Below are 112685 nucleotides of genomic sequence, written 5' to 3' on the forward strand. Positions count from 1 at the left end.
TCAGTCTCTACAACTTCCTGAAAGGTGGTTGTGGTCAGGTGGGGTTGGTCTCATTCACCAGGCAGCATTGACAGAACCAGAGGACACAGTCTCAAGCTGTGCCAACGGAGATATAGGTTGGATATTAGGTAGAAGTTTTTCACAGATTGTATAAAGTATTGGAATGCTTTGCCTGCAGAGGTGGTGGAACCACCATCCCTGGATGTATTTAAAAAAAGACTGGATGTGGCACTTGGTGCCATGGTCTAGTTGAGGTGTTGGACTTGATGATCTTGGAGGTCTCTTCCAACCTGGTTATTCTGTGATTCTGGGGATGTCCCTGGGATGTTTCGAGGTGTTCCGAGGCTGTTCTGGGGCTGTTCCGGGAGTGTCCTGGGGCTGTTCCTGGGGTGTTCCAAGGATGTTCTGGGGGTGTCCCGGGGTGTTCCGGGGTGTTCCGCGATGTGCCGGGGCTGTTCCTGGGGTGTCCAGGGGCTGTTCCGCGGTGTCCTGGGGCTGTTCGGGGGTGTCCCGGGGCTGTTCCTGGGGTGTCCAGGGGCTGTTCCGGGGTGTCCTGGGGCTGTTCCGCGGTGTCCCGGGGCTGTTCGGGGGTGTCCCGGGGCTGTTCGGGGGTGTCCCGGGGCTGTTTCTGGGTGTCCCGGGGCTGTTCCGGGGTGTCCTGGGGCTGTTCCGCGGTGTCCCGGGGCTGTTCGGGGGTGTCCCGGGGCTGTTCGGGGGTGTCCCGGGGCTGTTTCTGGGTGTCCCGGGGCTGTTCCGGGGTGCCCCGGTCGCTCCCCTCAGGCGGGTCCTCGCGCCGGAGCACAGCGCCCCCGTGCGGCTCAGCGGGGACGCGCCTGCACGCGGCCTCGCCACGCCCCCCTTGGCCGTTGGCCACGCCCCCAAGGCGAGACCCCCCTGCTGCCCCCCCCGCCATGTCGGAGCAGAAGCCCCCGGTGAGGCGGGGAGAAGAGCGGGAGGAGCCGGCGGGAGGGAGGGGAGGGACTGGAGGGAGGGACCGGAGGAGCGGCCGCCCCTCAGCGTCCCGGGGCACGGTTGCGGTGCCTTCCAGCCCCGCCCGCGGCCGCTGAGGTGTCCCGGCCGGGGGCAGCAGCAGCAGCTGGGGTGGGAAAGGTCCCGCAGGGTGTGGCGGGTGATGCCCGGCCCGAGCGGGATCCCGGGGCTCACCCGGCCGGGCTCTGAGCCCGCCGCACCTTGCAGTTTTCCATCCAGGATGGCGTGAAAACGGAGAGCGAGCACATCGACCTGAAAGTTGCCGGGCAGGACGGCTCCGTGGTGCACTTCAGAATAAAGCGGCACAGTCCGCTGAGCAAGCTCATGAAGGCGTACTGCTCCCGACAGGTGGGCGCGGGCACGGCCCCGGGGGGCTCCCACAGGGACCAAAGGGCTCGGCCACCCCGGCCGCCCCCAGCCTGCCCGGAGAAGCGTCCCCGTGCTGGTGGAACCCTCGCTGCTTCTCTGCCCGGATCGTGGAACATGCCCGTGGGAAGGTTAGGAGTGTCCAGGTGTGCGGGAGAATGAGGAGCTGGGATGCTGGCAGCTGCCTCTTCCTGCTCAGGTGCTCCCTAACGTCCCGTGACTTTTACAAAAATTCCTCCAGTTTCGATCCTGACTCTGAGACAATTCACTAACCCTCAGTCATGTCATCCCCAAAAATTTCATCAACTTTGAGTGCATTTTCTGTTTGGAAAACGGCACAAACTTAATTCTCCTATGCCACAGCTTCGTTTCCTCCTCCCTTCCCGTGTCTCCTGCTGCCTATTGCACAGTTGTGACCGCTGCGTTGCACAGGTGCTCACAGCCTGTTCCTCAGTGCCACCCTGAACAGGGGAAGGATGAATCCCCACAGCTCAGTTCCTGAGCCTGGAGCTCCCAACACCTCTGCTTTACACTGAGCAGAGGGTGGGCATGCAAAAGGCTTGGGAAACGGAGTTGGATTTTGTTTGCCCTTGTCTGTTACTTGCAGGATCCTTTCGTCACTAATTCAAACTTTCTTCTCTGCCCTGCTCTGTGCCTGCTGCACCCTGACACCTCTCTGGGTTTTTGAAGAGGTACAGGGAGTTTTAGCATTTCTGTGTGTGACAGAAGTGTGAATCACATGGATTTTTGATTTTAGAGGGCAGAGCAAGGTCCTCAATCCCTGATGCAGGAAATAAAGACTTCTTCCTGTGATTAAACATTTTCAGAAGAGGATTCAGTAGTGTGGTAACTCAGGTTTTAAGGGCAATGTAAAGTCACCAGCATTTGACCTTCCTCAGTGTAGACAGCAAGACAAATATGCTCAGTGTCCTGGTAGTTAAACCTTAATCAGAGAATCACAGAACGCCTTGGGGTTAGAAGGGAATTTAAAGCTCACCTTGCTCCACTCCCTGCCATGGACAGGGACACCTTCCACTATCCCAGATTGCTCCAAGCCCTGTCCAACCTGGCCTTGGACACTTCCAGGGGTCCAGGGGCAGCCACAGCTTCTCTGTGCCAGGGCCTCACCTCCCTTACATGGAACAGATGTAATCTAAATCTATCTTCTGTCATCCCCCTTGTCTTTTGAGTGCTAATTTTGCTGACACGTGTTTTGACAGTAAATCCATGAATACTTAGTTTGGATTCAGAAACACAAGTGTGGTTTCTCATATATAACTCTGAACTTGCAGGGCCTGTTACTGAAGCACATTATTTTTCTATTTGATGGACAGCCAATTAAAGAAGCAGACACACCTGCACAGGTATGAAAAACACTCTTACTGCAAATTGCTGCACAGATATTCGGATGTCTGAGTGATGATCAAAGGGGATTGAAATCAAAATGATCCTGAAATAGTTGCTGTGAGTTTAGCATGTTCCAACAAATTTGTTCAGGATGACTGATGGAAAGTGTTTCATGCCTTTGTTAATTAAAGTTATTTCTGAAGTGCTCTATTGCTGATTAGGAGCAGAGAGCCAAGTGCTTTTGTCACCACGTGTTTTTCAAGTTTTCTGTATTACTTATTATAATTTCCATATTTTAAAAATGTTAAAATAATTCCTGTGTTACTCCCACAGCTGGAGATGGAACACGAAGACATGATTGAAGTGTACCAGCAGCAGACAGGTGGAGGGTGCTAAGAGACAGAGTCTTTTGGAGAATAGTTTGAGGGTCCTCATCACAACTCACTCTCTTGTCTGTTCCTGGATTCGCTGTTTTATTAGGGAACAAATGAACATGCCAGTCACACAGGGTTCATTGAAACTTCAGAGGATATTTACCAAAGTTGCTTGTTGTCTTCCACATGCTGGGTGCAGGAGTCAAAATAGTATCTGCAGGGATTGAGCTGTGTCTGAATTTAACCATTTTAAGTTCAGATTAAGTTATGTGTGTTGTCTCACTGCTGTTAGCTTTTTTTATTTAATGTATTGTGATTAACATGAATCTTTTATCAATTATCACAGTATTATCTTTCTTTTCTTTTCTTTAAACTTGTGGCCTAAGCATTTATCCATGTGTTAGGACCCTGAGTGTTCATTCCTGGCTCTGGTTGGTCTTTGCCCTGTTTTAACTCAATTTATATAAATAGTTCAATGTATTTTTAACTTATAATTTTCCTTTTAAGATGCACCTGAGAGAAGGAACAGAGATACAGGTTTTAAGTCTTTAGCTCATGGTACAAATTCAGTCAGTCCCTTGGGCAACTTGACTGGGGCTAGCACACAATACAATGCTTAGGATAGGATTTAAATACTTCAGGTTTACATGTGTTTTTTCATATTTTCATATGATAAAGTCAGCCAAAATATACTTTTTTTAATGCAGAAATGGGATTCCTTTTTTTTTTTTGTCCTGCACAGGAGGTAGCAGGGCAGCTGGTCCAAAATTGAAATACTTGTGATAGAGTAGCTGTGTTTTTTTTTTTGTTCTGCAAGATTATGAAAATCGCCTCCCTGAAACTCCAGGTGTTTGCTGAGGGCTGGACAGTATCTGTCCCTTTGCCCTGCTCCCTCAATTTTGATTCTTTCTCTGTGGCCACTACAAGTCTGTGGCCTCGGGCTTCTTTTTAATCTTTTTGGTAGATAAACTTGGTAAATGAGGTGGGGGGAAATGCCTTTTAATGTCACCGAACTGTGCAGAAGAGACAGTGATTGAGGAGAGACATTTAGGTGTCTTCAAAATAATAGTGATAAATAATAATAAAAGCTCTCCTGCCTCTCCAACCTTGCTGAAGTTTAATTATTTGTGTGGTGGTTTGAGCTCCATTAACCCTGTTCCAGAGGGATTTTAACTGTCCTGCTGCTCCATGGAATCATAATCAGCCTTTTCTCTTTCCACTTGTTCACGTTAGCTACGCTCCTGCCTGCTGAAATCTCACTGGAAAGGCCCCTATTCCCTTTTCCATGTGAGCTGGGGTGGGATATCCCGCGGATCCCGTTGTGTGTTCCCGGATTTCCACATTCACGTGCCGCCCTTCGCTGCTGCCCACACAAACCCAGCGTGGCACTCGGGCCCATCCCGGCAGGAAAGGCCGCGTGGGGGCTGCTCCAGGGAATCCGCAGGGTTCCCCCGGCTACAAACCCGCACTACCCCCGCTCCCTGGAGCATTTCGCGTATTATTCTGTGTCCTCCCACGGCGTCGGAGCAGCTGCCGCGGTCCCGCAGTGAACTCCTGGTCCCTACGTTCCCGCTGGGAGCGGTGCCGGCGGGAGGACCGGGCGCTACCATAGAGGCGAGCCGGCGGGATAGAGCGCCGCCCTGCGCCCCGCCCAGCCAGGGGCCGCTCTGGCCGCGCACCCGGAAGCGGCGGCGGGGCCGCGCCATGGCGGGGACGGCGCTGAAGCGGCTCATGGCCGAGTACAAGCGTGAGTGGCGCTCCCTGGGCCTCTCGCGCTGCCTTCCTGGCGGGATCGCTCCCAAAGCCCGGGAGGGCCCGCGGGCCGGGCGGGGCCGTGACGGCCGCGGGGCAGGCCAGGCCAGGCCAGGCCGCGGGCCTCCGGCCGCTATTTCACCCCCTCCCCCCCGCCGGCTGCACCGTCCTCTCTGCTCCGTACAGAGCTCCCCGGGGCAGGGGTGAGGGTCACCGGACGGGTATGGGGCACTGCCGGCTTTGAGGAGGCTGTGGGAAAGGGGTCCTGCCTGGAACCATCCCTCTGGGAGGACAGCGAGCGGGTGCGGGTGACACCTCTGAGATTCCGTGGCTCCAGGACCTTAGGGGGAGGCTGGGAACCCTGGGCGAGTGGCCAGTTATTTTGATGTTTTTCCCTGTTAAGTTTTTCAGATGGAACAGAATACAGGTATGGAAATCCCTGTTGCAGAGCTCAGAGGTATTTAGAGGTGTTTGTCAGGGCAGATACCTTCTGGTTGTGACTGCCTTATCCTTGGAAGTGTCCAGGGCCAGGTTGGATGGGACTTGGAGCAAGCGGGGCTAGCGGAATGTGTCCCTGTCCATGACAAGAGGATGAATGAGATGAGCTTTAAGGTCTCTTCCAGCTCGAGCAATTCTGTAATTCTGTGAAGTCCTCAATGGAAGCAGAGTGATTACTAAAAGGATTTAAATGCGAATTTAGTAATGAAAGACATAGGCTTGTTTGTTTAAAAATCAATGTGGGATGTGACTGCAGGGGGTGGTGAGCAGTGATCCTTACACAGGGACCACAGACCTGCTGCACTGGGCTGGGGCCCTCTGGGAATCCCAGTTCTTCTGGGGATCTTCTCTGATGAGTTTGAGAGGTGTCCAAAGGTATTTATTTATAGTTTACCTAGGTGCTTTTGGGCTTTAATGCTCCAGCTTTTATTTACAGCGAGGAAGTAGAATGGAGAAGAGAAATGTTGGTGGGGATGGAGGGAGCTGGGCTGTAAGAACTGGCCTTCTGTTCCAGGGAAGGTCACCTACTGTTCTCCCCGGGCTGTCCAGGGATGGGGAATTGTTTCTGTCGTCATTTAGTGGAACACTCCAGTCTGTGTGAAAGAGAGTATTTATAGATACACATTTCCTGCCAGCACTGTGCCTGTTCTCAGGCTGTTGTGCAGAGCACAACTCGATAAGCTGAGCTGTCACACAGGTGTTCGGGCAGCCAGGGCTCCCCACCCAGCTCAGGCTGCTGCCACTGACAGCTGGAGGTGGTGAGCAAGCCCCTCAGCTGTGTGGGTAAAGTTTGTGCTGACAGTGTGTGCCCTAGAAATCTGCATTTTCCTGTTGTAATCCAGAGGCAGTGACCTGAAAAACAACCACAGAAAGTCTTGGCACTGCTTCTGTCCTCTACTATCTATTCCCTAAGTCTCAAAAAAGCATTTGTGATCCTTTGTTGTTGAGGAGCACAGAGATCTTACTGGAGTGTCTTGTATGAATGAAATCCTTAGGAAAAATGATATTAAATTACCTCAGAAAGATTTTGACTTAATGCCAGAGGCAGACATGAGGTGAATCTATTCTGCCTAGTTTCCCAGGCTAACACTAGTCATGAACAGAGATAACATTTTGTTTGTGATCTGCCTTTACAAGCACTTTCCCATGCCCAATAATGCACAGATTTGTAAAAAATGAATGTAACTCGCAGTGGCTGACTGCTCAGTGCTTTCTGGAAACTTGAGTTGCAGCAGTGCAGTAAGACAGACATTTTGGTGTCTGTGAGTTCCCTTCTGCTGCATGTCCAGGTCTGTAATTTTCCTTTAGCACAAACCCCAGAATCAAGCCTGACTTACAACCTTGCCCTAGTGTTTCTCTAAAGACTGACAGTTAATTGTAGCTCTTCAGAAACTCTTAACCCTGTAGGGAGAGCTTTTGCTGAAAAGTTATTTTGAAAAATAAAAAAAGCTCCTGGTTGTAGGTAGTTTTGCTGCCTCCTTTTTTCAGAGAAAGAGCAAGTCCTCCCTTGGGACAGGGCTGGAGTCTATGGTTCAGCTCAGTGTGAAGTTTCTTCCTCCTTATGATGTGTGTTGCTGGCATGGATGTGGGCATGGAAATGGTTTTCAGTGACCCTCTCCTGACTGCTTACCTTGGATGAAATCTTATGTGTGTTATGTACAAAGTTGTGAACACAATCTGTATTCTTTACTTTCCCTCTTCTCCTCTATCTCTTCCCTTTAGTTACTTCTAGTCATGACAGTGGTGTTTGGCAGTCAGTGCCTTGCTGGTGGGTGTATTTTCCTTTCCAGACTTCTAATTCTTTCCATTTTTTCCTTTTTCAATTTTTGTCTTTCATCTTTTTCTGTGCATGTGTGCACACACGTTTAAGTCTTAATATAAAGATTTAACGTTTCCTTCTATGAAAAATTCTTGACATTGTGAGGAGTTTCTGCCTGTTGGAGCCCAGATATTTCACTGCATTTTGGGAGAGGCTGTGAAATTGCAAATTGCACTGGTGTTATTTCCATTTGAAGAAGGAAGGGAACGTGGCTGTGGACATCCAGATGACACAGACTGGGATTTTTGTCCTCATTCAGATCTTTACATTTTTTGAGTTTTTGCTTTCTCAGATTTACTATCTACTCTGCCAGGACTAATTTGGCTAAATTTGCAGGATTGCTAAACGGCTGCAGTTTTTAGGAAACATACTGCTGAACTTCTCTTTTAAGGATGATCTTTGCAGTCTCTTCAGTGCTTTAACAAGAAGATGTGTATTCAGTTCTCCTGAGAACCATCCCCAAGGTGTAATTGGCTGATAATGACTCCACAAAGAGCAGTGAAATGAAGGCACTGATTGTGTGTGCAGCAAATCTGCCCTGAATTCCTAATAGAAGCATCACACTTCTCTAGAGTCAGCTCTGTTTTAAGCTTACAAGGTCTGGCTCTGCTCCCAGGGAACAAATAAAAAGTTGCACCTAGGGAGGTTTAGATTGGCTATTAGGGAAAATTTCTACACTGAGGGGGACTGTTTGGTCTAGCTGGTCTGTCAGAGTCGCTCTGCAAGTGATCAGAGCATTGGTTTTAGCCTTTCACTGCTTTCTGCTGCTCACTTATAAATAATTGGACACCACCCTCCCCTGACATTCCATTAAAGTGACCCTGTTTTGGAGGCTCTGGTGAGTTGTAGCAGCTGATGCTGTGTCAGCTCCTAGTAGTTCATGTTGGGCCTCTCTGAAAACTGGGCTCACAGTTTCCTTTTGAACAACTCTGGAGAAATCACGGTGTAGAAGTCACCATCCCCGTGGAAAAACGATTTTTCTTTTCTCAGTAACCAGTTGCAGCAGCAGCCACCCAAAATCAAAGCCTCTGTGCCCCTGAATGCCCAGTTTCTGCTTCACCTCATCCTTAAGGATGGAAACCTTTCTCTGAGAGGGGAGCTGAGCAAGGAAGTGGAGAATTGAAGCTCTGTCCTCATGAAGACCCTTTGCTCTTTGGGATTTGACTCTTTCTTCCCATTGCCCCAGTTCTCCTTGGAGTGCTGTATGACACAGTCCACGTCAGGGACTGCTGCCAGCTCTTCCAGGGAAATTGTAGGAAACATTAGAGATTTTCTTCTTAGAGAGAACCACAAGATGGAGCAAAATGATTCCAGGAGCTCCTGTGTTTGACATCTCCCTCTTCCTGTCTAAAAGCATCAACAAGAAAAGCTATTGGAGACCCACTGTGAAGCTGGAAAAACCTGCCATGGAATGCCAGGATGTGTGGAAAAACTGTAAGGCTGAGTTTCAATCTGCTGCTGGGCTTTGGAACTTCAGAGTGGGCTGTGCCAAGGTTAAGGGCACTCTGAGCAAACAGAAGAAGTTGCATGATCTCTCCTGGCAGTGCATCTCAGCATCTTTGCAATAATGGAGCTCTTGTAAGAGAGAAATCTGTTCTGTGCAGCACTATATAGTTTTCACCTACAGCCTAAACAGAAATTAGGTCAGATGTCTCATTGATTGGTTTGTGACTTCACATATTCCCTGGGTCAGTGTTCCTGTTTGTTTTCCTGTGTGGGAATGCATGTGGTGGTTCTTGTGGCTGTGTTCTGTGTTTTACTGGCCACTGGCATTCCAGAGGCCATTGATTAGGAAACACTGATATCCATTGATTAGGATAAGCAGCTGGAAGTGTCACCTCCTGCCACCAGCTCCAGCAGCTGCCCCATGGCTCACTGGAAGCCTTGGGGCTGGTGTTTGAGCCCCCAGGACTACTGGCCCTTTGCTTGCCTGTTTGTGGCTGAACTGTGCCTCAGCTGCTGCTGCCTCCCTGCAGAACATCAGAAACTAGAAACTGATGATCAGTCCACTAGATAGGAAAAAATCTGGTTGTTATTTTATCAGCACATGGTGTACCGGCCTTCACCAGCTTGAAGTGAGGGGCTGATGCTGAAAATTGATTAATTAATTTGGAATTGTATCAATTTCCTAAAGGAAGTGAGGATTGATGAATCCAAACTTGCCTGTGCAGCCATGGCTGTTTATTGCTGTTTCTTTTTTTTTTTAACTCAGATTTTCCAGGCCAAGCAGGAGGAGTTTGATTGAATTTAGGGAACAGAGCTGCTTTGTCAAATCTCTCATGTGTCTGCTTCTCCTGTTTTTATGTTGTTCTGGGTTTTGCACTGAGGTGCATCAAACCTGAATGGGTGCAGAAAGATTACAGGAAAACTTCAGGCTGTTATGGTATCCAGGAGATACCACAGAGTGCAAGAGAAGAGCATTTCTCAGGCTTTGTGAAATGTTTTTGTCCTTCTTCTCAGGTTTAAATTATTGCCTCTGTGAATACGGGGGACTCAATGATCCTAGAGGTCTTCTCCAACCTAAACAATTCTGTGATTCCAAGGCAAATTCGAGGAGCCTGAAAAACCCTAAAGTGCCAAATAATTTTGTCTAGAACACTGTCCTGCATCAAGCAATGGTGGTGGGGCCCCTGTGCTAAGCCATGGCCACTCAAACACCCCCTGAAATGCTTGGGCTTGCAAATCACCTCAATCTTCCTTGTGTTTGTGTTTTTGCAGAGCTGACCCTGAACCCACCAGAAGGGATTGTGGCAGGTGAGGAGCTGAGCAGGGTTTGTGCACTCTGCAGCTGTAACTTTGTGTTCAGGTAGCACTGAGCATTGTTCTGTTCTGTTTCAGGTCCTATGAATGAAGAGAACTTCTTTGAATGGGAAGCCTTGATCATGTGAGTTAATAGAGTTTGGTGTCTGAAATCAGCAGTTGCTGTGATGAGCTTCTAGGAGAGCAAGAATGTAAAAAAGCATTATTCTGTATGACATCAGCATTGACCTGCCTTGGGCTGGAAACTCCTCTGATCCAAACAAGGAGTTACATTTGGACTTTAAACAGTGACAGAGGCAGCACTGCTGATGTGTACAACTTGTTATGATAACTTCTTGTACAGGTGTCATAATAATAAGCTTGCAGATTTGTCAGGAATCCTCATTTGGGCTCCTTTGGATATATGTTACATTTACAAACACTGTAGGAAAGAAACAGTTCCTTGTAGATCACACATACCTGTTGCAACATTCCCTAACTGCAAATGCAGGACAAGTTTTGAGTGGAGCAAAATACACAGATTATTAGTGACAGGAGAAAAAAAATCAATATTTAAAATTACTTTACTTACTATTCAGATTTTTTCCTTGAAATATTGAAAGGTTTTCATCAGAAAAAGTATTGAAATTTAAGTTAAAATTCTTCTGAAATTCTTTACGCTTACGAATCGGTTGGTGTTGTCAAGAGTTGGATGCAGTGTTTTATTGTAGAAAGAGATTCACTCTTGTGTTGGTGAATAGCTCTGACCTGCTGTGTTTTGGGGGTGATGAAGACTCCTTTACAAAGCTGTGTTCTCTCTCCTCTGCTCCCCAGCTGATGGGTGTGGTTGTTGGTAGCAAGATTTGCCGTGAAAAGACAAAATCTTTTTGCCCAGCATCTTGTCTTCTCTCTTGCTTGTTCTCCTGCTCATGCTGTACTTTCTTTGGGAACTTTGAGTTCACAGAATAACTGGTGGTTTTTTTACAAAATGAAGTTCTAAAACTTTAGAGGAGAGGGGAAGAGACGTTTGTCACTCACATCTGACATTTTATACAAATACTGTACAATTAAAAGATGAAGAAGCTCCAGACCACCGAGTCCATCTTGAAGCTGCTGGTCTGTTGTTAGGGTAGATCCTGGCTCTGTATTTCAGGAAAATTTCATTTCCTTCATCCAGGGCTGGGTTGTCCCAGAGGACTCTGGGGGCAGCAAGCTGTGGCTACGTGCCCGCTGTGATCTGGGCAGGTTTTCCCTGCAACCACCAGTGCTGACTGGTGAGATTCTCAGCTGGCGTGGGTGGCAGAGTTTTCCTAGCATGGTTTGCTTGGAATGTGTTGTCTAGGGATGAAAAACAAGATTTCTGTCTCTTGGGCTCAGGCGTGCAACCAGTACAAAAGCGTGGCGAGCTGTAGTGAATTCCCTATTCCACACAAGCTGGGCTGTGTGGGTGATCCTGCTGCATGGCAAGAGTTATTTTAGACCTTGGTGAGTGGAGATTTGGATTACCACTGCTTGTTGGCTCATTGATGGCAAGAGTTGGCAAATGCCTTTGCTTATGTGCAGTGATTTGTCCTGGGATAACAGGTTGTGCTTCCTGGTAGCTCAGGCCCCCGAAAATAAACACTGAGCATGGAAATAGGTTGTTTTGTTGCCTGACACCAGAGATTTTGGCTGCAATTTCAATTTATGGTTTCTGGGAGAAGCACAGTCAGCACATCTGCTTCATAATGGGCCAGATTTCAGGTCAGACAGCTGTGATTGCTAGGAAGTGTGGAGATCCCAGAGGACTGAATGCACTTCATGGAACGTGGAAGGAAATTCCTGTTTATTGGTACTTCCTCTTAGCAGAGGTGTTGTGGCCGAGTAGAGATTTCCTGAGGGACACTCAGGAGTACTTCTGAAGTGCCTAGAAAATACCTTTTCTGATGTTTCCTGTCACATCCTTAAAGAACAGAGGAGGTGCTTGCAGACTTGAAAGCCCTTTAAAGTGCTGAGTGTTGAGCTTCGGGTCTTTGTCAGCGTAAAATGAGAGGCGGAGGTGCTTTAATTTTGGTTTCTGTATTGTGTGTGTGTCATAATAAAGTTATATTTTAAGATCTGCTCAATTTTGAAGCTGTGATACAATAGAAACATGTTTACCCCAAACACATTTGGTTACTTTCATCTCTTTACAAACCCTGTTAGTAGCAGTGTTTGCAATACCTTTGGAAATAAAGTTACATGACTTGTTTGTATTTGTCTGTGGTGATCTCCTCCACTGTTTTGTAATCTTAAATGTGCTGTGTGAGATTCAGGGAATGAGGTGTGCAGATGAGAAAATGGGAATAAAGCTGCCTTCAAATTTTTAGACAGATTAAGTGCAAATGGTAAGAAACATAATTGTGAAAAGAACAGAATACTTTTTTTCCTTCACCCAGTTTATATAAAGCTAGAACACATATAATGGCACACAACTTTAAAAAAAAAAGAGACCTAAGAGAGAAAAGATATCTCTCCTTTATCAATTCAAAGGTAGGCTGGGTAATGTTACATAGATTGATGTAAGAGCTTGGCTTGGAGATAAAATAATGCATTTTTAAATAAAGGAAATAATAATTTGTATCTCCAGTGTTCTTGTCTGCAGCAGCAATGCTGAAGGAATGGGAGACATATAAATGTTAAGACCATAATAAGATAAAGGAGAGAACAGTTCTTACACTCCTAAAATGAGTGTGATGGGAACAGAACTGAAAACACCCATGTGAAAACCTTAGTGAAGACCAGAGGCTGGGAGTATTGTTGAAAGCCAGATTTTTAAAATATCATTTCAGGAGAGTTTGCCTTATGTTGCTCAATTCCCTAGCACTGCGTGAGGTCCTTCAGGCTGTTGTTGTGTTCATGGATTTCACATTTCAAGGCCAAGTTTTGCCCTCTTTGGTTGGCATGTACAAGTGTGTGTTGCTATTAAGGTTTATCCCCAAAAGACACAAAAGCACGCAATGGTTAAGAGCTTTATTAGCCTAAAGACTGCTTGAAAACTAAACAGTAGAAATTGAAGTCAACTTATCACAAAGCTGTTTAGAAAGGTAATTAGATCTATAATTAGGCTTATGACTTTTGTTTCCATTCCCCTTTTGGGCATCTGATGATTGTGAGGTTTGGTATTTTTCCAGCATCTTTTTATAAATAAGCCATTTGCAAATGTATGTGAAGCTGTGATTATAGAATTAGAATCACAGAATTGTTAAGGTTGGAAAAGACCTGTAAGACCATAGAATCCAACCATTTCCCAAGCTCTGACAAATCCACCACTAAACCATGTCTCCAAGTGTCACATTCACATGTTTTTTGAATGCTTTCAGGAATGGTGACTCCACCACTGCCCTGGGCAGCCTGTGCCAAGGCTGAACAACCCTTGAAGGCCTGAACAATCCCTTTCTTCAGGGAAGAAATTTTTCCCAATATCCAAACTAAACCTTTCCTGTTGCAACTTGAGCCTGTTTCCTCTTGACCTGTCTCAGAGCCTGACCCCCACCTGGCTGCACCCTCCTGTCAGGGAGTTGTAGGAGAAGGTTCCCCCAAGGAGCCTTTTCTCCAAACTAAACCACTCCCATTAGGTGTCCTTCTCAAGGTACTTCTCTCTCCTCTTTATAGATACCCACCACTCTTCTCTGCCCCTTGCATGAGTGACATCCAGCTCCTGGAGGTCAGAGCTTCTTATTTTTCATGCTTTGTCTTCTGTCAGCTTTGGAATCACTGCAGAGCAGGGGGGTGACTGCAGCAGCTGCCATGCTCTTACCTCCCTGGCCCTGCCAATGTCCTTTGTGAACTAAAAGTGATGCTTGTCAAGTTCAAATGCTGAATGTTTTGTAGTTGTAAATGCTGTCTTGGATTAACTTTAATAATTTCTTTGAAGTTGATCCTGGCAGCGCTGAGTGGCTAAAACAAAAGCATTTTGCTCACATAATGCAGGGCCTAAAATGGAGTATGTTGGGTTGAGTGTATTTGACAGAAGAGCCCTTAAGGCTGTGTGTTTGCTCTCAAAACAGAACATAGACACCCACCAGCTTTTCAATGCCTGTATGTACATAGTCTCAGAAGTTCAACAATAAGCCTTTAAAATGCAGCTGGAATTAAAATGGTCAGGAAAAAATGCATTCAGTTTACTCTCAGATGTGAATTGAATCCTGACTAAATTAAGGGAAAAGGCCAGAAAGGGAACAAAGTGGTGGAGATGGTTTAGCTTTCATTCTTGCAGAATGTTGATGCATTTATCTTACCTTACCTGCCAGTGTCAATATTCATGTTTAAATCACATACTTTTTGTGTTTATCTACCAGCCAAGTCTTTTGAATCTCCAACGTTTGAGACAGTAAGTCTTGTAGGGCTTTAGGATTTGCTGCTCTCCAAATTTAATGTTCTTTCTGGCATGGAGGATGTAGACTGGGAGGAGGAGGAGGCATGAATATATTCCTAACCCTTATTTCCCAGACAGTGGAACCTTTGTTTGAATGGTTTTTTACTAAATACATGAGGTTTCCTTAGCAACAGTTTTCAGTGCTGAAGCTTTTTTCGTCATCTTTCCAATCAAGGGAAATCATGTTTGTGTTACAACTTCCAGATGGTTCATCAAGTTTGAATAAATCATGGCTAATGAACTTGTTTTTTGCTCACTTTCCACAAGTGTTTTATGTAGACAGGGCAAAATAGATGTCTTTATGTTCTCAACTCGATTGCACTTTGAACTAGATTCTGAACACAATAAGGAAATGTTTCTACAAGAACCCTGATGAAGCCATTTGTTATCCACCTGCACTCCAGGGAGGGCAAACTCATTACCTGAAGTCTGCAAAGACACATTGTTGTCCTGCATCTCTGCTGACAATTATGGTCTCCGAGCTGTGTTTTTATTTTTCCAAACCTTTGCTGTGCTTTCTGCATCAGACAGTGATAAGTGTTTGTGTGGTTGTACTAGATACTGGCAGTTGGGATCTCTGTGGCGTTTATAAATTAATTTTGAGCTCCAGCATTTGACATCTCTGTCTTGTAGAGCACAACAGTATCTTCAAAGGCACAGGAGTCCCACACCTGCCTCTGCTTTCGCTTGACGTGCAGACACTCAAATCCTGGAACATGCCTTGGAGCCAGATACTCCAATTATATCCAGACACACCCTGCTAATTAAACAGTGTTGTGACCTTCCTAGTAATTTAGTGTGCAAGCTTTGATTTCCCCCTTGCCTCCCAAGCCTCATATTTGGATTTAAGTTTATGAGGTGTGGGGTAAGAGCACCTTAACTCTTTGTTTCCTGGAGAAGATGATATAACCCATGCCTCACACATCTCATTAGACAAGAATTTGGGTGAAAGAGCTGTTTCAGACTTTGGTGAATAACAACATTTTTATCTGTTCCTAGGGGTCCTGAAGACACCTGTTTTGAGTATGGGGTTTTCCCTGCTATCCTGAGTTTCCCACTCGATTACCCGTTGAGTCCTCCGAAGATGAGGTTCACGTGTGAGATGTTCCATCCCAACAGTGAGTCTGATGCAGCAGGATGCATGGGGGGGGTGGGTTACTTGTGCAACTTAAAAAGAAACCTCTGCAGCAGGAGATGTGCCATCCTTCCCCAGGGTGATTCTCTCCCTTCCCAACCTTGAGCAGGCAGCACAAGCAGCATTCAGCTGGCCAGCAGTTTTGCTCTGTCTGGTCCTTTTTTCTTTATCCCATTATTCCTCGTGGAACTTTTCCTCATAAACAGTCCAACAAGGATTCCAGCGATTCCCATGCCTTTAAATCTTCTGTACAGGATGTGATATTCAGTGAATTAATACAGGTTCATTCCAGACACAGAATCATAGAATATGCTGATCCATCAGGATCCTGGCCCTATGCAGGACACCCCAAGAATCCCACCATGTGCCTGAGAGCATTGTCCCAACACACCGTGAACTCAGTCTTGCTCTATGGCTTGTATTTAGGTATTTTGGTGTTTTTTTTAATGACTGAAAAGTTGTTAATGGGTGCTGCTTTATTAGGCAGCATGGTTTTTGCTCCATGAAATCACAGGCTTAACATTTCTGAGGGCATCTCTCTGAAATACTGAATGCTCTGTCCTAGCAGACAACACATTTACAGGCACTTAATATTAAGACTTTGCTAGCCTTTGGTCTGTGATGCTGGTTGAGTTACAGATCTTTTCCAACCTTAGTGAATCTGTGATGGTGACAATATTATCTGAAGACTCTTCAGGGGGAGTAATTGCAGTGACAAGAAGTACAGCTAACAAGTTTGAGCCCTGGACATGAAAAAAACCTTAAAGCCCCTTTAAAAAAAATCTTAAAACCTTGACAACCTGGACTGCTACTTTCTGGAATCAGCCTTGGAATTCTGTGTAAAAGCATTGCTTTTGACATCTGCTGAATCAACGTGGGTTGTGCAAAGGTTGTTTATCACTGCCCAGGTTTGATGGGCTGGATGTGTGTTCAGGCTGTCAGGTCTGTGACTCTCAAGAGCAGGAAAAGGCAAATGCTGCTCTCCTGCCTAGTGCTTCCTCTTCAGCTGATGTGCACTTGGAAAACACAGGTCATAATCTCAACTGGGAATCTTATTTCACCCTACATATGAGGATTTTTGCAATTTCTTGAAGTTTCTCTGTTACTCCCTTCTGGAAGCACCATTTTTGCAGGTTCTTGCCCATCTAATCCACATCTTTCTGTTCTGTGGAAGACACACCTGCATGTCATAGCATAGAGCTGTGTGGATATCCCCAAGGCAGTGTGGCATCACCTCTGGAGCTCTGATGTCCACAACAGGGCACTTTGGCACTTGGAAGCAGTGTAGCCATGTCAGCACCTTGCTCCAGCTGGACTAATTCACCCAAGCTTCATGCCAGGACTGGTCTCCCTGAGCAAATCCTTGTCCCTGCAGCTCCAGTTGTGGCCTTGGCTTGAGGTTCACTGCTTGCAGCTGTGTTGTGTGCAGCACTGCCAGGAGGAGTGGGGTGTGGAGAAGCACAAATTGCCTGACTCCTGTGTTAAAGAGTGGCTTTACACATGGGTGTTTCTTCCATGGGATAATTGGAACACACTGGATGGTCAGCTCTTTAAAGCCCTGTGACTTGGAGGCTTTTGAATCTGAAGCTGAGATCACCTGAAGTAGACACTTGAGTCTTTCCTCTCAGCTGGGGGTGTGGTGGGATGCTTCTACCCAGAAAGGGGTTGGGCTTTTTCTGTTTATTCCTCCCTCTGTGAGAAATCACAAGGAAAAGGTTTAAAAAGTCTGGTGTGTCCCCTCATCCTTGCAGCTTCTGTTATGTGAAGGGGGAATTGAGATGCCACAGAGCTGTCTTCTCTTACATTAAAATGACCTTGGATACTCTAGCTAAAGTAACTAAGTAGTGATCAGGGGCATTGCTTGCATCAGTGTGGGGAGATCATCAGATCAGAGGTGGTCTGGGAAGGATTGTTGGAAGGGACATTAAAACCCATCTTGTTCTACCCCTGCCATGGGCAGGGACACCTTCCACTGTCCCAGGGTGCTCCAAGCCCTGTCCAACCTGGCCTTGGACACTTCCGGGGTCCAGGGGGCAGCCACAGCTTCTCTGGGCATCCTGTGCCAGGTTCCCACCACTCTCTCAGGGAACAATTCCTTCCCAATATCCCATCTACCCCTGCCCTCTGTGCAGCCACTGCCCCTTGTCCCCAGTCCCTCTCCAGCTCTCTTGGAGCCCCTTCAGGCACTGAAAAGGGCTCTGAAGTCTCCCTGGAGCCTTCTCTTCTCCAGCCTGTTTCCAGAGCAGCTCTCTGTGGCCTCCTTTGGACTTGTTCCAACAGCTCCACATCCTTAGTTTGGGGCCCCCACAGCTGGACAGGGGTAGGTCTCACCTGAACAGAGGGAGAGAAGATCCATACGTTTTCCTGGAATCAGCCTTTGATGTCTTGAGTGTGCTGCTGTGTTCCAGCTGTTTTAAATGAGGCACTGCACAGAAACAGGAGACTCCCTCACCAGTGAAATCCCTTCTAGCAGTGGGTTCCTTGCAAGAAGTGCTGGTTCAGCACCTGCTGTTTTCACCTCTTCCAGCTACTGTTAGACCAGCTCCAGTCCCCAGCCTGGGGCTGCAGGAAGGACTGTAAATAAAAGTCCTCCACAGTGCTTACATGCTTGGGCAGACATAGGTGGGTGAATGGAAGGAGCTGGAAATGAGCACAGCTGCTCCCAGCAGTCATTCCCACCTTGTTTTGTCTTGCTTTCCTGGCAATGGCACCAGTTTGGCCACCTGAGAAATAGAAGCCCTGAAATTATTGCACTAAAGTTGTCACTCCTCAGGAGCCTGCCATGCAGGAGAATTAGGCCATGTTGGTATAGCAGTGTTTTCTTTTGTGGTGCCTCTTCAACCTTTGTTTGGTTTCATTACCAAGTCAGTAGAGTCCAGTCTCTGTGGAGACAACTTGTACTGTTGCAGACACATTGCTTATGCTAAAGGTGGGAGGGGAAGCACCTGGATCCTTAATTCATAGGCTTCCTTGTTTCCAGGTGCTTTAATGCAACTGAACTTTAAGCAAAAAAAAAAAAAAAAAATAGTGGGAATTCTTCTGATTGCACCTCAGTAATGTTCCAAAAAAATCAGTTACTGTTCATAATATATTTAACATAACACTATTTTTTCACGTTTATTATATATACAACATAACACTTTTCTTTCCTTTGTGTAATCCTTTCCATGGTCACAGTCCAGTGGAGGACTCCAATCTGCATTCAGTACATTCATTTCCATTTAAGTAGGACTGGTTACCTGCTTGGAGCTGTGTCTGTGCATAAATTCTTGCCTTATTCCACCAGGCTGCATCGTTCATCTTTTCCATGGAGCCTGTCACTGATTATTAAATGACACAAGTGCTCCCTGCAGGTTTCTCTTGGGTTAGGAGTTTGTTAGATTTGCTTAAAAAAGATTTTTCCTAGGTTTTTGTCTTTCAGATTGTATGTCCTTTTGCCTAAAGAGAAAATTTAAACCTGAATTTAGTTTTAATCATAAAAAAGCCAAATCTCAAGACTGATCTGGAGATGCTGAGCATTAACTAACAATCAATCCTCTGTACTTTTTTGCAGTTTACCCAGATGGGAGAGTGTGCATCTCTATCCTTCACGCTCCTGGGGATGATCCCATGGGATACGAGAGCAGCGCGGAGCGGTGGAGCCCCGTGCAGAGTGTGGAGAAGATCCTCTTGTCAGTTGTTAGCATGCTGGCAGGTGAGCTGCTGTCCTGTCAGCCCTTCCTGACTGAGCTTTTTGCTTTTTGCTTTTTGCTTTTTGCTTTGTTCACTGAGCAAAGCACATGGAAAGCTGCTCAGCAGCAACCAGACTCCTTAAAGCCCTGCTATGTATTTATTTGTAAAGCAGTGCTCTGAGAAGGGTTGGGAAAAATGCAGTTAGTAGCAGTTGTTGCTGTTTGGGGGTTACTGCAAGGCTTTCCTTCCACTCCTGAGACAGTAGTGATGGGTCAGGTGGTCCCAGAGGCTCAGCTGGTTCCTTGCTCCTGGACAAAACCCTCTGTGTATTTGCTGTGCTGTCCATTCAGCTTTTACAGCTGTGGATTGCAGCCTGTGTTGGATTTGGCTTTGGCAACTGGTGGGTTATCAGACCTATCCAGTACAGTAAACTGGAGTCCAAGGCCTCTGGTTGAGAAGCCAGCACACTCCATTTCTCTTTGTTATTCCTAGCCTGGGAATGTGCCCCACTCTGCCATCTGTGTTTCAGGGGAAGGCTTCTTGAGAAGAGACCTGGGGTGAAAAACTTTCTGTGGAGCCTTTCAGATGGTTTTCCCTAAATCTAACAAGGGCTGTGGCTCAGCTCTGTCTTGTACAGCTCTCTGAAAAATGGATCATTTTTCACACAGTGGACAGAGCCACTAAACTGCCTGAAGAGGGCAGAGCCATGTCCCTTGGAACTGGTTTTGAAGGATAAATGGGTTTAGAAGCTGCAAAGTTGACCAAGCAACCGATTCCTACATGGGACTGTTGTAGCTGGGAAGCTGTGCAGACAAATAGTGCCCATGGGATTCCTGTGGCTTCCAAGAGCTTGGTTTGTGGTGCAGCCTTACCTGGACTGGGAAGTGTGAGAGTCACCTGGTCTTGCTCCCTGCCTGTGCATCCTCATTTCCCGTGGCTTTTGGAGAAATTAGGCTAAAACACCAGTGGTCAGCTTCTTTCAGGGTACTCAGCCCTGGCTCTGCAGGTATTGTAAACCCAAATTTACCAGACTGGGTGAGCTGTACACCTGCTGGTTTTTTTAAGGTCCATCAGGATCATGTGGAGAAGGATGGAAGCCCGAGATCCTGCCATGAACTGGGCAGGGATGTGTGTGGACTGGTGTGTCAAGGGAAGTGAGCAAAGTATGTTAGTGCCTTCTGGAACCCCAAGACAGTGTCCTGCTGTATGCTGCCCATAGACCTGGTAAATCCTGGGGTTCAGCTTACCTTCATACAAAATGGGGAGCCCCTGGGACTTCAGCACTCCATGAGCTTTTTAAAGCATTCTGAAATCATCAGATGAAGGATGTTGCACAAGTGAAAGCATATTCTATGGGTTTCCTTGGATTGTTTTGTTGGTTTTTAATAGAACAAGCCATCCCAACAAGTGACAGCCTGTTTGGGTGGCCTGCTTGGAGGGGCTTTGTGTCTTGAGAAACTGGAGAACAAGGAAAAAAACATGTTCTGTAGGGAGAAACATGCAGTTTTTAAAGGCCTTGACAGTACTGGGGGTGCCCCATTGTGTTGGCCATGTGCATGGTGGGGCTCCAGTGCTGAAAGTACAAACAAAAGAAAGTCCTGCTCCTGTGCCATTTCTTTCTTGCCTGAATTCAAATTTGTTGTGATATCCTTTCTCCAGGAGCTGTCATTGGATTTGCTTTAGTGGTGTTTCTGCAGTCTCAAGGAAGAGAAGTGTCTCAAAGCCTTAGGGAAATGGCATTCCTGAAGAAGCAAGGAGCTCCATTGCCCACCTACCTTTGTCTTTCTCGTTTCAGAGCCGAATGATGAAAGTGGAGCCAATGTAGACGCCTCCAAGATGTGGCGGGAAGACAGAGAACAGTTTAACAAAATTGCCAAGCAGATTGTGCAGAAGTCACTTGGACTTTAAGCTCACAGAGAGACTGAAGTGTTTTGTATTTCTCTCCACCTGGAAACGAGCAGTGCTCAGTGCTGGTACCAAAAAGGAAAACTTTGTAAAACCATTGGCCTAGTTCTTACAATTCGTTATTTATTTACTATCTCTTCCACTGCTCCAGAGAAGCCTCTAGTTCACTCACTAAATTGTGTGGAAAAGGGATTTAATGGTAGAGAAAAATACAGAGACAATGCTGTTTCAAAGGCTGCTTGTTTCTACCTTACCTTGTGGTGTGGAGAGCCTGGAGACTTGGCAATCTGCAGCCCCCCCTCACCCACCTGCTGTTGGAGAGCAGTGCTGGTTTGGATCCTCTGCTGGCAGAATTAGTTGTGTTTTCATAGGTAGCATTGCATCTGGAGCAGCAGTAGACAAGAATTACTCTATCCATTCTGTGCTTGTTAGGTTAAGGGCAGCAGTTGCAGTCAGATCTGATTTGAAGTGTATAGTTAGCAGAAAAGGCTGTGAAGCAGGGCTGTAGTCAGGGTGTGTTAGCAAAGAAAAGAACTTTAGGGAGTGAGCTGTGAGGACTGGTCTGGAATGGCCTGGTGTTCCCATGTAACACTGGGAGTTTGTACTAATCCTTTGAGTCAGTGTTGGCTTGGCAGAAATCTCAAGAGCTGCTTTACCACTCCTTGAAGACACTCAGTTGTAAACTTCACACTCAGTTAGAGGCACAAGGTATAAAGTTTGGATTGTCCAGGTTCACTTGGACTGGAAAATCCAGTGAGGATGTGTTTTCTCTGCTGGGCTTTTTCATAGCTGTACAAAAATATCAGCTCACTCTGGTGACACATGAGTGTTGAGAGGATTTGGCAGTGCTTTGCCATTACAGCCCTGTCACCCATTTTTGGGTGTCTGAGCCAGGATGAGCATGATGGACTTACAAGAATGACCTGTGACACTCTACACTGAGTGCTCTTGTGTTTGAAACAGGAGCCAGAGAAGATGGGCTGTTTGCTCCAGGGTGGTACAATGTGTGTTTTGGACTGCAGTGTTGTAGCCAGTGTGAAGGGTGCAGGAAATACCAGCTGGTCAGTTCTTAAAACTGCTGAGGGGCCTCTGCTCACCTTTCTGCTTTGCAAGCCAATCTCATGTGTAGGTCCAAATTTCTCCAATTTACTACAAGCAATAACATGCCCATTGATAGCACATGGAATCCAATTTTGTTGGCAGCTTTAAATGGGCTAAATTTGACAAGGGCTGTTTGTTTGTTTTTTTTTTAAATGTGAAAAAGTGTGACAAGGAAGGAGTCACACCATGAAGAAAGCTTTACAGAGGTGATCATGTGCGTGGTACAGCTGTTCAGCATTTCTGTCTTGCTGTCTGTGCTGCACTTTGCCATCGTTCTGCACCTCTGAAGAGTTGTGTTGCTACAACCTGCTGATTTTACCTCCTTGTAGAAGTAATTGTGGCTTTGATGTCAGGGTGGAAGTGGGACTGGACATAGCTTGGGAACAGAGATGATGAAATAGTGTTGTACCTAACTAGTATTTCAAGGCATACAGGAAAATGTAGCACTTTATGCAAACTGGGAGTGTTTTTGGGAGTAGAGGGAGGGTTGCTCCTGGGAGTACTGCAGCCACCTTTGGGAACAATGCTGGAGAGCTGCAAGAGCCACTGCAGAAAAACAGACATGGCAAAAGTGAGGTTTGCTTAAGTGCTGAGTGTTTTATTCGTGTGTGCTTGCTCATTATCTTGATTTTATGGTGGGATTTAGTCTGTATACTGAAAATAAAGTGATTATATTTTCTCCTTTTATAGTTGTACACAAATGTATTGCAGTGGGTGTTGTATATGAGTAACCACACGGCCAAGAGACTTTCCCCAAAGGAATGGAAAGGAATGGTTCATTCAAACCCAGTTAAAACATGGGATACTTTAGGAGTGAAAGAGCTGACATGACTGCATGGACTTTCCTGGCAAATGTCTTGTCTCTAATGCTGGCATTGGCTGGATAATTCAAAGAAAATTTTAAAAATCTGACAGTGGGCTGATGTGGTGTAGTTTGCTCCTTGCAAATGTCATTTTATCCATGTGTCTGACCTAGGAAGTTCTTGTGGATGTACAGCAGGTGAATTCATTCAGAATGTGCTGGTATCAGCACTTGGGTTTGAGGAGGACATGTAGATCATACAATCACTGGATGGTTTGAATGGGAACGGACCTTCAAGGCCATCTAGTTCCAAGCCCCTGCCATGGACAGGGACAACTTGCACTCAAGCAGGTTTCTCTGAGTTCCTACTCAGAGTTTCCATAGTCTCCAAATCTCTGTTCAAAAGTAAAAAAACTTTAAGTGACTGACATGCAGTGGGTTTGCTGAAGGGCATTTGAAGCCACCCAGTGACCATATCTACCTCTCAGACTTAAAGGTGACAAAATGTAGGCAGAAGTTCCCTTCAGAGGACTAAAACTTGGTGTTGAGGTGAGAACTGTCCTAGTTGGTGGCTGTTTACTCAGCTGAAGCCAGTGGGTGAGCATTTGTGTTCATCAAAAGAAACTCGTTGTCCATTGTGTTCATTTAGAATGGAATTGTTCCCTGTGAGGGAGGTGAGGCCCTGGCACAGGGTGCCCAGAGAAGCTGTGGCTGCCCCTGGATCCCTGGAAGTGTCCAAGGCCAGGTTGGACAGGGCTTGGAGCACCCTGGGACAATGGAAGGTGTCCCTGCCCATGGCAAGGGGGTGGAATGGGATGAGCTTTAAGGTCCTTTCCTACCCAAACCATTCTGGGATTCTATGAAAGGTTTAAAGGTGTGGTTGGCATGTTAGATTCCCTGTTTCTATTTGCCAAAAAGAACTAAAACTTCATTATTCTGCAACTAACTGAATCCTTGCATAAAGCAGGAGGATTCAGCTGGCGTAGTGGAGGTGTGTGACTGGCTGAGAGGGTCTCGTGGTACAGACACCTTACTGCAGGTAGGAAACACCTGAAGGTTAAAGCTTGTAATGCTGGTTGTAGCTCCTGGGATAGACTTCCCTGAAGGACTTAATTGTGTCCCTGAATGAACACTCATGTTGGCAGGATGTGCAGTACTGGCCAGTAGCAATGTTTTTCTGAGCAGTTGTCTTTTTTTCTTTTTGTTAAGCCTGAAACACTTATTATAAAACATGTTCCTTGGGGAGTGTCAGAGCTCTACAGGTGTTATGCATGTAGGTAAAGTATTAAAGATTTTTTAAAAAATTCTTTTCTCTGGATCATATTTGCTTTAGGCTTTTATATTAAAAAAAGAACTCCAACCAAACCCTTCAACAAAGCTGTAAAAATGCAAGCAACGTCCTCTTTAAACCCTTTGTATATACACACATCCACACACGCTCACTGTTGTTTTTCCTTGGCAGAGGGGGCTGTGTCAGAACACACACAGTGGGCTGTGAGACATCCATTAACTGGGTTGGTGTGCCTTTGAAAGTGTGAGAGGCGTTGGAGCCACATGAAACGCCTGCAGCTCGGGGGCAGAGCCAGCCCCAGGCTCCCTGCCAGCTTTTTTTTTTGCCTTTCTGGAGTGATATCTTGAATGGAAGGTGGTGTTCTGCCTTGGGATGGATGCAACAGGAAAGCTCTGTGCTTTGGTGTCTTCCTGAAGCTGTGTTTTCTCCTGTGAGAATGGAAAGGAGAAGCAGCACAGATCTGAAATGTCCCTTCCCAGTGCCAGCCGTGCTGCTGATATTGGGATTGTCTTGGATGTGGGATTGCAGCAGCCTCCCCTGTCCTGTGGTGTGGGGCAGGGATGGGGGCTGAGCATGGGAGGTCCTCACAGTATCCTGGCAAGGCACAGCACAGGTCACATATCCCATGTGCCCTCTCTTTCAGATTGCTCTCACTCAGGAGAAGAAGAAAATCTCTGTGCTTCAGGAAGCTCAAAGGCTGGAGGAGTGTGAGGGAAGGGAAGTAGGGGTCTTGCTGCCAGCTGGAGGTAGGGTTGGGGGTACAACAGGAAGGGGCAGGTGCAGGAAGCTGGAGAATTCCTCTAGCATCTGAGGGCCTGAGCTGCCAGCCCCAGCGAGGGCTCCTGATGTCCCCTCTCCTGCTGCCAGGTGCCACCCAATGTCTTGGGCACCAAAAGGGCTGTGCCAGGCTCCCTGGTGCTGCAGGGATGAAACCCTTCAGAAGAGGGAATTGTTTAAGCCGTTTAACATCTGGTAGTCCTGCATGGTGCTCTCATGGCCCCATGGGAGCCTGGGGTGGCTGGGAGGTCTGTGCCTTCCTGACCCCAGTCTTGGTGATCTCCCTGCCTGTCCAAGCCTGCTCTGAGGGCTCTTCTCCCAGGACAGGTGGTGTAAGAGCCCCAGGAGAAGCAGCCAGGTGGCTTTTAAATGTGGCTCACACCCCCTGAGATGGGACTGGGCAGTAGCTAAGATGATGGGGTGTGTTAATAGATAATTAATGGCAGTGAGACACGGCCCATAGGTTATTACAGGGGAGCTCTGGGGACAGATTTGGGAGTGGGTCTCTCTGGTCATGTCCCTGAAGGGCAGAGGTGAGTCCCCTTCCTGTGTGCCTGGGACATCCTGAGTGGGGGATGAGGCTGTGGCTCCATCACAGCTCTGACCAGAGCCGGGTGTCCCTGGCTGGAGTGACTGCAGGGGTGGCCAGGAAGGGGTGTCAGGGGACAGAGCTCACTGAGGAGTGAAGGCAAACACCCCTGCTGCAGCCAGGGCTGCAGGGTGACACAGGAGGTGGGTTCAAAGCAGCAGAAATGCAGGATGCAACACGCAGGGGGTGGGGGGCACCCACGCTTCGTGCAGGGCCCAGCATGGGGAGGCTCTCCACCCACAGCTGGCATGGAAGTTTGGGCCCAAAACAGTTTTCCCTATGCCAAAATCATCTGGCAGATTGAACCCAGTTGGGGTGCATGGGGATGTTGAATGAATCAGGGTATCTGTGCTAAGTCAGGGATGGGCTCACACACACTCCTCTCCTGTGTGGTGGTGCTTCACCAGGATCCCTCTCTTCTGCCAGTCAGAGGAATACCCCTCAGAGATCTGATCAGATCCAATCCCAGTTGGATCCCTCCAAGCTTGGTCAGCAGGTCAGGTGCTGGGGGATCTCCCTCAATGAGACAGATGTGTGTTAGAGACATTCCCATATCTCCAATCTGAAAAGGAACAGCAGAGCTCATCCCCAGGGATGCCTTGCTTCCCCTTGCCATTCATCCTTCTGGGAGCTAGGAAATGGTGAAATATGGAGTGGATCTGATCAGGTGAACTGGTTCTGAGGCAAAAACCTCAGGTTGAAGATCCTTCCTTGGTATCTAATAGGCTTGCTGCAAGGGTGGCTCCAGAGGGGAGCTCAGGCTCAGGCAGAGCTTGGCTTTTCTCACCAGTTCTTGCAATGGAGGAGGATGCCACACAGGCAGGCTGGAGTCCAGGTGTTTTCAAACTCACTTTGTCTGGTGAGGCAGTTAGAAGTTGAGCTTTGTCCTTGGCCAAATCCTGCTTTGATATGGTGGGAGAACTAGGCTTTGTGGGCTCTATATGAAGTGTAGCTTTACAAAAACACCAGTATTATTAGAGCAGTCACTTGTCCAAAGTGTCCCCATCCAGCCTCACTTAGCATTTGAAACTTTCAGTAGAAACACCCAATCAGTGACCAGGGGACATTTGATTTATTTTATCCATTCATATATCCATATGCAGCTTGTAGGTTGAATTCTCTCTCACACAGTAGATGCTTTCTTTGCTCAGAGAAGAAGCTGTGGCTGCCTCATCCCTGGAAGTGTCCAAGGCCAGGTTGGATGGGGCTGGAGCAATCTGGGATAGTGGAAGGTGTCTCTGCCATGACAGGGGGTGAAAATGAGAGAGGCTTTAAGGTCTCTTCTAACTCAAACCATTCAATGATTCTTCTGTAATGCTTCTGTTCCCCCTTGGAGACCCACAGAAGTGATCAGGGTGATCTCCTTCACTTTGAGCCCATGCTGAGCTCGCCCCTTCCCCACCACAGGCATTGTGCCTTGGCTGGTTACAGGAGTCTGGATATCATCACAGAATCATCATTTAGCTGGAAAAGACCTCTAAGACCGTGGAGCCAAACCATTAACCCAGCACTGCCACATTCCCATGGCTGAGCATCTCAGGAATGCCCAGTGGTGCTGTGGAGTAGGACAGGAGCTGTGGTGAGTGCAATAACCCTGCTGAGAATGCTGTCTGTCCCTGTGCTAGTGGAGGCTTGGTGTAGGCACCTGGGTGTTGCAGTCTGTAAATCAAAGGTCTCTCTGAATTCTTCAGAAAGAAATCAGAGTGCAGGGATTGAATTAAAACCTTTGGATAGATTGAAGTATATTAAGCCACTCACACATAAAGTAAAAGTGTAAGTTTAAGTTTTAGAATAAGCATGTAAGTAAGAATATGTTTTAAGTGCTTTAGGAAGTAAAGGTCTTAGATACCAGTGTAAAAGTACAAGTTCTAGTGAAGGCTGAAAAACATAATCCTAGATACTAGTGTTAAAAACAAGTTTACGTAGAGGCTCCAGAAACATGGTTTAAAACATAATAAAACTATAGTAAGAATATTGCTTACATTTTTAAATAGAACAAGACAGACCATATGGGTAGTTTATACATAACCTGGCGTGCTAAAAATCTGAAATTCTAATAGGTTAAAAAAGAAATGGTTCAAGTTCATGTTTTTAGTTTATTAAGTAATTTGTGTGTAAAAATCTTTGCATAAAAAAATATTCGCTCTCGCTCTCTCACTTTTCTTCTCTCCTCACCATCATCATCATCGCCCCCAAAAAATAAATCAGGCAGCATTGCGCTGGAAGAGCTGCCCTGAAGAAAGTCACGGGAAACAATAGGAATTGTTCGGTGCCTTTGTTCCCTTCCCTTGCCGGATGTCGGAGGAGATGGAGCCGCGCTCGGCTGCCGGCGGGTGGGCAGAGAGTGGCTGCCTGCGCTTCCTCCTCCAGAGCCGGGATGGTCGCTCGGAGAATAATTCAACTCGGATATTGTCAGAGCGATAAAACTGGCCAGTGGTTCTCTGTGTCTCGGGGCAGGAGGTTTTCTTACAGCTGCAGAGCCAAACGATGCTAAAGCTGCTGTTGGCTGCGGGGACCTCAGCTCATGATCTCAGCCCGGGTTTGCTGCCAGCACTGGGGAGAGGCTCGTGGTGCCCACGCTTTCCTGGGGTGGGCGGTCTGAGTGGATTTGTGGCTGAGAAGTTGCTGACTGGTCCTTAACTTGGGAGCCATGGGATCATTTTGGTCCAAGCAGCGCTGTGCTTCCTATTTTCTATCCCTGCCAGTCCTCAGTGGGCCCAAGAACGTGGGGGCAAACCCCTGGGTTTCCCTGCTGTGGTTCTTTGTGCTGCTCATCAGCATCAGCTGGTGTGTGTGGTCACTGCCTGGATCAAAGGGCTACAAGCAAAGGTGGAGGAGGGTTTCCCCCTGCACTGCCATGGGAGATTCCTCTCCCCATGCCAGAGCCAGCCCTGGGGCTCAGGTGTTACTTCAAGGCAGCTTACAGAGAGAGATTGTAAAATCAGAATCCCCAGATGGTTTGTGTTGGAAGTGATATTAAAACTCATCTCACTCCAATTCTCTGCCCAGGTTACTCTAAGCCCCATCCAACCTGGCCTTGAACGTTTTCAGGGATGGAGAGTCCACAACATCTCTGGGCAGCACTCAGCATGGAGAACTTGGCATGGGGTTTGCTTGGCCAAGCTGACAGCTCCCCACACAGAGCCCCCGTGCAGGGTGTGTGTGATCCTGATGCAGAAAAGCTCAGGTGTTTCCAAAACCCCAGCTGCTCTGCACAGCCCCGGGGTGTTGGGACAAGAGTTGTCACTGAAGGAGATTAAAGCACAGGCAGTGAGCATGGAACATGAATGTTGGCTCTTTCCCCTTGGCCTCTGGAACTCTGTTTATTCCCTTTGTGGAGAGATCTCAGCTGAGCTCCAAGCCAAGCAGAATTTTCTCATTGCAGGTGGATTAGGAGGTCCATGCAGAGCTCCTGGATCTCCTGCACCACCACCAAGTGATTTGTAGGCCCCTCTCTTGCTCTTTTGTCTCTGTGTAGACCTGAGATCTACAGAAGACACCCAGAGCACTGTTCCCAAATTCAGCATGCCCATGGTTGCCTGGGTTGGATGCCATCCATCCATCCAGAGCTGCTTTTCTGGAAAGTGGTGAGTCTGGGGATCCTGCGGCTGCAGGGAGGTGGCTCAGCCTCTTCAACAGGTTTGGGCACACTGGGGGAAGGTGACAAAAATTAAAACAGCTATATCAACAAGGGACAGGCAATAGTGAAGGCCTGTTGGTCACATGCAGGGGTGGGTGTCACACAGCCCCATCCAAAACAGCTCTGGTGTGGAAGCATGGTCTCAAAGCCTGTCTTCCCTTGTACTGGCGAAAGTTAAGTGTCTGCTTTCTGGAGCCCTTTCAGAGGCTGCCAGCTCAGCTGCCATGTGTCCTCCAAATGCAGGGCAGGATGCTCAGCTTCCTCCTGGCTGCCTGGGCAGGGCCGTGGGCTGCAACCCACTGCCTGCTGCCATGGCCAGAGCAGGCTGGGGGCTCCCTGCTCCCTCGTTCCCTGAGGCTGGCAGTGGGTGTGGGGCCACGGAGGGCTCTGGGACACGAGCAATGCTGGTGGCTCGCCACCCCCTGGCAGGGATTTGCTCCCGAAGGCAGCTCTATGCTGGGAAGCTGGCAGCAGGACTTGCTGTGTTGGGGTGGCTTTGTGCGCTTTTTTTTTTTGGTGGTGTTCCTAAAAATGGTGCCTTTTGCAATCCTCTCGGTCTTTCACAAAACTTTTCCTGGCAGAACCTCTCCAAAACTTCTGGGAATTCAGCTTTTGAAAGGCGTTGGGGTTAAAGACATTTGCGCTTCTGTACAATGCTGACAGCTTTCCTGGGGTGGAGATTTCTTGCCGGAACTCTGCTTTGTGATGGTGGGTTGGACTCGGGGAGCTGAAGTTGCTCCAGGAAACACAGGGAAGATTTTCAGCTTGGGAGAAAGGACAAAGGTGACAAGGGAGGAGTCTTGGAAATGGCTGAGGATGGAGACCTCATCCCACCATGCTGGGGAAGGTGTTGCAGTTGTTGAATCCAAACTGTGGTTTGGGAAACTGTGACCTGGGATGTCACTGAGAACAATCCTCCCCATCCCTTTTATAACAGATCCCAAAGGGCTGATGTCCACCCTCACACAGGTGAGACCAGTTCCATCCCTGTGGATGTGGCAGGCTCTGCTGGCCCTGCTGGTGCAGGCAGGAGAGTAGACAGACGTTGGGGACACCATGGGATGGGCATTTGTCCATCAGTTACTTATGGGGTCCCTCAAAGCTTTGCCCTTGCTGATGCCTGTGCTGTGTTTCAGGGAAAAATATTTGACAGACTCAGAGGTCTTTTCCAACCTAAAGGATTCTCTGATTATATACAGATGTCAGGAATAAAGACTGAAATGAATAAGGCATGAAGCTCTCAAACATGGCTTTGTGTCTGCAAATAATAAGGAATGAGTTACAGCCTTGGAAGAGCAGGAACGTTCCCCCGTGTGCAGGGTCCAGCCAGTCCCTGGCAATCATGAGGTGCCCTCCTCACACTGTCCCCTGCATGAAAGCTCTGCTTGCAATGGATTGCCTGCAGATGGGTTTCTCAACCTTTCCTAACCCAGAGATGGCCAAACCTTTCTGGTGAAAATCCAAGGATCATTTTGTTCGGAGCCACCACATGGTTTTATTTACGCCCCATGCGAATTAGGCAAACGTCTCACTGTTTGTCTCTTTTATTTCATCCCCTCGTGCTTGCTTCTGCACATAGGAATGTGTGCCTGTGTGCTTAGGAACTATTTTACAGACCACTTCCTACTGTCCTGGGGACACGGAGCAGGTCCTGGACCCAATGTGACAGTGGGGAGCGATGTGTCCCTGTCCTTATTTCACATCACAGCTCGGATCCCCAGGCAGGCAGGAAAGCTGGCCAAGCCACTCCACCGTCCTCTGCCACGCCAGCATCCCCAGCCCAGGGAAGGGAAAAACCCTTGAGGATCTTCAACATCCCTGTCCTCACCTGGAGACTGTTCATTAACGTGGCTGAAGAGCAGCCTGACCCCACCATGTCCTCGGTGCTCATCGGCCTCCACCTCTTGCCTGGAAGTCCACAGATCTCCCCGTGTCTTGAAGGGGCACCCACAGCCATGTCCTAGGCTCTGAAGATGTCCCCACTGACTGTTTTTTTGGCCAAGAAAGCGCTGAAAGGTAGCTGCATCCCCTTTGGAAAACAAATGGACTCGGAATCTCTGCCAGGACTTTCCCTCCCTCCCTGGACCCTTGCAGAGTCTCAGCAGGAGCCTTCCCCAAATCCATCCCTGGCTCAGGGCAGTGCTGCCAGCTCCCAAAGCCACGCTTAACTTGACACATGTGTGCAGCCCTGGGAAATGTGGTGGCTCTGATTCTTGTTTGTGATGCCTTCCCCAGTTCCAACCTGACAGGAGCCTCCCCTCCAATGCAGCACCTCTCTGCCAGACATGCTTGGAACTCCAGTCTCCATCTTCCCATGGCTTGGGGTTGCAGTGGGGTGACTGCTCCCAGTCCCAGTCCCAATGGGTGTCCTCAAGGCTGCGAGGGTCAGGAGAGATGGGATGGTTTGTCCTCCTGCATCTCTTGTGTTCACCACCAGCAGCTGCCATTCAGGGCCCCCAGGTGCCATTCAGGTCCTCCCCATCTACCATTTGGGACCCCCAGGTTTGGTTATGTCTGTGCCACTGGACACCATCCCTAGCATAAGGAAGAAGATGAGGATGAGAGACTCTGCAGCTCTCTCTTGTCTAGAGCTTAAGCTCTGTTTAAACACGATCCTGATAGAACCCTAATTTAAATAAATCGGGGTAGAACCCCACTTTGAATAAAGGGAGGCTGTTTGGAGAGGGGGAGCTCCATGCAGGGCTATTGGATAGGCACACAGCTCCTCTCCAGGCTCTGAGACACGTTTGGGTGTCTTGGGGTTTGTGGGGTTCAGTACAGCTCCTCCTGGGATTTGGTGCTGCACTCCACTGTGGGTTGCACTCCTCGGGCTGCGCTGTCAGTCCCAGCACGGCCCATTTTGGGGTGAGGACAGACTGACAGCAAACACGGCCGTGGGTCCAGCTCTGGCTGCTCCTTGCTGACAAAACCCCCAGTTTGCGACACAACTTTTGGCGTTTGGTCCTCGCCATCCGCTTTCTATTCCAGCGCTCGCCTTGCGGGAAGGCTTTGGGGACGAGGGGGGTGGGAGCCTGTTTCAATTGTTTGGGGAATGGAAGAGACTCGTTCTGTGGCTGGAGGAGCCCAGCGGAGCTCACTGTGTGCAGGGAGTTTTCCCACTGCTAATGCTTCCCTTGCAACAGCAGAACCTGGAGGGTTTTCTCAATCAGTGGCATTTCTGTGGCAGGGCTGGGCCTTGGGATAGAGACTTGGGATGGAGCCTTGGGATGGGCATCACCTGCCTGGGACAAAACTGGGGGAGGAATACGCAGTTTTTGGGATCTGGACACGGGGGAGTGGTCCAGAGGGGTGAGAGTTTCTCTCATCCAATACAAGCTGAAAACAAAGACATTTAGGGGCAGCAAGGTTCCCACCCAGGTCTCTCCAGCCAGGGGTGAATCTCCCACCTACTCCCATGTGAGCCCAGAAAAATGAAAGGAAGCTAAGAAAACAAGCAAAAAAATAATAATTAAAAAATCCCTCCCCAAAGCCGCCTTCCAGAGGGTTGGGCAAAAGATAAAAGCTCTCGGAGGAGCCGGGACTCCTCCTCTCCCACCACCGACCTCTCATTTAAATGTCTGTGTGCAGGCTGCAGCCGGCAGTGCCTCGGCGGCCGCCCCAGGAGCCCCCCGGGAGCCCCCGGGGGCGATGCCCGGGCAGAGCAGAGAGCCGGGGTTCGGCGTCCGGGGGTGACACGGCCCCAGGGAGGACAGAGCGGTGTGGGGGGCTCCGGGCAGCCCCACGGCGGAGCATGCGAGAGCCCCCGGGGCGCTGACCGGGAGGGAGCAGCGGACAGCGGGGGGGTCCCGGTGGATGGACCCGCTCAAGCCAAGCCCCCCATGTCGGCACCACTGCTGCTCTGGGTCATTCTCCTCCGCTGGGCCAGCGGCGGGGGCTTCATCCGGCCAGGCAGGACGTGGCAGCACTGCACAGGTACGAGCGAAGGGCGGGTGGGCTCACCTGGGGACAGGTGTTCACCCTGCAGGGACGGCTGTGATCCCATGGCTGGGCTGCTCCCATGGCTGGGGTGCTCCCCACGCTGCCAGGGCACACCCCAGAAGGTGTGCCCTGTTTTGGGGGGTATGCCCCATGTGAGTCAGCCCCAGTGTCCCAGTGCTCAGTGTCCACTCAAGTGGACCGAGTGACAGATGCTGCCTCGGATGCTGCGGGCTGTCAGCACTCAGGGACAGCAGCATGTGGGGTCATTCCCGTGCCTGCAGCCCCCACAACGCCAGCGGGGGAGCAACCAGCCTGCTGGGAGCTGTGGGGAGAGCTGTGTCTGTCCCTGCTGCACCAGCGTTGTCCCAGGTTCTGCTGGAGGGAGAGAGGAGAGGAGGGGAGGGAAGGACTGGAAGAAGGAGAAGAGAGCCGTGAAGTCCCCCTGGAAAGTCCCTCCTGCCCGGACTCTTCTGTGCTCTGACAGGCACAACCTCCACGTCCTGGAGGCAGAAATTTCCTTCCTGAGCCAAATAGGATCCTCATGCCCTGGCTCTGCCATCACATCCCCGTCCCTGTGCTGTGTGGGCAGTGAAGCCTGAGCTCAGTTTTAGGGACTGCTTGGGCCCGGGCTCTGTGTACTTTAGGGCTTGTCCCAGTTCGATGGCAATTGTATTTGATTTTAGTTACAGCCCAGATGATGTGAGAAGAAAAACAGGGAGAGACTGGAGAGTTTCTGCCCACTGCCTCCTCCCTGAGGTGCTCCAATCTCTCTGGGAATGTTCCCACTGTCCCCAAGCAGCCTTGGCTGGAGGCATCCTGGGGGTGCTGAGGCCCCAGCATTGTCCTGGGGACCCCAGCACAAGGTCCCCTGACCCCACTTGTGCTGCCCAGGCTGGGCTGGAGCACCCCAGCTGCTCTCCCAGCCTTAGCAGTGGATGTGGGAGGCAGACTGGCACAGAGATCTTTGCATTTAGAGATTTGGGGTTGGTCTTAGGACTCTGCTGTTTCCTGGCCCACAACCTCCAGCCCCAGCTGAGCTCTCTCCCAGCTCATCCTCACCATCTCAGGGGCAATTGGGGGCTCCTAAACCCTTCTGCAAATCCAAGCCTGAGTTCAGCTTGTACTTTTTGCTGGGAAAAACAAGAATTGGCCGTTGCTGAGTGATGCATTTCTGAAATAAGCTCTTCCAGTTAAAATTCCCCCAGCAAGACTTTGCTTTAGGAACAGCTTAAACCAGCAGTGGGGTAGGCAGAGAGCACACAGAGCTGCCAGGGTGGGAAGGACCTCATTGATCTCCCTGCTCTGATCTGGAAGGAGCCACATGAGCAGATTCCTCCTTGCTCTGCCCACCTGGAACTGGGCTGGCCAGGCATGTCTGGAGGAAGCGCTTCCCTTCTCCAGCTGGTTTGGATTCAGACACACAGCCCAGCCTTGCTCCCAGCTCCCTCCTTCCCAGCTCTCCCGCTGTGCTCCAGCAGCCCGGATTTATTAGTACAAATTGGAGCAAAAAGCCAGGTCTCAGCGGGGTGGAATGGAATCGGGGATGTTTTAGTGCAGCCAAGTGCTGCTTCATCTCTTGGGTATCATCTCCAGAAAAGCATTCAAAAATAAAAACAGGAGGGTCCAAGGGCTGGAAGGTCAGAGAAGTCCCTAGAGCTGCTAGAGCCCTTCCTGTGCCGAGATGTGGGACCTGGCAGTGCTCCATGGGGTGGCACTTTCTGGTGCTGTTGTGCTGTGTGCTCTCACCGGGACGATGCCCTGGGGCTGGGCATGGCGTTCTCTTCTCTGGGGAGAGGGTAATTATTTATAATGAGTGGTTTGGGTGCCTGCTGGGAGAGTGCGTGTGCGTGTGTGCAGTTAGGGCTGGGTTGGGACAGCCTGAACCAGGGCTGCAGGGGCAGAGCTGTCCCCACTGCCCTGTGGACAGAGATGGGGACGGGTGGCTGCCCTGAGAGCAGATCTGCGGTGCGGGATCCCTGCGTGCTCTCCTGGATCCCGAGGGAGCTGGTGGCAGCCTGGGGCTGCCTGGCTGGCAGGTCCCAGCCCCAGTGTCGGCATTCAGAGCTGCACCGGTGAGATGGTTCTGTGGCGATGGAGATGCCAACCTCGTGTCCGAACGGCAAATCTTGCCTCTGGCCCTGGAGCATTACTAAATCAGATACAAACGCTACCGCGGCACGCCAGGCCATCCTGCTGCTGTGGATCCCCCCAGGCAGCGCTGTCCCACAGCGGGACAGGGTGGGACGCCGTGGTGACCCTCTCGGCTGTGTCTCGGCACAGACCTGCGGCCGCTGGACATCCTGTCGGAGGCGGTGGCGCCCGGGGGGCTGGCCCGGGGCATGCGGGTGTTCCAGGCGCAGGGGGTGCGCGGATTCCAGCTCTCCTCCTCTCGGCCCCGCGCCCTGGGCTTCCCCGCCTCGCGGCTCTTCATCCACTGCGATCGCTTTCCCGAGGAGTTCTCCATCATCGTCACGCTGCGGGCGCTGCGCGTCCCCGCCAAGGTAAGCGCGGCCGGGCGGGCAGGGCGCGGGCACGGCCGTGCCCCTCGGTGCCAGCCCGTGCCGTCCCGCAGAGGAACGAGTACATCTTCACGCTGATGGTGGAGGAGAGCCCCAGCGTGCTGGTGGGGCTGCGCTACGCCCCCGACAAGCTGCACTTCCTCTTCTGGAGCCAGGAGCGCGCCGGCGGCTGGCAGACCCGCGTCACCTTCCCCAACGTGTCCCTCTCCGACAACCAGTGGCACACGCTCATCCTGGCTGTCTCCGGACAGTCCTTCTCCTTGACAGTGGACTGCAGCATCCCCAAGGATGTGTAGGTTGGGGGAGGCGCTGGGGGGGCTCGGCGGGGTGGCCAGGGTGATGTTCCCCCACTAGCATCTCCTCCGGACACCAGTAATTGTGTGTGAAATTGTCCCCCTGCCTCTTCTCTGCCCATCCCCAGGGTGGTGGAGACACCGTTTCCAGCCTCCCTGTCGGTGAGGAGAGCCAGCTTCTACCTGGGCAACAGGAGGAGAAGGAAAGGCGTGTTCACGGTAGGTGCCCCGCAGTGTGGGATGTCCGGGGTACCCGGGGGTGCTCAGGGATGACCCACAGCCCTCTCTCAGTCCCCTCTGCTGGCAGGGCTTGGGCCATGGCACAGGAAGCAGAGGTGGCTGTGGGTCCTTCCCATGTGGAGGCACTGAAAGGCAGCCGTGCCAATGCTGCCCTTACATCACTGTTAGAATGCCCCAGGTGGGCATCTGGGATCTGATAAATGTGCAAGAATCCCATGGACACTTCTGCATCTCAGGAGGGAGGGCAACAAGCAGAAGTCGGGCAGGAAACACAAGGCACCAATTACCTGCAGTTCCCATTCTGTGATCTTGTGGGACTTGGTCTCCATCCCTCTGCTCCCACTTTCCCAGGGCTTGCTGAGACAGCTTGTCCTGCTGCCAGGAGCTGATGCCACCTCCCGGATATGCCACGCCGTGAACTTCAAAGTAGCAACGCTCTCTGTCCCCACTATCCTCCAGGATGTCCCTGCCAAGCCAGGGAGCAACGAGGTGCTCAAACACCCCTACGGTCAGTGCCCCCACACCTCCACCCCTGTGAGGAGGGGTCTTGGATGGGGCTGGGAATGAAGCAGGAGCAGAGGGCAGGAGGGTGTTCCCAGCACCCTCTGTTTCTCAATGTGTGTGTGTTGAGATCCCTGTCCAAAATCTCCCTTAAAAGGCCCTGGGTCCCTTGGTAGAGCTGGGCCCGTGTCAGTGGCCCCACAGGGATGCCCCAGTCTGTGGCTTCCCAGATTTGTGCTGGGATTCCATTTCCCCCACTGCCTGGTGCCCATCCATCAGGATGAGACCAGGACATTTGCCCCTCCTGCCTCTGCTCCTCCACTGTGTGCACTAAGAGGCTCCTGCCTCACTCCTCTCCCAGAGAGTGACATGAAGGTGACCCTGGGGGCCCGGCCACGCTGCTCCAAGCAGGAGAAGGCACAGTTCTGGTTCAACACCTCCCGGCGAGGGCTCTACCTCTGCAATGGCAGCACCTGGCTCTCCATGCTGGAAGGTACTGCTGGGGAGGTTCTGGTGCTCTCAGGGAGGGAAAGGAGCCCTTGCAGCAGAGCAGGAGCTGAGATTTGCCCTTGAGACCACTTTGGGATGGGAATCAGCAGCAGAGTGAGGGGCTGGGGTGTCCCCCTGTCTCTCCCCTGCTTGGCCAGGCTTTGCTTTGCTCTCGGGATTCAAGTGCCTCTGTGGTCCCTCCACCTTCTCCACATTATTTGTCCCTCCTGGGAATTTTCTGGGCAGGATGAGCTCCTGACCCGTCTGAGCAGGACAGCTCACCCCATGGAGAGCAATGCTCAGGGTGTTGGGGTGCTCCCCCCGTGCTGAAGCATTTGTGGGATGGATAAGGGGAAATAGAGAGACCCATCAGCTGCCAGAAATACTGGGGGCGATTGGAAGGGTGGCAGACACAGGTCTTGATGTCATCTGGGCTCTGGAGGGACACTTTGTAAGGAAAACAGTGGAATACCAAGGCAACCAGAGCCTGGAGTTGGATGGGTCTTCTTCAATAATGGCATGGATTTCATCCACTGGCCCTGTCTCACTCACTCCAGGCTGTGTGCCCAGGATCCCTAGACAGGATGTGGAGGATGGGATGTGCCCCTAACTGAACTGTCCTTCCCTTCCTTCCCCTCCCAGCATTTTTCTTCTGCTGATACCCACAGGGTGGGTTTGGATGAGCCATTTGTTCCCCACAAGAACTCGCAGTGACTGGACCCCCTATCCTTCCCTACCTCTGGAAGTCATCAGGATTGGCACTGTGTCCTTGTTTCCCCAGGGATAACTCGTGTTGGAGTCTTACTGACCTGTGCCTCTTGGTGCCACCAGCACTGCCCCTTCTGCCACTTGTCCCTTCCAGTGCCCATCCATCTGCCATCGGGGCCACACTGGGGGTTTTTGCTCCAATTTCTGGCATTAATTCTGCCTTAGTCTTCTCTAACCTCTCCTCCTGCCATCTCCTCCTTGTTCTCTTTAGGATAAATATATCAAAGTGATTAAAATCTGTAGTGTGAGGTTCTTTCCTGCTCCCAAAGGACACATCTCTGCTCTCTGCTGGAGAACAGGCTTGGGGCTGGATGTGCTGCCCATGGAGGTGCAGCCAGCCTCTTACCACCCCTTGGTTTGGCCTTTCACCCTCAGTGACACCAGGACCTTCATTTTCCCCATAGCAGCAAGTGCCACTGAGCCAGCAAAATCACCTGGGTTTAACCTCATCCCTCTTTTTTGTGGGCTCCCAGTCCAACACAGGCTGGACTATGTGGAGGAATACCAGAACCTGGTGACCAACTCAGAGACCATGGGCATTGAGGTGTTCACCATCCCAAAGGTGGGACTGTTTGCAGCCATGGCCAACAGGATCACGCCCCCGGGATCAGCCATCTACAGGTGGATGGACGGGAAGTTTGTGCACTACCAGAACATCCCCACCCACCAAGCTCAGTCCTGGAAGTATTTCACCATTGGGAAGAAGGTGAGCCTGCCAGGAAGGTGCCCCCATGTTTTAGTATATTAAATTGTAGTTGCCCAGTCTTGGGTGTGGTTTAAAGATTATAGAACTGCATCTCAGAGATCTGCCTGTGGTCTTAAAGAGCCATCAGGGCCTGCAGTTCACTCTCGAGTACAACCTGTTCCATTTTTAAACTCTCTTGCTTTTAAATTATTCCAGCACTTCTGAGCCACCTCTCCTCCCCCAGGCAATCTGCTTTGGGGCTTGAGCAGAGGATTTGCCTGGCTCCTCTCCCTGGGAAGCTACTTATCACTTTGGAAAGGCATCTGCTGAGAGCCAGCTCTGTGCAGGGCTCCCAGGGAAGCTGGGATTGTTCCCCCTCTGTCATGACCCGTTCTGGCTTTGTCCCCAGGGTGACCGCAGGTCTCCCCCATTGCCAGCCACGTGCACCAGGGTACAGAGGGATGGGCGAAATTTCTGTCCCCAGGCTTGGTGACACCGACGTCCCTGCTGGTTGGATACAAACAGGCCGTGTCCCCTGTTGGTGGCAGTGGGAGCTGATGCTGGGCACCATCTCTGACAGGGGACACGGTGGGGACATCCCTCGTGGTGGGGTTCTGTAGAAGGTCTGGAAGTGCAGCTGTGTTGCAGCACTGGCTTTGGGCTGGGAGTGTGTCCCTCCCAGGCAGGAGATGGGAACACTGGGAGTCTCAAGGTGCTTCCCATCAGCTCGGCACATTTCTTCATGGAGATGGTGGCCAAAGAGGTGTTAGTTACACCGGCAGCACCTCCAGTACTGCTGGTTCCAGTAACCCAGGTTGCCCACACGTGGGGCAGGTGGCAGCACCTCTGTGGGTGCACTGGGACCTGCTGCTGCTCCTGGTGCTGCCTGTGAGTGCAGACCGGGGGACTGCAGACTCCTGGGTTGTGGGGCTGGCTCCAGGTGTTTCTCTTCCTACTGAAGCTGCTTCTGGAGATGCCCCAAAGGGGCTCCCTGGACTGGTGCTTGCAGAGAGAGCAGAGCCGGGGATTCACCTTCTATAGGGGACAGGGGGACCCAGCACAGCCCTGTCCTTGGGGGTGGCTACTCCTTGACTGAACAAAGCCCCAGGCTGGTGCTGGCAGGGTCCTGCACATCCCCACTGTCACCCTGTACAGGAGACACCCCCATTGACTCTTCTCTTTATGGGCTGTGGCCCTGTGCCTCTTCGTGGCCCACACTGGGGCAGGATTTCTGCTGCTCCATCTGAAGGACACTGGAGTGGCACAGAGCCAGCATGGCAGAGCTTGGATGTGCTCCCTGCCTTGCACTTGGCCACCTCTGCTGCACCACTCTTGTCCCTTACACTTTCACAGGGGTTTGTCGATCTGGGAGATGCTTTGTCTCGGGGAATTGTCATCATTATTGTCATTGTTATCATTATCATACCTGCCTTTCCTTTTTTCTGAACCACCCTTCCTTACAGGAAGGTTTGTCAGCCAAACCTCCCTCCTTCCCCAGAGCATTTCATGTCCATGTTTCCCATTCCTGGGGCTGGAAGGTGTGAGTGGAACCAGCTCAGCTCTCCTTCTCCTTGTCTAAGAGGCTGCTGGCTGCCAGCTGTGCCCCTGCCATGCACAAAGACCCCACTGTCCCCACTTTGTGTTGTTTGGGGACTGCTCAGGGACCCCAGCCAGCGCCATCCTGTCCCACACCAGCCACCTCCATCCCACGTCCCCCTGCATTTTCTCATCCGTGCTCTTTTGGGAGGAGAAAACCAAGCTGTCCTGGCTTTTCCTTTTCTAGATCTTCCTGGCAGTGGCGAATTTTGAGCAGAACGAGAGGGGTCAGGAGTTCTCTGTGATCTACAAGTGGAGCCGCAGGAAAGCCAAGTTCATCACGTACCAGCGGATCAGCACGCACAGCGCCAGGGACTGGGAGGCCTTTGTCATTGAGGGAGAGGCTTTCCTTGCTGTGGTCAACCACAGAGAAGGTACCTCAGTGTTCCCTGGGGTGGAATCTGGGACCCTGGCAGCTGCCCTGCTCGGAGCAGGCTCCCTGTACATCAGGGAGGTTTGCACACAGCTGCCAGCCTGGGACAACAAAGCCCTGCAGAGGAGAGGAGAGCTTTTGAGGAAGTGGCTGACACAGTCACACTCTGGGTTTCTGACTGCAGGGGACAGGGCAGGAGTGGGGATGGTGCCTGTGCTGAATCTTTCTGCTTCTTTTCATTTTTATCCCCAGTCTTATGTAACATCGTAGTGCCACAGTTGAGCCTTTTGTGCCTTGTGGGCACACAGGAAGCAGAGTGAGAGCCAGCTGACATCCCCCCCCGGATCCCCTGCAGACATGATCCAGCCTCATTACCCTCCCCAGGCCATGACTTGCTCTGGTTGGGATGTGCTCCCACCCCTTGGTGCAGAGGATGAATGGGTTGATAGCACAGCCCTGGCTCTCTGGGATGCTCCCACTGGGTTCAGATGTTGGCCAGTGGGCTCCTTCCCTGTCATCAGGGCTGCCTCGGGGGGCATCAGCTCCTCTGGCACCAGGCTCAGAGCTGGCAGCAGGCTGCTTGGGCACCTGTGGGCTAGGCTGGGAGCTCCCTGTGTCACCTGTTGGACTCCATCAGGGCTAGTTTGGATGGGACCTACCCTTGTGGCAGTGTGGTTCCTTTGCCAGCCATGCACATCACACAGGGGTTAAAAACATCGTGGCCAAGCCAAACTGTTTGCCTTAGAGGGGGCTGAAGGGTCAGTCCCTGAGGAGCTGCCACTTATCCCCGTGGCCATTCCCATTCTTCCTGCAGCCTTTCTTTGCCCTAGTCCCTGTTGCAATGAGGATTTAAAGCCTGCTGGGTCCCACACAGGCATGAGGTCGAGATGCTGGAGCAGAGCCCAGGAGCTGGAGGGAGCATGGGCAGGGGGGAAGCCCAGATGTCAGGAGCTTAGGGACACAGCTGGGACTGGCCCCACTATACAGGGCCACCCTGTGGGGCAGCTGGCAGAGCTGTGGGACACTGGCACAGTGCCTCTGGAGTGCTGCTTGTGTGGGGGTAAAGCACCTGCCTGTCCCTCCTCTGCCAGGGCTGCCACAAAGCTGCCACTGTGCCCTTGGGACAAGCTGTTGGTGTATTCCATGGGATGGAGGCTCTAGGAATGGAGACACTAGCTTGGGATGAAGGGGATCTTTAGGTAGGGATGGAGGCTGTAGTATCTCTTTGGCTACTTCTGGGGAGCAACAGGTCACTTGCAAACAGCCTTGTGACCTGCTGCCAGATATTCATGTAGCTGAGCCTGTTCCTGGGTTTTTCCTACACAAACCAGGAATTGCTTTCCCTCATGGTGCACTTGTGTCTCCCCCAGGGAACAACCACAACATAGACAGTGTGATATACAGGTGGAACCCCAGGACAGGGCTGTTTGAAACCAACCAGACCATTCCTACCTCTGGAGCCTACGACTGGGAGTTTTTCACCATTGGACCATACTCCTTCCTGGCTGTAGCTAACACATTCAATGGCACGTCCACTAAGATCTACTCACACATCTACATCTGGCTCAGTGGCTCTTTCCAGCTCTTCCAGTCTATCCTGGTAAGGCTTGGCCACTGCTCCTCAGCCCCCTCTCTGTGTTTAGACACAGGGAAGTCACATCCAGCTTCTCATGGCCTCCTTCCCCACAGACATTTGGTGCAGCTGACTGGGAGGTTTTTCATATTGGGGACAGAGTTTTTCTGGCTGTTGCCAACAGCCACAGCTATGACAGCGGGATGCCAGCGCCCTCCAACTTCTATGCCATCAACTCCTCCATCTATGAGCTGAACATCACTGCCCAGATGTTCGTTAAATTCCAGGACCTTCTCACCTACAGGTACCTGTGCAAGGATTCAGGCTGCTCCTCGGTCTATGTCCTTCCCCTGAGCAGCCCAGAGGTCTCAGAATCCCGGAATGGTTTGAGTGGGAAGGGACCTTAAAGCCCATCCATTTCCACCCCTGCCATGGGCAGGAACACCTTCCACTGTCCCAGGTTGCCCCAAGCCCTGTCCAGCCTGGCCTTGGACACTTCCAGGGATCCAGGGGCAGCCACAGCTTCTCTGGGCACCCTGTGCCAGGGCCTCTCCTCTTTTAGTTTAAAACTGAACTTGCTTGTCTCTTGGAGGGTTCCTGCAGGCTTTCATCTCCCAGGGACTGAGTGGTGGGGACGGTGATGGGTGAGGACTCCTTGGCACCAAATCCCAGTGGGAGCTGGGAGAAGGCCCTAGATTTGGGAATGAGGGTGGATTTCTTTCAAGAACAGCCTGGGAAGAGCAGGGTGTCAGAGACTGGGGTGGGGTAGGCTCTGCCCCACGGACACACAGCCACACAAGGGTCACCTCAGCTGCCCCTCTGCTTATTCCATCCCCAGTGCCCTGGACTGGGAGTTCTTCTCAGTGGGAGACGACTCTTTCCTGGTGGTAGCAAACTCCTTTGATGGCTTCACCTTCTCTGTTAACAGCATCATCTACAGGTACTGCAGAGGGCAGGCTTGGGGGGCTTGGGGGCTGTTCCCAGTGGGAATGACACTGTGGGGGCACAGCCTGCTGCACCCGCCCAGGGAGGGTGGATAGGATTGTTCCCTGCTCTCAGACAGGAATGGGAAGCCCCGGTGAGGGAGTGAGCCACAGCAGGGAGATGGGAGGTGCCAGCCTCATGGCTCGGCTTCCCTGCCCTGTGCAGGTGCCCACCCCGCAGCCCAGGAGCTAACTGCCTTCCCTGTGCAGGTGGCAAGGCTATGAAGGCTTTGTGGCAGCCCACCACCTCCCCACTGTCGGCTGCAGAGACTGGGAGGCGTTTCACACTGCTGAGGGCTCCTACCTGTTCTACTCCAGCGCCAAGGAGCCCCTCTCCAAGGTGCTCAAGCTGAAAACCACCTGAGGTGGCTGAGACACGCTCAGCTCGTCGCCAGGACCAGCTGGGAATCCAGGGGAACATGGACCACAGAGCCCAGGAATGGCTGCAGCATCAGCAGGGCGGGGCTGGCTGTATGCTCTGCGGGAAGGGAGGAGGAGGAGGAGGAAGAGGAAGAGGAGGGTGGAGCTCCAGGGCTCCCTGCAGCCTTGTCCAGGGGCTGGCCAAGGGGCTGCTTCTCCTGGGAAAGCTCTGCCACCACACTCCAGAGCCATGTCCTACCCAAGGCTCCTGGAGCCCAGGTGCATCCCCCGGTTTACCAGGACCATGATGCTTGGCAATTTCCAGTCCCCAGGAGGGACCCAGAGCTGCCAGTAGCTGTGGCCAAAGCTTGCAAAAAGCCAGGGAAGGAAGAGACAGAGCAGAGCATGAGCTGCTGGGATGGGTGCATGGCAGAGGGGAGTAAACATGTGAGAAATTGCAGAAAAAAGTGTGTCCAGGCTTGGCTCTCCCTGGGGCTGTGATGTTCCTGAGGACCATTGCAGCCATTCTTCATGTCACCTTCATGCCACTGCCACAGGTGCCTGCCCACCCTCCCACTCTGCCATGGCTGGTTTGGGTCTCCCTCAACAAGTGTTGTGTGTGTTGTACAAACCTGTTGGTGTGTTCGAGGGCCAGTGCTGGTCCTTGCCAGTCCAGGCACCTTTGCATGAGGTGACTCCTGAGAAAACCTGCTTTGCATTTGGACCAATCCAGCTACCATGGGCATGGGAAAAACCCCAAACTGCTTCAGGTGAAACTGTGGCCTCTTTTCCTCACCTTTGCTGGGGGAGTCTTTTGCTTAACCAGAGCTCTAATAAACTGTGTGCACCCAGCCTTTCTCCCACGTGGGTAACCAAGCTGCTCTGCCCGTGGCAGAGGCATCCCTTCACCCAACAAGTCACCCCTGAATGTCCACACCCATAGGTGGCCTGGTGAGGATGAGGTGGTGGGGTGTGCTGGGGTGAGGGTGCCCCTCTGTTCCCCCCTCCCAGGACCCACTGCCTCACCTGAGTGTCCCAGAGCACCTCTCGTCCTTCCTCAGAGCCAGGTTTGCTGCTCGGCTGGGCCACCCACCCTGGCACTCAGGGGCACTCAGGAGGTGCCAGCCCCATCCAGAAGGGCTGGGTGGGGTCACAACCTGAGCCTTCCCAGGCTCCAGACCTGCAGGGTGAGCCTCTGCATCCCTCCCTCCTCTCCCTGTTCAGTGCAGCTGCAGCTGGCTCTGTCAGGAAGGACCATTTCTCCCTTGTGAAAAAAGGGAGAATTTGATTTGCTTCCATCACTGAGCTGTGAGTAGCAACTCTAATTCGGCCCTGAGGAAGGGCAAGATAAGGCAAGAGCAGCTGTATTTGGGCAGCTGGTCCCTGCTCAAGGCAGATTCAGCTGAGGGTGGGAGGGGATGGCACCTAATAGGAGTCATGCTGGTACATTGAATTTAGGCTGGTCTGCTTTGGGAGAGATTGAATTAGGATAAGCCCTCCAAGCACCAGAGCACCACCATCCTCCCTGAACACTCAGCTCCCAGCACAGCAGAAACCCTGAGGGCTTTTCCGAAGTGCAGGGCTTTATTGAGGAAAGGTTTTGGAGCTCCCCCCGCATTGCTGGAGGCAGAGGCTGCCAAGGTGCTGGGGGCCTTGGGAAGGATGCCCTTGGCCAAGCTGATACCTCACTGGAGCCAGGGTGAGGTGACCCCTCTGCACCCCAGGGACCTCCTGGCCCCACAGCTCATCTCTCCCTGCCAGGGAATTGCTCTGTCCAAACCACAAGCATGTGACTGGCGCTGCATTCCCTGCGAGCCCAGCTCTGGTGGGGAAAAGGGTCTGGCTGGGGATGTTTGTCCCCAGGAACCTGCTCTCCATGGACAGGCCCACATGGGGTGTCCCTGCCATCCCTCTCCTGTGCCGTTTGCTCACACTCAGTCCAGTGTCGCTGGGGAGGGGACATTGGTGGCACTTTGAAGAAAGCACTGAGGAGTCCCGCCAGGAAGCTTTGATGCCCAGCAGGAGGAGCAGGGCGCTGGCACCCCATCCCTGCACTACAGGGCGGTGCTGGCAGTCTCAGCACGGGGCTGGGCGCTGGGCAACGAGCTCAGGTAGTCCCGGTGCCTGCAGGAGTCCTCCCGGTTGTGGCGGACGTAGCAGACGACGTAGACGATGAGCATGGCGAACCAGGCGAACATGGCTACGAACATGGCCACGTCCATGGTCCTCTGGCGCACGCTGCAGAAGTTGACGCCGGCATCCAGGACCTGGAGCAGCGGCTTGCCCACGTACTCCTGCCGCGGGGCCGTGTGGCAGGTGATGTCCTGCACCGAGTCCAGGTCCAGCCGTGCCTCCCACAGCACCTCCTGCAGGGCACACTCGCAGTGCCAAGGGTTGTTGGCCAGCCGGAGCTTGGCGTTGAGTGCCAGCAGGGCCTCCTTGGGAATGCTGCGGATGCGGTTGCTGGAGAGGTCGAGGCTCCGCAGCCCGGCTGCCACGCCTTTGAAAGCTGCCCTGTCGATCTTCTCGATGGCATTCCTGGAGAGGTCAATCTCCTCCAGGTGGGACAGGTGCCTGAAGGCATTGCTGGGGATCCTGGTTATGCTGTTGGCATCCAGTTTGAGGAACACCACATCTCTGGGGATGTCCTTGGGGATCTCTTCCAGGTGCTGGGAGCTGCAGAGGACAGCCTTCGCTCCTGCCCGCTCCGTGCACTGGCAGCTGGGGGGGCAGGAGCTGCCCCAGGGGATGCAGAGCAGGAGGCAGAAGAAAGCCTGGGCCACGCTGGTGGCTGGCCCAGTGGTGGTGGTGAGGGTCATGGTGCAGCCAGCCGGCTCAGCATGGCCACTGGCAGCTCCCCGGGGGTGGCAGCAGCTCCTGGGCAGCAGGATGGCCCCTCGGCGCTCCTGCAAGGCCTCTCCCATCACTGGAGGGAAGCTGTGGGTGGAGGGGATATGACATGGCTTTATTTCCTGGAACACCGGGTATGGCTCATGTATGATGTGCCCTGCCAAAGGGGTGAGAGCCTGGGCTCATGAGAAAACAAGGTGGAGTGACAATGGCTATCTTTTCCAGGACAGCTTAATTTGGTTTGATCAGAAATAGAAACCCCAGCTCCCCTACCCCTGTCTCTGCAGAGACCACCCAGGTGGACAAAGGGAGCGGCAAGATGGGGTGTGGAGATGGGCCTGGGAGCCTCTGCCCCATCCTGCTGCCAGTTTCCAGGGGGGATGCAGTAGTTTGCTGCTGGAGAAGAGCAGCAGTAAATTCCTATCTCACCAGCCCTGAGTGTTTAAAAAAAATGATGAGTCAGACTCTAAGGACTGACTTAATCACTGCCAGGATTTTGAATAACAAGATGTGGAGTTCTTTTGCTTTCCTTTCCCTTCCCTTCTGGTCTGTGAGCTGGTTCCAAAGGTTTCACCAAATAAGTGTTTGGAGGTGAGTTTTTTTTTTAAAGTAAACAAAGAGCATGATTTGATAGCCTGACTCTGGGGGTGGGAGGTTGAGAGAGGAGCCACTGCCTAGCACAGTAAAAGGGATGATGTAAGAACGCCAAAGGACACCCCAGTGCTGCCAGGGGCAAGGCAGGAGGTGATGCAGGTGAACACCTTTCCTCTGCCTTTGGTGCTGCTCGTGTCTCTCCTGCTGCCTTGGACAGCCTGGGAGAAGAACATCCTCATAGAGGAGAGATCTGGCAGCCAAAGGAACCTTTCTCATGGGAATTAAATGTCCCATGTGATGTCATTATGGGCACCAAGTTGTTGTCCCTCTGCTACCAGAATCCTTTTGCTAATGGCTTTCTCCTGGTAAGAGCAGCATCCCTCAGGTGTGACCATCCTCAGGGTACCACAGAGGGATGCTCATAGCCGAGGGATGCTCATTCCTGAAGGATGCTGTCTGCAGCAGCCCTGCCCAGAGCTGTGGATTCTGCCCGGGGACATGAAGTTGAGCTTCTCGGGAATCCCTCTGGCCCTGCAAAATGTTCTGGGCTCGGACAGCTCTGACAGGGAACAAGGGCGCGTTATGCCATGCGGGTTCCCACCGTGTGGAAGGGCTCCGAGGGGCCCTCAGAAGTCGCAGGGACCGCGGGGCTGTGCGGGGGTGATGCTCCAGCCTGCTCTCCTGCCCTGCCCGGGGACAGGGAACCCGGCACTCCCAGCGCAGCACGACCGACCCCTCCCGCTGCCCCGGAGCCCGGGGGTCCCTTACCGGCTCGGCCAGGGCGGCTCTGCTTCGCTCCGGCTCTAGGTGCGGTGCCGGTGAGGGTTCGGTGCCGATGCGGTTCTGGAGCCGGTATTGTGCTGGTGTCGGTGTCGGTGTCGGTGCCGATCCCGCTCGGCCCCACCTGTTGCTGCGGCCGCTCCCGCGGCGCCCCGGGCCGGGCGGTCCCGGCGCGGCGGTCCCGGGCGGTGCGGGGGCGGTGCGGGAACGGGGGGCGGTACGGGAGCGAGGGCGGGGGGAACCAGGGCGATGGGACAGCCAGGCATCACCCCACGGGGCTGCGGGAGCCCCAGCGTGCAGAAATTAAGTGCTGCTAATGAGATTTCCGCAGTTCTTTGGAGGCTGCCGTGCGGGCTGCCAGTCTAGAAGTTTCATCAGCTGCTGTAAGGCACGATCTTCCCTCCCCGGGCAGGACACGGTCTGGACCTCCCCGGGCCCACGTGGGCTCTCAGTAGATGGTCTCCTGTCTCTCTCTGATGGAGACCAGGAGCAGACATCAAATTGTCCAGGAGCAATGGGAGAAGGTGCCGTGCCATCACTTTGGGATGCCCCCAAAGCAACAGCACAGCTCCCATATAAATTCTAAACAGATCAAGTCATCTCGAGTACCCTGATCTGCTGCAAGGTGTCCCATGGCAGGGACTTGAAATGAACTGGTTGTTAAAGCCCCTTCCAACCCAAACCGTTCTATGATTAAGCCATCACTGGAGATGAGTCCACAGGCAAAGTGAGTTTGTACAAGATTGGGGTGGGGATTGGGTTTATCCCAGACGTGTGCTCCAGGCATGGCCTCCAGGAACGGCCCCTGGTTAAACAGCTGTGAGACACCACCAGCCTGCAGTTGTTTAATACATGGTTTATTGAGCTGGGTTGAATACATTGCCAGACTGAGCCCCCTCCCCTTGCCAAACCCCAGTGCAGCACTGGTGAAACTGAAGTTGTGCTGTGGTGGCCACCAGTGTGGGATGAGCAGCCTTGGCTGGCCACTGTCTGATCTGCTGGGGGGGAACCGAAATCCCTTCCTGAGCAGTCCTAGGCATAACATGCCAGTGTGGGGCTCTTCTGGATGATCAAAAAATGTATCATTGTGCCTTGTTCACTCCACGGCAGGCAACAGAAAACATGAGTGAAAGACCCCTTAAAAGCAGGGATGTCTGGGGTTGACACACTGGTGTCCCTCTCTAGTTGCTATCTGCCCAAGGAACCACAGAGCATGGATCACCTGTGTCCCAGCAAGCTGCCACTTTCCATCCATGTGCACGAGGGGATGGGGACAGGCAGGTGACATTTAGCTGGGGCCTTGGCTGAGAGAGAGGAAGGACTTTTAGCTGCAAGCCAGGGCTCAGCATACACACGCAGGATCACATATCAGCTTGGGCCATGACAGGTGTGCAGAGCTATGAAACCATAGGTATAGAAGCCAGGAGCTGCTCACACCTCCAGAAGTGCTGGATCACAGCTGAGGACCATGTTGTTGGGTCTGAGGCAACCAGAGGTGTGGGTACAGCCACCACAGGAGTGACTCCAAGCCTTCTCCAGAGCAATCCTTTGGGATCTGTGGCAGTGGTGCTGCCAGGGCTCAGAGCAGGAGCAGGGAGCAGTGATGGATATTCTGGTGGAGGAGTAGCTGGGACTGGCGAGCCCCCAGTGCCCACCCTGGAGCCAGGAGCAGGGTGGAGTGGACACAAGGACCATCTCCCAGGAAAAGCCCTGTGGCTCTGTGTGGCCCAAACTCTGGGCTAGTGCTGTGGGCTGATGTGGAAGCACCGAGACACAAGCTGGGGCTGAACTCGGTGGCTCAGGTGACTGGGATGCACTGCCCAGGCAGCCCTTGCCCCCAGGGAGGGGACATTTTTCCTCCCAGAGACCTGCAATATACATTTAGAGAGGCACCCAGAGTACCTCAACTCCTGTGTTCTCCCAGGTAAGCTGGGGTGGAGCCAGAGCTGGTGTGGGGCAGCAGGAGCCCTGTGCACTGCCTCAGTAGTAGGCACCGAGGAGGGTTGAGACCTTGTGCAGGAGCTCCTTGTGGTTGGCGTGCAGGGGGATCCTCTTGTCCAGCACCTGCCAGCGGATGCACAGCTCTGGGTCACAGCCCTGGAGGAACTGCAAGGGGACAGATGTCACACATGGGCTGCTGGCCACGCTCAACAGCACCTCCAGTGCCCAGCCTCCCGCCCTTTCTTTTTGGGGCATACATTGAGGTGCCACCCCATGTTCATCCCCGTGCATCCCTCACTGCATGCAGCTGGAGAACCCCAGTGCTGTGGATATTTGGGTCTGGAGATCTGGTTCCTGTGCCCCAGGAATGACCTGGGTGACCCACAGGGGTGACAGCCCCTTACAGAATTCAGCCTCTTCATCTCCACATCGTTCTGGGTGTCGAAGTGCACGCTGATGGCCACTGTCTCCACCCAGGCATTGTCCGTGTTTCGTGGGTCGTCGAGGTACCCCTTGTGCACCTGTGCATGGAGATGCCACATGAGCAGCCCTCATCACCTCTCTGAGGGCACCCTGGGGTAGGTGGGCATCGCCCTGCAGGTCTTCTGCCCTGCTGGAGACCAGAGACCTGCTCCCACTGCAGCTGGAGCCATGGAGAGTCACGGCAGCAGGCACAGACACTGGGGTGGGCAGCCCTCCCCCAGGGTCTCTGGGCTGCTCCCTGACCCCCACACATGAATTATGGCACACCTTCACCTCCCTCAGTCCTTCCTCTCAGGTGGGAGCAATGGCCAAAAGGTGATACACCCTGCTCCTGTACCCTGGCCACCCCCGCGGCCCTGTGACACTGTGATGTCCCTGTGCGATGGTGATGTCCCCATGCGCCTGTACCACCTGTGTGTCGCTGTGCCAGGGTGATGCCCATGTGCCCCCACACCACTGAACCCTCGTGTGACCCCTGATACCACAGGGACACCCCTGTGCCTCCCACCTCAGTGCCTTGTTTCAGCAGGTTCTGGAACTGGGGCCAGAATTCCCGGCGCAGGATCCACTTGAGCTTCAGTGGCAGCGTCTCACCCGGCTCTAGTGACCCCTGTGCCAGAGCAGATGTCAGCCATGGGGCCTGCATGCCCCGGCCTCCCTCCCTGCCACCACTGCCACCAGGAAGATGCCACCAGATCTGCTGGTGCCTCCCATCGTCCCTCTCCTGCCCAAAGTTCTCAGCTCTGCCCAAGCTGATGTCTGAGTTTGCCTGATCCAATGTCTGCCAAAGGATGCTTTGCCAGTGGCTTAACAGGCTCACAGGAGGGATGGGAGGATGGAAGACATGGAAGGGGGAGGCAGGAGACAGCAGGTCAGGATGAGTGGGTGAGTGTAAGGAGATCACTGCTCTCACAGCAGGAGGGGCAGAGGAACCTCCTCAGCCACAGCTGTGACACACACCTGTGATTCCCCTTTTCTATGGGATTTCCTTCCTTCCTTCCTTCCTGATCCTTCCATCCCATCCCATCTCCTCAGCTCCTTCAGCATCAGCTCTGGTTCCTGCCAGCTCTTACCCCAGGCAGAGCCCAGACATCTGACAGAGGGTATTGGGCCACCAGGACTTCCAGCATCTTCTTCAGGCTCTTCCTTATAATGGACCCATCCAAATTCCTCCTCCAGCTGTGAGAGAGGCCCCTGTCATGCTGCAGCTGGACTTGGCTCCCCTCTGCCCAGCAGTGGTCACACTGGCAGTGTGGGGTTTGGCCAGGTGTCTGAGGTGACCCCATGCCCCCTGTTCTGGATCAGGACACACTCACCGGGTCACCACGGGGTGCAGGGCATGATTGGGCCCAAAGCAGTGCAGCCTCCCACGGCCTCGCAGCCCTGTCCTGCCCATGGGGTTCCTGCCAGGGTGAGAGTGAGGGGGCTGGGGCAGCACCAGACTCCCTCTGTGCACCCCTATAACACTTCCCTGCTGCATCCCACATCTTTTGGGGTGTTTTTGGGGGTGTCAGCCCTAAGGACAATGCATGCAATTATCCCTGTCCCACCATTAGCCATAGGAGAGTGGGAATGGGATGGATGTGCCCAGGCACCCCTGATCTCTCTGATCCCATGCTTTTCCTCCCAGTCAGCTTCCCAGCGAGGTGGTGGCAGTGGCACTCACAGAGGCAGCCCGTCCTGCACGGCGTAGAGCCCGTGGAAGCTCTGCCTGTCGATCAGCCCGTCCATGGTGTTGTAGTTGATCTTCAGGAGAGACTCCAAGGAGCTGCAGGGTGGGAGGCACCAGCAGGGAGAGCTGGCTGTGCTACCCAGGGAAGGGGTGGAGGATTGGGGAGCCGTGGGGGGAGACTCACAGGCTGAAGGGGTCCTGCACAGCCATGTCCTTGTGGTCAGCCGAGAAGGCAGGGGGGTCGTAGAGTGGGAAATCCACCTGCATGACACATGGCTGTGTCAGCCCCTCACAGCAGACAGGGACTGGGACCCCAGGGACACCTCATGGCCCAGTCTCTCCCTCTGCCTAGCTTGTGGCATCTCTCCCCAGGTGAAGCTCCAGGCTCTGCTGGGGGCTGAGCTCAGGGTCTCGTCTGGAGGGCTCACACCCCCATGGAAGCCAGTGCCAGATCCTGACCCTGAGCCTGTGCTTCAGGAAATGCAGAGGTGGGTGATTGCACCCTCTGTGTCCAACCAAGCATCCCCAGGCATTCCTGGCACTGCAGGTCCTAGCAGGAATGGTGCCCTCTTCTTTGGGGTCACTCAAGCAGTGACTCCGGGGAGCCTACGGTCCCAGAGCTGGGAAGAACAAGAGCTCTCCAATGGGATGCTGGGTTCCTCTTCCCATCACTGACAGGATATGCCTCAAGCCTCCTCCTCCCAGCCCCACTGCCCAGTGTCACAGCTCCTACCTCCCAGGGAACCTTCTCATCTGGCACAGGGAAGCGGAGGGTGTGAGACCCTGGGTACAGGAGGTTTCGGGCAAGCACATGGTGCGGGGGCTGGCTCTCCTCGTGTTTCCCTTGCAGGTCCATCTCCTTGGTGTCCAAGGCTTTGGAGGAGACACAGACAGCAGGGTCCCACAAAGCAGGGCACTAATCCGAGCTCTGTGGGCTGGGGCTCTGCTGAGGGAGCTGGCTGGGTCTCCCCATGGGGATGTTGATTCCCCTGGGGCTGTGGAACCTGGCTACCCTTCTGTCAAATCCTGGTTTAAATCCCAGGGAGGGTGGGAATAGACTCAGGAGGGGCTGGATGACCTCATGGGAGCACCAAACATCCCAGGACCCAAGGAACCTGTGCCTCACTGCTTGACAGAGGGGTGTGAGGGGCTGCTGGGGAGGAGTCGGGCTCTGCTTACCCACGGGTGGCACATCCTCGCCTGAGCTGAAGCCATTGCCCCGCAGTGCCTGCATCATCCACCTCAGGGCCTGGGCACTCTGATGCACCTGCAGGGCACAGGGGAGGGTCAGCCCCGGCCCCACTGCTCCCCAGGTACCAGGGGATCCAGCCCTGGCAGGAGGGACCGCTGCCCTTGGCACTGAGAGCCAGGGTCAGTGCATCACTGCTGGCAGCAGCGATCCTGGCTGTGTCCGGATGTTTGCCTTGGAAAACATTCTCCAGAAAAATATTTTTACAAAGCAGGTGGAAAAGGAGATGGAAACAGAATATGCCAAGGCTGGGCTGGCTCCCTGGGCACCCCACTACTGGTGCAGCTCCTGAGGGAGGGGACAGAGGGTCTCTGTCTCCAGGAGGTCTGGAGGACCCTCTCAGGCCAGGGAGAAGAGCTGGGTCAGCTGTAACTGTTTGGGTGAGTAGTGGAGGCATGGCCCTTCCCACCACTTCCCACCTGCATCCTGTTTACTGTGGAGTCAAACAGAACTTTTCCTATAGGCCTTTTCCCCTCAGAAGCTAATGGCACTCAAACTGTCCCAAAGGGTATTGATTCTGAGAGTTTGTGTTCTGGTTCAATTGATTCAGCCCCTGGGAAAATTTCACCTTTCTTGAGTTCTTGCCCTGGTTTTACCTCACCTGGTCCTCCAGAGAGCCCAATCTTTGCTCCACTACCCCCGTCCTCTTCACCCGGTCCAAGTCCAGCAGCTCTGCCAGGACATCAACCCTGGAGAGACAGTGCAGGTTGGAACACCCCCAGCAGCCACCCCTGCACTGATCCCTGTAGATACACTGATCTGGGAAAGCAGAAGCTTTCCCAGGAACTTGGAGGAAAACAGAAAGGAAAGAATTTTAAGCAATATGCACCTGTTACTCTTTACAGAATGTGTACCGTGAGAACTGTGCTGTTTGCAGTGAAAACATCTGTGCAAGAGGGGTTGCCTGCTCTGACCAATGAGCTGTATTCTATTCTTGGTTTAGTGATCTAGTGTATAGAAGGGAATCTAGTCTTACAATAAACTGTCCTTTTCCTATTTTGAGAAGAGACCGTGTCGCTGTTCCTTTCGCCGTTCCAAAGCTACCCTGATAACTAACAGCGACAGATCCCAACTCTTCTGTGCCCAGGACACCGAAGGACAGAAGGAACTTCCTTCCTCAGGAGAAACCGTACCTCTGTGCAATGTCCCGGATCATCTGCTCCGTGTTCTGCTTCTCCTGGCACTGCTGGTGCTGCAGGTAATTCTCCTTCAGGTACATCTCCCAGGAGAGAAGCGCAGCTTCTTCATTTTTCTCCAGCTTCTCCTCTGCCCAAGCAAGAGGATGGCAGTGCTGTCACATCTCTGGGCATCCCAAACCCCAGGATCACAGCTCAGCCCTGAGCCTCGGGGCACGGTGCCATGGCCTGAGGAGGGGGCACAGGGCAGGAGGGGGACGCTGGTCCTCACTGAGCTTGTGGTGCGTGGCTGGCTGGCGGAGCAGCCCCCGCCGGAGCAGGAGCTGCAGGTGGTTGAGCAGGATGAGGGGCGGGGGCGCGGGAGGGCGGCCGTGGTACTCCTCGATCAGGTCGTGCCGCTGGAACTTCCAGATCTGGTCCGTGTGCTCCTGCACCTGCTGGAAGGTGTAGCTGGGGCAGAGCCCAGGTGTCAGCCGCGCCGTGGGGACAAAGGGGCACGTCCTGTTTGAGGGGTGTCCCAGCTCTACCCAGCTCCCTCATCAGCCCTGACCTGCAACTTGATCTATAATCCCCAAGTGGGATCCCACTGCTTCCACCACATCTAGAGCCCCCCAGACTCACTTGAACATGGCAATGAGGAGGTTGAGGAGGAGGATGTTGGTGAAGAGCAGGTACAGGCACAGCAAGATGACCGTCAGCCATTCTGGGAAGATGGGTTTCTTGTTGTCTGCGTTTGTCTCTGGGCACTTGGGCTTGTAGGGGTCAGTCCCGTTGGGGCTGCACTGGTCAATGTTGAAGTTGACCCCTGTGGGAGAGCACAGTGTGACTCCATGGTGGCCAAACCTCAGGTCTTGGGGAGCACGTTCTGCTCTCAGAAAGGAGGCAGCATCCAGGGAGCTGAGCACCAGGCAGGGATGTGACCTCCATCAGCATCATCCCGGGTGCTCTGTTCACTGCCAGCTCTGTGGCACTTCCATGGGCCAGCATGGCATGAGTTTGGTACATCAGCTTTGTCACAGCCACCCTGCTGGTGCCACGTGCTGTCACAGGGTCCCTTACCATCGATGTAGGAGGGGATCTGCCCGAAGATGGTCAGGTAGGAATGGTAGACCACGCCACGGAAAAGCCACTCCACACGTTCCTCGTTGTGGATCAGGATAGCCTGCTTGGCCACCCCAAAGGACACCACCCACACTGCCAGCAGGAAGAGGAAGAAGAAGACATCCTTCATCTGCAAAGACAGAGGGGAAGGATGGCTGTATCCTGGAGCAAGCCCCACTCCAGGGTGGGGAACATGGGTGGCATATCCAGCTGCTCCAGCAGGACAGTCCAGCATCACCCCAGCAGGACATAGGGGAGCTCTCACCATGCGCTTCACGATGATGATCTTGGGCCCCAGAGTTTTACTGACTGTGAAAATGTGCATCAGGCGCAGGCAGAAAATGATAAAAGCCAGGGACAGTACGATGCGCCCAGGATACAAGGTGGATGGGATCAGCCTGGACATGGGAGAGAGGAAAGGAAACACCTCAGTGCCACCATAGAACCATATAGAATCATTTAGGTTGGAACAACTGAGAGGGAGGTGAGGCCCTGGCACAGGGTACCCAGAGAAGCTGTGGCTGCCCCTGGATCCCTGGAAGTGTCCCAGGCCAGGCTGGACAGGGCTTGGAGCAGCCTGGGACAGTGGAAGGTGTCCCTGCCCACGACAGGGGGTTGGAATGGGATGAGCTTTAAGGTCCTTTCCAACCCAATCCAGTCTGATATTCCATGATTCTATGGAAACACTGTTGAGGTTTGCAGCTCACCTGCAAGTCAGCCCTGCGATAAAGACGAGGATGGCACAGATATCCAGCTTATTCCAGAAGTCCTTGATGTACAGAGAAGCCATTTTCACAACCCCAAGTCCATCTGGATCATACAGCAGCTGTTGGGAAGACAAAAAGGGCTGGGTGTAAGATACCTGTGTGCCTCATAGTGGGGGGAGACCACACAGATCATCTGGCCATCACTGGGCACTCTCGCTGACCCAAAGGTGACCTGACCCCATGTGGTTTTCTCTAGGAGCATGGTGGGAGCATGGGGACATCTGGGAAGGAGTGTGGGGACACCTGGGATATTGGGGCTCTTCAGGCTGGAGGAGAAAGACACTGAAATGTTGAAGCAAAAGCTGAAAAAGCTCAAATGTCAAGCAAAACCTGGAAATCCTGCTGGGAATTCACCCAAAGGAAGAGCTCCCTCCCTCTCCTGAAATTCCCACAAGAGACACCTCCTGGGAAAAGCCCACCAGCCCTAGAGCATTTTCTTCTGCAAGCATACAGGGCCAAGGCAGATGCAGCCAAGGAGAATGCCTGGCCTCAGAGATGGGGGAATCTGGTGGTTCCACGTGCTGGGACCTCCGGGAATAGATGGTGACATGAGAAGCAGCACCAGGAGCACCCAGAGGGCTGTGTCCCCACCTCTGCCACCTCCCAGCCTCACACCTGCCCACACCTGGCGGGTCTCCTCGCACACCAGGGAGAAGAGCCAGAAGTAGATGAGGTATTCCCGCCAGGACGGCGTCGGCTGGAAGTCAACCATGAGGACGTAGGCGAAGAGCAGCAGGAAGGTGAAGTAAGAGAGGATGTTCATGAGGAAGATGACGATGGGTGCCGTGAAGAAGGCTCGGAGGCGGGCCAGGCAGCCCATGGGCTGCAGCCTCTTCTCCCTGCTGGGAGCAGGGATGGGTGTGAGCTCGGCAGCCTCCCCCAGGCAGCACAGGGTGAGGCTGGAGGAAAGCTCTGCCTCAGTGCCCGCGTGTCCCAGCTGCCAGAAGTACCTGAAGGTGATGAGGTTGGTGTAGAGCAGGGGGAAGAACAGCATGCACGTGATCACCCTCCACAGGCCATTGTCCACGGACAGCTTCCCCCACCAGACCTTGGTTAGAAAAGCCTGTGAAGAGGGAGAAAGGAGAGCTGGTTACAGAGGCCAAAGGCTACCCACCAGGAACTCTGGATCTTGGGGACACTTGGGCACATTCTTTCCAAGGACCGCTGCTGGGAGCCCACCTGGACACCCCCATGGGACACAAAATTCATGTTCTTGGCCTCCAACGCCAGCTGCAGGCAGGTTGTCTTCCCCCAGGCTTCAGAGACACGGGTGAGAAGCTTCTGGGCTCTCTCTTCATCCTTGCGGTAGCAGTCTGTGAACACACCTGGAAGGGCCAGCACCAGGAAGACAAGGCTGAGCTCTGGAGCCACAGAGTCACCCTTCTGAGCAGGATCAGGACATTGTACCATACCCTGCACTCCCACCACCGTGCAGGCACGGCCCTTGGAGCACAATGCCCAGCTGTGAGGATGGGACCCTCATTTCTCACCCCCCAGACATCTCCTGGGTAGAGCTCACCAGCACTGCAGGGTGCAGGAGCAGCTCTGGGGTACAGGAATGTCACAGGAGCAGCCCTGGGATTCAGGAGCAGCTCTGGGGTGCAGGAACAGCCCTGGGATTCAGGAGCAGCCCTGGGGTGCTGGTGCTCTCCTGCTCACCGATTGCCTTGTGCTCGTACTCCTCTGCCAGGGCCAGCATGTCATCCGTGGTGTCCGTGTCCTCCTCCTCCTTGGCCAGCTCCTTCAGGATTTTGCTGCAGGCCAGTGCAGCTGCCATGCAGTCCTGGCTCTGGCACAGAAGAGGATAAGGAAAGCATGGACGCTCTGTCTGACAAGTTCCAGAAGTCCTGACAAGCCCTCCCCAGCTCCCACGGGAAGGAAGGAGGGTGTCCCAAACACATCAGTGCTCAGGATGGACAGCTTGCCATGGCAAGGGCTGAGCCAAGCTCACCTGTGGATAACCCACTGCTATGAGGAATATGGGAACAAGCCTGCCCTCTCTCTGGGATGCCTTGGCTGATGGACAGAGTGACTCCTTGGCATGTTCACTGTGCCACCAGCTACACTGCCTCTTGTCCTGCAATGCTGTTTATGAGTAGAAGCCTTCTCCACTCTAGCTGCAGTGTCTCTGTGGGCTCTTTCAGCCTGACTTCTGGCTCTGCACATCCCCTCTACCTGTTTTAGCCAGGAAGGGAGGGATCTGCCCTCATGGTGTGGCTGGGGATGGACATTAAGTGCCCTCAGGCTGGCTAGCTGGCTCCTGTTTGGCTGAGTCAGGCTCAGGACAGCTCTCCCACTACCCCAAATCCCAGCAGGTTCCACTGTTCCCCTTGGGGCTGCGAGGTTTGGCTCCATATGAACCCCTCAGCTGTGGCCAGAGCTCTGGGCTGTGATACCTGGGCCCAGATGATTTCTGCCAGCTCCCTGCGGTTCTGGACCACGGCCCAGATGAGCAGGTCCCGGACAGGGTCCATGGTGAAGGTGACTCGGCCAGCAGAGCGTTTGTAGAGGGAGCGAAGACTCGAGCCCTGCACCTGCAAGGTGTGCAATGCTCAGACCTGCTCACTCAGCACCACTCAAACCCCTGGTGCTGCCTCCACCTCCCATGGAAAGGACTTTGCCCAGACAGAGGAGTGGCCAAGACTGGATTCATCCTGCAAATTTCACTTTTTCTAGGGCTGGGATCAGGTGGAGCTGTGCACCCACCCCACCAGGTCCTGCCCACCAGCATCACACATGTAGGAAGGTGGAGTTGCACCTGGAATGCAGGGCAGACGACTTGGACAGGACTTTAAGGCACTTTCAGTACCATTTTTGAGCAGACAAGAGGGCAAACACCCAGCTGCATCCTCCAGGACAGCTCCCTGGGGCAGTGTCCCCTCCCTGCTGCCACCCTGCCATCGGTACCCTGGAGATGCTCACGTTCAGCTTGATGTGCGGGACGGGGATGGAGAGGCGGGGCCGCTCCGTGTGCTTGGGTTTGGGGTAGAGCGGCTGCGTGGAGCAGCCCAGCAGCTCCCGCAGCACCTGGGACACGTGGTGCATCTGCAGCCTTGGCATTTTGGAGCCAGCTGTGTGTTCTCTCTCCTCCAGCAGCACCTTCTGCAGCTTGCTGTGGAACAGGCACGATGGGGCCAGGTTGTCGTAGAGGTAAACCAGGGTGTCCCAGGTGACAAAATCCTTGAGACGCACTCCCTGCTCCAGGAACAGCTTCACAAACTCCGGTTTGTTGGAAATCAGGGCAGCTGCCATCACAGGGTGGAGATCTGAGGGCTGGCAGGCCAGACAGAGGCAGAGGTGAGGGGCTGTGTGGTCTCAGAGCAGGACCATGCTCCTCACTTGGGGGAGATTTTATCCCTGAGTACATGAGGAGTCTTTGGATGTGAGAGAGCATGTGGCATGCACTGAAATTGTGGGACATTCCCAGGGGGTTAGAAGAAGGAACTCTTCTCTGGCAGTGGAGCCCTCTGCCCCCTTGGCTGCTGGGCAGAGGGATGGGTAGGGTAGAGACCACCTGTCCCATGTTCATGAATATCATAAAATCACAGGACAGTTTGGGTTGGGAACTCATCTCATCCCAGTCCCTTGCCAGGGGCAGGAACACCTTGTCCAGGTTGCCAGCTTGGCCTTCAACATTTCCAGGGATGGGGCATATATCCTCAAATGCTTCACTTTTGGGTTCTTAGCTCCCACCAGCCCTTCCCAGTCTCATCAAAGGTGTGTGAGCTGGCGGAACCCAAACTGTTGACTGAAACAGGAAAATCCCTTCCAAGGTCCACAGCCCCATCAGAAAGGACAGACCACCCTTCTCAGCCTTTACTTCTCAACAGCAGAATCAGGCATGGGATGGACCCTGCCTCACTCTGTAATAGGATATGAGCAGGGAAGTGTCAGGCTGGGTGAGATGGGTGTAGAGACAAATTGCCATTTGAGCAGTGACCACAGGGAAGAGCTGTCAAGAGGTATTTTAGGTTCTAGGTAGGTCTTTAAAAACACAGGTTTTAAATAAAAAACCAGTTCTCTTTGTGTGTGCTTTGGGTGTTTGAGAGCATTTTTGTAGAGCACGTCCTCTTAGTGCACTGGGAGTTCAGGGTCCAGGAGAAATCCCTTTAAAACTCTCCCCAGGCACAGCCAAGGTGAGAAGTGCCCTCCATATCCACAGGCCTGGCAAGCTGTAAGCCTGAGCAGACAAGCAGCACAGGTTTGGCCATACCTTCCAGTCGTGGTCATCTGTGAAGATCTCACTTCGGGCAATGTCCACCCTGTTCCAGGCCACAGCCAACTTCAGCTGGTGGTCCCAGTTCTCACGACCAAAGTGGTCCTGGTTTCGGGATGCTGCATGCAAAGCACACGTGTTAGAATAGGATCAGCCAGGGAGGAGATACCACGTGGAAACCTCCTTGGATGTGTGCCCCTTTGTGATGCCTTAAGGTTTAGCTTTCATATTTTCCAGATTCTGTACTGCATTAGTAAATAACTGAACTTCATATAAAGTGTTACAAGTTCTCCTCACAGCTCAGGCACACAAAACAATCCTCTTCCAGCCCAGAACCAAGGACACCATTGCAGCTTCAGGCCCAAAAAGTGCAAAGAGCAGGGAATTGAGGAGAGAATCTGGGAGGATGGGACTGCACAACCTGGAGCTGGAATTGGACAATGAACCCAATATGGAAATGGAGCAAAACTTGTAAAAATGTGAAAACTCCTGCCCCAGGGTCCATCTTGGCTGTAGCCTTGGCCAGGCTCTTGCACTGCCCAAGGTGAATCCTTTGAAGGCCTTTTAATAAATCCCTGCTTTATTCCTTTAGCACTGTCCAGCCTCTGTTCCAGGGAGCCTCCCAAGGCATCACTTGGATAATGATCTCTCCCCAGTTACAAGGTTTGGGGACTTCTTTGGTGACCCCATAAGTCAAGCAGTGGGAGGAGGTGACTTGACCCCCATCCTGTTCACTTTGCCCCATGCTCCAGGGAGGCCCCCACCCCTCACCTTTGAAGAGGGCCTGGAGGATGGCCACATCCACGTCCTGCTGGCCATATTTGCCCTCTCTGAAGACAGTCAGGAGCTGCCTGCTCCTCACTATGTCTTGGATCTACAAGGAGAGCCATGGGCAAGCAATGAGCAGCAGCATCTCCTCCCTGCTGCTCCCCACTGTGCAGAGCAATTCCTCCCTCCCCTCTGTCACCTGCAGAACCCCTGTGCTGTGTTCTTCCATCATGGGCTGGTCACAAACACTCCCTCCCTGCCCAAAGGGAGCCCTTGGGGTGCCCACCAGGACAAGGATGAGGATGGCTGGGGGCAGATGAGGCTCAGACTTCCCGTTGGGACCCTTGCTGCTCACAGGCCAGCACCCCCGGGACCTCTTTGGTCTCCCAAAGCTCAGAGGAGCCTGCAAGGGACTCACCTTCTTGGTCCACTCCACCAGCTTGCTCTCGGTGAAGAGCTCATAGGTGTCCTGGAAGAGGACACTCAGTTTCTTCTGGATCAGGGCCATGGTGATCTTGGCCACGGGCAGGTTGGCCACCTGGGCGATGACATCGGCCACGCGCCCAGAGCCTTCCACGATCACACACGGGGTCCCATTGGTGATGGCATTGTAGATGGTCTGCACAGAGCTGGAGGTTGGTCTGCATCCCACCCAGACACCTGCACACCCTCTCTGAGCCTGGGACCCGGCTGCTGCTCCCAGTGCTCCTGTCGGTGTGGCCCCACGGAGAGCAGCACCCCGGGAAGGAGCTGTCCCTCCTTAGCCCCCCCTCCCTCAGCTTGCCACAAGCAGTTCCTTACATCAAGAGTCCCAGGGCCTCCTTCCAGCACCACACACACAATGGGGATCTTGATGGCAACACCTGCAGGGAAGCAGAATCCAGGGTCACTTTCCCATAGGGCTGATTTCCCCCCACACGGTCTCCTCGGGGTGGTGGAGTGTGCAAGGCAAGGTGGGAGCACTGTCCCTGACATGGAGAGGCTTCAGGAGAGAGGAGGGAAACCATGCCCAGTGATTGTCTGCCATGGCAGGTCAGACACATGGTGGGATTTTTGGGGGTGTTCTGTGCGGGGCCAGGAGTTGGACTTGAGGGTCCTTATGGGTCTCTTCCAGCTCAGGGGGTTCTGTGAGCACATGTGTGCATGTGTCATGACAGGAGACCTCTGGAAGCTCCCTTGGGACCTGGCCCTTTGGGAAAAATGACTTTTCCTGATCAGCTCAGCATCACAAGGTCTGAGGACTCCTTTAGTGATCCCATAAGTCTGGCAAAGAAACATTCTCTGATCTGTGTTGTGGAGGAACCAGGTTCCACATTTATCATGGCAATACTCTCAGACCCTGTGCCTGGATCCTCTGGGGAAGCCACAGCCTCTTGCTGGAGCCCAGGAAGGAAATCCATTCCAGGGAGATGGCCCATCCCTGCCTCAGGCCAGGCTGTGTGTTGCCATTACCTCCTTTCACCTTGGTCTGCTCTGAAATGAACTTCTCCAGCCTGGTCCTCAGGGGGATTTCCACCCCGTACCTCCCGTGGGTCCCGTCATCCACCAGGATGAAGTGGGAGTGGTTGCTGTCCAGGCAGGACAGGCTGCCTTGGTTCTCCTCATCCAGCACATACTCAGCAGGAAAGCCCCCCTGTAAGGTGCAGCAGGAGACACTCTGGGAGAAGCCTGGCAGAGGAGCAGCAGATAGCCAAAGTAACCAGCACGTGGGGCCAGGAATGGGCCAGCACATGGGGACAGTCTGGCCAAACTGTCCCTGTGCCCCCACAATGCTCACGTCAGCCTTGCCCCATGCTCCACTGGCCCTCACACCCACAAGAGTCCTCCCAAGAGAAGCACAGAACCTCCTCAAGACACTAGGTAGGGTGGAGGGGCTTGGGACCATGCCTGGAAGAGCTCAAGGCCAGGTTGGACGGTTCTTGGAGCAGCCTGGTCTAATGAAAGGTTCCCTGCCCATGGCAGAGAGTGGAACAAGGTGAGCCTTAAGGTTCCTTCCAACCCAAACCATTCTAAAGTTCTGTGACCATCACTTCGGGTATACAGTTGGGTTTTCCAGGGCTGGGACATCTAGAAGCACCTGTTCCCACCATAGTCCTTTTCAGGAGTTCCCTGGCAGCCCAGGCACGAGCAAAGCAATGCCCTGTCCAGCCCTCCTGGCTCACCATGGGGCAGACGAGGCTCTCCCGGTTGTACACGGTCCCCCAGGTGGCAATGCCAATGGTGACAATCTCGCCCTCCTTGTGGCTGCAGCTCAGGATGAAGTCTCTCACTGCCTCTCCCACCTGTTTCATCACACCAGCGTGCGACCCCCCTGTGATGATCCAGGCTCCTGGGGGTCACAGAGGGACGTGGGAAGGGAGAGGCTCTGCCCACAGCAATCTCCCCCAAATGGCTGTGGGTCTCTGGGGTGCTCCATCCCCCAGAAGATGTTTCTTCCCTGCCCTGGCAGCACAGGCAATGCCTTCTTCAGCACCACTTTGAGTCCAGCTCCTTCTAGAACCTGAGCAGGAGCAGCCCACCCCTGGTGATTGTGGTCCAGGTAAGACCTACAGGTCTCCTAGAACAGCTCAGCATCACCAGAACAGCCCAACTTACTGAACCTGGGATGGCCAGGTGAAAATGCAGGGAGACTCTCTGCATCCAGATGACCTTTAAAAGTCCCTTTCAACCCAAACTATTCTATAATTCCGTGATTTTATTATTCTGTGTTCTCTTACCTGTGGTCTGGGCCACCTTGACTAGCCCTTGCCGGAAGATGTTCTTCAGCCTCGGCTTCATGACGAAGTTTTTGGCTCCCCCGGTGACTGAGATGAGCAGGTTGGGTGCATCGAGGCCCCAGTGCTGTGTCATGAGGTGGTAGATGACCCGGGGAGGGGTATCCGAGGAGACACGCACATACTGCAGAAAAAGGGATCATGCACACACTTTGGGTATAAACAATGGGGTCAGGGTAACGGGAAACCTCCAACACAATTCCTCCTGTCCCACCCGAGAGGCTTCCCTGCACCATTCTGCAGCAGTCACGGTGCTGCTGGTCCAGGTCTTTGTCCATGACTCTATTCCCATTCGCTTTCCTGGGAACAAACGTTCCCCAGACAAATCTAAGGGCAAGGACAGGGAACAGCCACTCCTTGAATCATGAGTCTTGTGGTTTCAGGAAGGGCTTAGGGCTGAGAGGAGGGGTCCTGTCTCAACCTCTCCACCATCTGAGTCACTGTTGCCTTGGGGGCAATTCCACCCTTTCCCAATGCCCTCTCATTCAGGAGGGAAATACTCCCATGCATCTGTCATGGCAAGAGCCAAACACTGGCTCCCCACAGACGGGACAAACTGATCACCAGATCACCTTCCCTGTCTTCTGTCCCAGCCCTGTGAAGCGGATATCACCGAAGGCATCCGTTGGCATTTCCTGGATGTGCCTGCTGGGATCCCATTCCTTCCCCAGGAAGATGGGAGGTTTGGCAGCATCATCCAGGTGCTGTTCCCTGAGATAGCCACACTCACACACAATCCTCCTGAAAAACACACCCACAGCTTCATTGAGAACAGCTGAAACCTGAGAGGCAAAGCCCAGCCTCAGCCCGGGCAGGAGGTGCTGCTCTCCTCAGGAACAACATCTCCCACCCAGCTGCTCCTCCAGCTCAGAACTTGTGTAGAAACAAGAGTAATGCTTGGGGGGAAATTAAGAGGAAAAAAAAAGCCAAACATTTCCACCGGTAGGGATTTAGGACAGAAATATTTGGAATGGCAATGACTGCCTGCAAAAGCATTGGAAATGTTTTTCACTGGGACATAGAGTTTCAGCCGTTTGATAACCCACTACATGAGGAAGAACAAGTTAAAAACAGGGTTTTGAATCCCTGTGACAGAAAGATGGGATTTTCTGGTGCTGTATCTTTGCCACCAACCCTCACTTCTGCTCTCTTGAAGGGGAGGGAAGGAAGGAGTGTCTGACTTACCCAGAATCTGATGTCTGGGAGCTTTCCACAAAATAGGTGCATTCCTTCTTTCGGATGTTTTCAGGAATCCAGGAGATGAGATTTTCCTGATGGAGCAAGAAAAGCAGCAAGGGGTCAGGGTTTCTGGAAAGGGCCAAAAGTTATGCCAGGGGCCAGATACCATGGTGATGGGAGCACATCTTTGGATGTGAAGGATGGAAGCTCCATCACATTAATGAGTTAATGAGTGCACTAACACTGTTTCATGTGTGTGCCCGACCGTCCCCTCTTGCAGCACCTCCTGAACTTGCCTTTTCATTGCTGCCAGTGGGGAAATGCGCCTTCCTCCTGCTCTTTGAGACGCTGCTGCTGCTCTGCTGCAGGTTGGGGACCACCTCGAAGTCACTCATCTTCCTGGGGTGTGTGGCAGGGTCATCTCCCCTCTCGGGGCACACCTTGTTCAGTTCCGAGGGGAGCACCTTGGCGCACCGGCCCCGCGCTGACATGGCTCCTGTGTCTGGTGCTTCTCAGCCTCCTTCCTCCTGTTCCTAGGCTGCGAGCTCCTGAACATCCCCATCCTGAGGGCAGTGGAACAGAATCAGAAAATCCCAGAACGGTTTGGATCGGGAGGGCTCTTAAATTCATCTCCTTCCACCCCCTTACCTAGGGCAGGGACATCTTCCCTAGACCAGGTTTCTCCAAGCCCCGTCCAGCCTTCCAAGAAAAAAGGATGCCCATGAACTAAGAGCACTGAGGTGCTCCATCCATCATTTCCTGGGTGGAGATTGGTCCATGGGAGACCTGCCATCCCTTCAGCATGCCCCACGCTTCCCCAGGGAAGCCCATCAATGTCCACAAAGTGCCCTGCCACTTTCAGCCTGAGCTCTCCTCACCTGCTCTCCCCTGCAGGCAGCTGGGATATTTCTGGCAGCAGGGAGAGAAACTAGGTCTCCTGTGTGAGCAGCCTGAGCATGGCCCTGCATGGGAAATCCGGGAATACGGACAGGCTTGCTGCAGAGACGGGGTTCCCCTCTGTGGAGGAGTCCTGTGTCCCCTGCAAAGGTGCCCTGAGAGCCCCAAGATGCACATGGGCTTGCTGCAAAACTCCTGAACCCCCCCTGAACACTCACAGCCCTCTTTGCTGAGATGGGAGAGCTGCTGGAGCAAAGGTGGAAAAGCTCCTGGGTGTCTCTGGAGCCCGAGGGGGATGGTGCCCTCTCAGGAGAGCTGGGATTAGGTAATGGAGGAAGCACTGGACACGGGTGATGCTCTGTGGGGTCTGTGTTTAAGGAGGATTTTGTCTGCTTTCGTTAAGCCAAATCCTGCATTTCACCCAAGGGTGGGGAGTCCTTGTGGGGACAAGGAGTGCTGATTCCAAATCATGGAGCAGCAAGGAAAAGTTATTTTATCAGCCTCCCTCCTGGGATCTATGACCTTGGGAGGCAGATTTTGGCAGACCGGATTTCTGCATCAGCACAACCCCCAGCAGATCTGATTTTTGGAGAAGGAGCAGTTGAAATAAGGTCAAATACACTCTTAATTCTTGTTCGTGGCCCCACAAGGCTCGTGGGGGCTTGGGACATGGCCACAAGCAACTTATGAGCCTGTGCAGGAAGAGCTCCCACCCTCCAGCACCTGGAATACCTGTCCTTAAGGGCTCGGCGACAAGGACAGAGCCTCTCTTGCGGCACACCTCCCGGTTTGAGGGGTCCCTCGGTGGCACGGGGTGGTCACAGCACCCACCGGGACGGAATGCCAGGCTGAACCCTGCCCGTGAACCTGCCCACCCCAGCTCGGCCGCCCGTACCTTCCCTGCCGCATCCTCCGGCCGCATCCCCGGCTCCTCCGCTCCGTGCCCGCCACACGCAGGGATTCAGCCCCGTGTCCCTGCGCTCCGGAGGGTCATTTTGTCACCGGAGACACAGGCGATGAGCGGAGAATGGGGCAGAGCTGCCTGCAGAGAGGAGGAGGAGGCAGTCGGCTGGCAGCTTCCCAGCGAATGAGGCTGCAGGAGCGATCCGTGCCGAGGAGCTGCAGCGCCCAGCGCCGGGCGCTCCCGGCTGTGCTGGAGTGGCTGAGTCACCGTGGCATTCCCGCAGTCCCACTGCCACAGCCCCACGCGGGACAGGGCGCTCGCACCTCTGGCCAGATGTCAGGATGCGATTTCTGAGGTTGTTAGAAACGTCTCTGCCCCAATTAAAGTGCGGACCAGACCATACGGCAGTGACAATGGTATGGGTTTTATTTGAGAGTAAATATGGGGGGTGGAGAGAGAGAAATAGGAAATAGGTGGGGGGGACAGCAAGAGAGTGACAGGGACAGAGTAAGAACAACATCACCACTCCGTGCATCCCAACAATGTTCATTGATCCTCTCCAGCTGGTGTTCTTGTTGGATCAGCATTACACTTAAGAGTCATGAAAATCTAGTTATTAGATTAAAAGTATAAATAAATAATATAAGTAATAATTCTCTATTGAACAGTTTAGCTCTAAGAAACCTTGTAGCAGCTGGATCCTCCTCAATTCTAGCAGGTAGCTAGAAGTGCTGCTGAATGCTCTGTACTTTCTAATAAGATTTAATAAACAACCAAACCTGAACACAAGAAAATCCATTTCCATCATGTATTTGTTAATCCTGGCTCTGAGTGAAGGCAGAAAAGACTATAACAAACCACTAATTAAGTGGTGCAAAACTCCCACCATTGTTACAGTGAAAGTCCCCTCAAAAAGGATACAATCTGATGGGTTAATAAACACTCAGGCCAGGCAGGAAAATCCAGGCACCTCCCTGGGGGGCAGAGGGGGAATTTGCCATTGTCTCTTACAGCAGACTGGGTTTGTTGCATCCCGTGCAGTCCTGTGGTGCAAGGCTTCAGAAATGACTCTGGGAGCACCTTGGGGGTCTTTGATGGATTAAGGCACCCCCTCAGCTGCCTCTCAGTCAATGTCCCATGGATGTGGCATTCCCAGGACCGGGGGTTCCAGAGGCAGTTTGTGTAGGGGAGGATGAGTTCACTGCCCTGAGCAGAGGTTACAACACACCCAAACTTCCTACCCCCACCTCACCTTGGGGGGGAAATCTGTGCAAATCTTCTCCCAGCAAATGGGTCTGGGGGCTATGGCCTCCCCCACACCGAAGCAAGCCAGAGATGATTCTCAGCACAGCTGCTGGGGTTGGCTCACATTCTTTTCCTTGTTTACTTGCTGGTTTCAGGTGATTGAAGAATGGCTTTTCCCTTTATCTAATCTCAGCAGTTTGATTTTCAGTCCAAAGTCCCAGTCAAGCATCTTCAGGGAGGCTTTTTGGTTGTAGCTTCTTTATACAGTTTTTGTTACAGTGAGCAAAACTTTATATCAATGTTTGAGGCACAAAAACCATTTCAGTCTCTGGCAGCAGATGTGATGAGCAGGGGCTGCTTGGAGGATGGATGGTGCCAGAAAGGAGCAGCAGCTTGGTGGAGACCCTGGTGTGTGACAAGCTTGTCAAATGTGATGAAAAATCCCCTCCCTAACTGTCAAGTATCCTTTATATTACAAAAGTGTATAAATTTTATGTATATATACTATATATATATTAATTAAACACTGTGATGTAAAGAAGCAGTGGAGTTTTACTGAAGACTTTGGTATAGTTTGTGCTGAAGTAAAACAAACAAAAGGACAGTCTGGCCCTGGAGAGAAGGACGTTGCTTTTGTGAGGCTTAGAGCAGCCCCCGAGGGATGAAGAACAGCTTTATCCCTGGGATGACCAATGTACCACAGCATCCCAGGCTCTGAGACCCTGCCAGCCTTGTCTGGTGTCCCACGTCAGTCACTACAGCCAGAGGGGCTCAAGGACACCTGGATCGATCGACAGGCAGAAATAGAGCGGCTTTGCCAAATTTGACTGTGATTGGAGATCTGTTAGTGTGGGTCTCAGTGCTCAGTCAAGTTCTGTTTTACCTGAGTGCTTGATGGACATAAGAACCTCATAAAAAACCACACCTGAGTGCCCTAATTTGGCTGGGACATCTCATGGCCATGAATAAATATTTACACTTGTAATTCTATGCTTTTGCATTCCCAACCTGGCACCTTGCTTGGCATGGGCCACATGTGAATTTTTATTGAGGAACCTCATCTCCCACCACAGGCAATAAATCCTTTTGGATGGTGCTTCCCACCTCCCTTGATTGCTCCGTGCCCTCAATGAACTGGCTCCTCCGGTGGATTTGCAGCTGCTTCACTTGCATTTGCCACAACATTTCGTTAACAAAGCCAGGTTTTCCTTGGGAAATGTGCTCAGCAGCCAAGGCAGTGGATGCTGCAGCACTGATTTGGCTGCTGTGGCTCAGCAGCAGCAACACTCTGGGGAGCCCAGGCAACTGCAGCTCTGAGTGAGCTGAGGGTCCTGCAGCTCCAGGCACAGCCATCCCCACGGCTCTTGCTGGAGAAAAGAGTTCTGTCCAGAGAAGGAAACCGAGATGTGAAGGGTCTGGAACACAAGACTTATAAGGAAGGGTTGAGGGAGCTGGGAAAGGGGCTCAGCCTGGAGGAAAGGAGGCAGAGGGGGAACCTTCTGCTCTACACAACTCCCTGACAGGAGGGGACAGGCAGGGGGGTCAGGCTCGGCTCCCAGGGAACAAAGGGTAGGACAAGAGGAAATGGCCTCAAGCTGCCCCAGGGGAAGTTTAAGCTGGATATTAGGGAAAAATTCTTCACTGAAAGGCTTGTCAAGCATTTGAATGGGCTGCTCAGGGCAGTGGTGGAGTCACCATCCCTGGGAGTGTTCAAAAAAATGTGTGGAAGTAGCACTAGAGGACATGGTTTAGTGGAGAACACAGAGGAAGTTTGATGCTCTGGTTCAGGGAAACCAGTGGAACTCATGCCATGGATGGTCCGTGCTAGCTCACCTGCTTGGGCTGAGGGAGGTGAACACACCGCTGTGGTTTCATTTTCACCCTGCTTGTTGGTTTAGTGCCTCTCCCAGCACCTGAGCCCAGCACAGCATGAAGGGGGCACAGAGCTTTATCTAAATTGATGGTTGGACTTGGTCTTAGAGGGTTTTTCCAACTTTGATGATTCCATTACTTGATTCTATGATTTTTCTGATGGTAAAACATTGTGGGGCAGTGCTGGGAGACAGATGGGAAGAGAAATGCTGCTGGGATCTCAAACACAGCCATGTCCTTCAGGTTTGGGATGAAGCTCTGTGTCCCCTTCATGCTGTGCTGGGAGAGGCACTAAACCAACAAGCAGGGTGAAAATGAAACCCCAGTGGTGTGCTCACCTCCCTCAGCCCAGGCAGGTGAGTTAGCACGGACCATCCATGGCATGAGTTCCACTGGTTTCCCTGAACCAGAGCAAACAGCTGGGCCACTTTGCTGGGAGAACAGATGCTGCTAATAAGGCAGTAAATAAATCCATGTGCAACGCTTTGCAGTTGGGTTGTAATTACCTCTGCACTGCCAAAAGAGCCGACGCCAGAGCTGCACATTAATGACACATTAATGGGAGCGCTCATCCGCTCTCGGCTGGCTGGCTCCCCAGAGACCCGGGCTTTTATTTCATTTTTGCACATGCCAAAACCACCAGGGTCCGGTGGGAATCGCCTGGAGCCAGCACTGGGGTGGTTCCCACTGCTCCTCTTAAAAGCCCAGCTAAAAACCAGCAAGGCTGAGAGCAATTCCCAGCAAGTTAACATCCATTTGCAACAGCAGGAGGATGGAAGTGGGAGACAGAGGACTGGCTGCTCTCTGGGGGCTATGCCTGCACACACACCCACCCCGTGCCCCAGGTCACATTCAGCCAGAGTGATGCTTGTGATCCAGGATGGTTTTTCCTGCCAAAGTGCAGCAAACCTCCTGCCAGTACTGCAGATCTTCCTCTGGGATCAGCCTCACTCCGAGTCTCTCTCAACCATGACCCCTCTCTGGCCAGAGCTCGATCCTCCCAGAAGCCACCGTGGTGCTGCCCTGGCACTGCTCTGGGTGCTGCAGCATCCTGTGTTCCTTGCTGCAGAGCATGGGCCATGCTCCTCTCCTCAGGGGGGAAGGCATTCCAATGCCCTGGCAAGGGAGGACACGTACCTGGTCTGCCAGGTGATCTCTCCTGCCTCTTTCCCATATGTCCCAAAGACATCATTTGGATCCCTGTCTCTGAGCAGCTCCCATGAAGAAGGCCTCCTTCCACGGGATCTGTTACAGCCTGGAGCCTCCAACAGGAGGGTGCTGCTCAGGGGGAGTGCTGGGAAGTACCAAAGAGCCACCTCCTCCTTGCCAGGGTTTTCCCACTCACACCTCCATGAGATTTCCATGTCTCCAGGGCAGAAGGCACCATGAGGCTGTGGCTGCCTTGAGAAGCCTCATCCCATGCTCATTTTCCCTGGCTGGGGCAGACACAGCCCCCAACACTCTTGGCACCAATGTTTGGGGGCCATTCCTGGGAAACAAGGTCTGCCAAGGCAGCAGGGAGGGGTGGGCAGCAGCTCAGCCCCATGCCAGGAGTTCTGCAGCCACCTGGGTCATGGCAGGGGGTAGAGCAGAGTGGCAGTGAGGACCTGGCACCCTTTGGGAAGCACAGCCACCACACAGCTCCTGGTGATGCCCCAGAATGGGGAAGGGCTCTGGGCTCCTTCAGAGGAGACCCCCTGAATAGGTTTGTCCTGGTTGGGGTCACTTCTCCCACAGGCAGTGCCCTTCAGCTCGTGGCTGTGCCAGGGCTGCCTCCTCCAGCCCAGAGAGCCTCCCCAGGACCACAGAGCTGCTGTGGGACAAGGAGAGGAGGGTCTGCCCCCATCTCCATCTGTCTCTATCCCTCAGGAAGGGCAGACATTGCTCCCTTAGAAACCTGCTGAGAGATCCAGGCTCTCTCTTTCCTCTTCTCTTTCTGGGCTGCATCCCCACAGGAATAAGGAAAGCAGCACAGAAGGCTGCTTTGGACTGATCAGGAATGGCCCCTCTTCCATTTTCAACATCCTCATTATTCCCTCTCCACCAGTTCTTCAGCCTTATCCCACCCTCTCCCCAAGTTCCTGCCGATGCATCCTTCCCTCTCCCACAGCTCCCACTCCCCCAGTCGTGCAATAATGAGCAAACAGGCAGAAGAAACCAGGCAAGGCCCTTCTCAGCATCCTGGTTTTCATTTCAGAGGGGTCATGGAGGCACTGTTAGCAGTTTCTCTTGCTTGTTGGCTCACAGCTGTCCCCCAAACTCTTGTGATATTCTGCACTGATGTCTGGCCCCAATCTCCCACTTCAGCAACTCCCTTCAAACCACTGGACAGCATGGTTGGCATCAGGGCCTGTGACAGTTTCCTATGTCCCAGAGCAAGATGCAGCTCCCTCTTGATATTTAAGCCAAGCTTCATTGGACAGGCTCTGGAGTTCTCAGAGTCTTTCCCTGCATTGCAAATCCATTCCAGAACCCCAAAGTTATCCAGTTTGTCTGGGATGTTGGATTTCCAACCCAACACCTACAAATGAACAGGCAGCACAAAGTCCATCTGTGAGCACTGCCAAGCAGCAGGCAGCACACACCACCCTGCAGTCACACTGAAGACACAGCCATAAAAATAAAAGCTTTTTATTTATTTTTTTTTTTATATACCATTACAGAAACATCTGAGTAACATTCTCAACAGGACAGGCAGCTCTGGGGCCCAGGGATGAGCGCAGGCAGCTGGCTCCAGGGTCTGCCATGCCATGCTCCTGAGCTGCTGCTGCTGCTCTTGGTGCATGATGTCCTGCTCCTTGCCCTTGGCGAGGAGACCTGGCACACCTGGGGTCAGGGTGTCACCTTCTTGTAGGTAATGTGGAAGTGCTGAGTCATGGGCTGCGTAGTGGTTGCCATTGAGACAGTTTGTTCGAGTTTCCCGTCGGAATTGAGCCTGAATTTTCTGGTAATCTAAACCAGGGGGAGGAAAAGAAATGAGGAAATCGAGCAATGAGTGTCCACAAGCTGAATCCCTTACCTGTGCTTTCTTCCCTTTGCCATCCACATGCCTGCTGTCAATGCACCACCAAGGAAGGATATCCTCACTACAGCAGGCAAATAAACAAGCAATTTTCTCTCCTAAAGAAAGCTGCCCTCTCCACAATACCAGCTCCAAGCCCATTATCCATGGAACAAGGCAGGTTCACAGAATCACAGAATTAGCTAAGTTGGAAAAGACCTTTGAGACCATCAAGTCCAGCCTATGACCTAATACGATCTAATTAACTAAACCATGGCACTGAGTGCCACATCCAGCCTTTTCTTAAACACCCCCCACCTCCACCACCTCCCTGGGCAGCCCATTCCAGTGCCTAATCATGCTTTCTGTAAAGAACTTTTTCCTAATGTCCAGCCTAAACTTCCCCTGGTGCAGGTTAGGACTGTGTCCTCTTGTCCTGTCACTGGTTGCCTGGGAGAAGAGAACAACCCTTACCTGGCTACACTCTCCTTTCAGGGAGTTGCAGAGTGTGATGATGTCTCCTCTGAGTCTCCTTTTCTCCAGGCTAAACACCCCCAGCTCCCTCAGCTGTGCCTCATAGGGTTTGTGTTCCAAGCCCCTCACCAGCCTTGTTGCCCTTCTCTGGATGTGTCTGAGCATCTCAACGTCCTTCCTAAACTGAGGGGACAGAACTGACACAGCACTCAAGGTGTGGCCTCACCAGTGCCAAGCAGAGGGGAAGAATCACTGCCCTGGTCCTGCTGGCCACACTATTCCTGATCCAGGCCAGGGGCCATTGGCCTTTTTGGCCACCAGGACACACTGCTGGCTCGTGCTCAGCTGCTGCTGACCAATCCCCCCAGGTCCCTTTCCACCTGGGCACTGTCCTCCAGTCACTCTGTCCCCACCTGTAGTGCTGCAGGGGGTTGTTGTGCCCAAAGTGCAGGACCAGGCACATGGACTGATTAGCCTCATGTTGTTGGACTCAGCCCATCTGGCCAGCCTGACTGGGTCCCTCTGCAGAGCCTGGCCACCGAGGTCAGGCTGACAGGCCTGGAGTTCCCCAGAGCATCTTTATGGTCCTTGTTGTGGATGGGGTCACATTGGCACCCCCAGTTCTCTGGAAACTCCCTGGTGAGCCAGGACTGATGGTAAATGATGGAGAGCATCTTGGAGAGCTCCCTCATCCCCCTAGGATGGATCCCATCTGTCCCAGAGACACCTGAGAGTATGTGAGTGGAACTGCTTCCTCCTGGATTACAGGGGGACTATTCTGTTCCCTGTCCTTATCCATCCACTCTGGAGGCCAGTTTCCCCGAGGATGACCTGTCTTTCTGTAGAAAACTGAGGCAAAGAAGGTGTTAAGTACCTCTGCCTTTTCCTCATCTTCAGTTACTATATTCCCCCTGCATCCAATAAAGAATGGAGGTCCTTGCCCCTCCTCATCCATGAGTACATACAGAGGGAACCTTGCCATCAAATGTTGTTAAGCTGTGCTTTCACAAATGTGTATTAAATCTGCATTGATAACACCTTTAAAGGTGATTCTTCCAGCAACTTAAACTGCTCATGACAAAGCCTGGTGCAGGAAATGGGCATTCCTGCCTCAGTGACAGCTCAGCTGAGCCTCAGCCACCCTGAATCACTTTTCACCAGGAATGCAACAATATGGTGAAGTTTTCTCAAAATGAGCAACTACAGCAGCAGCACACATGTCCTTCTCACAAACCTGTGGCCTCTTTGTTTCCACAGACAATTTAAGCTGTTCTTGGTGAAGGAGAAAAGGCTCTGGGACTCAGTTTCCTGACAACCTCTCTCATTGCACACCCTCCCTCACCAGCAAGGGCCTCCCAGATACTCACTAGGACCAGTCCCTGGGCCTGAGCTTCCCACAGGTGCCAGATGAGCATGGACCTCCAGCCTGAGCTTCCTTCTTCCAGCCAAAGCCAGCCTTGGAGCCCTCAACTAGGAAGACATCTGCTGGCTTTCTGTGCTTCTCCCTCTCCTCCTGCCAGTCTATCTCCCCACAGTTCAGGCAGTGACTCAAAGAGGACAGTCCCTTTTATTTAAATGTTTGCAATTAAGAGTTCTGCTTCCCTGCTGACATCCACGGTATCTAATGGCTTTACTTCTGCTATAGGAATGAGGCAATACAGCTGTTCCTGAGAAAGGGGAAACCCAACAACTGAAAACATGCATCCAAAGGCAGGGGAGTTGGGACTTTCCAAACTTAGGATACTCTCTGTGTAGGCAAATAAAATGTTTGTCTACATCTGCACAAACTTGTGCTCTCTGTTGTCTAAGGGTCAGTTTTATAGCACACAAAAAACAGGCTGTGAGAGCTTATTCAGCCTTGCTGTCTCTCAGCTGCTGCTCAGCCATGACAGCTTCAGATGTGGCAGTGTCACTTCCAGAGATGACCTCAATACGCCACACTGACTCCAACAGTGCCACTGTACTCACATCTGACTGTGCCCCTACCAGCTGTATCAACAAACCCCCACTACACACCCAAAAAATGTCTAACCCTCAAAAGCAGCCAACCAAATGAGGAGCTGACAGCAAGTGCCAGCCCTGCAGCCACAGATGGGAAAAGAGCCCAGATCAAGGTTTGAATGCTGTGAAAAGAGAGCAAGATCTGCAGATATTCCTGAAATATCCTCATGAGACACAATGCCAACCATACCTTAAATGTGCATCCTCATTCATACTGCAATCAATCCAGAAAACCAGCATTAATAACTAATCCCATTGCCATAAAAGAGTATTCAGCCAAGACTTTCCTATTTTCTTCCCCAAGGATCTGCTACTGGCCATTCTGGAGACAGGATTCTGGGTTAGCTGGTCTGATCCAGCCTATCAGTTTTTATCATAATGATCCCTCTGGGTCTCATAATGTACAAAATCTCTTCTGAAGGCTCTTACAGAAATAATAAGCCAGGATGCCAGTGCAGTAGTTCCAAGAACTCCTGATGGCATTCTGTAATTAAAGCATGCTAAATAGCATATCCTCTCAGCTAGACTCCTCCTGGGGCAAGCAATGCCATGGGAATGGCTCACCCTGTGCACTCACCTGCTCTACATGGGGCTTCTTGGCAAAGGAGATCCTGGCTATGGAGTGAGAAGCTATAGACAGCTCTTGTCCATTCACCTCCCCTTCCTCCACCTCCACCAGACCTAGAGAAAAGCAAGGGCATACATATTATTAGGCTACAAAGGTTATTTAAGCATGTCACTATTATTATTTTGGCCTTTCAGTACTAAAAGGGTGCTTATACAAAAGAGGAAGAGGGGCTTTTTACACATTCAGATAAAGACAGGACAAGCAAAAAGTTTTTAATCTGGAAGAGGAGAAATTTAGGTTAGATATTAGGAAGAAATTCTTCCCTGTGAGGGTGGTGAGGCCCTGGCACAGGATGCCCAGAGAAGCTGTGGCTGCTCCATCCCTGGAAATATTCAAAGTCAGGTTGGACAGAGCTTGGAATAACCTGTCTAGTGGAAGGTGTCCCTGCCCATGGCAGGGAGGTGGAACAAGATGGGCTTTAAGGTTCCTTCCAACCCAAACCATTCCATGCTCTATTAGGCAACTTAAGAGACCAGCACTCCCTGTGAAGAATGGTTTTATTTGCCTTAGCAGTACTGAGAACTGCAGAACCACACAACCTCAGACATGGAACACAAAAATCCAGCCAGGCTTATTCACACCATGTGGGATGAGTATCACAACACAACTGGCACTCTTCCCTTCAGCACCTGTCATTGTTGCTGCAAATTTAAGCATCAACTGGGGTTTAAGACTTTCACTTATAATAACTGAGATGTGGTTCTCTCCTTCAGTCCTCATAAGGTAAGAAGTACCAAGGTGTTACATCCACACACTGGGAGGTTTTCCCAGTTTAGGAACCACTGTGTGTCCAGCACCAAAGAGCAGCGATTATGACAGGGAGAATTACTTAAATAAAACACTGAGAGGTGTAAGAACTTTCTGAAAAAAGTGATGCAATGGCCCAGCAGGGTAAGGAGCTCTTCTTTTGCCCAGTGTGGGTATCAGGGGTGTACCTGTGTTCTGGGCACTGATGAAGGCCACCTTGTTAGTGTCAGGTTTGAGGCGGATGAATCCACATTCCCGGTGCATGGGCTTCCTGGTATCTGGGTGGAAGGCGTTGAACCTGAGGGGAAACCAGAGAACAAAAGCTGATGTGTTTTACACTCAAAAGACATTGTTTTGGCCTGGTTTCCTCTTATTTAACCATGTGAGTGCCTGCAGTACTCTTTGAAGAGTAAAAATTGACAACACTTCACATTAGAGAGATGTAAATCTGGAAAAATATGGTTACTTTACAGAGGCACAGCTATTTCTTAGAGCTGGAGTTAAGTCTTCAAGCTTTAGATTTTCCACAGCCCCAGGGTCTTTCCAAGAATTAGCTCAGAAACCCCTCAGGAACTCAGATGTTTCACAGATGCTGAAGCCACACGTGTCTCAAAAACTTCCTTTTCTCCAATAAATATCTGGTATTACTGTATCATCTCTATTTAGCTTTTACACCTGGCTAAGTTGTTTTTTTCTGTATATTCGTTGTTGCAGGAAGCAACAGAGCAGACATATTTCTCCCATCACCCCCTAAAAAAATGATAAAAAGTTCAGCTCAGACTGTAATTTATTCTTCAGGAGGACTCAAGAATTGTAGGTTTGGTCACCCAGGAGTGATTATACCAAAGGAGAAACAAACTTAAATCAGGCAGCTTTCACTGCTTGGAGCATTTAAGGGATACAGGGACTGTCTTTTAAGAGCCACTGCTCCAGGAGCCAGGAAAGGTGTCTGTCCTCCAAGACTGGTGCCTATTTTCCTGGTGCTTCCTACAGCTCAACAGTTCACAGCTATGTAACTCCTTGGTACAAAGAAAAGGAGAGGGAAAAAAAAGTGACTCAAATAAGCAACTGTTCACAAGCTGAGGAGGGAGGTGCAGTCAGAGTGAGGCTGTCAGAGCTTTATTTCTTTTGGAAATTGGACTAAAGCAGTCACAGGCTGTGCTGGCAGCTCCATTACCCTGTGTACCTGGAGTGTATCTCCCACGCAGCACTTCCATCTTGTAGTTCTTCTTTTCTTGGTTTTCAAAGCAACACACTTTCCAACTCACCCCTCCCAAAGGAATACTGGAGCAGTACTGAGCAATAGCCAACTTGTTACTTCCTTCTCTCTGGATTTCTTTTGATTTCTCCTAGAATAATCACTTGCAGCCAAAGCAAGTAGTGAAGTTACCTGCCTCCTATCCTATATGGTTTGATAGGCACTAATTTTTCTCAGATTTTCACAGTGGTGAAGACTGAGTTTAAAATGGACAAACCTGATAGCCATGCCACAGCTCCTTCATTTCTTCTAATTGGGAATTTCACAAAGAATGCCAATTAATCACAAATTTTCAAGGAAAATGAAAGTCAGATCATGCAGTCACATACCACATCATTATCTCATTTGGTAGGTGAGAATTTGTGCACTTTGCCAGTGGAAAAGAAACCCAACTAGCAAATGATCCTGGAGCTGTGCCTGCTCCAGTCCAGCAGCTGCTGCCAACACAGACGGACCCCTGGACTTACGAGAAGTTGAGCATGGGCTGCCCCACGTGAGAGATGTGCACTTCCTCCAGGTACTGGAAGGGCTTCATTGTAGGGAAGGTGACGTCTCCTGGTGGGTCTGAGAGCCAGGTGCCCAGCATCCAGGACAGGGGTTCCATCACAGGGTTCAGCTGGGGAGTCTCTGTGGAGCAGAAGAAAGAAAGAAAACTCAGGAATCTGTGCTCTGCAGGTTGCTGTGAGCTGCCTCCAGCTGGCTGGAGGGGAACACAAAACACCTCAGAAATGGTTCAACATTTTCTTCAGAGCAGTGCCAGCTCCAAGGTGGGAGATGGGGAACAATGAACAGTCATGGAAAGTGGGTCTGTTTCCAAACAAGCTCTTAGTCATACACACAGCACTCTTGCAGGTGGTCCATTTCTGTAGTTTCTCTCTGTAGCTGGATCTGAAAGAAAAGCCCTCTCCCATCTACATGCAGGGAAGAAGATGACTGAAACTTCAGCATAAAGAATAATCATTAAATGATAATGAAACCTCTAATGCTCTGGGCTAATCCTTCTCAAGCACTGAGTACATACTATTCCTGTTTGCTTCAGAGGCCAAGGAAATGAGAGCTCATTTTAAAAGAAAACCAGGCTGTGTACACATTCAAGATCAAAGTTTGGCCATAATATTTTCTTAAGAGGTTAACAATGGTCTGAACTTGTACAAAGAGACAAGCAAGGATCATTCAGAAGTGTTCTACTAAGGCTCTGGACTAAGACAAACATTTTAAAAAGACTTGGGTGCCTATAAGGTAAAGAGCAAATGGAAGAGAAAGATATTTCCCTTTGTCACTGCAGTTATGAAAAAGCAACCAAAGTCTGTTTCACAAAGTTACAACTTCTTTAACAAATCATTTTACAGAACCACAGAATAAGCTGAGCTGGAAGGAACCCACAAGGATCATCAAGCCCAATTCCTGGCCCTGTGCAGGACCATCCCAAAGAGTCACACCATGTGCCTGAGAGCTTTGTCCAAATGCTTCCTGAGCTCAGGTGCTGTAAGAGAGTTTTGATAAACAGTTTTGCATTTTACTTTCAGAAGTTGAAAAAAACACATCAGGAAAATGGAGACACACAATTTAGAGCCACATGAAGAGCAGAGCAGATCCATTACTAAGGTGTAAGTAGGGAAAACAAAATATTACCAATGGGATGTTGGGAAAGATGGATTCCCACACAAATAGGGTGTCTGCTACTCTCAGCAGTCTGTTATGCAGACAAATGTGACTGAAGTAAGCTCAAAGCACCTCCTCCTCCTCCCCCTCATGGGATAAATATTTCATACTGGCAAGGTGGGTGTTCCAGGGGGGTGTTTTCTACACCTATTGAGATCAAGAATACAAGAACAAGCTGCCTGTCTGTCTGGTCTAAAAGGCACAGACTCAACTGCAGAGAGAAATCACAACTTAAAGGAGTAAGGCTGTGACCAGAATTTGTTTGACCAGTCTGAGTTTCACTGTGCTCTTTACAAAATGTCAGGCTAAAAGACTGAGCAAGGAGGAAGGAGAGTCCACACCTGAAATGCCAAAGGAGAAGGAAGAGCAGCTTTTCTGGGTAAGAGACCACTTGTGGTCATTCTCCCACAAACAGCAGGGTTTAAAAGCCAGCCCGTGTCAGCAAAGTGCTGCTACTTGTTTTGCTTTATCCTAAAGTATTTTGCAAGGGAAGGAACATGAGGAAACATGAGAGCTCACTAGGAAATGGATGATAAAGAACCAGAGCCAGGTTCTGTAGAACATCCTGTCACACTGTGCAGTCCCCAGCAGCTTGTCCAGGACATGGAAAGGGGCTCCCACAATCCATACAGCAGTGTCAGTGCACTGGACAGTATTTCCTTGTACTCACCCTTCCAATTCCATGAGGACAGCACACAGATCTGTGGGTAAGGAGTGTACTACTCCTCCCTCCAGCTGATGTTTGCCTTTCACTCTCTGCTGCATTTCTTTCCAAGCTTTTTGCAGGCTCATTTCCCCCATGGAAGTGAAAAATCAAAGCTTTAGAAAAGCTGCAGGAGCCTGCAGCCTGGGCTGCTGCTGCCCTCTCCTGGGTCAGCATCCCTGGAGCAGGACAGTTTCTGTCACTACAGTGCTTTCACAGGACACTTCCTTTTCTTCAGCTTGCATTTCAGGAAAAACATCAAAACAACAGATGAAAGGAATGGTTTTAGCCATTCCCACTCTTTAGACCTGATTATAAACCAAGAGATCATTTCCAGCAGCCCCAGCTTGACTCCACTGCCTTCCTGTGCAGCATCCAGCCTGGCTGGAGGTGCCTGACTTGGTGAGCTGGTCTCACTTCCAAAGAGCTGGAATTCCAGCCAGCTGAAAAGTGAAGATGGAGCTCTACATCCTGAAGTCTCTGGCACCTGGTTAAACAACATGGCCAAGTGATCATTATTACTTTTCTAAACTACCTAGATGGCAGCAAAGTTGAAGAGTTCTTTAGTTCTTGTGTGGCTTGGAAAAGCTGAAAACAGCAGAAGGGAATAAGGACCAGGGGCTCAGTGAAGTGCAGGTAAATACAGACATCCTGATCTCATCCCATGCAGTGCCTTTCTTACCTTCAGTGTTGCTCTCTGACTGGTGGAATAAAGACTTTTTTCCCTCCTGGCTGGAAGGCTGGGCTGGGAGAGTGGAAAAGCAATAAGGGAGGCAAACAGGAGAGAGTCTGATTGAATCCATCAGAAAAAAAGCAGCAATTTGAAAAGCAATTTACTTTTTTATGCCATGGTTGGGGCAGGTAAATGCAATACTATTGTAGCAACAATTGCTGAGCTGCTTTGTTTCAAATTTCAGGTTTATAGATACAGTCACTGTCAAGAGAAACCCCTCTGACACTGATGAAGGAGCCTGTACATCCCTTTTTAAAGGCCTAAACTTCTGGTACACCATTTCTACAAAAAACACACTAACGTGGCTTAAAAGGTAAGTGCATGATGGTATCAAGAATACAAACAACATCTGAGAATTTGCAGCACAAGAGACCCTGGTCACCCTTCTGCATGCCTAAAGCTTCACTTTACAAAAGTGAACTAAAACTTCACTCCAACAGGGTCCTCTTAATGCTGCTTCTCTTGCATTCATATGCACAGTTCCTCTTTTACCTACTAACAGGGAACTCTCTCTGTATCCTCTTTCTTAACAAGGACATTCCTGGATCTTCTCCTCCACTTTCTGGAAGCCATTAAGGATCCAGCATCCCCAAGACCCCATTCCTCTGCAACTTGGTGTAGTGGAAGATGTCACTGCCCATGGCAGGGGGGTGGAACAAGATGAGCTTTAGGGTCCCTTCAACCCAAACCATCTTGTGGTTCTACAAAATTTCACTGAAATCAGCCATAACCCTCATGAATTGTAACAGTTTGGAAGACAAAACCACACACCGTAAGCAACCTGATACCTTGATCTCTTTCCTTCAGGAAGCCACTCAGGCCACTGAGCACACAGGTCAGTTCCATTTCACCACCTGACCCAGCTCCCTCCCTTCAAACTCACACACAGCCTGCTCTCACATCTTTTCTACTCCTGGAGAGTTTTCAAGTCAAATCCCACCCTGCATTGTAACATTGGAACTGGCTGCCCAGGCTTTGCAACAGCAGATCCTGAGTCCTCCCTGCCTTGAGACAAAGCAGACAGAGCAGCTGGACAGCCCCTCGGGCCATGTCTACACTGCTGGTGTGGCTCTCAAGTGAGATCCCTGGCACAGAAAGCTACATTGGCACGAATTCCTACACAGCGTTATCAGTAAAGCCACAGTGAGTGGCCAGCTGGCAGCTAACAAGGCAGCTAACCTATTTCCTTGAGCTGGGGAACACTTCCTGCAGAAAACTTGAGGAAAAAAAAACCATACAAACAACAACAACAAAAAAAGCCCCACCAAAAAACCCCAAAACAAATCCCCAAACAAAATCCCTGAGTCTTCAAAGTGTGAGGTCTGCACTGGACTGGGCAGTTCCCTGAAGTCCTTCCTTCAGCAGTTGCTCACTGGGTTTAAATTATCATCAAGGTTCTGATAATTAAGGAGTAGCCTCACTCAGCATATTCTGTCCATATTTAAGTACAGAAGGTGGTTTTATACTCTGCTGCTCTGCCCTGAGAGTTGCACCCCTTCAGGCACTTTGCTGATGCTCTCCCCAGCAAAGCAGTGAAACATTCCTGGCACTGATGTGCTCCAGCTCCATCACAGAATATCCTTGAGTTGGAAGGGACCTGTCAGGATCAGGTCCAACTCCTGGACCTGTACCAGGCACCCCAAGAATGACACCATGTGCTGGAGAGCATTGTCTGAACACTTCTTGTACTCAGGCAGGCTTGGTGCTGTGACCTCTTCCTTAGGGAGCTGTTCCAATGCCCAACCATCCTCTGGGTGGAAAATCTTTTCCTGATATCTGACCTAAACCTCCCCAAATCAGCTTCATGCCATTTCCTTGAGTCCTGTCCCTGGCCAAGTGAAGAGATCAACACCTGCCCCTCCACTTCCCTGTGAGAGGATGTTAAGAGCACAGTGAGGTCTGACCTCAGTCTCCTCCTTGAACAAACCAAGTCTCAGCCACTCCTCATAAGGCCATTCCAGACCCTTCCCCATCTTCATGGCCTCCTTTGGACACTCTCCAATACCTTAATGTCTTTTTTACACTGTGGTGACCCAACCTGCCCCCAGGCCTCGAGGTGAGGTCACCCCAGTGCAGAGCAGAGTGGCACAATTCCCTCCCTGATGCCCCCCAGGACCAGGATGTCCCTCCTGGCTGCCAGGACACTGGTGACTCATATTGCCATGGACCAGGACCCCCAGGACCCTTCCCACAGCTGGTCTCCAGCCCTAACCCTAAGCCAGCCCACACACACAGCCAGGGTTGCTCTGTCCTAGGTGCAGAATGCAGCACTTGCCCTTTTTAAACCCCACACAGCTGGTGAGTGTCTACCTCTGATTTGTCAAGGTCTCTCTGCCCTTGAGGGAGGTGACAGCTCCTCCCAGCTTGGTGATGGCTGTGAACTCACTTAGTATTCCTTTCAGTCCTGTGTCCAAGCTGTCAATGAGCACGTTGAAGAGAAGAGGGCTGAGGATGGAGACCTGTGGAACCCCACCAGTGACCAGTGCCAGCCTGGTGTCACCCCAGTCACTGTCACCTGTTGTGCCCGACCCACGAGCCAGCTCCTCACCCATAACACAATTATCAAGCTGTGGGCTGGACATTTTGTCCAGAAGGATCCTGTAAGAGACAGTATCAAAAGCTTTGCTACAGTCCATAAAGATTCCACCTGCCAGCTTTCCTGGATCAGCCAGGCAGGTTGCTCTGTCATAGAAGGAAATCAGGTTTGACAAGCAGGACTTTCCCCTCAGGAAGCTGTGCTGGCTGTGACTGATGCCTGCATTGTCCTCTAGGTGTTTTTCAATACTTCTCAGAATAATCTTTTCCATGATTTTACCAGGCACTGAATTGGCATTGACAGGTCTGATGTCTCTAGAGCTCTCCTTAAAAATCAGCACAACACTCAGCAGCTTCCAGTCAACCTCTGTGGATTCCCAAGACTGCTCAAAAATCAGTCATTAAGAGAGGCATTGTAATGACATCAGCAGCTCCTTGAGGATTCTTGGATGAATCCCATCAGGGATCCAGCTGGAGCAGCAGATCCTGCACAACTTCTAGGTCAGCTGGGAGTTGATCATTCTCACAGTGATGATCCTCCAGCTCACAGCACTGAGATCCATCATCCATTTGAAGATAGAGGCAAAGAAAGCATTAAATACATTTGCCTTGTCCCTGTCCCTGTTTGTGAGGTGACCATCCTCATCCTGGAAGGGGGAAATATTATTTCTAAACTGCTTTTTGCTATTTATACATTTCAAAAAAATATTTTTATTGTTCTCCACAGTTCTGGCAGTTTCAACTCCAATTGAGCTTTGCCTGTATGAATTTTCTCCCAACAGTGGGCAGCATCTCTATGTTCTTTTCACATCACCTGACCTTGCTTCCACTGGGCACACACCTTCCTTTTCCATCTTATTTCCAAGAGAAATCCCTGGTCAGCCAAGCCAGCCTTCTGCCTCACCTGCTTGACTCCTGACATTTAGGAATTGCTGTTCCTGTGCCCTTAGGAGATGATGCTTAAAAATGACCAGCACTGATGGACCCCAGCACCTGTGAAAACATTTCCTTGGGGCCCTTACACACTAATTGCCTGAGCAGCCTGAGGTCTGCTCTCCTCATAGTCAGAGCTGAGGTTTTTCTGGCACTTTTCCTCCTGTCACCAGAAATTTTAAACTCGATGGCTCAGTGGTCACTGTGACCAAGCTGGCTCCAGTGTTCACTTTGTTCATGACATTCTCCCTGATGACAAGCAAGAGATCAAGATCATCCTTCCCTGAGGACCTGTTCCCTGAAGTTGTCATGCAGGTGTTTTAGGAACCTTCTGGCCTGGGTTATACCAGCTGCTTGATGCTCCCAGTTAATTTCAGCCAGGTTGAAGTCCCCTGGGGCAGCTGACTCGGGAATTGTCCCTTAGTTCCTCAAGGAATAATTTGTCAGTGTCATCCTCCTGTCTGGGAGGTCCAGAGCAGACTCCCACAGTGAAATCCACATTATTTGTTTGCCCCTTGATTCTTATCCAAAGGCTCTCAACTGTGTCACTGCCAATGGTGAGCTCCAGACGCTCCAACCCTTCTATTCCATACAGTGCCACCCCTCTGCCTCTCCTGCCCTGTCTAGGATCCTGAAGATCCTGGAATTATCACAGGGAAGACTCCCACCAGGTCTCACTTATGCCAATGATGTCAGAGCTCTGTGAATGGAAGCTTTGAGCTGCTCACTGGTCCCTCACGCTGGGTGCATGAATAGAGACATTTCTGCTGGGGGACATTGTGGCCAACACGTGGTGAAGCAGATTGAGGGATCCCATCACTCAAGTTTAGGCACTCCAGCCCACTGGCCCAGGTGACCCTGGGTTTGCCCCTTTCCCAGTTACTTTAAGGCCCTGTCAACACGCCCTGCCAGCTCCTGTGCCAAAACTCTTTCTTCCCCAACAAAGATGCATCCCACAAGGTGTCAGCAGATCAGCTGTTGAACAGATCACCCCATCTCTGCTCCAAACGCTGAGAATGTGGTTATATTCACAAATGTTCATGCTATAGACTCAGTAATTAATTTCATAGCCAAGCACCAAGGTGGTAATGCTCCAGTGCCTGTAATTCTGCTTTACAAAACACAGAAAATATTTTTTAAATTATACTCTATTATGAGAAACCAGACACCCTACCTGAGCTCAGCCTGACTTTCTCTCGAGTTTTCCTTAGTTTGCTGTTTCATTGCTTCCTAGCTGCAAGCTAGGTTTTTGTTGTGAGTCATTGCCAACTCACTGCAAAATTAAATGCTTAATGCACAAACTCTATAGACTATTAGGCAAAAAAAACCTGGAAAGAACAAGATCATCCCACTGAAAATACTAAAAAAAAAACAACAGCTGTGCAAAAAGTCTTGTTTCCTCCTTTCCAACTGCCTTTGTCTCCAAGGAGGAGGTCAAAGAACCACCTTCCTCAACCAAGTCTCAAAGCTGGTGTACCTGCACACTGCTTGCTCCCATGCTGAGCACAAAAAAATTCACCTCCCACCCAAATGTTCAGGCCGTGGTGAAGTCTTTCTCAGCCTCTTTCAAGATACCTTCTGCCACAGATTCAGCCCCACTCTTAGCCTATGCACACGTATTCCTGTTCCTTATCTCACTCTTATTTTACTTTATAGCTTCCTTGTTCTTTGCAATGCCCATCCTACGGAGCAGTTTTCTACCCTGGCTGTTCCCATCCCAGACAGGGCACAAAAAAAAAAAAAAAAAAAAAAAAAAAAAAAAAAAAAAAAAAAAAAAAAAAAAAAAAATCACAAGAAGCACCTGCTGTCTCAGAATAAAAGCAGTTTTCTTCCAAAATCTAGCACCAAGTTAACATGCCAGGCTAGCAGTGCCTGCTCTGGTGGAGGCAATTTTCCTGACAGCACATTTCTGTGACACATTAGACACAGTTCATTTTCAAGCTGAACTAGACACCAACCCATTGCTGGTCCAGTCCTTCTCAGACAGGTGAAAGCACAGCACCTTCAACCATGCACAACCCCACTTCTCACTGCCAGCGAGGAATGGGATTTTGCTATTCGTTTTCTGCAACATGACTGAAATCTGTTGCCACCACGATGGGTGGCAATACCACAGACCAGGCCTCAGGACTCCACCTCAGGAGAAAATCACGAATTAAGTGCTCCGTCCCTGAAGTTCACCAACTATGCTTCATTTGCATGTAAAAAGCAGTGTAAATGACCCCATTTCTACACTGGCTTTGCACAGATACTCAAAGACAAATCCAATCCAGATTTCCCACAGATTCCTAGCACAGTTCTAACCATTTTTCACATGAACTCATTTTGCAAACTCTCCTGCCTTTAATATGACCTTGACGAAAACAGCCATGCAGCATGGAAGAGGCTCCTCATACCCCCAAGCAGCTGAATTCCAAGAGCTTTACCTCTCTGATGAACACAGAAACTCGAATCCCATGGAATCCTACCTGTGTTTGCTCCATGCCCAGCCATACTTGCAGATATTTTGCTATTTGCTCTACCTGGAGCCCCCCCTGTCCCCAGAAAGTGCTTTGCGCAGGGTGGTAAGATGGCTATGAGGGAAGTGAGCTCATTTTTGGGTAAGACACTGATCCTGCTGCCTGCTGGGAAATGTAGTTTTACAACAGGACCAAACTGGGGCAAGAGGAGGTGATGCTGTGGAAGGAGCTGCTGGGATCTCTGATGCAGCAGGGCTGTGAGACCTTCATGCAGAACAAGATGGTCAGACAGAGTAGTGCTGGTAGAACAGCCATGCCTTCCCCAGGACACATCCCTGGCTGCTTGCTGGCTTTCCCCCATTTCTCCCAGGGCATCCTGTCATCCACCAGAAGCCACATCTAACCCTGTCCTGCCTGCTACACCGTGCCAAACCCCACCAACAGCATTCCTCAGCCTTTGGACCATGGACCTCATGAAACAGAAGGAAATATTCTCCTACCAAACAAACACCTCAATTCAAAGTTTAGAGGGAAAAGGCCACGGTGGCAGCCGTGCTGTGCTGGAGACAACCTGGGGCTTCTCCCAAACCAGTCGATCTCCCTGGTAAGACAGGTTGGGAAACACCACTCAGGCACATCCTTACAGCTGGAGCTGGGAGCCACTTGCCCATCCTGAGTCACCCAGCCTCAAGCATGGCTAGCAGGCAGTGCTGTGCAGCACTCCTGCAGAAACCTGCTCTTCCCAACCTGCTGCAGCTTGGATACAGCCAGCAGAAATTTATTTGTCTCATTAGAGGAAAGTATGTGAGAACTAGCACTGAAATTAAGTTCTGCCGAGTGGGTGTGGGCCTAAAGTTCGTTTTTTGTGCTCAGGATTTTGTGGAAACAGCTGAAGATGAGGGATGCAGACAGGTAACAACCTGCACAGTCAGTCCAGTCAGGTACTTATACTCAAGGAAGTGCCTTTAGCAGAAAAAAAAAAAATATGCAGGCTCAGGTTCACAGCTAAAACCATCACCTCAACCACACATCAGATGAGTTGGGACAGCTGAGACATGGCTGCTAATAAAGACTATTATTAACCTAACGTGTTACCTGACTCTATTTTTATGAATATGAAAAGGCTTTCTTAACTCAGCTCTGTATTACAGTAAAGCTCAGTGCCTGGGCATGAACCAGACTCTGCCTGACAGCACTTCATCAGTTATTTTCACTGCCATAAACTTACTATGAGCACACAAAAAAGAGTCCAAAACAGAACAGCACCAAGATGAAGCTAAAAAAAAAAAAAAAAGAAACAGCCACCAACACACCCTTTAAAAAAGATCCCAGCCAAAGGGTTCCATATGAACTTCCTATCATGCCAAGCTACAATTGCCAAAATGGTTCATTTTCACAGGCTGATCTCCAGTTTTGATGATAAAAGATGGCAGAATGGGTAATGAATTGGTAAATTCATTAAGAAAAATTACATTTTCCCTTATAAAATAGAGCATGTAACTCATATATTAAGAATATCTTCTACAAGAACATAAAATTTTCACTTCTCAAAGACATATGTATAAAAACACTAATCTTGGGAAAAAGGAGAAAAATCACAGTGCTTAGCAGAATAAAGAAAAACATCCTTAAAGATACTCTTTCTACAATTAATATCTCAGTGAAGGTATTCCAACAAAGGCAGACACCTTTTAAAATATATATATAAATATTTCATATACATACATATATATATATATATGTATATATATATGAATGACAACTATGGAACTCTAAATACTTACACTAAATACCCTAACTCAACTTCTTCTGCTTTCCAAGGAAGGAAAGGATCAAAGCAAACATAGACATTTGCTCACAAACTGTGACCTCAATGTGCACCACAATGTTGTCATACTTGATACCTCCCACCTTGCTTATATTTCCTGCATCCTGAGTACTGAGTGCAGTGTAGGAAATCCAATATCAAAACTATTTCTTATGCCACTGAGGACAGTAACAGCTTTCCCAGATATCTGCTGCTACGACTGCAAGAACAGAAAATAAATTCATCAAGTGAGTTGCCTGCAACACTACAACCTAAATTCCCATTCCACATCTTGGAAAGGTTAGGGATATAAGAATTAACTTGTGTGCCCACTGAGCAAATTCTTCAATCTGTATCCATTGGTCTTACACAAGCTCTACTTTTCCTTCCCAGAATGTCCCTTTCTCATACCAATCTTGGCTTGCAAAGCAGGATGTGACCAAAAGTATGTATTCTATCACCATCTGTTGAAACCAGGTGGGGCAGTGATCCTTAGCTCCTGGTGGGGGATATCTTCTGTCAATGAGCCATCTGTTAAAACCAACTGGGGCAGCGTTCTTTGTCTTTTCCACAACCCATCTTTCCTCCAGGAGATTTCTCCTATTAATGGCCATTGAGTCCCAGAGCATGACTGATAAAATTCCATCATCCCATTGGGAGATGCTCCACCCAGGGGGAGGAGCCAAGCATTTCTACCTCGATAAAATCTGAGATTTGGAACATCAGAGCAGTCTTTTTCCACTGGATTCCAGAGGAAAACCAGACCATTCCTCATCATCACTGGAGCTCTGGAGGAAAACTGCACCTTCTCCAGGAGCACTGCTGCACCAGAACCACATCTGTCACTGCAGGAGGATGCAGCCACCATGGAATGGGACTGCTGCCAACACCCTGAGTGACTGATGGGGTGTCAGGTTGGATTCTGACTCTGTCAGTGCTTTGTCATTTTGTATCACCGTATTTTTATTTTAATTTTCCTAGCAAAGAACTGTTATTCCTATTCCCATATCTTTGCCTGAGAGCTCCTTAATTTCAAAATTATAATAATTGCTCTTGCCTTCCTTAGCAGACACTTGTCTTTCAAACCAAGACAACACCTTTTCCCCATCACAGCTTTACAGCATCCAGATTAAACGGCGCCTGAGAAAACAGGGAATTCCACCTCAGAGTGCAGAACCCCTGGGAATACTGACCACAGTCCTGGGATATCAGGCTGTTCAAGTAAGGGAAACTGTTGCGCTTCATCTCATCCAGCTTTTCCTTCAGCTTCCTGACTTGGCTGTCAGAGCGGCTGATCCTCTGCCTCAGAAGTTTCAGCTCCCCGTTCTTCTTCTCCACCTGCTCCCGCAAGCAGCACACCTGGCTCTTGCTCTGCCGGGAGGAGAAGCAGTACGAGTGCAGCGAGTCGATGAGCTTGCAGGCCCCCGAGGCCGACATGATCACCTCGTTGATGGACATGGGGTTGGCGTCCGTGTCCCCCTTCCGGCCCAGCACGGCCTCGGTGGCGGGCCGAGGGGTCAGGTCTGCCGGCGACGCCGACAGACCCTGCGAGGGTTTCTGAGGGGTGGCGGTGAGGGATGACGTCGGGGACACTTCCGCGACGGCCTTGTCGTGTCCCAAGAGGTGGCTGCTGCAGCTCGGTTCCACATCTCTCTTTGGCCTTTTCCTTTCTAGCTGCTCTTTGGGGAGAGCTGGCCTCTCCCTGGCGTGCTTGGAGGAAAAGCTGTATGAGTGGAGGGAGCCGATGAATTTGCAAGCACCAGAGGCAGGAGGGGTGAAGTCGTCCACTGACACGCCGCTCCTGTCTGCCCCCCAGCTCCCCGCACAGCTCCCCCTGGCACAGTCTTCCACAGGAGACCTCTCGGGCTTTTTCTGCGCACCCAAATGATCCCCTAACGTCCTTCTCCGAGGGCCATCCAGCTGGCTGTGGAGGGCCTCTTCCTCCTTGGACACTGATCCTATTTCCTCTTTCAGAGTGGCCTCCTCCATCTCTTTCGTCCCTTGTGTCACCATGAAGTCCTGGCCAGAAGACGGGGCCTTCTGTGCTACCTCACCGCCTGCTTCCCGCAGGGTCTCCCCATCCCGCACCTTCCTGGCTATTTTCCTTCGGCTCCTGACATAATCCAGCTTGGTGTGTTTCTTCTCCACCAGCTGGAAGATGGTAGGGACAGCGGTGGGCTTCAGCAACCGGTGCCGGTCTTCCAGCCGCTTGAAAAAACTGTCTTTGGTGAAATGCTCGCTGCAAAGGAAGGAATACTTGGTGGGAGTCCAGTTGTCTCTCTGAACAGCTTTCAGCCACTGAATCAAGCGCTTCGAATCCTTCAGAGGGAATCTAAAAAAGGAACAGACAAAATAAGCTATATTTTGGAAATCAGAAGGGCTGGTACCTGGAGAATTACAGAACCATAGAATTGTAGAACTGTTGAGGTTGGAAAAGACCTTCAAGACGACCAAGTCCAAGACGACGGCTAGGTTTAGGAGATTTTAGGAAAAGTTGTGTTTTGGTAAGTTACACTCATTTACGAATTAAATTACACTCATTTATGAATTATTTCACTTTGGGCTGAAATATTTGACAGTCATTCACTGCGTCAACAGTTCCACTTCACAAAAAGCACAGGACTCAAAGGTCTTGTTTCCATTTTCATCAGCAATCTATCCATTATTCCCGTCACCAGCCCCACGAGGAACAACCTATCCACAAGGAAGGGGGATGTGACCACTGCCAGTAAAGCCAGCTCAGCCGACACGCTGCCCAGCGCTGCCTCCGTGACCCGGGTGCTGCTTACGCTGGGTGTGTTTAACAACATTTAATGAGGTGCAGAAATACCTGGAGCGCAAGAAAGCCCCTGAGCAGGGGAGCCAGATTCCGTTTCCAATGGGACACCCAGACAGGGACTAAGCCCGGGACTCACCGGGGGCAGCATCCCCAGGAGGGATGAGGCGCAGGACGGGCCGCGGGGGGCACGGACCGGGGCAGGATCAGGGGGAAAGGCCGGGGAGGGCCCGGGCCCCGCGGCGAGGGGCGCTCCGCTGCCCGGCCGGGGCTGGAGGATCCGGCAGCCCCGAGCCGGTTTCCCCTGAAGGAAACAAAGGGCAGCCGCTGCCGTGGGGGCCCGGCGGGGGGAGCGGGACAGGGGATCGGGACAGGGGCGCGGGTAGCCCGTCCGTGGCACTCGCGGCGGGCCGGGCGGGCCGCCCTTACCTATGGAAGGAGACGGCGCCGCAACGCGCCTTGCCCTGCCGGTTGGAGCAGTTGGCGGCGGCGCAGCAGATCACCATCTCCGACCGCCGCCGCCGCCTTCGGCCGGCCGGGCCCGCCCCGGCCCCCGCCCCGGCCCCGGCCCCGCCGCGCCGCCGTACGGCAAGATGGCGGAGCCGGGTCACCCCGGCGCCCCTCGCCGCTGGGGAAGGGGTTTCTGTACGGCACAACATGGCGGCCGCCACATGGCCGCCGCCATTTTGGCCGAGCTGCAGCCGTACGGCTCAGGGCAGGTGGGGAAAGGGGGAGCTCGCTCACTGCGCCTCTCGCTTGCCTCGTGGGCGCAGCTGGGTGTCCCCCTCCCGACGAGGCACTCCGTCCGTGGCAGATGAGCCGTGAAAGGCGTCTCCGAGTGGGGCGGGCATGGCAGGGAGGGTTACTCTCACGGGGAACGAGGGGCGGGGCTGGGCCAGCTCCGTACAACATGATGGCGGCACCCATATATCACATTATTCCTTAGGTATACATGTCACGGGACGCGCCCGTCGGGGCTCTAGGCAAGGGGCGGCGCCCTCACACTCTGCGCCGCCCTATAGCCCCAGCCTCGGCCCCAGTGCCGGCCCGCTGCCTCCCCGCGCTGCGCTTTGCCTCTCCGTACGGCAACATGGCAGCTCCCTTGTCCGCAGGCAGCGGTCCGGCGCGCCGAGCTTTGACGAAACCAACAACAGCCAATCGGCGCGGAGTGCGGCGGACAGCGGCGCTCCCATTGGCCGGGACCGGCGCGTCGCGCCAGCAGCCGCGCAGGGCCGCGCCGGGCGTGAGTGTCGGCGGCGGCCGCAGCCTCGGCGGGGCCGCCATGGACGCAGGTGGGTCCCGGGCGGGCCCTGCCCGCGGCGCAGCGGCCGCGTTTCCCCTCGGGAGTCCCCGGCCCGGCTCAACCCGGCGGCCGCTCGAGGCCCGCGGCTCCCCGGCGCGGCCTCCCCGACGGGCGGCCAGGAATGCACCGCTTTCCGCCCTGGGCACGGCCCTGGGAGCCGCGGCCCTCCGGGGCCCGGCCACCCCCCCGGTGGGGCAGAGGGGAAGGCGGTGGCCGTGCGGCCGCCGGGGTTAGCCGGCTCAGGCCGGAGCCGGGCGGCGAGTCCCTCTGCCCTCTCCAGCCCCGATGCTGCCGTCGTTCCTCGAAAGCTCGGAGCTCTGCCGCCGGGTCGGGTCTGCCCGGGGGGGGAACCGGAGCGGGGAGCGGTGACAGGGCTGGTGTCGCTGTGCCCCGCTCCCCATGAGGGCTCGAGGGGCGAGAAGGCAGCTTGGAGGTAAGAAGGTGACTTTCGGGGGGTGAGAAGGCGACTCAGCCACTCATCGCCCTCACAGAGAACTCTAGCAAAGCTGTTTGTGGTAGAGATTTTGTTTTCGTGCGGGGTAAAGTAAAAATAAATGTTTGGCACTTGTGCTGGGACCCGCTTACCTCCAGCCTCAGCGTAGTAGCGGCTGCCACCCCCTCCGCAGCGATAAGTGTTGTTCATAATAACAAACGCTTCCCTGTGTACCGTGGGCTCCTCCTCCGCGTCGCCGAGCCCGGGTGTGCCGGGGATCCGGAGCTCCTGTCCCTCCTCAGGGCTGTCCTGACTTGCTTTTTGCCGTCGTGCCGCTGTTGTTGTCAGGGTGGTCCGGCTGGGAGCGTCCTCGGATCCAGTGTCACACCTGGGCACCGCTGAGTGAACTCGCACCCCCTGATCCTGAGATGTGTTTGCTTTCCCTTGGTGTGAGCCGTGCAAGGGAAGGAAAACTTTGCTGTGGTGGATGGTGGGGCTGGATCTCCTTCGTGAGAGGGGCTCAAGCCCCTTCATGTCCAGCCCTGCTCCCGAGATGGGGAGCTGACAGCAAAACTTGGAACTGTTTGCTCCAAGCTTTCAAGAAAGCATCACGCTTCAGTAGCCTGACTTTCCTCGCTGTCTGTCCCTTAACTCGTCGTTGGTGCTTGGATAATCAGGATTTATCTTGTTTGAAAGAGCTTAGGGGAAATAAAAGATTTAATCTTTTTTCTGCAAAGGGCAGAAGTAAGGGTTTGAGCTGTTTTGTGTTTTTCAGCAAAGTGTTTTACTACAGCAGTGAATTTACCTTCTCTTCTTGACTGTCTTTGAATTGTTCCACATCCAGTTGTGTTCCTCCTTTGCCTTGGGTGAGGTACCTGTAGCAGGTAAAGGAGAGATCATCCACCCAATTTCTGAGCCTTTTGTGGTGGCCTTAGTGGGAGGTGTGAGAGCCAGGCCTTTTCAGAGAATGGAGAAGCCCCAGGACTAGTCTGGGAAGGGAGGTATGGCAAAGCCTGGTTTTCCTTCACTTTTGGTATTTTGTGTGAGAAGTTCTTCAGCAGGCAGACTGACCAAGGTGGTTGGGAAAATCACCTGCCGTGTTTCTGTTTGAGTCACCCAAGCCTTCATTTGTTGTTATTCGTTTCCCAAAGGTGATGGGGAAACAAATGGCTTTGGTTGTGGTGTGGGAGATGAAGTTAGCATCCGTCATGGGCTGTCACAGTCTGGCCTCCAGCACGTTTGCAAAGTGACAGCAGCACTCAGGGGCTGCTCCCAGCACCCAGCTGTGCCTCTGGGTGTGTTTGCTACAAGTTGGGATAATGTTTCTATCTCGAGTGTTTCATTGTGTTGATTAAGACTATGAGAAAGGAGGGAAAATTTAATCTTCTGCCCTAATTCTGTGTGTTTAGAGAGTTGTTCTTGTGTCGAGATGATGGAGCACCTCTCCTATGAGGAAAGGCTGGGAAAGCTGGGGGTGTTCAGCCTGGAGAAGAGAAAGCTCTGGGGAGACCTGAGAGCCCCTTCCTGTGCCTAAAGGGGCTCCAGGAGAGGTGGAGAGGGACTTTGGACAAGAGCCTGGAGTGATAGCACAAGGGGAAATGGCTTCTCACTGCCAGAGGCAGGCTTAGATGGGATATTGGGAAGGAATTTTTCCCTGTGTGGGAGGTGAGGCCCTGGCACAGGGTGCCCAGAGAAGCCGTGGCTGCCCCATCCCTGGAATTGTTTCAGGCTGGGTTGGACAGGGCTTAGAGCACCCTGGTCTATTGGAAGGTGTCCCTGCCCATGGCAGGGGGTGGAATGAGCTGAGCATTAAGGCTCCTTCCAGCCCAAACCATTCAGGGATTCTGTTGTGGCATGTACAAAGCTTTGCCTTTCCTGCTGAGGTGCTCTGCAGATCCCATGGGAGGTGTGACCATGGGGCAGCGATCCAGCCAGCCTCCCCTCATCCCCAGTGTGTGCAAGGCTCCTGGAAAGCGAGGCTGCCTTTCTCAGGGTGAGCTGTGCAGGGCTGACACTCTGCTTTTTAACTATAAAACCGTGTGAAGTTGAACTGTTGTGTTTGATGTGCAGGGACTGCACATCCTTCTCTGCAGAAACTGCTGCTCCACTGTCCTGGATGCTCAGAGGTCGGTAATTAAAATAGACTGAGGGCTTTCTGAAGGTGAAGTTTTGGAGCACTGCCTGAGAAATGTGCTGATCTCACCCAGCTTCTGCAGCTCTGAGAGGAGCAGCTTCAAACAGGATTTCTGCTTGGTGAATTTCCAGATGTATTTCTCTTCTTCATCTCTGGCTGTAAGAAGGAGAGAAAGGCTCCTGTGCAGTCTGTGATGTTCTTTGTGCCCTGCTGGAATTGTTTGGGCTGATATTTAGCCCATCTGGGCAATAGCACAGTAGATGGACTTTGGAAAAGTGCTGGAGCATATGAAGGTGGAGGCTTGTAAAAGAAACACTCGGTGACCTCCAGCCTTGTGGGGAGTTTACTGCTCTCATTATAATGTCCTTGATACTAACTGGGAGCAATCTCTTAAATTTTCTTCCCTGTGAAGGGGAAACCTGAGCTCCTGCATTTAGTAGTTGTGCCTTTTCGACTGTTTTCTCTCCACATCCCAACACGAATGTCTGACCACCTCTTTGGGATGCACAGCTGGACACGCAGGGCCTTGTACAGAGCCAGATGTTGGGCATTCAGCTGAAGGGCTGTAAGGCTGGGACTCCTCCCCAGTGTGCAGTGTCATGACACATGTGCTGCAGTCCCTGAACACGTGGCTGGTCCAGCTGGAAATCCTCCTCTGTCTGCTGACCCCTTCCTCTCAGAGCTTTGGTGGAAGGGGAGAGACTCCAGCATCCCTTTCAGCTGCTGATCCTTGCTGTGAAGAGTCCAGTTGCATCCTGTCTTTGCTAAAGATCTGCAAACTGTGAGGCTGCAGAGGTTGTGATATTTGAGCAGGTCAGGGAATGTTGCTGGGAAAGAGAAGGAGGGATTGTGGATAGCTTGATGTTCCTGTATAGCATCCTTGTTTCACTCATTTCCTTCAAGCTATTTTTGAGACTCCTGACAGAGAATTGGACACATGGCAGGCTTAGGAACTGACAAAATAAACCACAGAATATTCCTTTGAGCTTTAAAACCTTCCTGAGAACTTCAGTTTGTATGTTAAGATCATGTCAGTTACCTTTTCAAATTCGTACATTTACAAGTTTGGGTAGTAGGTGGGAAAGAATTCCTTCATTTCCCTGCTAAAGCTTGTTAGAGGAGAAGACTGCAGCAGTAATTTGTTGGGACATTTCTGTGCAAGCAGAATTGTTTTGCTTAGCTTAGGAGTCACATCATGGGGTGGCAATGGTGTGGCCTGTGTAATCCTAAAGGTGCCTGGAACAGTCTTAAAGACTAGTTCACACAAGGAACATGATTTAAATCTTGTGGGGTGAAATTAAGGCAGAGTCTGATTCAAAATTTGGTTTAGGAGCCTGTCTTCATCTCTACTGCTGGGGTTCCTGCTTAAGCAGTGATCTTAGTGATGATGTCTGCTCAAGTGTTTTCTTGGACATTTGGAATTGGAATTCCAGGTCAGGGAACCTGGATTAGAAGGCTGAGATACTTCAGGAGGCCAAAGTGTGTTATGTAGCAGCAGGTTACTCTGGAGAAACCAGAAGTGGGGTGTGCCCTATTGAGAGAGATTTGCAAAGAATGGGGCTGACAGGAGCCTGTGGCCATGTGCTCATTTATCCTGCTTTAAATTCACATCACATCACCACAGATTTTATTGCATTTGCTCTGAGAGATGTTTTCAATCATTACTTTAAGTCACAGAACAGTCTGTCTTTAGCTCTGCTTTAAATTTTAGAGGTGGTTTGTTACAGAATTGGCACCTGTAAAATTATGTGGGTCTTTTCCAAAATTCCCAGGCTACTTTACAGTTTGTGTTTCCAAACACGGATCTAGTGGAGCACAGCTCATCTGACTTCTCTGGTTTTTCCTCCCTGTTGTTTGTACCCTGTTCACAACAGCTTAAGCTGCCCTGATCCAAGGGCAACCTGGGCTGTTGGGTTGTTCTGTCATGGTCCTGGAAGGGGATGGATTTTTAGGCACTGATGGATGCCATGCTGTGAAGGGAGCCAGTAAAAGAGACAAAAGTTTTGCCTGTCACCTTTGCACGAGTACATGTGCACAGCTCTGTGTTCCTCACGTTGTGGGGTGACACCTGTAAAGGCTTCTGCTGGGTTTGGTGCTTCTTGAGGAGGAACTGAGCAAGGTTTAGTTTCCACCTTAAGGTGATCTGTGTTTTGTGTGTTCTTCCCTCAAAATTTATGCTCTCTGCAAGGTAATTTTAACCACTTTGCTCGATGGAAAAGAGGCCCTCAACATCAATGCTATAACTGATGACATACAGGATGGTGCCTGTCCTGGGAAATGCTGCCAGGTGAAGTTTTAGATGTTTTCTGCCCCAGGCAGAACCTGGAGCTGGTCTAACCTAGAAATCCTGCTGCTTTTCTGCCTGTGGAGCAGCCAGGAGTGAGCCAGGGCTGGGTCACCTCTGTGCCTCCCAGAGCTGATGGGTGCAGAGCACTGGGAGCCAGCACACGGGTTTTGGGGGTGGGTGGGAGTCACTGGGCCACAGCAGCTCTGATTTGTCTGGTTTTAAAAACAAAAGGAAAAGCTATCAAAGGTCTGTGATTTCTCCTTTCTCTTTCTAGCTACTCTTACCTACGACACTCTGAGGTTTGAGTATGAAGACTTCCCTGAGACCAAAGAACCTGTTTGGATCCTTGGCAGGAAATACAGTGTTTTTACAGGTATTTTGTGTGCATAGTGCAATGTTTTAAGGCTTCAGAGGACTTTGTTGCACTTGGGTTTTAGCTGCCATATTTGTGTCTGTCTGGCCATTTCCATGGACTCTGGAATATTTTTGTGTAGGTAGTTACCATATATATGGAAGTTGTTGGGACATGTCATGGAGGCAGGGGGTAGAAGGATGGTTTGCTGCTTCATAATTTGCCTGTGGCCATAGTGTCTTTGGGTTGATTGCAGCTGTTTTGGGGGAGAAAGGAAGTGCTTTGTGCACAGCAGTACTGCTCTGTTCCTCTGCCAGACTCTACCTCTCTGGACTTGCAGACTGTGAGGAGCAGAATTCCTTTGGGAGGGTGAGTGAGAGGTGGGTTTAGCTGTCTTGGTGTCCCCCTCATGTGTGTGCCTTTCCATGCTGAAAACTTTTCAGAGAAAGAAGAGATTTTGTTGGATGTGACCTCTCGCCTTTGGTTCACCTACAGAAAGAACTTCCCTGCTATTGGTATGTACACAGTCCCCACAAACATGACATCATTTCCATTCATAAGAGTCTGAAATGTGCTTCATCTCATTGATTAGACAGATTTTTTGAGAATTCCTTATCCCCTTGGGCAGGAGGGATAGCAGCAGTTTTTAAAAGGACACAAGGAGGAGTTTGGGAAGTCTGCTCTTGTTTCAGGCAACATGAGAGGATTTTTGTCCTTCATGATGTTCCACATCAGTCTAGTGTGAAATATTACTGAATAATGGTCTTGGGCTTGAAGTGGATTAAAATGATGAAACCTAGAAAATGATACAGAAATTGTTGCCTTTGTGCATCTGCTCCAGGCTCTGCTTGGGGCTTTTGTTTGTTGAGGGGGAGTTAGGTGCCTGAAATGTGTGTTTCACACGGGAGCTGTAGTGATAGGGGAATATTTCCCCATGAGCTCAAAGGAGGATGTCTTGGTTCCTTAAGAGATTCTGCATGGTCTCTTCTGGGGTTTGGGTTTGTGTGCTGGGTGCAAGGTGTATCAGAGGAGATCTAAGGGCAGGTAAATGGGGCTCCAAGGTCCCCCATGTCCACCTTCTGTCACTGCCATCCCCAGCTGTCAGTGGGAAAGGAACATGGCTCAGGTTTGGAAAAGTGACTTCTTCCCAACTGGTCCTTCTGGCTTGTGCTATTCTTTTCCTGCTGGGAAGCCCTCTGCCTCACAAGCTCTGAGACATCTTTGATGCAGTTTAATCCCTTTAAATTCATATTTGTGCACCAGAGTTAAACATATGTTAGAGAACAAAGGGTTAGCACATGTTTAACTCATGTTATAGAGACTCAATTACAGAGGCTCACAGACACAATTTTGGTTTCCTTGTGAGTCATTAAAGGCTGTGGAGTGAAGACAGACCCCATTTTCTGAGTCATTTCCCAATTACACCATAGATATGATTTGCATGTCATATACAGTAAACCTTTTTCAGTATTTTTTCTTCCAGTCAACCCTGTTACTGTTTGTCCCTTCCCTCTGTGCTACCCCACTTAATTATTATAAGTGTTTGGGAACTGTCTAGTGCTAATTTTGTAAAGCATTATCACTTTTGAAATTTGTCTGTCTAATAAATTACTGGTGAAGTTATAGAAGGCAACTGGTGACCATTGAGAAGCTGATTAAATAGTCCTTCAGGTGATTTTTCTCCCTGTTTAGGACCAAAAGAAGAAAGCAGCATTACAAAGACTTGCAGCAGCTGTGCCCAGGCACAGATTACCTACTGTGATCACACTGAACATTTGATCTCTTATTTGTAGTAACAGCCAGAGCTGCAGTTTCCTTTGGAAGGTCTGTCAGGGAAATGCTTTCAGCCTTGTGTCCTTTGTCTTAGACTTTCCAGCATGAGCTGATATCCAGCTTTCTCCAACAATACGTAGGATGTGTCTTTTTTTCACTGCTTGGGTAGGTTTTTTTTTTGGGCTGGTGCCTTTTTTTTTGGCCTGACTACATTGTTAATTTTGAAATGTTATTTGTAGCCACTTCTGATGCTGGAATTCCCTGGGACTGGTTTGTTCTGCATGATGAGTTGCCTTCTCAAGATGAGGATTACAAGTATCATCTTTGACAAACACCTTTGTAGAAATGTGTCTTAGTTGGGTTGAGAGTCTGCAGCCAGGCTCAAGGGCTGTTGTTCTCCTGAGAAATTCAGCTCTCTCTTGAGTTGTTTGGATTTCCCTTGGAATTTATTTCCCCTTTCAGTTAGTGTTAGAGGAGTTTATTTATTTGTTTTTAAGGGATGCCCTAAGTTACTCATCGATAACCACATTTTTGGCTCTCAGTCTTGGGTGTGTGAGCTAAGCTAGTCCTCATTGCCTCGTTTCTCCGTGAACCTGCTGCCCATTCATTCTTCTCCCTCTTGGCACTGTCTTACCATTCATTCCCTGTTTATTTTTCCATCCTTGTTTCCAGGAGGAACTGGTCCCACCTCTGACACAGGCTGGGGCTGCATGCTGCGCTGTGGCCAGATGATCTTTGCTCAGGCCTTGGTCTGCAGGCATTTGGGAAGAGGTAAAGCAGGGCACAGCCCACACTCACCTCCAGAGCCATGTGCTCCCATGAGTGCAGCACTTGGAAGAACAGATAATAAGGACACAGCTGGGAATCACTGAGGGTTCTGTAACTTTTTCTCCACTCTTCTCAAGTTCAGGGCTGTTGAGAGAATAGTCTACTTGGAACTCTCCAGGGATATTTGTATTTTCTGAATTTGTTTTTGTTTGTTTGCTTTCCTATGGGTGATGGTACTTTATCCCAGCTGTAGGAATGTTTTCTGTTATTTTAACCTTAGCCCTTTACTGTTGGGAATGCCTCAGATGCTTAGTATTAATATGACAGTGTGAAAATTGAGTTGGTCAATATACAGGAAGAGAATTGCAGCTTGCAGCCTCTGGTTGCTAATAAATACCATGTTTATTTCAAATATCCCTTGTCTGTCCTAGACTGGAGGTGGATAAAAGGGAAGAGGCAGACGGATAATTATTACAACGTTCTTAATGCCTTCATTGACAAAAAAGACAGCTACTACTCCATTCACCAGATAGGTAAGAAGAAATAAATGCTCAGATGTAGCAAATGGGCTAAGGAAGGCTCTCACCTTGATACAAACTTCCCTGAAAAATCAGAGAAGCAGCCTGTCCCAGTGTTTCATGTGGGTGAACAGAACTCAGGTCATAGGGGTGGTCTAGTGATCAAACACTGGGTAAAGCTTCTTCTGAGGCAACACTGCCCTTTGAACTTCTGTGCTGCTGCATTTTGGGGAAAGAATTTGCTCTGCAGTCCTTCAGGATGTGTTCTCACTCCCATGAAACAGTAAATACTACTGATTCAATAAAGCTTCCAAGTGAGAATTCTTCCCAATTAAATACAATCGTTATTAGGAAGGGATTCAGTGTGGGTTGATGATTGACTGTATTATTTTGTTTTTTTGTTGTGCTGCAGCCCAGATGGGAGTCGGGGAGGGGAAATCCATAGGCCAGTGGTACGGACCAAACACGGTTGCGCAGGTGCTCAGGTGAGTGCTGCCCTTTTCCTTTTCTGCCTTCAGTCAGGCACTGGGGCTGGTTGGTTTGTGGTACCTCTGAGCTGACAGGCTCTGCCTGGCTTTTGGAGCATGAGCTGCCTTTAATAACACCCTCCCTCCTCTCACCATTCTCCCCTCACATCAGTATATGAGCAGATGGCTCCCTGGAATTGCCTAACAGCAGCTTTCCCAGGTCAAAGCACATTTCACAGCATAATTGATAACACCAGTCTCTCCTAATCCAGGCTCTCTCTAATACACCACCATCTTTGCCTTGTAGTTGTATTAATCCATCATTACTTATTTGTTTTTCATTTTCCTCTAGAAAACTTGCAACTTTTGATACGTGGAGTTCCCTGGCAGTACACATAGCCATGGACAACACAGTGGTGATGGAAGAAATCCGTAAGTGTCACAGGGGGGTAGAATGTGGTCTATCCTGGGCAGCAAGAGCTCAGAAACAAGCTGGAGAGCACAACAAGCAGGAAGAACATGTTCTGTCTTTGAGAAATTGTTCCCTGTGAGGAAGATGAGGCCCTGGCACAGGGTGCCCAGAGGAGCTGTGGCTGCCCCATCCCTGGCAGTGTCCAAGGCCAGGTTGGATGGGGATTGGAGCAACCTGGGATAGAGGAAGGTGTCCCTGCCCATGGCAGGGAGTGGAACAGGATGAGCTTTAAGGTCCCTTCTGGCACTTGTGATCTGTGAAAGCTGTGTCCAGGTGTGCTAAAACAAGGTGAGAATTGCTGTTCCAGGGCAAGGAAGGGCCTTGTTTGACTTTCATTTCATCTGATGATGCCTCTGGATCTGGAGAGAAGGTTTGCTGACCTTCAGACAACATATGGGAGCTGCTTGGTAGGCAGTGTCAAACTTGTTTATGGCCACAAGGAGCAAGCAGTAAATTGTTGGTTCCTCTCTTACATAATTGGTAGGAAGGGTTCTGCTGTTGGACAGAGTAAGAAAGCCAGAACAGATCTGAAGAGCAAAAGGGCCAAAATTGTCATGGGGAGAGGCTAAGAAGAGAATCCACCTCTCTCATTTTAAGGAATACATTCACTGGTGGTTTCTTCTTTTTTCTTTCTTTGTTTTTTGAGGCATCCTGCTGACAGGCTGGCTCTGGAGGCTGAGCAGCTTTTCTTGCCTGTACTGAGCCTGCCTGCTCTGGATGCAGCACTGCAGTAGCCAAAGCTACAAAGCTGAGCACCTGTACTGCTGGTTGCTGCAATCCTGCATGGTCCTGGCCTCAGCAGCCTTCCCATGGCTTGCTTCAGGCTAATTTCTGAGGCAGTGAGCCCACCCAGCACAAACCTTGCAGTGTTTCTGCCAGGGCAGTGCTCTGGAACAGTTGGTGTAGGGTTACAGGTGAGATCGTGACTGGCACCATTTAGGCTGGCTTGGCTGCCACAAGGCCAAGATCAATAGCCAGGCAATTTTTGTCTGGAGTGCAAGACAGTCATTTTATGAAGTCACATCTCTTGTCAGGTAGTGTCAGTTGGGTCTAACTGAGAAATGTGTGTCTAACCTTAGCTGAAGGTATATGCTGATGCCCTTGGCTTAAAAAAAAAAACAAATTTAAAACAGAAATTGGATTATCTTTCATCTTCAGCCTGCAAGTATCACTTCTAGAGCTGAAGTATGCTGGCTACAAGGCTACAGAGCTTGCAGGCTCTGTCTGGCACTGGCTGTTCAGCACTGATGCTGCTTCAAGTGACATGTCCATACAACTTGTCATTGGCAGGGGTATGTGTGCTTGTTTTCCTCAAATGTGGATCATAATGTACCTGTTCAGAGCCTGAAAATCACTGTGTGAGTGGCTCTGATGTCTTACATGTCTGTAGGTTTGTGTTTGATACCTTGTGGCCCAAACATTGTGGATAAAAGTAATGTTGTTTCATACATCTGTTACTTTGTCCCTGATGGGGTTCAGCCAAAGGTTCACAGGAAATGCCTTTTGTTACAGCAGTGAAGAAACATTAATCTTTATCCCTTCCCTGTCAGTGTTCCATGAGAAAGGGCATCTCAGCTGGGCCCGAGATGGAGGAGAATCCTGTGCATTGTAAATGTGGTGAGAATCCAAGCCAGTTAAAGCCAGTACCTGCCAGCAGCAGGAGAGCTGTCATGTCAAATCTGTTGGAATATGTTTGCAGTGAATGGTTTGGATCCAGCTGGGAAGTTTTAGGCAGGTTCTGCTCTGCAGTGGAACCACAGAACTGCAAAGCCTGCCAGCTAGCAAGGTGAATTTAGCCTGTGCCAAGCTCTCTGCTGTTTAAACTGCAGGTAAATATGTTCATACACAGCACAGGATTGCCACGTGCTTAGTCTGATGAGGAAACCTGCAGTGACATCCCATTCAGCAACAGCACTGGCTTGGCAGCTGATTTCACATCATCTGGACAGGCTACTGCAACAAAATAACATCTGCTTTAGCAGGAGAAATCGCTACAAATAATGACTTTGAGTTTCCTCAGAACCTCTGGTAACTACGTCTGTACATCAGATGCACACATACACCTCCCTTCTTGAGGGAGGAACTGCAAGAGGCTTTAGATCAAAGTCCTATTTCTTCTGAATTTGGGTGTAATATTGTCCTCATTCAGCTGGGTTTGAAGCTCTCAGTAGTGAACAAATACCCAGCTGAAATGGCAAATGGCTGGTGATTAAGGTGTTTGTTTACATCATGCCCTACCTGCTACAATGTCCTGGCATTCCATTTAGGCTGGGAATAAATTAAATGATCCTCTGGCATTCTGTCCAACTGCCTTGGCTTCATGATTATTTAATCATGCTGTGGGTTTCTTTGGAGTTTGGGTTGGGTTGGTTTTTTTTTTCCAAACACCCAGCAAGTAATTAAATTGGCCAGTGAGACAGGTAGGCTTGGAGTTGTTTCTGGATCAGAATTTACATAACCTGGGTGCATTACAGACTGGCTGTGTGTTTGTCAAGCCTTTAGGATGAGGATGCAGAGTGCTTATGTCATGTGTATGCCCTGAGGAATTCTGCTGCCCCATATCTTAGAGGTAGAATTCATGCTGAAATTGCAGAGTTTAATGACCATACTGCTTTAGGTCTGTAAAATAGCTTATGAGGGATCCCCAAGAAAATTTATGAAGGTTTTTGCGACCTTTAGGAAAGTTATAACTACTCTAGACAGATACCATGTTTGTATCTTGCTGCAGCACTGAATTACAGGTGAATACTTCCTGTGACTCATAATGCTGTCCTCACTCAGTCATTCATACCCTCTGTCAACTCCTCCAGAGCTGGACACTCCAGAACTTTCCTCTTTCTGCCTCCAAGCTTTGTGAATTGAGGACAGTTGTCTCACCTGCTAATCAACTCGCCCAGCTTTGTTGGCACAGGTGGTTGCTCTGTTTTGTTGTTTCTGGAAGAATTTACATTTTCACTGCTCAGCAGTTGGTAGTTGTGGGTACAAGGTGCCCACTGTGGCTTGGTGTGAGCTCAGCTGAGGCTGAGCCCTGCACACACATCACACAGCCCCAGCACTTGACCTCTTCAAGCTCTTTTTGGCTTTAAGTGCTGTGGGCTTTTGCTGAAGAGCAGTTGTAGATCAGAGGAATGACTCAAGGTGTGGAAACAGAGTCCTGATGCTTTGTGCTGCTGTTCCCTTTTTCCATAGGGAGGTTGTGCCAGTCCAACGTGCCGTGTGCTGGAGCTGCAGCATGCCCTGCCCTGGAGTCAGATGTGCTCTACAATGGGTGCCCAGAAGATGTGGGGCTCAGAGAGAGGCTTGCCCTGTGGAAACCACTGGTGCTGCTGATACCTCTCCGCCTCGGGCTCACAGAGATCAATGAAGCCTATATTGAAACACTAAAGGTAGGGAATCTGGAGCTGAATTCCTGCTGGGGTGATGCTTAAGGATCTTGTTGTGAATTAAGCAATTACTCAGAAGTCATTGGAAAAGAAAAATGTGTTTAGAGACAATCCTTGTCAGAGGTCAGGATGTAGGTTCTTTCAAGCTGTGGTGAGGAAAATAGAGGGGCTTGAGGGGTTGGGTTGGTTTTATTTTTCTTTTGAGTACCTTACTTTGCAGCTTAAATCACAGCCTCTCTTTGTGTGCAGGTGGTACCAACCTGCTGAAGCCTTTGTTCAGCACAACTGTATCCTGCTTAGTGTTCACCTGAGTGTTAGTTAACAGAGTGTTGCATACTCCCCCTGGCTCAGATGCTGAAGTTTGTGCTGCAGCCTGAGGCTAAGAGCTGTCAGGTGGTTGCAGGTTAGAGTATTGAGAAGCTGCAGAATTTCAAGTGTGCACAAGACAGGGAGCACAATGCTAGCAAGCTCTGAGCTTGGGTAAGAGACCTCTAGATTCAGATTTGTGGGAGGTTACTTCCCTTAACTCAGTAGATCATGCTTGGCTGCTCCAGGTGGATAAGGAACTTAAACTGTTTCCTGAAAGATTGTTCCCTCCTGAGAGCACTGTTGCAACCTGATGACAGCTCCAGGGATCTTGCCAATGATTGCAGCAGAGCCAGGGCTTGCCCGTACCAAGTCCTGGAGTAGTGCAGCTTCTTTCATTTGGTCCACCTGTCTACTCCTGTCAGCAGTTGAAAGTGTTTTGGAGCTGCTTCCATGTTCCTAGAAAGCCCTGTGATGCAGCCTGATGGAAATTTTCTCCAGAAATGGCTGGTTTCACTGCTAGAGTTGCTGATTTTCCATGTCCCTGTCCATCTTTCCCACTGCATTTTTGGATGTTTGCCTTTGTTCCCACGTGCTGTTTCACTGTCTGTCAGCTGTGTGTTTTCTGTGTTGCTTTTCCAGCACTGCTTCATGATGCCCCAGTCCCTGGGAGTGATTGGAGGGAAGCCAAACAGTGCTCACTACTTCATTGGCTATGTAGGTGAGTGCCCAGAGGACTGCAAAGACTGTCCAAAGAATCTCTCCCTGGCTAAAAAAATGCTTGTGGGTTGGCTCAGCTCTCCTGCTTAGCCTGTGCTGCATGCTGCAGGGTTCTCCTGTCCTGCTGGAAGTGTGGAAGGCTGCTGTGGGCTGAACCTCTCACCTGAGTGATGTAGATTTGAATAGTGACCATAAACTTACACTGCATAACACTAAATCTGCTCTGTGGCGTGCATAGAGCCTGCTTCCTGCGTTCAGAGCTGACCTCCCTCTGCAGCTTGGCTGGATTTAACTGTTCTTTAGGTGTACCTCAAACCCTACAAACTCTTATTACTCTCCTCCTTCCCTCTGGTTTCCTCTCTGCCAGAGACCTCAGGTTATTACTGTTTAGATTTCTGGGGTCTGTTTGAGCTCACCCAGGAAGGGATGAGCAGGAACAATACCCAAACAGTGCCTGTGCCTCAATCCCAGGGTGTCACAGTGGAGTGGCCACCGTGGTTGTGCTGGCAGCTGTGCCTGGCTGAGAAGCATTTGGGGAAGTGACTGAAAGCAAGATGTCCCTGGAATGTGGATTCCTCTGTGTGGTTATGAGCTGGCTCTGCTGTTACTCTTCCTCCTCTTTCACCACTTCTCAGCTTCTGGCAGGGTTCTCCCTGTTGATGTGTCCTTGTGTCTGTGCCCAGGTGAGGAGCTCATTTACCTGGATCCTCACACCACACAGCCAGCAGTGGAGCCCAGTGACAGCAGCTGCCTCCCCGATGAGAGCTTCCACTGCCAGCACCCTCCGTGCAGGATGAGCATCGCTGAGCTCGACCCCTCCATTGCCGTGGTGTGTCCTGTTCCTCCTGTTCCCCATCACTCCAGGGGCACTGCTGGGGTCCCCCTGTTCCACAGGCAGCTGGCAGAGGCAGTGGTGAAGGGTTGGGTACTCTGCAGTGCTCTGGGCGAGTGCTGCCCTGGGTTTTGGTGACACTGGTAGGTCCTCAGAGAGAGTGGCTTGTCCCAGGGAAGTCCCCCTTGCATGGCAGTGTCATTCTCTTGGGTTTAGTTTGGGCTTTGATTCCAGCCTTTTGATAGGCAGATCTGAATCCATTCCTAAATCCACAATGATGCACCATGGCTTGTTTTCTGTTGAACCTGAGATGCCTGCCCTTTGTTTCCTTTGTTCCACCTGGTTTTCCTTCTGCAGTAAAGAAAATGTTGATGATTCCAGCACTTGGATAGCCTGGTCACATCAAGCCTTTGTGGAGTGTTCAGTTTAACAGGGCAGTGTCAGGCATGTTTTTAAACCAAGGCACTCAGAAGTAGTAACTGCTTCCAGTCCTGACCGTGTTACTTGATGTAGATACAGGGCCTTAAGCCTGAAATGATCAATCTAAAATATAAAAGGATGAAGTATTTTTCTTCTTTTTTTTTCAGGGCTTTTTCTGCAACACAGAGGCAGACTTTAATGACTGGTGCCAGCAAATCAAGAAGGTTTGTGTTTATAGATCTGGTCAGACACTGGAACAGGCTGCCCAGGGAAGTGGTGGGGTCCCCATCCTGGGAAGTGTTCAAATGGCATGTGGCACCTAGGGGACATGGTTTAGTGGTGATATTGGCAATGCTGGTGGAATGGTTGGACTCGAAGATCTTGGAGTTGTTTTCCAACTTTAATAAGTCTCTGAGTCTCTGTCCCTGGGAAAGAAGTATCAGATATTTTGTTTCCAAACCACAGCACAGAGACCATGTTCTCTGCAGCATGACCCCATTTAAGCACATCTAAATAGTTTATTAAACTACCAAAAGGAGCATAACTCTGAAATCCTGTTGATGATGTGATTCGAAAGCTTTGAAAAACATTTTTCCATCTATAGTGAGGTCCCAAGAGATCACTGTTGGCCCTGAAGTGCACCAGCAGTGCAGAGCTGTTGGTTCTCATGGCTCTGCTCTGTCTCCACAGCTGTCCCTGGTCAGAGGAGCCCTGCCCATGTTCGAGCTGGTGGAACGCCAGCCCTCACACTTCTCCAACCCTGACGTCCTCAATCTCACACCAGGTGAGGCCATGCAGGGAGGGAGAGCTGAGGGTGACCCCGTCCCTTTGGGTTTCTGGAAATCATGTGGAATCACGTGTTGACTTCTAGTATGTTCCTGTTCCACCTGGAATTTAACCTGGAGTTCTTGGGTCAATTGATGTAGTACTTTGGCTTTCAGCTAGAGGTTTGCAGGTGCCACAGTGTGTCAGGATGATTTTTAGAATGATCTATGAATGGGGATGGTGACTGAGCAGAAGAACAAACGAGCTGAGAGGCTGATGTGGTAGTGTGACTCTGTGGTTTCTGAAGGGATGCTTGGAGGAATCAAAAGTGTCCAGTGAAAAGGCTAAAAACTGAGTTTGTTGGTAATGAAAACGCTCCAAGACAGGGCTGGTCACACTGTTCCAGCATTAGACACTCTTTCCTGGCATGCACCACTACCAGTGGGAAAAAGGACAAGTGCTGGGCACTAATCTTGCCTGTCAGGCTCTGCTTATCACATCAATAACATGAGCAAACATTGCAGGAGATAAAGCCATTGGCTGGGCAAGCCTACCCTGTCACCAGGCATTGGGTGGCCTCCTGGCAACCTGTACTTCTGGTCCCTCCCTCCATCTGCCCTCCTTCCTTAAAAGCTTTCATTATCACACTGTCCTTTGCTGTTAAGAGTGCTCAATTCCCTTCAACTGTCAATTGATCCTTGCCTGTCTTAAATTGTCCTTAATGTTGTCTTTCCTACTCTTAAAAATGTCTCTGTAATGGACTACTTGACCTCCCTCTTCCCTGGCTTGTAGAGCCTCTCCCATCTGCCAAGGCCATTTCTGTTAGTTCTGTCTCTCACTAGAAGGAGTAATTGAACTTTGAGCCCCTTTCAGGATCTAAAGGGGTTCCAAGAAAGTTGGAGAGAGCACACAGTGACAGGATAAGTGGGCATGGCTTCCCACTGCCAGAGGGCAGGGATATTGGGAAGGAACTTCTCCCTGTGAGGGAGGTGAGGCTGTGGCACAGGGTGCCCAGAGAAGCTGTGGCTGCCCCATCCCTGGAAATGTCCAAGGCCAGGTTGGACAGGGCTTGGAGCAGCCTGGGATAGTGGAAAGTGTCCCTGCCCATGGCAGGGGGGCAGGACTGGATGATCTTGAAGGTCCCCTCCAACTCAAACCATTCTTGGATTCTGTCCAGCCTGAACTAACAAAGGTTTCTCCCTTATTCCCCCTGTGCTAAAGTTGCTTCCTTCCCCTTTAAGTGTGAGCTCTTTTTTCACCATACAGTTGGAAGGGTAGGGAGGTTGGATCTACTAACATAACCTTTCCTCACAAAGTGAACTGTACTAATTGCTTTTAGGAGAGTGTGTGTTGTAACTACGTTCCCTAACAGTTGCACCAAAAACAACTATAGTAGAAACTATTCTCTAATACATAGGGATAAATGTATCTCTTATTTGGGACAGAAATCTTCATGGGTATTAGTTCAGACCTGGGCAAGTTCTGCATTGAGCCTCTTGAGGCAGAACAGTCTTCTGCTGATGAAGGTTGTACTAAACAGTGGCAGCAGAAATGTGTTTGGATTTGTGAAAGATTACATGCTTCTGTGCTCCATGTAATTCTCTCCAGTGCATTTTCCATACCACTGACATGTTCTTAACCCTCCTTAGAGCCCTCACTTGGGTTTGTCCCTGAGTCTTGGAACTCGTGGGCACTTGGCACTCAAACTGTGATGCCCTCAGCTGCTGGTCTCAATGACAGTAACAGCATCCCGCTGAGGCAGCGCTTTCTTCTTCTCTTCCAGACTCCTCTGATGCCGACAGATTGGAAAGGTTCTTTGACTCGGAAGATGAAGACTTTGAAATTCTGTCCCTTTGAAAACAAATAGGAAACTGACTCTGCAAATTTGTGTATGTGTGGGGAGAAGGGGGGAGGGAAGCTCCTTCGAGAGCCTGGGGCTACCGGTTTTCATAGGCGCTTGCTGCCATCCCTGCCTCCCGTCCATCCTGGCATTCCGTGCAGCCTCGGAGCGGAGTGTGCAGTGTCTGCAGTGGGATGAAGAACCCAGAAGATGTTACAGCCTTCCTGGCTGCAGTTGGAATTTCTCAGCAGCAAACAGTTGCTGGAAGTGGATGCAGTCGTGCTTAGGAGTTCAAAGCCTATCTGTTACATCAGCAGGTCAGCTGGGCCTTCTGGGGAAGGCACGGAAATCGTTAGAGCGCTGAATCCTTCCATGGGGACTCCCCTCTGAAGCTTAAAGTAGAGCCCACCTGTCATTTAGCAGGAGAAACGTCCAGTTAATGCCTTTAGCAGCTTCCCTTCTCACTGGCCAACCTGGACTGCAGCTCACAATGCCAGGGAACAGCAGCCACATCCCACAGACAGCTGTGAAGCCTCCGGAGTGCAGGTCCCTACGGTACAACTGTTCATGCTCTGCAGGACACTCAGCACTACCTCTCCTGTTCACACACTATGGAAAGGCAATTGAGGGAACTTCGAAGTGACTGGGAATTCCATAAGTGAAGTGTGGAGCAGTGCTGTTCTGCTGGGGAGCATCTCAATCCCAGTTTAAATAACAGAGGAATGGAAGAATAGAGAATGTTTGTGCTGCTCAGTGAGTCAAACCATGTGCTTCTACAATGGAATAATCTCTACAGCAATTACCTTCAGGAAAGCTGCTTTGAACAGAAAACTGAATTCCACAGCCCTGGAACAGAGCTGGGAGAGCTGAACAGGGCACCAGGATCTGCCAGGCATGTGCCAGGCTTCTTCTGCCTGTCCCCCAGTGTGCTGGCATAGCGAATAGGGAGTGATGCTGTCCTGCCAAAAACCCAAGGTCTAAAACCTCTTGAGGTGCCCTGGGTGGGTTGGTCAGCACTTCCTCCAGCTACTCCTGTCAGACATTCCCTTTCCAAAGCAGAAGAGGTGCCTGAAGGTCGAGTAGGTTTCCAAGCTGTGTCAGTACCTTGCCTCTGCCAGCTCCCCTCCCTGTGGAGTGTGCCCAGAGGTGCTGTAGGAGAACCTAGAAAAACCCCTGTCAGGTAACCATCCCAAGAGGGGCAGAATGCCTTGAGAAGGTCCAAATATACTGGAAATCTTTAGCTACTTTAAGATGGTAGCTCTGCCTAGGGCCCTTCTCCACAGAAAGGTAACCCGTGGAGGAGAGCTGTCTCCATGCACACTGCAAGGGAAGTTGCTGCCATAGTTTCCTTGGTGCGTGCTGCACACTGCAACCCTGTTTACAAAGCTTTGGTTTGTGCATTCGGGTTTGGAACCTGTCAGATGGTGGTGGTGTGCCCAAGGGTGGTGGCACCAGGCTAGAAATGACCTGTTTCCCCCATGTCTGACCTACTGATGCTCTAACTGTCCCTGTGATACCTGAAAGCAGAGGTTTGAACTGGGAACCACAATGCTTCTGTCACTAAATTATTATTTGCTGCTTTCTGCCTGCTTCTCCTCTTCTCTCTTGTAGCCAGGGGAAGAGGCAGCAGAGGAAGTGGGGCTGTGCTCCATTCATCTGCTTTCAATTTCTATCTGAATAAACAGATCTAAAATCTTTGCCTGTCCTGATGTCCTTGCACACATTGAAGGTGGTGGTGGGTAGTATGCAGTACACAGAAGAGTCCAGGGTGTAGAGGGGCTCCAAGAGAGCTGGAGAAGGACTTTGGACAAGGGCCTGGAGGGACAGGACAGGGGAAAATGGCTTCCCATTGCCAGAGGTCAGGGTTAGATGGGATATATGGGAAGGAATTCTTCACTCAGAGGGTGGGAAGGCCCTGGGCACAGGTTGCCCAGAGCAGCTGTGGCTGCCACAGCCCTGGGAGTGTCCAAGGCCAGGCTGGACAGGGCTTGAAAGCAACCTGGGATAGTGGAAGGTGTCTCTGCCCATGGAAAAAGATGATTCCCAAGATCCCTTTCCAACCCAAATCAGTCTGTGATTCTACTGTTTATTTCACGTTCATGGTTTTATGTTTAAGGATGGTTCTGTCAGACAAGATTTTACCTCAGTGTTGACACAACCCTAGTAACAGAGCTAAGCTCATCTTAGCTCTTTAACAGGTATTTCTGACTTTTTAGTGTGTTTTCTTGTCCCAGTGTTACTCACCTCCTTCACCA

At 51.2% G+C, this 112685-nt stretch overlaps 7 protein-coding genes across 11 annotated transcripts; 4 read left to right on the forward strand and 3 right to left on the reverse strand.

The window, feature by feature from the left end:
- The first annotated feature begins 441 nt into the window (after window positions 1–441).
- On the forward strand, window positions 442–4182 carry LOC106849649 (small ubiquitin-related modifier 3-like). Its single transcript, XM_088170806.1, has 5 exons — window positions 442–497; window positions 781–932; window positions 1181–1338; window positions 2649–2720; window positions 3037–4182. The coding sequence occupies exons 1-5, from the start codon at window positions 442–444 to the stop codon at window positions 3097–3099; spliced, it is 501 nt and encodes a 166-aa protein (XP_088026932.1). The 3' UTR covers window positions 3100–4182.
- A 545-nt stretch (window positions 4183–4727) lies between these two features.
- Window positions 4728–22779, forward strand: UBE2G2 (ubiquitin conjugating enzyme E2 G2). Of its 3 annotated transcripts, none has more exons than XM_014870391.2 (6): window positions 4728–4824; window positions 9865–9900; window positions 9985–10030; window positions 15281–15399; window positions 18970–19110; window positions 20884–22779. In XM_014870391.2, the coding sequence occupies exons 1-6, from the start codon at window positions 4782–4784 to the stop codon at window positions 20994–20996; spliced, it is 498 nt and encodes a 165-aa protein (XP_014725877.1). In that variant the 5' UTR covers window positions 4728–4781; the 3' UTR covers window positions 20997–22779. The 3 variants fall into 3 exon arrangements, with proteins under 3 accessions (XP_014725877.1, XP_088026736.1, XP_014725875.1); XM_088170610.1 differs by having other exon boundaries at window positions 4765–5032; XM_014870389.2 differs by lacking the exon at window positions 4728–4824 and having other exon boundaries at window positions 9774–9900.
- A 5069-nt stretch (window positions 22780–27848) lies between these two features.
- TSPEAR (thrombospondin type laminin G domain and EAR repeats) lies at window positions 27849–44363 on the forward strand. The gene is made up of 13 exons (XM_088170807.1): window positions 27849–27933; window positions 32782–33126; window positions 35413–35633; window positions 35705–35943; window positions 36073–36163; window positions 36536–36692; window positions 37047–37178; window positions 38416–38648; window positions 40411–40597; window positions 41967–42196; window positions 42286–42473; window positions 43008–43109; window positions 43363–44363. The coding sequence occupies exons 1-13, from the start codon at window positions 27849–27851 to the stop codon at window positions 43514–43516; spliced, it is 2364 nt and encodes a 787-aa protein (XP_088026933.1). The 3' UTR covers window positions 43517–44363.
- Window positions 44364–45077: 714 nt separating this feature from the next.
- LRRC3 (leucine rich repeat containing 3) lies at window positions 45078–46436 on the reverse strand. The gene has a single exon (XM_014870495.2). It carries the CDS (start codon window positions 46434–46436, stop codon window positions 45567–45569), a length of 870 nt encoding a protein of 289 aa, XP_014725981.1. The 3' UTR covers window positions 45078–45566.
- Window positions 46437–48577: 2141 nt separating this feature from the next.
- TRPM2 (transient receptor potential cation channel subfamily M member 2) lies at window positions 48578–67007 on the reverse strand. Of its 3 annotated transcripts, none has more exons than XM_014870396.2 (33): window positions 66815–67007; window positions 65319–65585; window positions 65029–65114; window positions 64416–64584; window positions 63787–63967; window positions 63232–63398; window positions 62522–62702; window positions 61871–61932; window positions 61488–61688; window positions 61073–61175; window positions 60299–60420; window positions 59008–59358; window positions 58482–58619; window positions 57745–57874; window positions 57265–57410; window positions 57036–57148; window positions 56711–56924; window positions 56026–56144; window positions 55584–55716; window positions 55277–55448; window positions 54839–55022; window positions 54489–54667; window positions 54215–54347; window positions 53683–53770; window positions 53012–53099; window positions 52566–52705; window positions 52017–52093; window positions 51827–51928; window positions 51477–51563; window positions 51234–51339; window positions 50669–50770; window positions 50082–50198; window positions 48578–49842 (listed from the first exon to the last, which is right to left on the reverse strand). In XM_014870396.2, exons 2-33 carry the CDS (start codon window positions 65511–65513, stop codon window positions 49717–49719), a joined length of 4512 nt encoding a protein of 1503 aa, XP_014725882.1. In that variant the 5' UTR covers window positions 65514–65585; window positions 66815–67007; the 3' UTR covers window positions 48578–49716. The 3 variants fall into 3 exon arrangements, with proteins under 3 accessions (XP_014725882.1, XP_014725881.1, XP_088026731.1); XM_014870395.2 differs by having other exon boundaries at window positions 56711–56927; XM_088170605.1 differs by lacking the exons at window positions 64416–64584; window positions 66815–67007 and having other exon boundaries at window positions 56711–56927; window positions 65319–65457.
- A 5548-nt stretch (window positions 67008–72555) lies between these two features.
- THAP4 (THAP domain containing 4) lies at window positions 72556–92238 on the reverse strand. Its single transcript, XM_014870398.2, has 6 exons — window positions 92087–92238; window positions 90075–91213; window positions 78517–78676; window positions 76980–77089; window positions 75994–76097; window positions 72556–72892 (listed from the first exon to the last, which is right to left on the reverse strand). Exons 1-6 carry the CDS (start codon window positions 92161–92163, stop codon window positions 72773–72775), a joined length of 1710 nt encoding a protein of 569 aa, XP_014725884.1. The 5' UTR covers window positions 92164–92238; the 3' UTR covers window positions 72556–72772.
- A 569-nt stretch (window positions 92239–92807) lies between these two features.
- ATG4B (autophagy related 4B cysteine peptidase) lies at window positions 92808–112127 on the forward strand. Its single transcript, XM_014870403.2, has 13 exons — window positions 92808–92949; window positions 98089–98187; window positions 98610–98681; window positions 100612–100710; window positions 101139–101240; window positions 101638–101710; window positions 102045–102124; window positions 105354–105550; window positions 106496–106574; window positions 107257–107402; window positions 107993–108049; window positions 108516–108609; window positions 110374–112127. Exons 1-13 carry the CDS (start codon window positions 92940–92942, stop codon window positions 110445–110447), a joined length of 1182 nt encoding a protein of 393 aa, XP_014725889.1. The 5' UTR covers window positions 92808–92939; the 3' UTR covers window positions 110448–112127.
- Window positions 112128–112685: the final 558 nt, after the last annotated feature.

This window comes from Sturnus vulgaris, chromosome 10 (assembly GCF_052056855.1).
Source record: "Sturnus vulgaris isolate bStuVul1 chromosome 10, bStuVul1.hap1, whole genome shotgun sequence".
Lineage (NCBI taxonomy): Eukaryota > Metazoa > Chordata > Aves > Passeriformes > Sturnidae > Sturnus > Sturnus vulgaris.

Coding starts and splice junctions, on each gene's coding strand:
- LOC106849649 (XM_088170806.1), top strand. CDS start 442: ATGTGCCGGGGCTGTTCCTGGGGTGTCCAGGGGCTGTTCCGCGGTGTC. Junction 498..780: donor TTCCGCGGTGTCCTGGGGCT/GTTCGGGGGTGT, acceptor CGCTCCCCTCAG/GCGGGTCCTCGCGCCGGAGC. Junction 933..1,180: donor TGTCGGAGCAGAAGCCCCCG/GTGAGGCGGGGA, acceptor CCGGGCTCTGAG/CCCGCCGCACCTTGCAGTTT.
- UBE2G2 (XM_014870389.2), top strand. CDS start 9,789: ATGGCCACTCAAACACCCCCTGAAATGCTTGGGCTTGCAAATCACCTC. Junction 15,400..18,969: donor TGAGATGTTCCATCCCAACA/GTGAGTCTGATG, acceptor ACTTTTTTGCAG/TTTACCCAGATGGGAGAGTG. Junction 19,111..20,883: donor AGTTGTTAGCATGCTGGCAG/GTGAGCTGCTGT, acceptor TTCTCGTTTCAG/AGCCGAATGATGAAAGTGGA.
- TSPEAR (XM_088170807.1), top strand. CDS start 27,849: ATGTCGGAGGAGATGGAGCCGCGCTCGGCTGCCGGCGGGTGGGCAGAG. Junction 36,164..36,535: donor GAAGGAAAGGCGTGTTCACG/GTAGGTGCCCCG, acceptor CCACTTTCCCAG/GGCTTGCTGAGACAGCTTGT. Junction 40,598..41,966: donor TGTGGTCAACCACAGAGAAG/GTACCTCAGTGT, acceptor TGTCTCCCCCAG/GGAACAACCACAACATAGAC.
- LRRC3 (XM_014870495.2), bottom strand. CDS start 46,436: ATGGGAGAGGCCTTGCAGGAGCGCCGAGGGGCCATCCTGCTGCCCAGG.
- TRPM2 (XM_014870395.2), bottom strand. CDS start 65,513: ATGTCAGCGCGGGGCCGGTGCGCCAAGGTGCTCCCCTCGGAACTGAAC. Junction 62,703..63,231: donor AGAGCCTCGTCTGCCCCATG/GTGAGCCAGGAG, acceptor TGCACCTTACAG/GGGGGCTTTCCTGCTGAGTA. Junction 53,771..54,214: donor ATCCGGGACATTGCACAGAG/GTACGGTTTCTC, acceptor CTGTCTCTCCAG/GGTTGATGTCCTGGCAGAGC.
- THAP4 (XM_014870398.2), bottom strand. CDS start 92,163: ATGGTGATCTGCTGCGCCGCCGCCAACTGCTCCAACCGGCAGGGCAAG. Junction 77,090..78,516: donor CAGCCCATGCTCAACTTCTC/GTAAGTCCAGGG, acceptor GTTTCCCCTCAG/GTTCAACGCCTTCCACCCAG. Junction 76,098..76,979: donor CATCAGTGCCCAGAACACAG/GTACACCCCTGA, acceptor GCTTTTCTCTAG/GTCTGGTGGAGGTGGAGGAA.
- ATG4B (XM_014870403.2), top strand. Junction 101,241..101,637: donor CTACTCCATTCACCAGATAG/GTAAGAAGAAAT, acceptor GTTGTGCTGCAG/CCCAGATGGGAGTCGGGGAG. Junction 106,575..107,256: donor CTACTTCATTGGCTATGTAG/GTGAGTGCCCAG, acceptor GTCTGTGCCCAG/GTGAGGAGCTCATTTACCTG.